This window comes from Macrotis lagotis, chromosome 7 (assembly GCF_037893015.1).
Source record: "Macrotis lagotis isolate mMagLag1 chromosome 7, bilby.v1.9.chrom.fasta, whole genome shotgun sequence".
Taxonomy (NCBI): domain Eukaryota; kingdom Metazoa; phylum Chordata; class Mammalia; order Peramelemorphia; family Peramelidae; genus Macrotis; species Macrotis lagotis.
Genome location: NC_133664.1, coordinates 190,487,633 through 190,631,811, shown reverse-complemented (window position 1 = coordinate 190,631,811; position 144,179 = coordinate 190,487,633). Strand labels below are relative to the sequence as shown.

General features: G+C 34.5%; 2 protein-coding genes across 4 annotated transcripts in view; both read left to right on the top strand.

The window, feature by feature from the left end:
* Positions 1 to 62,246, top strand: part of LOC141493241 (solute carrier organic anion transporter family member 1B3-like) — a 74,987-nt gene extending 12,741 nt beyond the window's left edge. The window contains exons 4-15 of one of the 2 annotated variants that reach the window (XM_074194317.1): positions 2,135 to 2,267; positions 4,529 to 4,650; positions 4,867 to 5,013; positions 6,333 to 6,431; positions 19,441 to 19,686; positions 21,815 to 21,979; positions 38,577 to 38,772; positions 41,066 to 41,228; positions 42,710 to 42,894; positions 53,716 to 53,780; positions 55,924 to 56,041; positions 60,368 to 62,246. In XM_074194317.1, coding sequence (XP_074050418.1) covers positions 2,135 to 2,267; positions 4,529 to 4,650; positions 4,867 to 5,013; positions 6,333 to 6,431; positions 19,441 to 19,686; positions 21,815 to 21,979; positions 38,577 to 38,772; positions 41,066 to 41,228; positions 42,710 to 42,894; positions 53,716 to 53,780; positions 55,924 to 56,041; positions 60,368 to 60,587 — 1,859 coding nt within the window. In that variant the 3' untranslated portion in view covers positions 60,588 to 62,246. Of the gene's footprint in view, positions 1 to 2,134; positions 2,268 to 4,528; positions 4,651 to 4,866; positions 5,014 to 6,332; positions 6,432 to 19,440; positions 19,687 to 21,814; positions 21,980 to 38,576; positions 38,773 to 41,065; positions 41,229 to 42,709; positions 42,895 to 43,236; positions 43,446 to 53,715; positions 53,782 to 55,923; positions 56,042 to 60,367 lie in introns of those variants that run through there. The other variant, XR_012470159.1, reaches the window with a different exon arrangement.
* Positions 62,247 to 69,535: 7,289 nt separating this feature from the next.
* On the top strand, positions 69,536 to 140,958 carry LOC141493240 (solute carrier organic anion transporter family member 1B1-like). Of its 2 annotated transcripts, none has more exons than XM_074194315.1 (15): positions 69,536 to 69,617; positions 80,962 to 81,090; positions 93,153 to 93,294; positions 96,508 to 96,640; positions 104,256 to 104,377; positions 104,602 to 104,748; positions 107,662 to 107,760; positions 110,042 to 110,287; positions 112,124 to 112,288; positions 114,523 to 114,718; positions 115,917 to 116,082; positions 118,747 to 118,931; positions 122,517 to 122,581; positions 134,744 to 134,861; positions 140,376 to 140,958. In XM_074194315.1, the coding sequence occupies exons 2-15, from the start codon at positions 80,986 to 80,988 to the stop codon at positions 140,569 to 140,571; spliced, it is 2,085 nt and encodes a 694-aa protein (XP_074050416.1). In that variant the 5' UTR covers positions 69,536 to 69,617; positions 80,962 to 80,985; the 3' UTR covers positions 140,572 to 140,958. The 2 variants fall into 2 exon arrangements, with proteins under 2 accessions (XP_074050416.1, XP_074050417.1); XM_074194316.1 differs by lacking the exon at positions 69,536 to 69,617 and adding an exon at positions 69,896 to 69,997.
* Positions 140,959 to 144,179: the final 3,221 nt, after the last annotated feature.

Here is a 144,179-nt window from a genome sequence, read left to right as displayed (position 1 = left end):
ATTCATTCTCTATGACCTTTTAACAGTTAATGATAGAGAGGTGAACCTTTAATTTGAAAGACCTAAGTTCAAATTTGGCCTCAGATACTTGCTAGCTGTATGAATTTGGGAATATCATTTAACCTGTTTGCCTCAGTTTCTTCAACATTAAAATAAGGTTACTAATATTGCCTATCTGTTGTGAGAATCAATTAAGAAAATATTCATTTTTAAGCCCTTAGCAGATTTTCTGGAATATAGTATATATCACTTATATGCTCATTCCCTTCATTTTCCCTCTTTGCCATTTATTTGACACTGCTAAGAATGTCCCTCACTCCTAAAATTTAGTTATGTGGTATAGTGAATACAAGACAATCAGGAAGTCTAGATTCTAGGAGTTCTAGAAAAGAAGTTGCATGAATTCACGTAAGTCATATAGTCTCCATTTGAAAAAATGAAGGAATTGGACTGAATGTCATCTGAACTGACTTCCAGATACATTTCTAGAAATCTACACTATCCAGATTTTCTTCTTTCTTTTCTGGACATTTCATCAATTGTTTCTTCTACTTTTAATTACACATTTTCCTTATTTATCTCTATTGAATAGCTCACTGATTTCAAAAGGTTTTAAACATTGGACTTTTGCTTCCCAAATCTAATTCTCACTTGATTTCCAGGTTCATATAAAAATTATCAAATTTATATTCCCATTTCAATTCTCAACTCCAAAACTCACCATATTCAATAAAGAACTCATATACTAAATTCAAACTCCCTTAACAAAATCATTTGCTTTATTGTTAAAATTAGGTAGCAAAGTGCTCTGATGCATAAGGTGCTGGGACTGGAGTCACAAAGTCCTGAATTCAAATCCAGTCTCAGATACTTAATAGTGGCATGACTCTAGGCAAGTCACATAACCTCCTTTTGTCTCAGTTTTCTCATTTGTAAATGGGGAGGATAATCACACCTACATCCAACCTTCCAGGGTTGTTGTGATAATCAAATCATTATATTTGTAAATTACTCAGCACAGGGCCTACCATATCATCATTCTATAAATATATTAGCTATTATTACAATTATTTATTAATTCCTCTTCCTATATTCTTATTTCTATTGACAATAAAATAGAATATAAGGTCCTTGAGGTTAGAAATGGAAGTACTCCATGAATTATTTGTGATTGGTATAAAATAACTTCCTAGAGAGGTAGTTAGATAACACAGTGGGTAGAGCACCAGACCTGGAGTCAAGAAGACTTGAGTTAAAATTTTACAGATAGGGAAATTGGGCAAATTAACCCACTTACCTAAATTATTCCATCTGTCAAATGAGTCGGAAGAGGAAATAACAAACCATTCTAGTATCTTCCCCAAAAAAACTTAACAAGAGTCACAAAAAGTCAGATACAGCTATAATGAGTGCATAAGCAACAAATAAAATAATTCATTAAACTATTTACTTTACAAAATAAATAAAAATTCCCAGATTTCTTGGAAGGTCTGGTTTCTCTTTCAAAGCTTAAACAGGCTTTTTCCATAGAACTAAACTATACCATTTTGACATCATTTTTCATTTTCAATTACATCTTTTATTCAGCTTTGGTGCCACTGATTCTATGTATCCTATGATCCATCATAATATGACCAAGTGTATTAGTCCTCCTCTAGACTTAGGCTGCTTATTGACTTGTCATTCCTTTCTCAAGTGTAATCAGTTGAATCATTTAGTCAGAAAATAATATGTCATCTTCTTTCTCATCTTTTTCATAAAACTATCTTGATGTTCTTTCTTCCTTTCTCTTGAAATAAAAACTATTATACCTTCAAGGCTCAGTTTGAGTCATACCACTTCCATGAATATTTCCTTAATTATCCTTTCCATTTTTAATATTCTGATTATTCAAGCTTATTATTATACTTAGGACAGCACAGTTAAACAATTTATTGCTCTATTTCTTTTGTTAGTCTTGCCTCCTCAACTAGATTCAATGTTCCTCAAGGACAGAGATAATTGTTAAAATATTTTGCACTTCATTTGTACTCTCCAGTACATAATTAAAACAAAGGCTTCATATAACCAATGATCAGGTCAAATTATACTTGATGAACTGAATTATACTTAAGTGCAATTATTCTTCTTGTAGGCAATTTGCTGGTAGTTACACTGGTAAGTCATTTTGGAGCCAAATCTCACATACCAAGATTAATTGGATTTGGGTGTTTCATTATGGGAATTGGAAGTATTATAACTGCTTTGCCTCACTTCTTCATGGGATAGTAAGTATTAAGCAATAATCTTTTGCAAATATAGCATTAGAATGTCTTAAGATAGTTGTGAAGAGGAAGTGCATTCCAGATAAAGCTGGTAACCCAGAGGGAAACTAAGACTGAGTACTAAGTGAAAGGAACAGAGTAGTCCATTTTGGTGAGAAAGGGAGTGATACATAATGAGGGTAGAAAGATATATTTGGGAAGTTCTGAAAGTCTTTAAAAGACAGAGGGATTTATATTCTATCCTAGGAAAAATATAGTAGACCAAAACAGTCTAGAAGAGAGGTGACGAGGGCTTGTGATAACACGGTGTCTGGGTGAGGAGAATGAAGGGGTTGGATGCAAGAAATGTAGAAATAGAAATTCCAAGCTTTTACATCTGATTGGTTAGTGTAATTGCCAACATTTATAAAGCACTTTGAGACACATAATGCATATTACCTATATTATCTCATTTGGTCTTCACAAGAATATTGCAAGATACTATTTCATTTTGTAATTTTATGGATAAGGTAATTGAATCACAGAGGCTAAGTGGCATGCCCAGAGTGAAATAACTATCAGGCATCTGAGATATGATTTAAACTTAATTCTTCCTTGGTACAAGTACAGCATTTTCTATACCAGAATATATGAGGAGAGGGAAAGGGAGAAATCTAGGAAAGCACAAAGGTCATGAACCTGGAAGATTGAAAGACTGAAATAGGATGTTTAATAGAAGGGAAAGCTAATGATTTCTGTTTTAGATATCATGAATTTGAAATATCTCTTGGTGATTCAGTTTGAAATGTTCAATTTGTAGTTGGTGATGGAAGATTAGAATTCAGGAGAAAGACTGGCTATATAGATCACTAAATTAAGGACATGCAGATGATAATTACAACTATCACAGGCATTTAGAGCCCATGATCTATGTGTAACAGGTTTTAAGGATGACCACCTTTCTCTACAGGCTATTCCTCTTGATATATAATTTTCTTCTTATGCTTTAAAAAAATCAAAGTGTTTGTCCTGATAATTCCTTGCAAATTACTGAAGTAGCTCTAAACCCTATTTAATATAGAAAAATAAAGGGCCATAGATCATTGATCCATAAGATTTATTGATAGATCTTACAAGAAAGGTACAAGTTATGTGAACACCACTCATTACTATCCATATTTCTCCCTTAGATTTGGTTGGGAGAAGTGAATTCACACACACACACACACACACACACACACACACAAAATGCATCCACATAACTATATAGTTGTTAAGAATAGACTGAGATATATAGATAAAGTGTGTTATGTATATATCTATATATCTATATATCTTTATATACATATATGCATACATATACAGACAGAAAAACAGGTAGATGATAGATAGATGACAGATAGATAGATGGATAGATATAGTGTTTATTGAGAATTGACTTCCAGTGCCTCTCTCTCCCACTCCAAAATTACTGTCTTTATATTTTTATATCTTTATATCTCTTATATCTTTATATATTCTTTATATCTTTTATATCTTTACATATTCTTTATATCTTTTATATTTTATATCTTTTGTATATCTTATATACATATACCAATATGTGTACATGTTGTCTGCCCTAATAAAATTTAAAAAACTTGAGGACAAGTATTATTTCATTTTTGTCTTTATGCTCCCACTAGCTGCCTTGGAGTAAGCATAATAAATTTTTGTAATTGCATTAGATACTCATAGTTACTCTGTCTCTGAAAGCTCTCTTCATCTTTTGGGCAAAATGGATCATATTGTGGACATGGAACAAACTGTCTATTTTCATTTTTCTTTCTATAGTTTTTTGTCTTCTAGTTATTTGTCAACTTCTAGAACAGCTGTTTTTTTCCCCTTAATTATCACTAAATGATTTATGGTTTGCCTTTCTGATCAACTTAAAATTTAAACAGGAACTAAAATATTTCTATACTAAGCTATGTATGTCTATGTATTTGATTACATTTTCATACACATATCAAGACGGAATGCACACACACACAAAATATATGAAAAAGGAATTGTGTTTTTCATACATTCACCAGTATCTATTAGTCCTTGGTGTCAGATTTATCCATTATTACTGTCCAAGTCTACTGAGAAATAAACAGGAAAATCACTGCAGTAAGTCGTTTTGAAAGTGCATATTGGAGAAAAAAATAGGTCATTATAAGTAACTTGTAAAATGTTGGCATATATAAATTATGAATAATTCATTTTATGATCTTTTTAATATTCCAAATATATTAATATAGTTACAGGTACAACTCAGTATTCAATGCTAACCCACTTGACAATTCAACAGTATTCTATCCTCCTTGCTCAACTGAGCTCAATTCAGCTGGCAATAACAGATCATCTATACTATTAGAGTCAGGTAAGAATTGAAACAATAAATATTTAAGAAAATGTTTCCATTTCATATGTATTTCTCTCCCCTGAGTTAAATTATTTACTTATGAAAATATATCTAGTATCTAGCTGATCCAAGAAAATTAAAATCAAGTGAAAAGAGATATAAACATAATGAGTAGAAAATGATGCAAATGGATAAGTATATTGTATTAAGAAACCAAAATTTTTATGTTCAAAGGTTGCAAAAATGAATCTGGTTCACTCATATGGATATATCTATTGATGGGAAACATGTTGCGTGGGATTGGGGAAAGTCCGGTCACACCGCTGGGAATCACATACATTGATAATTTTGCTAAAGAAGGACATTCTACTTTTTATTTGGGTAATGTACATTTGAGGTCTTTGACCCCGTTGTATCCTTTAATTCTTTTCTTTTCTTCCAGAGACAAATCTCCAAACTAAACCCCCAGTGTAATTAGCTCATCCCAATTCAGTTTGAAAAGCAGAACTTTCCTTATTCCTAAAAACAGAATTATTTCTAGTAGATCATGAATATTGAAAGGATTTTTTGATTACGTAAGATGAACAAATATATATATTTAAATTTACAAAGGACAAAGTAAAGTAACAATTCTGGTCCCATTTATATTGGTCCTATATGCAATTCCTATATTTAGAAAGAAAGCTTATTCTTTCTAAATTCTTCCTAAGCTTTCTTTCTGGTTCATTTTCTTGATTTTTATCTGGTGTTAGCAAGTCCAATCCTATATGGGCTGAATGTTAAATATGGTCCCTGTATTTTAAGTGATAATTACTCAAATTCATAAGGTTTCTCAGTTTCATAAGGTTTCTCTTAGGCTTCTCAATTAACATAACTCCTTTCTTGAACTTCAATTTTGTGTTTGAAAGCAAAGACATTAAGGAGACTACTTTTTTAAATCTATATGTCACCTTGCCCTTCTTGCTCCAAGGTAATTGTTTCCCGAGCATCTATGTTATAAAAACCTTAAAATCATATTCTTATGACTTCTCCCAACAAAAACCTCAAAAAAAAGCTTTGCCCCTGAAACTCTGGATAAAAAAGGAAATTAAGGACCTAAGTTGTAGTCTTCCTACCCTAACTTTTGATAGTCCTCTATCAGCACCTCCTGAAGTTGTTGATATCAGAGATATTGGATCTTTCCCTTAGTCTGATCCTCAATGAAGCAAATAACATAGTTTGTTAATAGAGGTCTCTGCCCATTGAAACCATATATCCTTTACTGTATGTTGTAATCTGCTCCCTAGATTCCTTATTGTCTAAGGGCCATGAGGGGGCAAAGAGCATAAGATAAATCTAGTGGCATCATAATTTAAATGGTCCTCCATATCCTCCTCTACTTTGCTTTTTTTATCTCTAAAGTTAATATCATCAACTGTAGCATAAATAATAACTTTGAATTCTTCCAACAATAATGTGAGTTTTGTATTACAGACTGAAATGTGTAATAGTTACCACTGTTTTTAAGTCTACTAATACTTGTTTTCCCCTTCCATCAATTTATCCTTTTGATGAATATAAAATTGTTTAAATGGAGTAAAAAAATTATTTCAAAGATTTTTCAGTGGATAATCATATAGTATTATATTTATAAAAATTGTATGTTGAAGTTATAGTGAAATTATATTATTTGGAATAATGATTATTTTATAATTTTTCAGGCATTTTGCATTCATTAGCAATGGTTGGCCCAATATTAGGATATCTGCTGGGATCTTTATGTGCCAGACTCTATGTGGACATTGGATTTGTTGACCTAAGTAAGTAAAAATGAATGAAATCAATTATTCTAGAATTTTACTCACTGGCCATCATTCTTCCAAGGAATTAATTTTCATAAACCATCTCACAATATCTCAGTATTTTGGTATAAGAAGATATTTTTCTTCTATTTCAAAAGTAGGAAAACCATGGCAAATGTTTATAAAAATGAATTTTCAGTTCTGTGTATATAACAAAACCAGGTTCAAGTAAAACATTCAAATAAATCATTTGGGGTTTTTTTAAATATGTTCCCATGTCCGGGGTCTTCTTCCCCGGACTCCCGAGTGAGCTCCTCAGTGGGCACTGCTTCAGGCGTCCCTGGTGTTTTCCCTCCCCCGGGGATCAGCGAGGAGGGACTCAGGCAGACACTTCTTCAGGAGGCATATGTTTTATTAGGTGCAGAGGGATCCCCCGAATAGCTCAGGGTGATGGCTAATATAGGGAGTTCGTTCTGGGCTGCCACCCCGATCCGCCCCGAGGGCAGAACCTACCACCCGATTGGAGCAAGCGACACAGGCCAACCAGGTGAAGCCACTGCTCCCCTTAAGGAACCATGTCTTCTTTAGATTGGCCTGACCTCACTCTCGGGGAGGTCCTATCCACTCAGGCGGTCAGGGCCGACCCCCTACAAACTCCCCCTTTTTGTTTAACACAATTAGCGCCCCACCTGCTTATGGGGGGGGGGCAGAGCACCCTGGCTCGGTTCGGTCAGTAATCACACAGGGGCTGCCCGAGCCCGGCGATGGCGTGGGCCTAGGAGGTCCGCCTTCAATGCCTCCAGAGAACGAGAAAAGATGAAGAACAATAGTTTCAGGATACATGGGAAAAAAAGACAAATCACAATAAACATTCCTACAGCCGGCAAGAAGGAAAACAACCATCTCAGGTGGAGGGCACCCGTAAACCATTTTAGAAAGGAGTCTTCTTGATCATCCCACTCAGCTCTGAAATGGGAGGAAATGTTGTTGAGCTGGGCTATCAGCATATCTAATTGGCGGATGTCATTGGAGGTGTTGTAGGCTAACATCACCCCCTGTAATGCCTGTTTAACTCTACCCCAGTCCGATGGGAACTGTGACATATTTACAGGCAAATTAAGCACACAGAGAGGCTGATACTTATAATGGCATTGAAGTTTCATGTACCCTGCCATAAGGGCCAGTCTATCCCCTAACCAGAGGACTGTTGTTTCCAATGCTCCTATTTGCTTCTGTAGAAGGGAGTCAATATGTTGCTGGTAATGCCAGAGGGAGACCTGGTTTGTTATGAATGTTTGGATAGTAGAAGCTAACATAGTCACCTCACTCTCTAGTTCCTGGATCTGCCATTCCTCATACATCTCAACAGCCAAGTTCACCAAACTCAAAGCATCCCCGATCCCATCCCTCCTGGTACGTAACAACTTTTCCCCCAACACTGCACGGTACAATTTTTTCACCAAAGAATCAGCGGGGGACAACGCAAAATCTTCTGCTTTGACAGGTAGGAGTTGGTAGGGAGGGGATACAGCTAGGAACACAGCATACCCAGTATGATTATACCGTAAAACATTTGTAAAAATCGGGTCAGTACAAGTGATATTAAAAAGGGGTAAACCAGCGGACTCCCCCTTTAGTTGAATAGTCAGGTTAGCAGGGGGACAAAGAAGGAAGAGAGCGTCCGGAGGGGTGTGCGCGGTGGCGCTCAGCCGGTAGCACAAGCGGTCTGTGCCATCCTTGGTTTGATGGCAAGAGCTGTTAAGAGTCTTAAACACATTATACCATTGTTGGAATGAAAAGTCATGACAGGCATCATCATTACGAGGGCATGGCCACAGGCGAAAAGAGGCATTCACTCCCCCTAAGGCTGCTCCTATTTTCCAGAGGTCGGGATGCATCTGTCCATACGGTAAGGCAACAGGAGTGGGAGAGGGTCTCATGGTGTACGTGGTGTGGTTCTGCTGTCCATCCCAAAACCATAACTCAGTGTTGTTAGGTAGCCCAAGTGGTCCTAGTCTTGGGATGCCCGTGGAGCAGGGTACCGTAGGTATGAATACTTGCGAACGGTGGCCTACTGGGCAGGGTGGTAGGGAATGTAAAGGCACTATGGAATTAGAATTCTCCGGAGGGTGCTGCTCAATGGCCATGAATGAAAGATTAACCGCAGCAGTATGGTTGTTCAGGTCCGGAATTGGCCTCGGAGTTTCTGTGCTGTTGTATGGCTCTAAGGGTATACAGTGGTTCTTAACAGAGGTTCCGTTATCTGGGGAAGAGGAGGTGTTCCCACCCGGCCATAGCCTGTGTGGAGGACGGGCTACCACACAAATAGGCGTGGTAATGGAGAGCAGGGTGAGGGGCTTCTTTAATGGTCTTTCCATCGGTATAGGTAATGTACCGTGTTCATGTAAGCCCAGCACAACAGTGGCGTTGCCATGCAACTTTAATGGCACTGTCTGGCTCCCCCATCCCATTATACGAAGGGACGGTACTCCCCTCGCAACAGCCCAATATGTCTCTCCTCGTTCATCAGCAGCCCTCCTTATAGGAGAGGTCAGATTTTACCACTTCCCGCCCTTGCCCCAAGGAAGAGGGGTGGCGGGTTGCAATCCACATAGCAAACCCATGATACTTAGCCATACAGGAGCTTGTGTCTTCATAATTCTTCGTGTCCTGCTAGGTCGTTGCCTTCTTCTGCTCCGATATCTTTTCCTTCGTCTCTTCATAGGCCCTGGTCCATTTGACGGGCACCCAGCGTGTTCCCTCACCTGTTTGGAGACATAAGAATCCCTTTCCCCACACCCTAACCTGTGCAGGGCCGTGCCAACGACCCTCCTCATCTCTCCACCAAACTGTGGTCGGACTTTGCAAGTGTGCTTTTTTATCATGTTTTTGTGTTTGTTGTTCATCATGTTTTTGTGTTTGTTGTTCATGTTTTTGTGTCTGTGTTGATGTTGACAGCATCTGTTTCATGGCAGGGGTGATGCCTTGTTCATTATCAATCAAATAATTCCTAGTGAATACTGCTGTTGCTACCTGGGCTGCAGTGAGCCTACCACGCACTCCCCCTTTTTGTTTAATGAGAGTGCGCTTCAAGGATTGATTGGCACGCTCCACGATGGCTTGACCGGTGGGGTTGTAAGGGATACCGGTAACATGAGTGACACCGAATTGGTGGCAGAAGCGAGCAAAAGCAGAGGAGGTATAGGCCGGGCCGTTGTCGGTTTTTAACAACCGAGGTATCCCATGGGTGGCAAAGCAGTGAAGGCAATGAGCTATCACATGGCGTACAGCCTCACCAGGCTGCAAAGTGGCCATAATAAAGTTAGAAAAAGTGTCCACAGTGACATGAATCAGGCTGGCCTGAAAGTGGGTGACATCCATCTGCCAAATGTCATTAGGGGCCAGGCCCCGGGGGTTGGTGGCATGTACAAGCGGGGCAGGGCGGAAAGGGACACAATGCCTGCATTGTCGGACAATGCGACGTGCCTCTTCCTTAGGAAGACCATAAAGCCGTGCAAGTGTTTTTGCTGGGAGATGAAATGTGTCATGAACAATAGAAGGATCTGCATACATGACTATCTCACTTTTGATATCAGGGTCAAGGAGAGCCGAGTCAGCTATGGCATTCCCTGAGTATATTGGGCCAGAAGTGGACACATGAGATCTGACATGTAAGACATAGAGGGGGTCAGAGCGGTGTAGGAGAGACCGTTGTGCTTGGTGTAAAAGATCTATGACTGCAGAATTGGACAAAGAAAGATCTGCTAGAGCTAGCTGTTGCAATAAGACAAAGCAGTAATAGCTATCAGTGATTAAGTTAAAAGGCTCATAAGCACACAGTTCTAAGGCTATCACAATGGCCTGCAATTCATTCTTTTGAGCTGAGGTATATGGGGTTTGTAGCACCTTCAATATCTTCTTGTCTGGAATATAAATAGATGCTCTATGGTGTTTGGTAGCATCCGTAAAAACATTGACTCCCTGTACTGGCTGAGGAACTACAGGGTTGGAGGGATACTTCAAAGGGAGTTGCAACCATCCTCGTAATGAGGGAGGTGGATGACCCTGAGAAGTGGGATAAATAGACAATAACATGGCCCACTCCTCAGAGTTCTGTGCTAGATGAGTAAGTATTGCAGGATCCTCCTGGAGCAGTAACATAGGAATGGTACCAAAAATAGTGATTGCAGCTTCCGCTGCTTTCAAAAGGAGTTGTGCATCCACTTCAAACTTGGAGGGTATAGACTTCATGGATTTAGATGAATGTACCCATTGTAAAGGACCTGTAACTTGGAACACTACTCCAGCCTTACCCAATGAAGGATGACACACCAGAGTTACATAAACCGGAGCGGCTGGATCTAATCGGGCAACAATGGATGTGGATGCTAAGTCCTGTATCTGAGTAACAGCTTCCCTGGCTTCAGGGGTCCATGTACGAGGCGAGTTCAAATCAGATGAGCCTTTTAAAATATTATACAATGGATACATCATATCATTGGAAATAGGAACTACATTCCTCAGCCATTGGATTGAACCAATTAATTTCTGAAAGTCATTTAATGTAGAAACTTGAGCTGTATCAATCTTAGGAGATTTCGTCACTAAATCCTTGTATACCTGATGTCCTAAATATGTGTAGGGAGGTTCTGTTTGTATCTTTTCAGGGGCAACTTGTAACCCATATGCTGCTAGGGCTGAGGTAATCTTTTGTAAAATAAGCGAGACATCAGTCCGGTGGGATGCAGAAATTAATATGTCATCCATATAATGAATAATAATGGCTCCTGAGTGTTCTCGCCTAATGGGCATCAAAATCTGTGCAACATAAACCTGACATAGAGTGGGACTGTTTGCCATGCCTTGGGGAAGGACTTTAAACTGAAAACGCTGAGCAGGTTCTTGATAATTTACAGCAGGTACACTAAAGGCAAAGCACTGTCTATCTACAGGGTTAAGGGGTATACTATAAAAACAATCCTTTATATCTATAACAGTTATGGGCCAAGTCTTTGGAATGGCAACTGGAGAAGGCAACCCAGGCTGGGTGGTACCCATAGGTTGTAGAGTGGCATTTACTTTTCTTAGATCTACTAACATTCTCCATTTCCCACTTTTCTTTTTGATTACAAAAACTGGGGAATTCCATGGGCTGGTGGATGGCTCTACTTGTCCAGCCGATAAAAGTCCTTGTACTATGTTAGCAAGGGCCTGTCATTTCTCTTTTGTGAGGGGCCACTGATCTACCCAAACCGGTTTGTCGGATCTCCACGTCAGTGGTATGGGTTGCAGCCCTCCAGTGACCCCTAGTGGTTTAAAGCTGTGTCTGTAGTCAGAGACAAGCCCAAAGTTTGCAAAACATCCCTCCCCCATAGGGACATAGGAATAGTAAGTACCAAAGGGCGGAAAATCCCTGCTATATCATCACTTTTCCATTTTAGAAATCTTAGGGACTTTTTCGCCAAAGTTCCTCCTGAAACTCCCGTGATGTCTTGGGGAGTTTCTGAAAGTTCCCAACAGGGCTGCCAATCTTTTGTGGATATGACCGAGACATCAGCACCTGTATCAATTAAACCTACAATCTCTCTTCCCTCCACTATAAGTGGTAAAGTGGGACGGTGGGCTGATATAGCCTGTGTCCATGCCACAAATGTGTCCTCATTGGTACACTCTCTCCAATCCTTATCTATCCAGGGGAGGGAAATAGCAAGAGCAACAGGCTCACCGCCTTTTAGTTCTATTGGGTAATGGTGGGGATTTGTAACAGTTATAGAAGTCTGGCCTGGGCTTAGGAGCTGTGTGTGGACAATGACCTGGGGAGCGAGAGCAGTTCCAATCACTAAACGGTGGAAGTCCCTAGGGGAGGCTTTAACAGTAGTCGTAGTCCATGGGCTCAATTCTGTGCTCTCTGAGAGGGGAATAGTAACCGAGGGATTTAATAGGTCAGCCCTGGGGTCGGGCCCTCGGCTTCCCGACCCCTCTTCCCGTTTCCCTGTGGCCCATCATTACTATACTTCTGGTTCTTATTTTTCTGTCTACAATGCTTTGCCATATGACCAGGTTTACCACAGACAAAGCACTTCATTGCACTCTTCTGGGAATTACGGCACTCAGCTTGAAAGTGACCGGCCTTCCCACAACGAAAACAGTTTCCTTTACCCTTTGATCTAGGCACTAAACTTGTGGTTTGTAAAGCATTAGCGAGGAGGTTAATAGAGGTTTGGAGAGGATGGGGGGGGGGGGGTTCCTCGTCTAGGGCCTTATCAATTATCTCCTCTAAGGAGGGGTCAGCAGGCAGAGTAGCTAGCAAGCCTTTTGAATGAGTTAGCCCTCCCTTTATCAACTGAATGATTAAGGGCTGTGCTGCATTTCCTGTCCCGAATTTCCCTTCCACAGTAGTCTGCACTCTGCTGATAAAATCTACAGCAGACTCCTTGGTTCTTTGTTTCAGCTGCTGCAGGGGAGTCGAGGCTGCTCGAGCCAGTTTGTTCAGGGCATTCAGTCCTGCTATCTGCACTGCCCTGACAATGGGTTCTGAAAGTTGTAATTGAGCCTCCACCGTGTTAAATTGGCCACATCCAGTGAGTTGATTAGTGACTAAATCAGAATTATTTGGGTCTATGATCTCAGCCTGTAGCCTGGCCTCTCTGCGCCAGTAGGCAGCCCAGGCGGTGTAATGTGATGACTCTAACACCACTTGTAAAGTTTCATCCCAATCCATGGGGAGCCAGGCGGCAGTCTGAGTGTTAGAACTTATGAGCCGTTTTACATAGGCAGATCCTGGCCCATAATTATGGACTGCCTCTCTGAGATCTTTGATAAATTTGTACGGTATTGGGTGGCGAACTCTAACCTGTTGGCCGTTTTCTCTTTGCACAAATACTGGGTAAGCAGCTGCTGAGGAGGTAAGATAGTCTAGGTCTTCTTCCTCTACTTCCTCCCCATCCTCCAAAGCCTTATGAATGGCCTGCTGTAAACGAGTCCGGCGGGGTGCCTGTCTGGGGACGGTCGCCCCAGACCCTTCCTTTCCTGTTATCAGCATGTGGCTCCAGCCATCTGCACCCTGTCCGCAGATCCCTTGCCATTCTGTATGTTTGCCCTTTTGTTCTAAAATCTTACTATCACTTTTTACCGGGGCAGGCGATCGACTCGCAGCAGCCAGTTCTTCCCAAGGGTATTTGGGGGCTGGTTCCCTCCGGTCGTCAAGCCCCTCATCTGGGGGCGGGGGCCATTCAGGTTCCCCCAGTAATGAGGGTCCTGTTTGTGTTTCTCCGGACACGGCTCCTTGTGGGGGCTGCGGGTCAAGGGCCGCAGCCACCACGGAGTAAATTACAAAGTCTGTGTCCGTTAGAAAGCCAGGTTTTTCTGTGTTGTAAGAGGACATTTGAGTTCCTACCACTCTCCACTTCTGAGGGTCAATGCCGGTGTGGGAGACCCAAGGAGAGACAACCAATATTTTTTCCACCCAATCCTTACATTCTTTTATACGGACTCTTATACCATGAGTCTTTACTAGTGCATGTACTTGACATGCTAATACTCCTGAATCCTCTGGCTGTAAATGCTTAGACATTCCTTTGCCCATCTTTACTCCCTCTAGGTGTCCCGTGGACCTAGGGTGTCTGCCTCTTCTGTTTTTACTTAAACAGGCTTACCTCACTCGGCGGGGTCTTCGGGTGTTCCTGTTCGGGGGCCAGTTCTGTCCGGGGTCTTCTTCCCCGGACTCCCGAGTGAGCTCCTCAGTGGGCACTGCTTCAGGCGTCCCTGGTGTTTTCCCTCCCCCGGGGATCAGTGAGGAGGGACTCAGGCAGACACTTCTTCAGGAGGCATATGTTTTATTAGGTGCAGAGGGATCCCCCGAATAGCTCAGGGTGATGGCTAATATAGGGAGTTCGTTCTGGGCTGCCACCCCGATCCGCCCCGAGGGCAGAACCTACCACCCGATTGGAGCAAGCGACACAGGCCAACCAGGTGAAGCCACTGCTCCCCTTAAGGAACCGTGTCTTCTTTAGATTGGCCTGACCTCACTCTCGGGGAGGTCCTATCCACTCAGGCGGTCAGGGCCGACCCCCGACATTCCCATAATTTGGAAATTTTTTCACCTTGAACTGATTAGACATTTGTCTAAATAAATAATTCTTTTGAAAAGTAAAAATCATTATAAAATTATTTACTTGCTAGTTGACAACATGTCCAGAGTGTTTCACTTTAGTTTCAACTAGCTTGCATAACTTTACCATTTATTTCATGAAAAATGAAGGGTTTTAAACACTTTGGGAAACTAAATTGCTTAAATTTTTTCCACTTAATCTTCTTGTTCAGTTTATGGTTGACTGATGGATGGATCAAATTGAAAGGTACATTTCTATTTCTTCTTTTAAAATTACTATGAAAAATTGCCTCCATAAGTGAATCAAGGAAAAATCAAAGCACTTGTCTCCTTTAATATGATACAGTCAGGATTATATGGATTCCTGTTTCCTCTGGGGCTCTTTTTGAAACAATTTCATATCGAATGGTCTTTAAAATATTACTCAGATTTTGCAATGATGGTCCCTTATCAATCAGGCAGTCATGTTCAATCCCTTTCAAAGATCTGGGCTTTCCTTGAAGAAACATTCCACTGAAATGCCTCTACAAGACAAACCTACAGTTATGACAACAACTCTTAGACCAATGTAAATTTGCTAATGATTGACTCTGTTAATCCCAGAGTCCAGGAGATTAAAACAACTTGTGGGGGCAGCTAGGTAGTACAGTGGATAGACACTGGCCTTTGAGTCAGGAGGACCTGAGTTCAAATCTAAGCTCAGACAATTAATAATATACCTAGCTGTGTGACCTTAGACAAGTCATTTAATCCCATTGCCTTGCAAAAAAGAAAGTAAAAAGAAAACAAAAAACAAAAAACTCTACTTGTTAGTAGGTTAATGAGTTCATCCAAAAAAATGATTTTTTTTTGTACTATTACATTTTTCCTCTTGTAAACACCAGTGTACAAAAAACATATCAAGTTACTCTGCATGGAGATTAAAGTTTACTAGTGATTAATCTTGAGCAATCCAGATCATCTGACTTGTAGTTCCAAGTTAAATTAATCCAATGTATATCCTTAAGCAATTATTATCTACAGAGCACTGGGCTACATAATGGAGAAGACAGAAAAAACAAACTAAAAAATTGTCACTGAAGTTATGGACTTCATGGATACTGTGGTATAGATGTTACAGAAATTATTAGCAGGTGGCTATTTCTCTGTTAAAAAAGTTTCTATATATTAATAAATTTTAGCCAATTCAGATCAACAACTATTTTTCAATTTATAATCTGAGAAGGCTGCCAAAGTCACTGAGAAATTATTACTTAGCTAGGATCATAGTGAATGTACATTTGACATTAGATCAGACCTTGAAAACACTGGCACATAATATTTCTTTTTTTAGTAGAAATTTACTTTTTACTTTTTATTTTTATTTATTTACACATTACTAAAATATTCTTGTTGCAAGAGCAAACATAATCCCTGCTCCCCACCCTAAAAATAAAAACCTCATGAGTTATAACGTGAAAGAAAGAGAAAAAATGTGCTTCAGTCTGTATTCTAATACCATCAGCTCTGTCTCTGTAGTGGATCTCATTTTTTATCATAAGTCCATCAGAGAAGTTACTTCCATATTTTTCCACAGTTGCTGTTGCTGATTGTAATTCCCTCCATCCATTCCTCCCCACTACAATTTATTATATTTTTCTCTCTCCTTTCACTCTGTCCCTCTTCAAAAATGTACTGCAGGGCAGCTGAGTGGCACAGTGGACAGAGCACTGGCCCTGGGGCCAGGAGGCCCCAAGCCTAGATCCCACTCTAGAGATACAGCAACCACCCAGTCCCTTGATCTCAAACAGGCCACCTAATCCCACCACCTTACAAAAAATAAAAAAGAAAATGTGTTATACCTGACTATCCTCTCTCATGATCTACCCTCTCCTCTATCACCTACATTCCCCCTCCCCGCCCCCGTCCCTGTCCCCCTTTTGCTCCTTTTTTCTTCTAGATTTCTATATCCTATTGATTATGTATTCTGTTTCTTCTCTGAGCCATTTCCAATGAGAATGTAGGCTCCCTCATTCCCCTCACCTTCCCTCTTCCATACCATTGCAAAAGCTATTTCTTGACTCTTTTGCATGAAATATCTTAGCCTATTCGACCTCTCCTTTCTCTTTCTCCCAGTACATTTCCCTTTCATCCATTGACTCCATTTTTACAATATATAATACCTTCAAATTCAGTCCCTCCTGTACTTTGTCTGTACATACTCCTTCTACTTGCTCTAATAAATGAGAAGGTTCATATGAGTATTATCTTTATCATCTTCCCAGGCAAGAATACACATAGTTCATCATTAAGTCCCTCATAATTTACCCTTCTCTTCCACTCTCTCTTTGCTTTATCTGAGTCCTGTACTTGAAAATGAAACTTTCTGTTCAGCTCTCGTCATTTCAACAGGAACATCTGAAATTCCTGTTTCATTGAAAGTCCATCTTTTCCCCTGGAAGAGGATGTTCAGTTTTGCTGGGTATTTGATCTCAGTTGCATTCCAAGCTCTTTTGCCTTCCAGAATATTTTATTCCAAGCCCTACAATCCCTTATTGTGGATGCTGTTAAGTCCTGTGTGATCTTGACTGTAGCTCCACGATATCTGAATTGTTTCCTTCTGGATGCTTGTAATATTTTCTCTTTGACTTAGGAGTTTTGGAACTTGACTATAATATTCCTGGGGGGTAAGTTTTTTTGGATCTCTTTCAGGAGGAGATCAGTGGATTCTCTCAATTTCTATTCTGCCCACTGTTTCTAGGATATCAGGGATATTTTCCTGTAGAAATTCTTTTAAAAATGAAGTCAAGGCTCTTTTCCTGATCATGACTTCCAGGTAGCCCAGTAATTTTTAAATTGTCTCTCCTTGAGGCAGCTAGGTGGCGAGGTGGATAGAGCCCTGGAATCAGGAGGACCTGAGTTCAAATCCAGCATCAGACATTTAATAATATACCTAGCTGTGTGACCTTGGGCAAGTCACTTAACCCCATTGCCTTGCAAAAACCAAAACCAAAACCAAAAAAATAAAATTGTCTCTTCTGGATCTGTTTTCCAGAACCATTGTTTTTTCAATGAGATAGTTCACATTTTCTTCTAGTTTTTCATTCTTTTGGTGTTGAATTATTGTGCCTTGATTCCTCGCAAAGTCATCGACTTCCTTTAGCTCCATTCTACATTTGAAAGGTTTGTTTTCCTGAGACAGCTTTCTTATCTCCTTTTCCATTTGGCCAATTCTGTTTTTTTAATGTTTTCTTCACATCAACTTTTTGAATTGTTTTATCCATTTGATCTAAACTGGTTTTTAACATGCTCTTTTCTTTAGCATATTTTTGGATCTCCTAAGACTAAGATGCTGACTTGGTTTTCATGTTTTTCCTGCATGTCTTTCATTTCTTTTCCTAATTTTTCCTCTACCTCCCTTACTTTATTTTTCAAAATCTTTTTGAGCTCTTCATAGCCTGAGTCCAACTTCTTTATTTCTTGGAGTCTTTAGATGTAGAAGCTTGGACTTTTTCATTTTCTGAGTGTGTATATTGGTCCTCCACTGGGACCAAAGTAATTGTCTAAGGTCAGGTTCATTTTTTTTCTGTTTACTCAGTTCCTGTGCCCTGGGTTTGAGGTGCTTCCTGAGCTTTTGAGTATTGTTGGGACACCCCCCCCCCATAAGAACCTCAGTTCCTTCAAGGTCTTATGGGAGGCTCTGACTGCTCTCCTTCCTGTGTTCTGGTCTATGGATGAACACAACAAGCACACCCCTCTACCCTGGGGCTGTGAGGAGGGTCCCTTCTCTATGACAGTGTGGGGACTCAGACTGTGACCAAGGTCTGAATATGGAAAAAGCCTGAGAGTCCTGTCCCAGGAACAGAGGAGAGACCTCCACAGTCTCTCCTCACCCCCTTAACTTCTGAGGGCTGAGCCCTCAGGAAGCAGCTGCCCAGAGATCCTTGCTGGGTGGCTCCACGGGCCTGCTTCCATTTCATGGGATCTAGTCTGTGCTGAAGGCCATGGATGGGCTGAGGGGGCCAAACTGGCATGTGCTTCATGCTTGCTCTGGCAGGGGCTTCTCTGCTGATCTTCCAAGTTGTGCTTGGTGCTCCCTGGGTTGGCAGATCAGGAAGCTGCTTCTGCTGCCCAGAGCCAGAGCTTCCAAGGACCCAGGCACCCTGCAGGTTGTTCCTGGAAGGCTAGAGCTCCTTCACTCTGGTGCACTGCTGCCCCTTCCAACCACATGGAACAGAGCCTTCCCATGATTTTTCAGGTTACCTTGAGCTGGAAAATTGCCTCACTGGATATTTCTGTGAGTTCTGTCTCTCAAAAATTTGGAGTCATAATTTTAAGGGTTTTTTTTAAATATTTTGGAGAAAGCTCCTAGGAAAGGCTGTTCTTCTGCCACCATCTTGGCTCCCCCCACACACATATTTCTAAAGAACATCAATATATTATTATGTACATAATAAATGATATAGTTAGATCTTAAAGATTCATTCCATCTTTAAGAATTCCCCATGTCTTTTAGAGATGAAAAGTTTAGCTTCTAAGAATACTGAAGGATCTGGAACTGATTTCATCTTTGTATTGTCAAATTGGATAAATTGTTTTTATAGTTCAGTTGCTTGCACATAGGAGGTTATCAATGTTTGTTGCTCTATGTTGTGTTGAAACAAATTTCCTGAATAGAATTATTCACTCCTATTCCCACAGGGTTTTGATATATTAAAGCTTTATTTCTATTAATTGTTTCTCATTGATTCCATTGCTTTTTATATTACTCACTAATCTATTTTTAATACTGAATTTTCTGTTTTCTCAATAGATAAGGAAACATAGAATGATTTAAAATTCAGTTAATGCAAATGGTAGTAAATCTTGAAAAAATATATGTTCACATTGTAACTTTAAATAATTAAATAACTTTTAAATATTTTTTTTTTATCATAGGCACTATAACAATTAAGCCAACTGATTCCCGTTGGGTTGGTGCTTGGTGGCTTGGCTTTCTTATAGCAGGAACACTTAGTATTGTTTCTGGGATACCTTTTTTTTTCATCCCTAAACATCTGAAGAAAGAAAGAAGGCAAAATACAAGTCCATCTTCTTTGGTTGTACCTAGTACTAATGATAATACAGACCAAAATTTGAATTTTAAAAATTCTGAACAAGCAAAGAAGTCTAAAGATTTGGCAGGTGAGTAGTTCACAAATGAAAATAACTCTTATTGATCTGTGCAAACTAAGAAGAGCAGATTCTCCTCCCTTTCAGTTAAATTAGATATCAATTTAATTTTAGTGTGGAAAATCCATCATAATAATGATTTACAAATATAGATCTTCTGCCTGAGATGATTTCATTAGGAACATATTAAAATTAATTTGAGTGTGCATGAGAGATGGAAGGAGAAAAGGAAAATAAATGTTTATATTGAATAGCTTGCTAAAAAGAAAAATAGTTTTTCACATTGATGTGTAATATGCACATTGAAGATAGAACAAATTGTCTTAGAGCTGAATGGAATTTAAAGATCATCTAGTACAGCCTTTTCATTTCACAAATAAGAAAACTGAGACTCAAAGGGTAGAAATGATTTCTTTATAAATACAGGGAGCTAGTGGTTAAGACATGACTAGAATAAAAATCTCCTAATCCAAGAATAAAGTAAATTGAAAGGAAAAAATAGATCAAAGAACAGTTGTATCTTAAGATATGGATTGCCTTAACTGCTAACAGGAGCTTTGCCCTGGACCCCTCCTCTGTTAGATAAGTTTCACTTTTATGTAAATTTGCTAAAGTCAAGAGAGAGAGATATTTTCTTTAAAATATATAAAAATATTATCTATCCATTGGATTATAGAATTTAGAATGGAAAGGGACCACAGATATCACCTAGTCTCATCCCATAATTTTATAAATTAGGAAACTGAGGATCCAAGGGAGGGAATGACTTATCCAAGTTGACATATGGTAGAGTCTGGTTCAAATTTAGACCCTTGGACTAAAAATCAAGACAAAACTATAACAATATTCCTAGGTACAGTTTGGATTAATTTTAGTCTCTAATTTCTCTGACAATAGTGCATAGATAGAATTTTCAAATTTTAGCAATGAATAAATGTAGGGCCAGCCTGGAGTCAGGAAGACTCAGTTTTCTGAATTTAAATCTGACCTTAGACATTTATAAGCTATATGATCCTGAGCAAATTACTTAACCCTGTTTGCCTTACTTTCTTAATTTGTAAAATAGGTGAGAGAAGGAAATGGCAAATCATTCCAGTATCTTTGCCAAGAAAATCCTGAATGGAGTTCTGAAGGGTTGTACCCAACTGAAAAATGACTGAACAACAACATGGACAAATTTTGCTTAGTCCATATTTTTATTCCTTTCGCTGTACATACCCTCCAAACTTTATTACCTTTAAATCAAATCAGATTCCATAATTCTTACACCTTATTCCAGTTGAATTTACCCAATGGATCTCCCCCCTCCTATTGTTTTGTCTCTCCTCAACCCTTCTCAAACACAGACATTCACAATGGACAACTATATTTTTTGCCTTTGGTGCTATGTTACACTTGTCTGTAAAAGGATCTAAAAATATCTGATTTTTTAAATATTAGCATAGTAGTTGGCTACAATATGACAATGAACCATTGTATAATGGGTATGATTGGGTTTCAGTATATTTTCAGTGATCAAGAAGTAAAATAAGGGAATTAAGTAAATGTATACCATTAAAATAAGACAACCCGGTAATATGGTGAGCAAAAGGGATAATACATGAAATGCCAACATTCTGTAATAGGATCCACAAAATTAAAAACGGTTTAAAGTAAAGTTAGAAAATTCTGTGGAGGAACATGATTGGAAGCTCGCAGAATAATAAAGACTCCCTCAATAGACACTTTATTGATGACAAAAATACCATCATCCATGCATAGATCTATGGAATAATGAAGTATTGCAGTAATAAGCAATATATTGGCACCATTCCAATGACTACTCTCTGGGTGATGACAGAAACATCCAATGAGGCAGGATCATATTATAAAGAGAACAGTAGAGTGGGAGTGAGGAGAATTGGATTTTAAAAGCATATTACTAACATCAGGACTTTGGACAAATTTTGTCATCTCTGGGTCTCATTTTTGTCATCTGTAAAATGAGATAATTTTTGTGATTTCTAGATGTATCATTCTATGATTAGTTATATTTATTCAAAATCTTAATACACATAAAACCAATATAGCTATATGTGTGTGTGTTTTTGAATATGTTGAATTAACTTTTCTCCAAAAAGGCTTTTGTTTTTTCTTCTAGGTTTTTTCTACTCCTTGAAATGTATCCTTTGTAGCCACTTGTACCTAATCTACTTGATTTCATCATTGTTGACTACTAGCAGTTTTATTGGAAGTATTACCTATTATCCAAAATATTTAGAACAGGAATTTGATATATCCATGTCTAAATCTAACTTTATTATTGGTAAGTCTTATCTGATTTTTTAACATACCACATACAATAAAATTAGTAGTAAAATTTGAGCTTCTTTCCTTAGGATTCAAGGTCCAAAATGTGTCACCATCATATTTCTCTAACCTTACCTTGTAACTCCTTTCCAAAAAGTTTGTTTTAGATAAAAGATATAATTCTCTTCTGACAGTTTTTGCACTACCTTTTCTCTGTCTTTTCCCTCTCGTCCCTGTACTTGTAATGTCCTGTTTTCCCCCTTTAAATACATTAAATTACAACTAATCCTTTAAAGTCCAACCCAAATTCTACCTCCTACATGAAAGTTTAGCTTTTTGATCAGTAATGATCTCCTAGTTCCAACCTCACATAGAATTTGCTTCTCTGATTAGTTTGTATAATATTGTGCAGTATAGCTATCTATATTAATGTCTCATTCCCATAATAGAATATAAGCTTCAGGAAGACAGGGTCTTCGTTCTTCTTTATCTTTTCCCTAGAATCTGCTGATATGCTTGAGACTCCCATATCTTTACAAATTCCTCACTATACCATTCTCTTAAACTATTTGTTTTACAACTTTCTTCCCCTTCATAGATAAACTCATAGAAATAAAAAAAAACTGTCTAAACTTCTTGATTCCATGTCTTCTCTCATTTCTCAAACTTCTGCCATATGGCTTCTGATCACATCACCCAGCTAAAATTGCCCTCTCCAAATTAATCTGTGATGTTTTCATAAACAAATCTGGTAACTTCCCCCCTCCCCATTATCATCTTTCTAAACCTACCAGTATTTAGTATACTTTATCATCTTAAATTCCTAATAACATTCTCTCTCTCTCTCTCTCTCTCTCTCTCTCTCTCTCTCTCTCTCTCTCTCTCTCTCTCTCCTTTTTCTCTTCTTTCTTCTCCTCCTCCTACCTGTCTTAACTAATTCTCATTATTCTTTGTAGGTTTATCATCCATAATATTCCCTTTTGTGAGTATGGTCTCTTGGACCCTATTATCTTCTCTCTATATAAATTAGGTTTAATTATCTTCTCTGTGCAGTTGTATCCCAGACTTACAAATCAAGTTTTCCTTGAAAACTGGTATTCCTCCAAATAATGCCTTTTCTTTTTTTGTTTACATTTTATATATAATTGAATTGTTTATATTCTCTTCTCTAATAGAATGCAAACTTTTAAGGGAGAAGCTGTCATTTTTATCTATGATCCCTTGGTACTATACTCTTTAGCATATGATTTAATCCTGATAAAAGTGCTTTGATCCATTATAGCTTTTAAGGCAATATAAAGTATTTCATCCTAAAAATATATTCCTAAATTGTTGTGGGGAAAATCCTATTTTTATGTTGCACTAGTTAAGTTAACTTTTATAATGAAATCTTTACAAAATCCTTTTTTAAAATGCTAAGCTGTTTTCAGTTCCAATGTTTACCTTCTAAATTAGGTATTTCAAAATCAAGAAATGCCTATACAAAAATGAATAGCTTCCAAAAATTTCACTTTTATGACACATTATCCATGTCCATATTCATACACAGTATTAAAGAAAAATTTATATCTTTTTTCTATATTTATAAAATGCAATCTATCCCAATCTGCCTATGAATAGTTTCAGTATAAAATTCACTTTTATTAGTAGTTTCAGATGCATTGAAGAAGTCTATTGATCTCGTGGTTTGAATGGCAATGGTTTATTATTGTTGCCACTGTTGTGCAGTTGTGTCTAACTATTCATGACCTCATTTGGGGGCTTTCATAGCAAAGGTAGTGGAACAGCTTGTCATTTCCTTATCCAGTTCATTTCAAAAATGAAGAGTTAAGGTGAACAGGGTTAAGTGATATGCTCAGGTTTACAAAGCTATGAAGTGTCAAAGGCTGGATATGAATTCATGAAGATGAGCCTTCCTGATTTCAAGCCTAATGCCCTATCTTCTTTGCCACCTTACTACCCAACAATGGAATATACAAATAATAATACACTGTTGAGATTGATTACCAAAAAACCCACCAATTCTGCACTACTTCACTGAACTAAAGAGAGTGCTTGATTGCTAAAATAAGACTGCTGACCAAGTCACATGACCAACAAGATAGGGACTAGGCTTTTTTTTCTGATCCTCACAACCTCTCAAATGTCTTCAGTATGTACCAAAGATACAGAACTTTAATTCTCTCCATGATCTAGGAAACCAGGAACTCAAACAAACCCAAAATATTACATGAACTCATGCTCAGTCAGCATGCCCTCCTATGCTACTAATCACACTGTCTTCAGTAAAGCTGCACAAGTTGCCCAAATTCACTGACCTACAACAAAACAAATCCCACACTTTGGTCACCTTCCTCCTTTGAGATTCCAACTCCAAATTATAGAAATTTTGTGGATGACTAATAATCGTAATTTTGAGCTTCAAAAGATCTCTGCAAGATAGTGGAGGTGCAAAGAGAAAGGAACAAAAGACAACTGGCATTGAAATAAGAGTTCAGTCCAACACCTTGATCTCCCTCTCCTCCTAGTGATGATAGATAAAACAGCAAAATCTTGCCTGACACAAGTGTGGCAGCACTCTGATATCCTTAACCATTTAGCAGAGGTCTATTTGCTGTGAAGGGAAGGGAAGTGCTAAGAATAGATGCTTTGTGGCTATCCTCCAAGCATGAAAAAAAGCACCAGTTTGGATCAGTTCCCTCTCATGAATGTTATTTAGGGCAAAAATCTAGGCTGGTAAACCCTGAATGCCAAATATGAAAGGAAGTTAGACTGCTTGAGATCTAGTCCCCTGTGAAACCATCATAAGAATAGAAAGAGTCAAAAGAAAGAACAATAGGAGAAGAGGGGAAAGACTAAAATTACTAAAGATTGAAGATGGAAAAAGACTCAAAGACCTTGAGAATAATCAGAAAAAATAAGAGGAAAAAATATTATAATCTAGAGAAAATATGACTTCTGAACCTAGTAAATGGGTTCATGCATCTATGAATACTGCAAAACAAAGGAAAATGAATTATTATTGAATGACAAAAAGTACTCTGAATTTTGAAGAGAACAAGGAGCTACAACATACTGTTCCTGGGTGATTTAAAAGAGAAATGAGAATTATTCAAGCAAAGTCTATGGCTTACACAGTTAAAATAATTAACAAAATAGAAAAGTTCAGATCAAAAAGTACCAAAGAAACAAAAGAGAAGACAACAATAACTTTCTGGAAATATAAATATGGAGATGCAAAGGACTATCTAGAAGAAAAAATTAAAAAATAATATTAAAAGAAAACATGCTCTTTGTTTAAGCAGAATATGTTGTTCTCAAAGACAGAAATCAGAGAGATAATCTAAAGGCAGAATGGGTCTCCCAAATAAATATAAGTCAAAAAAACATAAACACAATAATGTAAGAATATAGTAAAACTTCCCAGAATGCCTGAACACAGAAAACTTAACACCAGTTGAAAGAATCCATTGATTGTCTCAAGAAAAGGAAAAAAAAAATTTTTCTTTCTTTTTTTTATTACAATGCAATGGGACTAAGTGATCTGCCCAAAGTCACACAGCTAGTAAGAATCAAGTATCTGAAGTGATATTTCACATAGTCTTCTACTGCTTTTTCATTCTTTTGGGTTTTTTTGTTTCATGATTTCTCATGAAGTCATTAGCTCCCATTTGCACAATTCTAATTTTTAAAGAATCATTTTCTTCAGTAAGCTTTTATACCTCCTTTTCTATTTGGTCAATTCTACTTTTTTGAATTTTATTTGGATGACAATGTTTATCAAAAGTCCTTCAGAGTTGTCTTGGGTCATAGCACTGCTGAGAAAAGTCATCCATAACTAATCATCCTACAACATTTCTGTTCCCATTGCATCTGCTCATATAAGTTTGTTTGTTTTTTGCTGAGAGTATCCTATTCATCATTTGTTATAACAGAATAACATTTCATCATAATCAGATTATACATTTTATTTAGTCATTTCCCAGTTGGAAATTATCTCTTCAATATCCAGTTCCTTGCAACCAGAAAAGAACTACTATAAATATCATATATATATATATATATATATATATATATATATATATGTATATATACATATATATATATATATATACACATGCATACATACATACATAGGTCCTTTTCCTTCCTGTTTTTCATTTCTCATGGTATATAGATTTAATAGTAGCACTGCTTGGGCAAGGGGTAGGCAGAATTTTGTAGCACTTTGGGAATAGTTCCAAAATTCTCTACAGAATTATTGTAACCCACCACAACTGCTCCAATAGCACATTAATCTCATTCTCCCTCATCTTCTTCAGTATGTGTTACCTTCTCTTTCTGTCCTATTAGTGAATCTAATAAGTATAAGATAGTACCTCAGAATTTTTCCAAACCTTATTTCTCCTACCAATAGTGAGTTAGGTTTTTAAAAAAAAAATGATTTAAATAGCATTGATAACCTTATCTGAAAATTGTTCAGACCTTTTCATAATTTATCAATTGGGGAATGGCTTTTATTTTTTTTCAATAAATTTTACTTAGTTCTCTATGTTTGAGAAATGAGGTCTTCATCAGAGAAATTTTGCTAACTGTATTTCCCTCCATTTTATTCCCCCTACTCCCATTTATTCTCTCTCTCCTTTCATTCTGTCCCTTCTCAAAAGTGTTTTGAATCTGACTACACTCTCCAACAATCTTCCTGCCCTTCTACCACCTCCCCACCTTTTTCTCCTCCTACTTTCCCCTAGAGTAAGTGAGATTTCTATACCCAATTGAGTGTGTATTTTCTTCACTCTCTGGCTCTCTGGGTCAATTTCAATGAAAGTAAGACTCACTCACTCCTCTTACCACCCACCTCTTTTATATGAAGTAACTAATCTCATTCTATTTTCTCCTTTCCCTTTCTCCCAGTAAATTCTTCCCTCACCCCTTAACTCCATCTTTTTTAATATATTATTTCTTCAAATTCAACATTCACAAGGCAGCTAGGTGGTGCAGTGAATAGAGCACCGGCCTTGGAGTCAGGAGTACCTGGGTTCAAATCCAACCTCAGACACTTAATAATTACCTAGCCATGTGGCCTTGGGCAAGCCACTTAGCCCCATTGCCTTGAAAAATCTAAAAAAATTTTAAAAAATTTTAAAAAATATCAACATTCACTTGTGCCTTATCTATATATATGCAATGAGTTATCAGCATCATCTTTCCATGCAGCAATATAAGTAATTAAATATCCTTAAGTCACTTATTATTTAAGTGTTTTAAGCATCTTCTGTTTGTCTTTCTATGCTTCTCTTAAGTCTCATATTTGAAGATCAAATTCTCTCTTCACCTCTGGTCATTTCATCAGGAAAATTTGAAAGTCCCCTATTTCATTGAATGTCCACCTTTTCCACTAAAATAGTATGTTCAGTTTTGCTTAGGAGTGGATTCTTGGTTATGATCCAAACTCTTTTACCTTCCAGAATATCATATCAAAAGTCCTATGATCCCTTAAGGAAGCAGCTGCTAAATCTTGAATTATCCTGATTATGATTCCACAATAATTGATTTTTTTTTCTTTCTGATTGCTTGCAATATTTTTTTCCTTGACCTGAGAGCTCTAAAGTTTGACAATAACATTCCTGGGAGTTTTCATTTTGGGATCTCTTTTATTTTTTAGCTTTTTCAAGGCAATGGGGTTAAGTGGCTTGCCCAAGGCCACAAGCCTAGGTAATTATTAAGTGTCTGAGGTGGGATTTAAACTCAGATACTCCTGACTCCAAGGCCGGTACTCTATCCACTGCACCACCTAGCCACCCCATTGGGATCTCTTTCAGAAAGGATCAGTAGATACTTTGAATTTCTATTTTACCCTCTGTTTCTAGAATATCAGGGTAGTTTTTCTTAATTATTTCTTGAAAGATGAAGACTAGGTTCTTTTTATGATCCTGGCTTTCAAGAAGTCCAATCATTTTTAAATTGTATTTCCTGGATCTGTTTTCCAGGTCAGATGTTTTTCCAATGAAATATTTCACATTTTCTTCTAGACTTTCATTCTTTTCATTCTGTTTGTTTCTTGATTTCTCACAAAGTCATCAGCTTGCCTTTCTTACATTCTATATTTCAAGGAATTATTTTCTTCAGTGAGTTTTTGTATCTCCTTTTTCATTTGAGCAATTCTGCTTTTTAAGGTACTCTTCTCCTCATTGTTTTTTACTTCTTTTTTCCATTTGGCCCAATCTCATTTTTAAGATGCTACTTTCTTTAGTATTTTTTTTGCTTCTCTTTCATAAAATTTCTGACTTGGTTTTCATGATTTTCCCACATCACTCATTTCTCTTCCTATTTTTTCCTCTAATTCCCTTATTTGACTTTCAAAATCCTTTGTTGAGCTTTTCTATGGCATGAGACCAATTTGAAGTTTTTTCTTGGAGGCTTTGACTTTGTTATCTTCTGAATGTGTGTGTTTTGATCTTCCAAATGATCATAGTAATTGTTTATACTCAGAATTTTTCTTCTGTTGTTTGCTCATTTCCTCAGTCTCTGACTTGATTTTAAGTCTTTGCCATTGTGGGCTCTGCTTCCGGGGTGGAGAACATACTGCTCCAAGTTTTTATGGGGTTTTGCAGCTGTTTTAAGAGATACTTCTAGGGACCTGTAAGTTTCAATTCTTCTGAGATCCTATGAGAGGTAATGACTACTCTTCTTACCTGTGCTCTGCTCTGTGGGTGACCATAATCAATCCTTTCTACTGAGGACTTGTGAGGAGATTCCCTATTCTGCTTAGGCAGTAAGCTCTGTTCTGTTACTGTTCCTCTTCTTCCTGGGATTGTAACCCAGATCTGAGTATGGGCACAGCAACAGAGTCCTGCCTCAGGGATAGCAAAGAAAGTACTGTAATCTCCTAACAGTCTCCTTATTACCTGTGTACTGAGAGTACCCAAAGCAACTGCAACTTCTACTGATTCTGTGCCTCCATAGATTTACTACTGGTCTGCTGGGATCAGGTCTGCACTGCTGAGGTCTATGCTGGGCTGTGCTCCAATCTCACCTCAGTGTGGTAGAATTCAGTCTCTGGTTTGAGAGGTCTGGAAGCCTGACACTGACCTAAACATCCTGCTGTCTCTTCCTGGATTGCTGGTTTGCTCAGGTACAACCTAGCTGCTCTGCAATCCTCTCTCAGCCCAATGCAAATCTTTCTCCAGGATCTTCCAAGTTGTTGTGGACTGGAAAATAGTTTTACTTAGTCTTTTCCTGGGTTCTGACACTCTAGAATTTTTTTAGAATCATTATTTAAAGACATCTGGAGTTGTAGTTGTTTGAAGGAAAGTTCAGATGAGTCCAACCTTTATTCTGCCAATTCTATTTTTTGAGTTTTTTTGTTCCTTTGTTGAATTTTTATATACCACTTTTTCCATTTGTTCAATTCTGATTTTGAAGTTATTCTCCTAATTGAATTTTTGTAACTCTTTGTATCATTTAACTTAATGTATTTTATTAATATTTTATTTGTTTGCAAAATATATACAATAGTAGTTTTCTTTGTAAGGTTTTGAATTTCACCTTTTCCCCTCCACTTTCTCTTCTTTCCCTCCATCCTTCCACAGAAGGTAGTCTGAAAAACTTCACATTGTTTCCATGCCATACATTAATCAAAATTGAATGTATTGAGAGAGAAAATCATATCCTTGAGAAGAAAATAAAATATTAGAGATAGCAAAATTTTGTAGTACATAAGACACTTTTTAAAAACAATTGATTAAACCCAAATTTCTTTCTCTGGATATGTATGGTATTCTCCATTGCAGCTACAGTAAAATTGTCCCTGATTATTGCATTGATGGAATGAGCAAGTCCATTAAGGTTGATCCTCACCCCCATGTTGCTGTTAGGATGTACAATGTTCTGGTTCTGCTCATCTCACTCAACATCAGTTCATGTAAGTCTTTACAGGCTTCTCTGAAATCCCATCCCTCTTGGTTTCTAATAGAACAGTAGTGTTCCATAACATACATATAACACAATTTGTTCAGCTATTTCCCAGTTGATGAACATTCACTCAATTTCCAATTCTTTGCTACCATAAACAGGGCTGCTATGAAAATTTTTGTACAAGCTATGTTTAACCCTTATGCACAATATCTTCAGGGTACAGAACCAGTAAGTTGCATTGCTGGATCAAAGGGTATACACATTTTCATTGCCCTTTGTGCATAATTCCAGATTGCTCTCCAGAAAGGTTAGATGAGTTTACAGCTCCACCAACAATGTATTAGTGTCTCAGATTTCCCACAAATCCTTCCAACACTGAACATTTTCCTTTCTGGTCATATTGGCCAGTCTGATAGGTTTGAGATGGTACCTCAGAGCTGTTTTAATTTGCATTTCTCTAATCACTAATCACTAATGATTTAGAGCAATTTTTCATATGACTATGGATAGCTTTGATTTCCTCATCTGAAAATTGCCTTTGCATATCCTTTGACCATTTGTCAATTGGGAAATAGGTTTTTTTTATAAAATTTATAAAATTTATAAATTTTATAAATTTGACTCAGTTCTATTTTAGAAATGAATCTTCTGTCAGAAATACTAGTTGTAAAAATTGTTTCCCAATTTACTAAATTTCTTTTTATTTTGGTTACAGTAATTTTATTTGTGCAAAAGCTTTTTAATTTAATGTAATCAAAATGATCTAATTTGTTTTCAGTGATGTTCTCCGTCTCTTCCTTGGTCATAACTTGCTTCCCTTTCCATAGATATGATACATAAACTATTCCTTGATCTCCTAGTTTGCCTATAATATTGTCTTTTATGTCTAAATCCCACACCCATTTTGGTACTTATCTTGGTATAGGATGTGAGATGTTGGTCTAATCCAAGTTTCTGCCATACTAATTCCCAATTTCCCCAACAGTTTTTATCAAAAAGAGAGTTCTTATCCCAGAGGCTGAACTCTTTGGGTTTATCAAACAGTGGATTACTATAATCGTTTCCTGCTATCTCTTTTGCACCTGATCTATTCCACTGATCCACTACTCTATTTCTTAGCCAATACCAGATAGTTTTGATGACTGATGATTTACAATATAATTTTGGATCTGGTAAGGATAAGCTACTTTCTTTTGTACTTTTTTCATTAAATCACTGGATATTCTAGACTGTTTCTCCATATGAATTTAGTTACAAATTTTTTTATCTTTTGAAGTAATTTTTGGAAGTTTGATTGGTAAGGCACTAAATAAGTAGTTTATTTAAGTAGAATTGTCATTTTTATTATATTATCTTGGCCTATCCATGAACAATTGATATTTGCCCAGTTATTTAAATCTGATTTTATTTGTGGGAAAAGTGTTTTATAATTGTTTTCATAGAGTTTCTGAGTCTGCCTTGGCAGGTAGACTCCCAAGTATATTATATTGTCTAAAGTTACTTTAAATGGAATTTCTCAGCATTCCTATATATTTACTGGCAAGATACAGCAGCAAGAGCTAGAAAGCTCTTGCTGTTGTATCTTTTTTTGGTTTTGTTTGTTTTTTCTTTTGCAAGGCAATGGGTTTAAGTGGCTTGCCCAAGGCCACATAACTAGATCATTATTAAGTGTCTGAGGCCAGATTTGGATTTGAACTCAGGTACTCCTGACTCCAGGGAGGATGTTCTATCCACTGTACCATCTAGCCACCCCTTTCTGCTGTATCTTGCTGTATCCTCAGAAATGCTGAGGATTTATGTGGGTTTATTTTATATCCTGAGACTTTGCTAAAGTTGAAAATTGTGTCTAGAGGTTCTTAGATGATTTTTTAGGATTCTCTAGATATACCATCATGTCATCTGCAAACAGTGGGAGTTTTGTTTCTTCCTTCCCAATTCTAATTCCTTCCATTTCTTTTTCTTCTCTTATTGCTTATTTGAATAGTAGTGGTGATTACAGGTATCCTTGTTTCACTCCTGATTTTATTGGGAATGCCTCTAGCTTGTCCTTATTGCATATAATGCATGTTGATGGATTCAGATAGATACTTCATATAATTCTAAGGAACAATACATTTATTCCTATGCTCTCTAGCATTTTTAGTGAGAATGGGTGCTGTATTTTATCAAAGGTTTTTTCAGCATCTATTGAGATTATCACATAATTTCCAACCCTGCATTCCTGTGATAAATCCTGCTTGGTCATAGTGTATTTATTATCCTAGTGCAACTAGCTGTATTTGCTTTGCTAAGATTTTATCTAAGATTTTTTTCGTGCATATTCATTAGGGGAATTCATTAGGAAAATTCATTAGGGAAATAGAAGAAGTTAAGCAGAGTTCCACCTTCACCTATTTTTCCAAAGAGTTTATATAGAATTGAAACCAATTATTCCTTAAATACTTAATAGAATTCAATGGTCCTGGAGATTTTTTCTTAGGGAGTTCAATGATAGCCTATTGAATTTCTTTTTTCTGAGATAGGGTTGTTTAGGTATTTAATTTCCTCTTCATTTAACCTGAGCAACTTATAATTTCATAAAGCTTCATCCATTTCACTTTGATTATCAAATTTATTGACAAAGAGTTGGACAAAATAATTCTGAAGTATTATTTTAATTTCTTCCTCACTGGTGGTGAGTTCACCTTTTTCATTTATGATACTAGCAATTTGGTTTTCTTCTTTTTTTAATCAAATTAACCAAAAGTTTATCAATTTCATTGTTTTTTTTTCATAAAACTAACTCTTGGTTTTATTTCTTAGTTCAATAGTTTTCTTGCTTTCAATTTTATTAATTTTTAGAATTTCTAATTTGGTATTTAATTGGGGCTTTTTTATTTGTTCTTTCTCTAATTTTTTTAGTTGCATGCATAGATCATTGATTTCCTCTTTCTCTATTTTACTGATATAAGCAGTTAAAGATATAATATATCCCCTAATAATTGCCTTGGCTGTATCCCATAAGTTTTGATATGTTGTCTTCTTGTCATTATCAAGGACGAAATCATTAATTCTTTCTATAATTTGTTGTTTAATCTGCTCATTCTTTAAAATGAGGTTATTTAGTTTCCAATTAGTTTTAGGTCTGTCTCTCCATGGCCCATTATGTCATGTGACTTTTATTACACAATGATGTGAGAAGGAAATATTCACTATTTCGGCCTTTCTGCATTTGATTATAAGGTTTTTATGCCCTATTACATGGTCAATTTTTGTTTAAGTGTCGTGCACTGCAGGAAAAAAAAGTATATTCCTTTCTAACCTCATTCAATTTTCTCCAAAGGTCTATCAGATCTGGGTTTCCTAACATTTACCTCCTTAACTTCCTTCTTGTTTATTTTATGGTTAGATTTATTTAAATCTGAGAGAAGGAGGTTGAGATCTCCTTTTGCTGTCTATGTCTTCCTCTAACTCATTCAGCTTCTCCTCTAAGAATCTGGATGCTATATATCACTTGTTGCATACATATTTAGAATTGAAATTGCTTCATTGTCTAAGGTAACTTTTAAAAGGATATAGATTCCTTCCTTATCTCTTTTAATAAGATCTATTTTAGCAGTTACTTTAGCTGAGATAAGGATTGCTACCCCTGCTTTTTTCATTTCAGCTGAAGCAAAATATATTCTGCTCTAACCTTTTACCTTTCCTCTGTATTTCCCTGCTTCAAATGAGGTTCTTGTAATCAGTATATTGTAGGATTGTGGTTTTTAATACACTCAGATATTCATTTACTTTTTATGGAAGAATTCATCCCATTCACATTCAAAGATATAATTACTAAATCTTTATTGCCCTCCATGCTATCTTCCCTTGTATTTTTGCCTTTTTTTTCACTTAATACATATTCCCCAGTATCTTACTTCTGAATACCACCTCCTTCAGTGTATTTGCCCTTTTATGTACACCCCCCACATCTTTCCCTTTTTGCTTTGCCTTTCTTCCTTCCCTTCCTTCTGTTATTTCCTCTTTTCCTCACCCCTTCCCCCTTTCCCCTTTTAATATTTGGAAGGTAGGATAAGTTTCTTAACTTAACTGAGTATGTGCATGTTAATCTTTCTTTGAGTCAAATTTGATGAGAATAAGATTCATGTAGTTCTCACTTCCCTTTTTCTCTTCCATTTCAATAGGTCCTTTGAACCTCATCATATAATGTGATTTACCCCATTCAATCTCCTCCTCCTCCTTTCTGTATCTTTACTGTCCCTACTTTTTAAGGAGATATTGTTTTTAAATGATTCTATCAGAGTTATGGATAAGTCATGAGCGTCCATTACTTCTGGCTAAGTATATTCTCTCTAGTAGAGTTACATTTCTCAAGAGTTATGAGAACCTTTCTTCAAGGTGGGGATTTAGCCAGTTTCATCTTATTAGATAGCATTTTTTTTCCTTTCCCATTTTTACCTTTTCATATGTCTCTTGAGTCTCCTGTTTGAAGTCCAAATTTTCTATTTATCTCTGGTCTTTTCATCAAGAAAAGTTGGAAGTCTCCTATTTTGTTAAATGTCCATCTTTTCACCTGAAAGAGAAGGCTTAGTTTTACAAGATAGTGAATTCTTGGCTACATTCCAAGTTCCTTTGCTCTTCAGAATATCATATTCCAGGCCCTTTGGTCCCTTAATGTTGAAGCAGCCAGATCCTGTTTAATCCTTGCTGTGGCTCCTTGATATCTAAATTGTTTCTTTCTGGCTGCTTGCATGATTTTCTCATTTATCTGATAGTTTTAGAATTTGGTCACAATATTCCTTGGTATTTTCATTTTGGCATCCCTTTCAGGAGGGAATTGATGTATTCTTTCAATAACTATTTTGCCCCTGGTTCCATGATATCAGGGCAATTTTCCTTCAAAAGATCCTGAAATATTGCTTCCAGGCTTTTTTTATGCTCAATATGTTCAAGAAACACATTGATTCTTCAGTTCTCTTTTGGATCTGTTCCCTAGGTCAGTAGTTTTGCTGATGAGGTATTTTACGTTTTCTTCTATTTTTTCAAGTTTTTGGTTTTTGTTTAACAGATTCTTGCTGTCTCATGAAGTCATTAATTTCCATGGATTCCATTCTTTTTTTTTCTAAGAGAAGGATTTTCTTCATTTACCTTTTGCAATTCCTTTTCTATTTCCCCACTTGTGGTTTTGAGAGAATTATTTTCTTTTTGCATTTGTTCAATTGTACTTTCCAAGGATTTGTTTTCTCGTTGCAAGGTGTTCGTTTTCTCTTGTAAGGTGTTCATTTTCTCATGGATTTCTTTTTCCAATTTTTCCAATTGATTATTAAACTCCTTCATAAACTTCATAAACTTCTAAGAAGTCTTTCTGGGCTGGAGCCCAATTCATATTCTCCTCATAAGTTTTCACTCTCTCTGAGTTAGGGTCTTTGTCTTCAAGGTAGCTTTAAATGCCCCCCCCCCTTTTCTTTGGATTTTCTTCATTTTTCCTAGGATCTTGTGTTGGAGGAGACATTTGGTTTTGAAACCCCTAGCGGCTTTGCTCACCTGGGTTAGTAACTCCAAGTGGGACAGCCAGCAGGGGGTGCTAGAGGCTTTCTCTGGAGTGTCTGTGACCTTGATTTTTGACCTACTCCCTAGGTCTGAGGGGGTAGAGGGAGCAGCAGGGTCTGAATTATCCTTGAACAATGTGTGCTGGACCCTTGAGCTATATAGTTAATCCTATTATTCATTCAGTACTGAGAGAGATCTACTGCCCAAACCTGAGCATGGGGGCGCGGGGGGGGGGGGGGGGGGGGGGGGGGGGGGGGGGGGGCGGGAGTGAGGTTGTTACTGTGTTTGTTCTGGGAAGAATCTTTTCTCCCACCTGGATGGGGGGGGGGGGGGGGGGGAACGACATTAAACTGGAAAATACAGGGCTTGTGATCCTGGTCTTCCAGGCCAGCAAAACTGAGTGGATTGATGTCTAAGTGCTGTGCTAGAGCTCTCCTGCCTGCTGCACTGGAACTCTTCTTCCAAACTCACTGGAGCTCTCCTGCCCACTCACAAAGCCAAAGCTTCCAAAGCTATTCTCAGGTTGGACCTGGGCCTCACCCCACTGCCCATGTGTTGGCTCTCTACTTTCTACCCCCTGCTCACCCACTTCCCCCTGAGACAGACTTTGTTGGTAGATATTCTCCTTTGCTCTTTCTGGATTTTGTGGATCTGAATTCTGTTAAGAATTCATATTAGTTCTGAGGGAAAGCCAGGAGACCTTAGGACAGTGCCTGGTTTCTCTCCACCATCTTGACTGGAAGTCCTCTTAATCTGTTTTTAAGGTGTCTCTTTTTAATTTTTCTTCTACCTCTCTTACCTGATTTTCAAAATTCTTTTTGAATTTTTCCATGACCTGAGACCAATGTAGGAGATTTGACCTTGTTTTTTCTTCTGAGTGAACATTTGTGTTATTATAGAAATGTTCTATAGCCATAATTTTTCTTATTTGTTCTTTTTTCTAATCTAATTCTTGACTTTTAGCTTTTTTTTTAAATGGGGCTCTGTTTCTAGGGTGGAAGGCATAATATCCCAAGCTTCAGGGGTTTTGTATAGCTTTTTAGAGACCTATAAGTTTTCAGTTCTTCCAAGGTGATATGATCAAAGGAGAGGTGCATTTACCAGTCTTCTGATCTGTTCTCCGGTCTGTGAGTGGCCACAAACACTTTTCTACCCTTCAACTGTGATAAGGGCTCCTTTCCACTGCAGCTGCCAGCTCTGGTGTACTAGTGATCCTCCTCACCCTGAGACCACCACCCAAAACTGAGACCCATATCTGAGTATGGATACAGCAGCAGAGTCCCCAATTCCAGCAAGGACAACCTTGTAATCTTCTGATCAGTTGTTCAACATCCTTACAATCTGTGGACTAAGAGCTTCAGAAGCATTTTCTGTCACCACTGATTCAGTGACTTCCAAGGCTTTCTGCTGATTTGCTGGGGTTAAGACTGTCCTGCCATTGTCTGCTGTAGACCATGCTCCACTCTCAACCAGGTGCAATAGAACTTTCTTGCAGACCTTCTACGTTGTTTTTGGCCAGAAACTTATTTCCTCCTTTCCTGGGTTCTGAAACTTCCAGAATTGTTTTATGGCATTATTAAAGATGTTTGGAGGGATTTGGAAGAAAACTCAGACAAGTCACTGCCTTTTCTCTGGCAACTTGTCTCTATCTTTCATTTTAAAACTTTAGAAGTCAGGAAATATATGAATATAAAATAAGGACATATGAGGAAATATTTTTAAATATAGAGGAAAGTTAAATAAAATGGAAATATAAAACAAGAAATCATCAAAAAAGTTGGTTCTTTCAAAAGACTAATAAAATTGATAAATACTTAGCCAACCTAAGTAAAAAGAAGTTAGTAAATCAAATAATTCCAATGATCAGGCCATTTTCCAATACTTAATCAGTGTTTCCACCATTTCTTTTATTAGAATACTCTCAGGGGTGGCTAGGTTGCACAGTGGATAGAGTGCACTGGCCCTGGAGTCAGGAATACCTGAGTTCAAATCCTGTCTCAGACACTTAATAATTACCTAGCTGTGTGGCCTGAGTCAATCCACTTAACCCCATTTGCCTTGCAAAAAAAACAAAAACACACAGAAAAAAAGAATACACTCTCTTCATCAACAATAAAATTTGCTAAAAATTAAATACAAGCAAAACACAATAACTTCAAATGCCACCTATTTCCCTAAGCTATCTCACCAGGTTCTAGTGCTTTCTATTATGCAGTTACTTTTTTGCATATCTTTTTATAAATACACATATAGATAAGCATATAATATATATATATATACATATATGTATATAACAATTTTCTTGATGACAAAGAGTGCTTTCATTTTTTTTCTTTGCATACCCATGAGTAGCTAAGGGATGATACAAAGTAAATGCTTAATAGATGTAGATTGATCAGTTGATTAATTAGGTTTAGAACCCTAAAGTATAAAATAATTAAGGCACCTTTCTCTCTTGGTCTATACTTGTTTGTTTCAATAATAGAGCTAATTGCTGGCACTTTCCCTTTTCCTCTTCCCTTTTCCTGCTTCTTTTTTATGAGTGGTTATCATCTAATAAAATGCAAAATACTTGAAGTCAAGTCTTTTTTTTTCTTTTGATTATATTGTTTATGTTTTCTTAGTACTTAGTGAGTAGTACTACATGTGACCTAGTAAATGCTTTATATTGTTGCCTAACTTGAATTATTAACATAAGTCAAGTTAGGCACTCAAACAATTAACTCAAGTTAACACTCAAGCAATTTAGTTCCTGTTTAATACTATTGGAACAGGTTTGGAATATAGACAGCATGAGGATGGGGAAAATCAAAGTGGGAAAAAAGAACTGGATGCAACAGCATATATCTTAGAGAATAGCCCAAGAAAAGTTCAGTAGCAACATCAATATTGCTATTCATTGTATAAACCTTTTTATTGGAGGATAAAAATAACTCCTCCCTGCCAACTGGAAAAGTATACCTACCTAGCCTTGTTATTATCATATTTGAATAAGTTGTGAAGTGAATGTGATGACTCCCTTACCCATATGGAAAAGTCACTTAAGTTAAATTCTCATACAGTTTTTAAAAGAATAAGCAAATGAGTTAGAAAATAGCCTGTATTGATCAAAATGCATCAGAGAACTATGGTTGCATAATCTCATTTTTTTCTTTTCTTTTCAGGAATAATATCAATGCCTTCTGTTGCTATTTCAGTTTTCATAGGAGGCTTTATTTCTAAAAAATTAAAATTGAATACAATTGGATTGGCCAAACTATTTTTTATTTCTAGAATCAGCAGTTTCATTTTTCTAATAAGTTTAAGCCTTGTTAATTGTGGAAGTCATACAGTAGCTGGCTTAACAGTAACCTACAATGGGTATGTAGATATTTCTAATGAACTGTGTAATACTCTGTGTAGTTTTTGCAACAAAAGATTATACAAGAACCATATGTCAAACTTTCTGCTTACTTAAAATATCCAAAAACAAGTGGAATTTTAAAAGGACCCATCCCTGAAACATTAGATTCTAGGAATGGACGTAATCTTGCCAAAGCATTCATGATATTACTTTCCTTTACAGTATTCTTTGTAGTCAAATGAATCACCATCATCTTTTGAGATTTCAAAAAGATTCCATGACCTGAGTATTAATCCATTCTGAAATTCAACAACTTCTCTTATTAGGAAAATCTTCCTTATATTGAACCAAATTCCCTAATTCTACCAGTTAATTCTTATTATTTTTACTGGAAAAAATAATAATAACACATATCTAACATTTTTATAGCACTTCAAAGTTTATAAAGCATTTTGCATTTTATCACATTTCTTACAACATCTTTAAGATGAATAGATCACCATATTTCTATATGCGCAAACAGAGGCTGAGGGTTTAAATTATTTGTGTAAGGTCCAATAGCTAACAAACGTAACAGGATACAAATTCAAGTCTTCTTAAATACAAATCCTAAATCAAGGTCTCTAGAATATGTTCCAAAAGTCTGAGTGATGTCATAAGCTTTGATAATTTAACACTGCATGACTATTCTGAAAACTATTCTTACATCTACAGCCTCCCTTTTTAAGGCTAATTAATGTTTTGTGAAGGGATCTTACCCTATTTTTGATCCTACCTCAGTTGGGGAGCAGATTTGTCTGAATCTCTCCAATTTTCTTCTGATACCTCGGGAATGCCGACTCAGATCATATGAACAAAATTGACCTACATGCTTGCACACATGCTGGTTCACTATCCACTAGAGTAGAATCTGGCAGGTATAATTCCTTTGGGCTATTCAAACAATATGGAAATGATCTATTGAGAGATGAAGAATTAAAGACAGTGGTGATTTTAGCAGCACCATGAGTGTAGAGCAGAACTTCAGTGAAAAGCAAAGACTTGGTATTTTACCAAGAAACAAAAACAAAAAAAGGAAGGAAAGATTCCATTACAATTTTCACTAGCTCAACTCATAGCCTCAATATTGGTTAGGTGCTAGCTCAACATTTACTTATTTTATTATTATTTCAGGCCATCCTCACTTCCTAGAAGGAATAATTGGTTAGATATCAGTGGTATAAATGTTTCTCTTGGCCACATGTCTGCTGTGAAAACTACTGCTTTTTCAAAATTCTACAAATGATTTCTAGGTTCCCTGGTCTTGATTTTATAGCTTGACTATAAAAATTACATGTAATATCTTCTTTCTGCAACTCAGAAAGGAACAGAATCATCACTATTTTCAGAAATGAATTGAGTATGACATTGTAGAAGGCACTATACCAAGAGAATCAGTTTGCAAGAGCCCCAAACATACTATTCAGGAGTATCTGACCCAATCCAATGTTCCTTAATTTTTCAAGATTATTCTAGGACAGCAAGATGATACAGAGTACTGGACCTGGAGTCAGGAAGACCTAAATTCAAATCTAGACAGAGAGATTAACTCAATATGTGACATGGCAATTCATTTAACTTCTGACCGCCTTGATTTTCTCATCTGTAAAATAGGAATAATAATAGCACCTACCCCTAGAGCTGCCATAGAATAAAATGAAATATTTGTGAAGTACTTTGAAAACCTCAAAGTGCTATATAAATGCTACCTATTATAATATTATCAAATAGTTTTTCAGTGTATTTGCTTATATAATGCAATGCTATCTATGCTGAATACTACTTGGAAAATATGCATATATATGTATATATATTAAATAATTTATATTTGTAAATTTATATATACTAGTTTATAACAAAATAAGTGAAAAATAACTATTATATATATACATATATTTCATCTATGTAATCATGTTCATAAAATTTGAGCTAAGGATAAGGAAATTGAATCCCAGAGAAGGGAAATAAGTTGCCAGTATGACATAGCTAGTTAGCAGCAGGATTGAAATCTAAACCTAACTCCATGACACCCTCAGTCACTTCTGAGAAGATGGTCTCTCTTCAATAATTCTTAACTCATCATATTGACTTCCTCCTTAAATTTCATTTGTGGAATCTGGTGAATACTAGTTGTTTTTTTTTAAGACAGAATTAAAATCAAAATTTAAAATCATGTTTTTATGATTCTTTTCTCAGCTTTTTCTCATCAGTTTAGAAAGGATTAGAAAGGATTATCCTTCTCTCTGACAAATATCTATGTTTTGACTGCAGAAAAGACCCAGGGACACCTCAGAACATCTCATTTTCTTTCTGCAACTCAGACTGTAACTGTGATGCCAGTCTATGGGATCCTGTCTGTGGGGATGATGGACTCACTTACATGTCCCCCTGTTTGGCTGGATGTAAATCTTCAGTAGAACATGGAAAGGAGCTTGTATGTATGGTGGCTTTTCTCTCTTCTGCATCATAATCAGTACAGTTTTAATTGGCTATTTGCTTTTCAAGTCAGTCAACAAATCATCAGTTCAGTAAAATGCTCAGACACAGTAGTGTCAGTCAGAATTATTGTTTGCTGTTGAAAACAGGGATTTCTTTAGGTAGTGCAAACTGAAGTCAGCCTTCCTAACTACTAACCCTCAAGTCACCCTGTCTTTTGATTCTGTAAGAAATGTAATATTGTGATATTTAAAGATAATATGTAGTTCTAAGAAGTCTTCTAGAATATAGTGGGCCAAGAAAAAATGGAATTAAAATATTGGTATAATTAAAGGTAAACAGTGATCCCACAGCAGAAAGTTATTTACTCTAAAGGAGTTAGTAATAACAATAATAATGATAGTTAGATTTTATATAATTCCCCTTTCAAAGACTGTATTAAGCCCTTTAAAAATATTATTTTTATTTGATTCTCACAGCTCTGGGAGATAAGGTATTAATGTTATCCCCACTTTACAGGTAAGAAATTGTAGATAAATGGAATTTTAGTGATTTGCCCAAAGTCACACAGCTAATAAGTATCTTGAGATCATATTTGTCAGATCTTCTTGACTCCAAACTCAATGCTCTATCAACTCTGCCTCTTAATTGTCATAATCACATGGATTCATGCTCATTCTACATATATATATATATATATATATATGTATGTATATATACATACATATATAATGGGCATGCATGTATCTATGAACATAAATAAATGCATAACAAATCTTGAACCATAGGATATAAAATCATGAGATAATGGCCATGTCTAATAGCATGAAAGAATGGAAGAGAAAAGCATGAGTAAATGAATGAAGTTAGTTTAGAGTTACTGTCAGCAAAAGGAATATAGAACATTAGTTTAAAATGATCAACTAATGGTGCTTCCTTTGGATTTTAAATATTTTTATTTAAGTATAGTAAGTAAAAAGGTAATAATTACTTGCAAATACTTTTCACTAAGGGTGGCTAGGTGGAGCAGTGAATAGAGCACCAGCCCTGGAGTCAGGAGTACCTGAATTCAAATCCGGCCTCAAACACATAATAATTACCTAGCTGTGTGGCCTTGAGCAAACCACTTAACCCCATTGCCTTGCCAAAAAAAAAAAAACAACATACTTTTCACTGGTAGATCAGACTATAGTACATAATTGTAGAGGAAAAGAACACTGAATTTGGAGTCAGATAATCTGAGTTCAGATTCCATTTTGCCACTTTTATTTCTGTGATACTGATCAATTTGCTTCCCTCTGTGGGTTTCAATTTCATATGCAATCAAATGAAAGGTTATATATGCCAAATAATATTTTAGGATTCTCTAATATTGAATTTAGTTGATGATACTAAATTTTTTAAATGCAAATAAATGGTATTATCTGTTGTTTTGTACATTGTAATTGTATTCTATAATAACTCAAAATTTACTTTTAGGTGTACCATAACTGTAGTTGTGTTGAAGCTAACAGTTTCCAGACTGGGAAAGCCTCAGCTCATTTGGGCAAATGTTCAAAGACAGATGATTGTCCAAGAAAACTTATTTATTATATTATAGTAGCTTCTTTGATTTCCTTTACCATTGGAATGGGAGGTGCCTCTTCTATAACTCTGATTTTAAAGTAAGTAATTTGAAAATCATCATTGAATATGAGCTCACAAATAATTCTTTTAATAAGAATCACACATTTTCATAATAATGACAGCTATATCATCTTCATAATATGATATCATTATATGACCTTTTAAGATATGAAAAAGACCAAAATCTGAGAGTTCCCAGAAATTTCAACCTTTTACATTATTAGCAAAACAAGAAGAGAGTAATTAAATCCCTAAATATGTTGAGCACCAAACAATATCACTAAGAATAAAATTTGAGATTTCCTTGGAAATTAGCTTACTGGGAATTGGACGTTTGCAATCTGAAGAAGAGAGAATAAACATATTAACTTCTCTTTAAGTTGACTAGAAGGATCCTGGAGACCACAATGTAAATAGAAATTTACAAGTGGGAGAAGTTTGGGAATAAAGATAATGAATTATGACTTGTACATGTTGGATTAGAGATGCCTACACTGATCCAGAGAGAGGAGGAAGGGAGAGAGAGAAGAGTATCACAAAAACTCTGGAGAGTATATCCAGGAAGAGATGCTATCAGCAGTGACATAAGGTACTGAGAAAGGGCTATTAGATTTATCAATTTGGATATCATTTATATCTTCAGAGAAATCAATTAAATATCAGATTGTATAGGGTTTAGCATATATATATAATATATATATATACATACATATATATATATATATATATATATAAGGGAAAGTAGGATCATTGATTATAGATGACTTTTTCAAGGACATTAGCTGAAATGAAGATGGGAGAGAGAGGGACTAATAGCTCACAAGCAGGGTAGAAACTAGGTATAATTATTTTCTTTAAGGATGGGGAAAACTTGGGTTTGGCAGGGATAACTAGTATCTTGTATAAAAGTCAAAATGCAAACATCTTTTTAGCAAAGCACAATGGGTTGAATCTAATATTTACATAAATGGTCTTACATTTAGCTTCAATTCTTCATTTCACAAATATAAGGAAAGGTAGCCAAGAAAGTAGTTTATATGAAAAAAAAGCACCTAGGGACTTCCCTAGACTACAAGCTCATCAGGAGTCAGCAGTGTGCTATGGTAACTGGTAACTGAAAATAATTGCTAATACAATCATTTTTCTAAAAGTTAAGTGACTTTATTTCCAGAACAAGCTTATAGTAGGGGTAATAATCAAATACTTGACTTAGGACTCCCAGTCCTCTGTGTTTTTTTATATTTTATATTTTTCTAGCCATGCAAAGATAGTTTTCAATAATTGTTTTTTTGCAAGATTTTGAGTTTCACATAATTTTCCCTTCCCGCCCCCATTCCTCCAATAGAAAGCAATACAATAGAGCTTATACCTGTATAACCATGTTAAACATATTTTCATATTAGTCATGATGTGAAAGAGGAAAATCAAAAAGAGGAAAAACAATAGAAGGAAAAAACCTAATGCATAAGACAAATTTTAAAAATTGAAGATGGTAAGCTTTAGTCTACATTTAAACTCCATAATTTCTTTTCTGGATATGAATGGTATTTTTCACTATAAGTCTTTTAGAATTGCAGAATTTAGAATTTAGAATTGTTCATCATAGTTGTTCATGACACAATATTCAATCATGAATTATATTTAGAGGGAGACTGTCCAGGTCTAAGGAGCTAACAGTATTGTTACTTTCTATATTGAACAGACTACATGTGGGACAATAATTTCATTTCTAGGGACTGTAATTTCAGAAGGATTTTTAGAAACTGGAGAGCATCTAGAAGGAGGGAACCAGGATGATAAAAGGTCTTAAGTTTACAACCTACAATGATTTGGTATGTTTAGTTTAGAAGAGAAGTCTACAATTAGAGTGGTTGTGGAGAAAGAAAAGAATATCATGCCTGATATGAAATATTTAAACTCTTCATATGACAAAGGGAAAAGATTTCTTCTCTTGGTCCCAGGAGGCAGACTCTAGGGCAGCTAAGCACCACAGTAGATAGAATGCCAGGGTTGGAGTGACAAAGACTCGTCTTTATGAGTTCAAATCTGTTCTCAGATACTTACTACCTGTGTGACCCTGGAGAAATCACTTAAACCCCAGTTTCCTCATCTATAAAATGAGCTGAAGAAGGAATGGCAAACCATTCCAGCATGATTGTTAAGAAAATTCCAAATAGGATCACGAAGTTTCAGATACGACCAAAAACTACTGAACAGCAAGGCAGACTCTGGAGTGATGGATAAAAATAGTAACGGAAGGATATATATATATGTATATGTATATGTATATGTATATGTATATGTATATGTATATGTATATGTATATGTATATGTATATGTATGTGTATATGTATATGTATATGTATATGTATATGTATATGTATATGTATATGTATATGTATATGTACAAAAAAGAAGAATATGTTGTTTCATTAAAGGTCTTTAAATAATAGCAGAGGAATAATTCTATTCAAGATGTGAACTAAAACCAATTGCTTCTGAAATAGTCCAATAGGAAGATAAAGCATTTTAATGCTTAGTATATATCCAGTATTAGAATGAATAATAAAGAGAAAGATAGTCCCTGACCCCAGGAAAGCTACATTATGATATAAGAAGACAACATCTAAAGAGGAACAGGGAGCTGAAAGCCGAGAAGGAGATGGTATAGAAATGGCTAATAGGTGTGTTTGAGGATTGGTTTCAGACAAGATAAGATCAGTTTATATTTTTAAAAAATATATTTCTTACAAAAAAAACTGACACCTTAGATGAAATAAGATATTTTAGAAATTAAGAATTCTCAAACTAACAGAACCACAGAGAATTTCAGCAATTCAATTTCAAAGGAAAAATTGAACAATCCATAAATGAACCTCCAAAGAAAAAATTCCAGAATCAAATGGATTCATAAATAAATTCTAATAAAATATTCAAAGACCAGTTATCTATTTGCAAAAAATCAAAAAAGGAAATGATCTTTTATGACATTGAAATTGCATTCATGCAAAAACCAGTTTGAAAACATTTAATTTTGAAGTCTCTTATAAAGTGATTAAGATTGGAACATATGTGCAAAGTCTAGCATCACAGAGAACTTCTTTTCAACTCTGAGATTCCATTATTTTTAGTGTGACCTACTTAATCTCTTTAATCACCTTCCTTTGTCATCAGAAGCATTAATGATGGCATTTTTGGAATTTTGTCCTTGAGAGCTTTCCTTTTTCTTTAGTCAATTTCTCTTTAAGAATTTCATTCTCATATGTATCATTTCTCTGAATTTTTTGAAATTCACCACCTTGAAGCTAGACTAGATATCATATTATACCCTTATTTCATCTGAACCTGCTGTATTTCTACTTTTCTTTCATTTCTACTTCACAATCTAATTTTCAATTCCTATAATATTAAAAAGGACTAAAGTCTCACTTTTGATTGAAAAATCTTTCTATTTTTTTAATAATGTCTAATGTGGAACTCAGCAAAGACCCAGTGACCACCTTTTTTTGTGATTTTTGTTAGGGAATCCTGCTAGTCTATAAGGAAATCAAAATTCTATTATTTATTCATTGAGCAATGAATGAAGAAGAAAAAGTCTGGAGCTTTGTAGATTGTGGTGATTTTCAACTTGAATCACACCTACTACCAGGAATGGAATAGCACAGAATGTCATATAAAAATTTCATTTCCTACACGATTCAGAGGACATTTCACAACCTTTCTCTTTAGAGAGCTGCTAGTCAGTTTGCTACCCCAAATTCTTTACTCCTTTTGACAGTCCTCCAGATGTGTGATCCTAACCAGTTAGTTAATTCTTCTATCTTAGGCTTTAATGAAAAGCTTTGCTTGACCTTAACAGGTTCCAGATGCTGGTGTGACCTGCCCCTCTCTCCATTTCCTCATTCTTTCCCCTTTAGAAAGTGAACTCCTGGTCTTTTTTTCTTTTGTACCTTTCTTTCTATTCTTAGTGCTTGGAACAGTGTTCGGCATAAAATGAGGACTTAATAGATGTTTTTTCACAAACATTCATGACTTTGCCTAAATACTCCAAAATATATGTATTTTTAATTGCTAGTATTGTAATTTCATTAGAGTAAGTAGCTCTAAATAAGGAAATATGTTATGCCAAAGCATGTCAGTGTTGGCTCTGCAATCTGGAGAGTTATCTAGGCATTCTAGGGCATTAAGAAGTTAAATGACTTGTCCAGAGACAACCACAAGTATGTACTGGAGAAAAGATTTTAATTTACAACTTCCTGATACTGTGAGGGCACTCCATCGACAGCATCTGTTGCCTCTTTAAGAGGGGTTTTTTGCCTACTAAAAAGATCCTCTATGACTTCACCAAATGACAGAAACAATTTAGGTTTGTAATCTTTCAAAGAGAATGTCAACTCTGCTTATTATGATTCTGGTACCTAAAGTGTATAGATTCATCTTTCAACAACAGCACAGAATATTTGACATTAGCCATTTGAGAATTCAGCCTCTGAACATTGCTTACTAAAAGTACTTTTGAGATATCTGATTCTTCAGACTGGTGTTTAACAGACATGCTCACTATCTATTTCTCTAGAGCAGTGATTCTTTCCTTGGAGTACACAGATCTTCAATTAGTCTTGAGATAGATTTCAGTTACTCCATATATTTGGATGGAAAAATATTATCTTTATTTTCACTGACTTTTGATTTACTTTATAATTCCATAGCTTATTTTTCATGTATTTAAATATTTTCTGAGATTGGGTCCATAGTCCACTCACAGAGTGACAAAGTGATCCATTAAAAAAAAAAACTTAAGAAACCCATCTAGAATCTGTAACCTCTTATATTTTTACCAATATAATCATTGCCACAACTTTGATTCTGCAAGGTCAGCATTGTCTTTTGATTATATCATCTCACTGATCTGTTGTCCCTGCCTCAACTGGGCTTCTTTCTGGTTAGCTGAAATCACTACTCTTTCATACACACATACACACACACACACACATGCAAGTATGTATATTTTATATTGTATACATATATGCAAAGGTAGAAATGTGTGTTGCTTTCTGAGTATTGTGCATTCATATTTATGTTTCTATATGTTTATACATATATGCATATATAAATATATGACTTCACTTTATATGTGATATATTTATAAGGCTTATTATGTGCCAGACTAAGTGCTTTACTTAATCATCTTATTTGATTCTCACAATTCTAGAAGGCAAATACTATTACAATTCACATTTTAGAAATGAAAAAACTAAGACAGACATATCAAGTTACCTATTCCTGGTCACATAGCTAAATATCTGAAGTCAGATTTCAGTTGAAAGTCTTCCTGACTCTAGATCAGCTCTCTATCCATTGTACTGCCTAGCAGTATAATCAGCACACCTCCTCCCTTAAGTGAGATGTCTCCATTACTAATGCCTGTAATAAATGATATCTATGGTATCTGTACTTCTGCTTCTGGCTAGATATCACAAGGAATACCTTTTTCTCCTTACCTTTTCTCTCTCCTCATCTCTTCTCACTAATTCCACTTATTAGATTTCAGCTGGAATCTGCAACTGAGACCTACCTCTTCCCATAAGAGATAAGGATTCCACCATCTCTTTTTTTAGCTTAGAAACCAGAAGCAATGCTTCAGCTGTTGTAGAAAAGAAAGATTTTTATAAACCCAGTCTCATCAGACAAAGGATAAGTGACTTCCTATCCACAAAGCAGCTAAATTCTTGGCAAATACAAAATAACCTTATAGTTAGCAAATTAGAGCCCTTTTGAACTCAGAATCATAGTGTTACAGAGTATAAGAATCAAAAAGGGAATTTTTGCGATATCCTCTATAACATGTTCAGTGAGAGATCTTTATTTGAATACCTTCAAAAAAAGAGAACACAACACCTTTTTAGGCAGCACATTCTACTTTTCAACATATCTAATTATAAGGAAGTTTTTGTTTTTGTTTTATTTTGCTTCACTTGGCCTATATGGTACTTCCATTCATTATTAGTGCTTCTGCCCTCTGAAGAAAAACAGTGTAAGTTTAATCCCTCTTCCACATGACAGTCAGCTATCATATACCTATTGAGTCTTCTCAAAGCTAACTCCTTCCTCCTGCTAGTATGATTGAAATATATATCCCAAAACAAAGTGTTAGAAAAATGAATTTATTTAACTCCTTATGGGGCTTATTTGTTCCTGAATCAGAAACATAGAAATAGTCTATCCTGAAGCATAAGGATTTCCAAGTGCAAGACTTGCCCCTTGAAAAACTCAGGAGCTGGCAAAAAAAAAAAAAAAAACATTCTGAGCATTGAGACCCTTAATGTTAAGTTGGTTAGACTGCAGCTAAATAGTTCATTGAGCACCAACCCTGACATCAGGATTTAAGTTCAAATCCAGCCTCAGATACTTAATACCTACTTAGCTGCATAATCTTGGGCAAGTCACTTAACCCCATTGCCTTGCAAAAATCCAAAAAGAAAAAGAAAAACAATCATTAAATTAAATAAACTGAATGTACTTTTTGGTATCTCTATCACTACTTGCTAATTTGGCACTCCTCCCATTCCTCAGATAGAAACCTTCCCTTAAAACAAGCAATGGAAGTAAACAAATCAACAAACTTCACCTCTAATCTCTTACTCCTCTACCAAGATAGGGAAGACTTGTTTCTTAATCAGTCTTCTAAGGTCATGTTCCTGTTATAGTTTTCAAAAGTTATTTTCCTGCTATCTACATCCAGAAAATGAATTATGAAGTCATAATGCAGATTAAAGCATACTAGTTTCCCTTTTTTGGTGGGTATTTTTTGGGGGTTTTCCTTTCTCATGATTTTTCACTTATAGTGGATAGACCACTGCCCTTGAAGTCTGAAGGAGCAGAGTTCAAATCCAATCTCAGACACTTAACACTCACTATGGCCTTGAGCAAATAACTTAATCCTGATTGCCTTGTATCCAGAACCATCTCCAGTCATCCTAATTCACATCTGGCCACTGGACTCAGATGACTCTGGAGGAGAAAGTGAAGCTGGTGACTCAGAACAGACCCCCCCTCACTAAAATTCAGTTCATGTGCTTGTCATAGCATCAGCTTCCCTGATATCACAGTCTTCTTTGAGAAAAAAGGACAAGCATCAGTTCATAGCAATCTTTCCATGTAACTAAAGCTATTTTTTTATTTCTTATACTGTAGTAATAATTCATTATATTCATAATTTGTTATGAATATTTATAATTAAAATACATAGGTTATAACTTATTCATGAATTTCCCAATTCATAGGCAAGCTTTTTATTTCCTACTCTTTGCTGCCAAAAAAGGTGATGCTATAAATATTATTATACATATGGAAATTTTTCCTTTTTCTTTTTTTCTTTTTGAGTCTTTCATTAGGTTAAAATGCAAATGTTTCTTGGTTAGAGTTTCAAGTTGCTTTCCAGAATGGTTAGACTACCTCATAGCTCCAATAACAATGTATAATGTGACTAACTTACATATATCGCATCTCCAACATGACATTTTCATCTTTGTCATCTATGCCAGCTAGGACCTCAGAATTATTATACTTCACACTCTTATATTGTAAATTATTTGAAGTATTTTTCATATCATATTTGAAGTTCATCATCTAAAAATTGTCTGTTCATGGCCTCCTACACCTTAATGGTTCTTTTCTTGTTTATCTGTATCAATTTCCCAGAGTCCTTAGATATAATACTTTTAACTTTTTCCCTTATAAGTCTAGCTGCACTTAATTTACCATAGGAAAAAAATTCAATTCTATGTGGTTAAAATTTTCCTTTTATTTTCTAGTTCATTGCTCTACCTTGTTTAGTTAAGAACTCCTGGCCTAGTCAACATTATGAGTAATGTATTTCTCTTCTTTTCTAAAATTCCTGTGACTTAACCTTTGATATTTAATTCATGTTTCCATTTTTAGCTTTTAGTAGTACCTACTATGTCAGATACTGTGTTAAGCATTAGGGATACAGTGACAAAAACTGAAACAATTCTTCTCAAGGAGTTTTATATTTTATGTATGTATGTATGTATGCACATAAAAGAGCTGAACACATACATATGTATATGTGTGTGTATATATGTGTATATATATATATATATATATATAATATAATATAAACTAAATAAAATGTAGGAAAATACAAGAAAATGGGGATGGAGGGGAAGCCTTAAATACTGAATACATCAAGAAAGGTTTTGTAGAAAGTGGTACCTACATTGAATCTTGAAGGAAATGAGAGATTTTGTGTGGTCAGAGGTATCTTGGAAATCCAAGAATTCTATGACTGACAGATAGCCTTCCAGAACTGAGAAATGTAAAGAATAGATTAAAAAGTCAATTGTACTAGACAAATGTAAAGAATAGACAAAAAGTCAGTTGTACTAGTTTACAGAACAAAGGAATAGAAGTAATGTAAGGAAGTAAGACTGGAAAGATAGGTTCAAGTCAGGTTGTGAAAAAGTATTTTTTTTAAAAAGTTCATATTTTATCTTAGAGAAATTGGGGAGCTACTGAAGTTCATTTAATAGAGGAGTGACCTGGTCAAACCTTTTGTTATAGAAAATCACTTGGGCAACTATAGAATAGAGGGTGAATTAAATAGGTTAAAAATAAGTAGAAACTTGAATCAAAGAACACAATTATGAGAACATTTCCATGACTTAGGTTGATGAGAACTTTGATCTAAGTTTATGATCATGTGAGCAGAGAAAAAGACTCAGATGTGAGAGACATTATGAAGACAGATATGTTTTGATAATATAAAGTTGAGATTTGTGGAATCTTTGGGAAAAGATAGGATATATAAGGTGAGAGAAAGTGAAGCATAGAGGTAAAAGATGTTGCTTATAAACTTATAAACTTAATTTTTTCTCTATTGCTTCCAGTATGCTTTTGTATTTTTGTTTGTTTATTTTATTAGGATAGTTTTCTTGTATAAGTAATTCTTGACCTTAGATATATATTAAACACTTTGTGGCTATATTTAATTATTTCTAGGTCTTGTTTATCTATTCATCATAAAATTTTCTATTGTTTAGAAAGTATCAAATAGTGTTGAGATCTGATGCTGAATGTTAGGGCTCATTATTTCTAATTTCTACAAATATTGCTCTTGGAATTCTTAATTTTTTAATTCCTCCAAATCAGTGGTCAAATTAAAATAGAAACTCAGTTGACACAGTGACTTAAAAAACTACAAAGTAACATTCATAATATTGTATCATATTTTATTTATTATGTTAATCAGTTCCCAATGAAGTTTAAATCAGGTTCCTGAAGATGGACTTATGGTACCAAACCACAAATACTATAGATGAATTTAGTTATTAGCTTATATACTACTATAAAGTAACTACTTGGAGGTTTGATTTTTACCAGATTAAATTTGTAAAATAATAGGTAAAATATTGCCATTTTAATTTTATTAGCACATAATAGTAGCAATATAATGTTGGAATTAATTGGTCTTTTAATACTTAAAATAATTCACACCTAAATTCATCTGTATCTGAGTTTTTAAAATTATTTCATAATATGGAAAGTAAATAAATAATAAATGCTGTTCACAGAATTCTGTTTTTTACAAAATGACAATTGAAAAAAATCATCCATGATGTTAACCAGCATCCCTTTTGTCTTATACATTTAAAGCCAAAACAAAGTTTGTCTCTCCAAAAGAATGGCATACTTTTTATTCTCGGGAGGGGGGCAAGGAAGTAGGATTATGTGACTTCCCCAAAGTCATACTGCTTGTAAGTGTAAAGTATCTGAGGTTGGATTTGAACTCAGGTCCTCCTGCCTCCAAGGCTGATGTGTTATTCACTGTAACACCTAGCTGACCCATCATGCTTTCTATTGTGATATATCCTAGAAAGGTAGGCAATTAAAGCATCACTTTCAACATGAAGCCTCACATGTCACCTTTTATTTAACTACTTTTAATTTTTTTATATTTGATATCTTTTGTAAAAAATTATGAATATAAAGTATAAGTAATTGTCTCCTCCAATAGAAGAAAATGTCCTTGGAATTAGAAATTGTTTCATTCTTTTCATTTTCATAGCACACAGATGGCATTTATTGAAAACTTGTGGATTGAGTATTTTTGTCAGCATCTGCAATAAAATTCAATACAAATCTTTTTTTTTACTAAATAGCTAAAATAAAGCCACAAGGTTTAGAGTAAATTTTCTGCTCAGAAGAGTTATTTATAATCCAGTCTGTGTTCCTAATAACATTTTTCTCTGATGTTTTTATTTGACCTTATTCTGTAGCAATTAGAATTATCTTTTTCACTGAACTTTTATAATAAAAACAGTTAAGTAAAATATGCCAAAATAATTTTATCAGACAATATGTGCAAATTCTGTTCATATAATTTTCCATCTTTACAAAGAGGAGGTATTTCATCATCTGCCTTCACTGAAGTAGATTGCAATCTCTCCTTATTTTTGTAGATATTTTCAAGTATTGCTAACGTAAGAGTTATTTTTTTTTAAGAAACAAGTCTACTTTTAGACAATTCCATCTGAACATGATAGTATACCTCTTGGGCCATATTCAGTATCTTTTCATTTGGTAATATTGCCAGCTTTATGTTCCACATTGATATAGTTAATTTCTTTAAAAAGAAGATAGTCTTAAACTTTATGGAAAACATAAAGACTTGGATCCTGTCCAATTTCTATAAATGCCTTTGGAATTGGAATATTTTAAAACATTATATGGTCAGAACATTTGCAAGTATCATAAGCATATGAAAGGTACTAAGAATGATGTATATTAAATAATGTGATAATCTGGAAATGTCTCAATGCTCTTTGTCTTTATTTCAGGTTTGTTGATCCTGAACTGAAATCATTGGCAATAGGTTTTTATACATTGACTATGCGAGGAATAGGTATGAGGGTTTTTTGTTTTTGTTTATGTTCTTACTGTAAAGTTGACAGTTCTTATCTGTTTAGGAAATTAAATGCAACAAATATCCATTAAGTGAGAGAAATTATGTTAGGGAGAAGAGGTAGTAGGACTAAAAATGATATTCTTTTTGTGGTTTCTGCTCTAAAGTGGGAAGGGAGGAACACACACATAAATGTCATGTAAAATAGAATCTAATAGAATGGAATAAAAATATTGTTTCAAAAGTGTCTGGGAAAAATCTAAGAGTTTGGGGCATTATTGTTTTAAGCTGGGGAAATCAATGAAGGTTATGTGAAAGAGATAGTATCTGAACTTGATGTTGAAGAGTGATTTTTTTTTTAGGTTTTTGCAAGGGAATGGGGCCCCAAGGTCACACAGCTAGGTAATTTGTAAGGGTCTGAGACCAGGTTTGAACTCAGGTCTTCCTGACTCCAGGGCTCATGCTATATTCACTGTGCCACCTAACTGCCCCTTTGAACAGTGACTTTAATAGTTTTATGAAAAAATATTGAATTCCAAGTATGGATGATAGTCTACTAAATTAATGGAGGTGGGAGGAAGAAAAGTAAGATCAAAGAAGAGTTAGTGATCAAACTTAACTAAAACAAAAAAGTAAGCAAAGAGGGGCAGTGTAAATAAGAATGATAATATCATTAAGGGACTTAAAATAGAGACTGAGGACAACATCTTATCCTAATGACAATAATGTTTTTGAGTAGGTAATTAACATGTATTTAGTAGAAAATTTAGTTTTAGCATTTGTTTGAAGGTTGTTCTAGGGGAAGAGTCTGGCAGCAAGGGGATCAATTAGGAGGTTACTATAATAGTCCAGGAAATAAATGATAAAAGTCTAATGTGAGAGATGTGTAGAACAAGAAAGTGGGATTAATGGAAAGGAAAGAACCAAAGATGAAAGATTTTGTATCTTGATAATTCTGGGATGATTGTAACATCAACAGAAATAGTGAAATTGGGATAAAGAAGTAGGTTTAAAAAATGACAGAATGTCAGAGCTAGCATAGACCAGAGGAATCATTTGAATGAGCTTCCTCATTATTTTTGCATAATAGATATTTAAACGTTCTTTTTTACACTTCCTGGTGACTCTTCCCTAAGAACAACAACACCTTTGTAACAAAGAAGAAAAGACAAAGCAAAGCAATGCATTGACAATGTTTGAAATTGTATGCCTATTTAGGCCCCATTCTCCATGACTTTTCTTTGAGAGAGGAAATAAATGAAGTTACAGCTTTATTAAAATCTAGAAATCACAGTTGAAAGGGATGTAATCAATTATTAATCTAATCTATACCCAAAGAACTACCCTAATTACAACATACTTTTGAAGTTGTCATCTACTTGAAGATATCCAGTGAAGGCAGGGAACCATTATTGAAGGTCTATTTTAATTTAGGATAGTTCAAATTGTTATCTAATTTTCCATCACAGCAAGTTTCTCTCTCTCTCTCTCTCTCTCTCTCTCTCTCTCTGTCTCTCTCTCTCTCTCACACACACACACACACACACACACACACACACACACACACCCCTCTGTATTTCTGTATTTATCTCTCTGTCTCTTCCTTTGTCTTTCTGTTTCTGTCTCTGTCTCTCTGCCTCTGTCTCTGTCTCTCTCTCTCTTTTAATTCTCTTTTCTTCCTTCTTTCCTTTCTTTTCATGAATATTACTTCACAAAGGCATAATAACAGGGTAGTGTGTATGTTTCCTGGGGGAGATCTCTAAGCATTATTTGGATCACAGATGCAATAAATCCAATCACTCTTCCAGATACTTTTAATGTAAAATGAGTTGCCCTAGTTTTCTTATCCTTTTGATTTCATTTGAAAGTGATAATGGTAGAAGCAAGAAAATTTTTTTTAATTAAACTTTATCCATTTAATATATAATCAAGTAGATTCTTCAATTTATCCTTTAATTCAAAAGTTCTTAACCAGACATCAAATATTTCCAATTGGTTTCCTTTATAATCCTAAGTATTTTTTTCTGTTCTTAAAAAACATTGATCAGAAAATAAAACCATAGGCTTGATTAGTCTGCAAAAGAAGTCAATGACACAAAAAAATGACAGCTTTATCTTGATATGTGTTTGTTTAATATTATAGGAGGAATTTTATCTCCTATTTATTTTGGAGCAGCAATAGATGTAACATGCCTAAAATGGGCCATCAGTAGTTGTGGGGTTCGAGGAGCATGCAGAATATATGATTCTGTTTCATTTAGGTAAGTTGTTATTGTGATTTCTTGAAATGACTTTTCTATTGACTATGATGATTGCAGAAGAATGAAATGACATTATCTTTTAATATTGAAAGCCATGTTCAATTGGTTCTCTTTGAAGCCTTAATAAATTACCAGATTGAGTATTTCTTACATCCTGTTTGGAAATCATAGATGAAAGGATAAAGATGATGACAGTAAACTATTCCATTATAACATACATTCCTCAAAGCTATTAATGCACAAAGGGCAAAAAATAACTATTCTATGTCTTCTATGACACAAAAAGATAATAACTTCTGATGAAAAAATAACCTATAAAGCACTATTTGTTACATAGTCTCATTTTAAAACTCTAGTAAAGATAAACAGTCAAACATCTAAAATTTGTTCTATATTCCACCAGCTACATGATCTTGAACAAATTACTTAATCTCTCCAAGTCTAGGTTTCCTTATCACCAAAAATGTATTTGGTTGCTCCACATTACCTAGGACATTGCTAACAAATCAAATTCATTCAATCATTAAATAATTGTTAAATATATCATGTGTGCCATAAACTATACTAAAGTCTGGAAATATAAAGATGAAAAATGACAAGTCCTTGCCCTTTTAACTGTTATAGATGAGAAAAAAATATTAAGATGGCTAAACAAATCACTATAGTTTAAGTAAGAAAATGAATTGATGATGATGTTTGTCCTTTATTCTCAAACAAGACCATGACATCAAGATGCCATGACAAGCATATAAATTGGATTTGAGTGAGGGAGTGCTATGCTAAGTTACCAGTCTTTCTTTATACTCCAGAACTATCTGGATCCAGGGACCAGATATGAATCAGGAAGACTGAAGGCTGATGCTGGATGCAAGACAGTTTTCTTAAGAGCAGCTAGATGGTTCAATAAAGCACTGGGCTCTATCCACTGGATGACCTAGCTGCTCTTAAGAAAATGAAGTACACAAATATTAATCTGAGTACTAGGGAAGAAGTAGCTAATCATAGTGGAAAGGAACAGAAGGATGTAGACATGGAGCTGAACCTTAGTAGAAGTGAAGGATTTCAGTGACCTAGGTGATCCAGGTATGGAAGGTGAGGGGACTGAATGAATGAATGTATAAATGAATGAGAAATTATTGGGTTCTTTTTAATATGGTAAACTCTGAAATAAGTGGTAGAGATGCAAAGTACATACTTCGACTAAGGGAGACAACATATAAAAGGAACTTCATATACAGAATGGAGGGATAGCCCTGGAAATCCTAAGGGCACAGTGACAAGGTGAATATAGCAAGGCACAGAAGTTCAGAACTCTAGCAGGCTCAAAGACAGAGTCTTCAGACTATTTAGTAAATAGAAGAAATGATAAGGCCTGGAGAACACTATGGCAGGGTTGCAGATAATAAGGCCTGATGATCTTTCATCTTCCATTAGAATTATTGTGCCTATTAAGTTTGGGGCGAGGGGGGGGGGAGGGGGGTCCAGGCATCAGGGAAAGGACAACAGAAGGATAAGAAGGCAGAGTACCATCTTGCAGGTGTTCTTGGAGCTGGTAGGCAGAAGGAAGGCCAGACCTTCCTCTTTCCCTTTTTAGGTGACAGAGGGCAGGGTAAGAGCAGTCCAGGTTTCTAGAACACTGAACACAGATGAGTTAAACTTGGAGCCTTCTGGCCTCATACAGACTGCAAAGCTCCTGAATCCAAATGAATCTAATTAAAAGGTAATTGTGAAATGTTTAACAAAATAAATGAAGTATAATACAACATAGATAATGTTAATTTTCATTTTTTTTTTAGATTTTCTAAGGGAATGGGGTTAAAGTGGCTTGCCCAAGGCCACACGGCTAGGTAATTATTATGTGTCTGAGGCCGGATTTGAACTCAGGTACTCCTGACTCCAAGGCCAGTACTCTATCTACTGCACCACCTAGCTGCACCAATTTTCATTTTTCTAAGGCAATATGTGGCCAGAGTCATTTCTATTTGATTTTGATACTACTGACTACATAATTGTATACTATAGAAGTCAAAAGATTTTATATGTATGATAAGGCCCTTAATCCTGAGGTGGTTGTGTCGGATTCAGTTGTTTAAACTGAACCTATTAAGGACAAGAAAACTGGAGAAAATTCTCTTTCTGGATCAGTAAAAAAAGCCTGGGAAGCTGGGTGATACAGTAGGTAGAGTCAGATCTGGAGTCAAGAAGTCTCATCTTGTGACATCAAATCTGATCTCAGAAACTTACTAGCTGTATGATCCTGGGCAGTCCATCCCGTTTGCTTCAATTTCCTCATTTGTAAAATAAACAGGAAAAGGTAATGGAAAACCACTTCAGTATTTCTATTAAAAACCCCAAATGTGCTAAATGGGCTCACAAAGTGTCAGACATGACTGAAAAGACTGAGCAACAGCAACAGAGAAGACTCTTGAAATGATGATAACAGAAAGCATTCCTCACAATGAAAACATATCCACTGCAAATGCAAAAACCAGAAGTTTGAGTCATCTAGTATACAACAAAAATGGAATATGTAAAATTTCTGCTACATTATGTGACAAATGAGAATTGTCTAGATTAGTACTAACAAGCATATTCAAAGGTTTTTTTAAGCAACAAAATTGGCAAATGGTAGACTGCCTTCTTAGAGATGAGATATCTCACAAACAATAAAAATGTGAAAAGGTTGATGGAATGAGCCATTGGTTCAATTATTTGGGAAAAAAATTATAAATAACAAGTATAAGTCACTGATATTGGTTTTCCATGAATGTAGGCTGTCACGCTGACAAACTGTGGTAGATTTGAAGTATGTAAGTTTTAATCTTGCTTTCCTCATCTGTAAAATTGTACTTTCTCTGAGGATCCTCATGTAGAAGTTATTCATCTCTAGTTCATAACTTCTCAAATAGGTAATCCATAATACTATGGATAATCCACCCCAAAACTCTGATTTACTGAATATTAATATATTATACATTTTCCTGTTCATTAGTGCAGCAAGGTTTACCATCTTCTCATCTCAGTAACATTCATGTTATTCTTATGTTTGAAATATCCATGGCATAAAAATTCCAAACCCAATTTGACAGATCCTCTTACTTCTTTTGACTGATAGCCCTCAGGAGTCCTGAGGAAATACATTCACTATTCCATCACATACAGTGGAATTTATTACCTACTTTTGACATTACTCTAGAAAAGAAGGAAAATATGTGTTAAAAGGAACAAAACAAAATGAAATTTCTTGAATGATCAACAATTCATTTAAAAATGTATTTGGACTCAGAGACATGAATGGAGCATGGGCATGGAGTGAGAAACACATAGATTTGAAATCCACTTCAGTCACTTTGTAGCTTTGGAACCCAAACAACTTACTGAGCTTCAGTTTCCTCATATGTAAAAATGGAGATTTAAAAAAAAATAGAACCTCCTTCCCAGGATTGTTGTGAGGATCAAATGAATTAGTAAGTATAAACAACTTTGTAGATATGAAAGAACCATTCAGGTAATTTCAAAAAACCTTAGAGTGGTTTAAATTTATTAGAGTTCAGGATAACCCACAAAAATATTCATTTTTATTATTGCATATATTCGTTTTTCAGTTTGAGGGTTTTCCTTACAGAAATTTCCCTATAAATCTTGATATTATCAAAGTTAGAAAAAATGAGGAGGCATGTTGTAGAGACTTTTCCCGATATTGTTCCCCATTCTTCAGGGTTTTTCCACCCCTATTACCCAAAAAGGATTTCAAGAAAGTTGAAGACAAGTCATTAAGATAATACAAATTTCTGATTGCATCTCTTCTAATCAAAGATGAGGGCAAAAGCTTCAGAGACCTCTTGCTTTCCTTTCCTGATACAGTTCCCCTCTCTTTGGTTTATTTTTCTTTTTGTCTTCCCATTAGTCCCCAATCTCCACCAATAACCTGCCACAACTTCCAACATGCATGATTTATAATGAATGATCATTTCACCCCTATAGAATAAAGGGGAAAAGATCTCATCATCAGTTTTATCTCCTCCATTAAGAGTTCTAATTCACAATATTTATTGCCAATTCCTTTAAAAATCTGCTCAAAGACACAAATGAATATGCTTAGTTTACAAGGACAAAAATTCATACATTGGTTTTAAACCACTCTTTAAATGTGTAGCTGGCTATGGAATTTAAATTCAAAGGGAAGTAAACATTTTAATTATTTTATCATATAAACAATTTAAATATTTCTTTAATTAAGAATTCATTGTAAATCCTCATTATTTTTAAATAGTCTATAATGGTTTCTTAGCATTAAAAATGAAAAACATTAATTTCCTTTTATAGAAACACATACCTTGGCTTGACCATTGGACTAAGAGCACCAGAGTTCATCTTTTATATCTGCTTATTCATTGCTATGAAGAAGAAGAGCTATCAAGGAAACAACACTGGACCTTCTAATAATGAAGGAATAGATGTGGATGAATCAAACCTTGAAGAACCTTTAACAAATAACAAACAGCTGACAGCCTCTGCTCATATGGACAGTGAAAGCCCCATTTAGCCTGAACAAATACATCTCCACAAACAAGAATCCTTTCCTTCCTTTTGTAAGGTGATTCAGAAGCATCAAGAACCAAAATGTCAATCAGGAGAAAAGTCTGATTCAGTTACCATGCTCTTTTTGAGATGAATCTGAGAGTTATAATTGAACTGATTTTCACTGAGAATTCCTATACTTTTTGTTCTTTGTTATTGTTTTTTAATTGTACAGTTGTGTCTAACTCTATGTGACCTCATGGACATTTTTCCATGACATTTTCTTGGAAAGATATTGTAATGATTTGCCATTTTCTTCTCCATTGAGTTTGCATTTTACAGATATTGCACACAGGAGTTAAGTTATTTGCCCAGATTCACACAATAGTATGTATCTGATACTCAATTTGAACTCAAATCTTTCTGACTGCAGGACCAGTAGCTATCTACTATACCACCTAACTGCACTTTTTATTTTTACTGAGTATTAATTGAGCATATGAAACTGTTAATGGCAAAAAATCTAATAGGAAAATAGTGGTATATATCTTGCTCTAGTGTTGCTATATGAATATAATGAAGATTTATGTATATTTCATGAAGCATTGACAACAATGTAGAAAATTAATAATTAATTATTACACCTATTATTTTGTCAAAAGAGAGCAAGATTACTGACACAAATAAAAAAACAAGAGAATAACTCTTGCTAACCAAGAAGTTACTGATGTTCTCTTTTACAACAAATTTAACTCATGTCTACTAATGTGTAAGATTCAGAACCTACGATGAAGCTGTTTTCCATTCCCACACACAACAATCCCTAGCATATCCCACTTCTTGTCATTTTTTGAAACAAAATTATTACATAATGAATGCCACATAAGTTGTAAACAAAAGTTCAAAAATAGTATAAACAAATGTCGATTAAACAATAGTCAAAACCAATATTCCCAAATTCCTTGAAATATATTTTGTCCCCAATTTACAAACAAAGATTACAAAGTTTTTTCTTTTGCCAACAAAAAACTTTTCAAAGCAATCAAATTAAAAATCCAAACTAAAAGGAGTAACTTTTAACTCAGGTAACATTTAACTATTTCAGATCTGAATTACATAAACACACAGGAGTTTAGACACTAACACAGAAACAACTCTCTTGTATCACATTTACCAAGATGAGATTGATACACTGGCCAATATCAGATCTCAGAATACAGAAACATTTTCCCACTTCTCCAGGCCAGTAGAAAGATGTAAAATGTCTTATAGATATTTAAATACACATATACACACATAACACACCAAAATATTAGCCATAGGCACAAGCTTCATTTGAAAGAAAAAATATAAATTTCCCAATCCCAGAAAAAAATCTTCTTCCCCCTTTCTCTTAACTAATTGAAGCATGAAGCTTCCCAATCAATAACCTATTGAAAAGCATAGTCATTTCTCAACCCCTTCCCCTCCTCCCTGAACCAGGAAGAAGGCATGGGAGTCCTTTTATTTATAGAATAAGTTTTTGGAGGGGTCTTTTCCTTGTAGCGAAGCCTGCATTCCATCTGAGACATGAGCTTGAGTTTTGAAGTTCCAAAAAGAAAGATTTCCCTTCTCCCTACCCCCCCTCCCTCTGCAAAGGGTAGAAGCAGCAGACAATGAGAGAGAGCATTTGCAATTACATGATGGTTGACAACAGTACAATTTGGAGTTGTTGCATTTTCTAAACAGTAGTCAACACCATTACAAACTGTACAACAGCATATGACATTTTTGCTCTCAGCAGCGGAAGTGCAGTTAGTGTTCAATTCACAGCCCTCTGGTGCTAGAGAAATGGCTGAGGCAATAAAGTGAAACTCATTGTGGCTTCTGAAGTGAAATTCATTGTTGGCATCAGGGTCTGCATCAGATTCTGCATCAAAGTCAGCATCAGGTCTGCATGCAGCATAGTGCAATCAGGCAGGCAGCAGCAGTCAAAAAGAATGGCACTCAGTGATGGACTGCTGCTAAGGAAGAAACTCCATCCCCCATTTAAATTTCCTTGTCTATATTCTGATCCCTAGTGTCCTGACTTTTCACATTTTGGGCACAGAATTTTAGGATGATGTGTTCTGACCTTTCTGGGTTTAGTTCCTTGGGCACTCCAACAATCTTTCTTTAAATGTCCAGGTTTTCCGCAAACAAAGCAAGTCTGTTTCTCTTTATTTCTCATGTGCATATTAGCAAATGCCTCTGTCATTAAACTTGTGTGATACACTTGAGACCCTACTCTGTCACATCTTTGAATGACTTCCTCAAAGGTGGCCTCCCTTCTTAAGCCAATCATTGCTTTCTGACAATCAGGATTTGCATTAGTCCATGCTAATTGTTTTATTAATACATCTATTTCTGCTATATCTCCTAAAGTTCTTCCTACTCCCTCCTGTAACTAGAAATTTACAAAAAGAATTCTACAAAAGCCTCATAATTTCTTTGTCTAATAAGTGCAAATGGTTCTTTCTTATCATTTTGTACTGGAATATGTCCCTAAGCATTGTTTACACAGGTAGCAATTGCTGAAAGTAAGCTTTGCCTGAGATACTGTGTTTCATGGAGGATAGTATATTGAATGTAGAGTCAGGAAGATCTGGGTTTGGATCTTACTTCAATCATTATATTATCACTATAACCATTGACAGTCATTTATCTTTCCTAAGTCTCATTTCCCTCATTTGTAAAATAAAAGGACTGTTAAGGCATCTTCCAGACTTAAATCTATTGTCTAGTAAAGGCTAACATTAATAGAGCTCCTCTTCTGAGCTTCACAAAAACCCCATAAAGTATACATTTCACATATTGGTATAATCATTCCTATTTTGCAGATTACACAATTGAAATTCAGAGTAATCATAGTGACACATGCTGTCACATAGCTAGCAGAGGAGGTCTTCAAATCCAAGTCTTCCTGACTCCTGATGGGTTCCAAAAATGAATTTTATAAATGCCACTTGAGATAAGCATGGTTTGAAAATAGTTCATCTTAGAAAAATCTGGAGATTTTATTAGTAATTCAATAAGAATATATTTCAGTGCAGAGGTATATACAGTAGCAATGCATATTAAATTGAAGTTATTCAGAGAGAAAAACTTGGAACCAAAACCTTGGAAAAGGCCCCCTGAATAATCTTAAGGGATATAAGGGATATAAAAGATGAGTCTTGAAGGAAAGAAAGAAACCAAGACTTAGAGATAGGATAGAGCATTTCAAGAATTGTGGACACTAATTCATAGACAAATTCAAAAGAAATGCAGGTAGGTCATTGTAAGTGGATCATAGAATTCATGAAGGAAAATAAAATGAAAAAATACTGAAAAATAGAAAGAGGACAGGCTATTAAGAATTTAAAATGGCAAATAAAAGTTGTTATATATGTAGTAGAGAGCCACTGGCTTTTATTGAGCAAGAAAGTGACATGATGAGACAACTGAGTCAGGGAAAACAGTTAAAGACCTTGAAAACACTACAAATGAGAGATAATGAAGATCTAAGGTTGTGGGTCTATACATAACAGAAAAGGAAATAACAAGTGAAAAACTGTTTTGATGGAAATTGAATTTGTTCTGTTTGATCCCAAATAAAAATGGCATAAATAGTCTTGAAGTAAGAAAAAAATTCCTAATAAGCAAATGGAATGAATTGTTTCTGGAAAATAATTTGGAACTGTGCACAAAAAAATTATTAAATAGTACATATCTTTCCAGCCAAGATGGCGGAGAGAAGACAGGCACAGTTCTAAAGTCTCCTGATCTTTCCCCATCTATCACATGAAACAAACCTCTTAGAAGAAATCCAACCCACAAAACCCAGAAAGAAAAGCCAGGAGAAAGAACATCTACTTCAGGATTCGTCTCCTGCAGCAACACTGGCGGGTGAGGCTGGGCTCAGAGGGAGGATCAGCCCCGATCAACCAGATTAACAGCTGAATTGGAGCCTGGAGTCTGAAGCCCCAAGAGCCAGACCTGCTGGATCAGCAGTGGGGCTGGACTGCAGGGGCTTGAGTCAACTAGGGAATAGAGGCACTGATGTTGGTGCTGTTCCCCGGGACCTTTCGGACAGGGCTGGGGGGAGAGTTCCAGTGCAGGAGAGCTGCAGACACCATCCCTGGGTTCCTCTGGTCTGAGGAATATGGAGTCTCATTACAGCTCAGACCTCTTCCCAGAGGGAACAAATGCAAACTACTTCTGCCTCAGGCCCAGGTGTGTGAGCAGAAGAACCAGCCCAGCTGGAATGACCTCAGGCCAGGGTAAAGAGCACCATTGATTGAAGGCAAAATAATTCAATAGCTCCAACTCCTCCCTTCAAGCAAAGGGAGAAGGCCTCAATCAAGGTCACAGAAACTCCAGAGAAAGTGACCAGCACCTTTTACTGGCCAACCAGAGAAATTGTTTTAAGTGAGTAAAGCCTTTAGCAATCCCAAGCCGCTGTGAACCAGCCCCTCCCCAACTCAAGGTCTTAGCAAAATGAAGAAGGGTCAGCAGAAAGGTGGATCCATAGAAAAATTCTTGGAAGGGAAGGACCCTAACTCAGAAAGACCTGGAACCTCTGAGGAGAATACGATCTGGTCTTCAGCACAGAAAGACTTCCTTGAAGAAATAAGGAAGGAGCTTAAAAATCAACTGGAAAATTTGGGAGAGACAATTAATACCTTGCAACAAGAAAACAAAACCTTAGTAAGTACAATTGGACAAATACAAAAGGAGAATAAATCTCTAATATCATCAATTGGACTATTACAAAATGAGAATAATTCTCTCAGATCCTCAATTGGGCAAATGCAAATAGAAAAAAATTCTCTCAAAACTTCAATTGGTCAAATGGAAAGCTCTTTCAAAAGTAGAATTGACCAATTGGAAAAGGAGTTGCAAAAGGTTAACGAAGAAAACTCCTCCCCAAAAAAAAGAATGGAGTCTACAGAAACTAATGACTCCATGAGACAGCAAGAGTCAATTAAACAAAATCAAAAAGTAGAAAAAATGGAAGCAAATGTAAAATACTTCATCAACAAAACCACTGACCTCAAGAATAGATCGAAGAGAAGCAACCTGAAAATTATGAGACTTCCTGAAAACATTGAAGAGAAAAAAAGCCTGGACTTATTATTACAGGATCTAGTGATGGAAAACTGCCCTGATATCATGAAATCAGAGGGCAAAGTAGTTATTGAAAGAGTACATCAATACCCACCAGGAAAAAGATCCTGAAATGAAAACACCAAGGAATGTTGTGGCCAAATTCCAGAACTATCAAATAAAAGAGAAAATCATGCGAGCAGCCAGAAAGAAACAATTTAAATATCAAGGAGGGACAGTAAGGATCATGCAGGGCCTGGCTGCACCAATATTAAGGGATCCAAGGGCCTGGAATGAGATACTTCCAAGAGCAAGGGAGCTTGGAATGCAGCCAAGAATCTACTTTCCTGCAAAGCTGAGCCTTCTCTTCCAGGGAAAAGGATGGACATTTAATGAAATGGAAGAATTCCAAAAATTCCTGATGAAAAGAGCAGAGCTAAACAGAAAATTTGGATATCAAACAGGAGGTTTAAGAGACACATGAAAAGGTAAAAAAAAAATAGGGGGAGGTAAAAGGAAAAAAAAATGCGATCCACTAAACTGAAACTGGCTATATCCCAGCATGGGGGAAAAGATTCTCATCGATCTTGAGAATTGTAACTCTAACAGAGAGAATATACCTAGCTAGAAATGAAGGACATTCATGAACTATCCATGAGACTGCTATCTAAAGAGATGTAACTGGCTTTAACCCCACTTGGGAGAAAGACTCTAATAACTCTCAGGAATTTTGACTCTATTCAATAGAATATACTGAACTAGAAGGGACAGACACTCAGAATTTTCTATGACTTAGATAGAATGATCTAAAAAACACTACCTCCTTAAAAAGGGGGACAGGAAAGAAACAGGAGGAGGGAGGGGATTGAATGGAGTAAATCTCATTACACTAAGAGGTACAAAAAACCCTATGGTAATAGAGGGGAAGAAGGGAGCAAATGCGAAATACCTGAATCTTCTTCTCATCAGACTTGGCTTAAAGTCAACCTACACATACTCAGTTAACTTATAAAACATCTAACCTTTCAAGTATTAAAAGGGGAAAAGGGGAGGGGGGACAGAAAAAGGGAAGGGGAGTGGAGGGGAGAAAAGGGGAAATAACAAAAGGAAGGGAAGGGAAAAGGGAAAAAGGGAAAGGGGAAAGAAAGGGGAGGGTGTGATATAGGAGGGTAAATAGTATATAATTTTTTTACCATGCAAAATTAATGCTAGGCCTATAGCTCAAACAGATTAAAGAAAAAGGAAGTTATAGGTACAAATATATTTATATGAATTATTTTTTATGATGGCATAGAGTTGAAACTAGTTGAGTCCAATTGAACAAGACCTGAAAAATTATGGTGTGAATTTAAAGAAATATTATTTCCATCATTCCATTGTTTCACAAGAATTTGTAAAGGGTTTTGGATATATTGTATTTGGAGTTATTTGTATTGTGGTGATAATTAATTCAGGGGAACTGATCACAGAATCATAAAATTTGAGAACTAGAACAGACCTCAGAATCTATCTGATCTAACCAATATCCCAAATAGATGTCCATTCTGGTATATTCAACATGTAACTGCCAATTTCTTCTTGATGACTTAAAGTGGAGGTTACTCTCCTATGGAAATCCATTGCTTTTCTAAAATTAAATTTTATTTTTAGTTAACAAGATTTATTTTTCTCACTTTTTCCCTCTTTCCATTTGGAAGGCAAATAAAATCTTTTGCAATATATGCACACTCAAGTAAATTTCCATAAGAATTATAGCCAAAAATGTGTTATATTTTGTATATTTAGTCCATTATCTCTCAGGATGTGAGTTTATAAACCAATCTATAATTGTGGTTGACAATTGCATTGATCAGAGACTTTGTTTCCACAGTTTTATCTTTCAAATGTTATTTTATAAAATATAAACTTTATACTTCTCACTTAAATCTTCCCAGATTTCTCTGGGACCTAATATAAACACCAGACACATGTACCTAGTAATTTAACAAATGACTAATTGATGTCAGGGAAAATGGTGGTGCTGTCATAAAGATGAGAGTTCAGTTCTGCCTATGAGGAATCATTCAGACTTGGGAAAGCATGGGTGGAAATAAAAGAAAAATTTATTTAAAAGGTTACAAGACAGAGAAAGAGAGAGAAATAAAAGAGCAGCCAAGCAGCCTTGGCTGGGCCATGGTCAGAGAAGACTGAGCCTGAACAAAAAAGTCTAAGCCAGGTTTTAATGTTTTACCTCTCATCCAGAGGGCAAAAGGTGAACTCCCTGGTAGGGTAAAGAATGGGGATCTCCACCCAATTTGAGCAGCCTTTTAAGATTAAAATTGTTTCTGTTACAACCATAATTCAGTACTTCAATTTACATCTCAAGAGTTAATTTACATCTCCACCCAAATTATTTCTGTTACATTCACAAATCTCTTCCTCTTTCCCCTGCATCACATGGAGCTGAGGCCATATTTTTCCAGGGACATAGGCCAGGAACACAAGGTACTAGCTCAGAGAGAGAAAGAAAGAGAGGAAAGAAAGAGAACTCCACTCCAGAAGACATCACTTAAATGCATTGTCACAGTGGGTTGGACAAGGTGATGCCTGGGAGTGCTTTAGCACTGGGTTCCAGGTATTCTCCAATATCTATGCCACAGAGGTAGCCCTCCGACAAGTGACCAAGACAATACTCATTGAGCATGGGTTGCAATGAGTCTTTCCTGACCCCAAAGGTCATGACCTTCAAGTTCAACATAGTCATTTCCTGTGCCCTGCTTCATGACTTCTACAATATCAGAAGATATAAGTGAAATTTTCTGTAGTCATTGTACTTTATAATTTTTGGTGATTGAAAACTGATTGTAAAGAAATGGAAGGATTCCAAATTTCTACTTTCCATTTATCCCCATTAAACAGCATATTGAATCCATAGTACAAAGGTGTCTATATTTTAACCAAGTTTACTGATTTAATCATTTGGAAATACCAATTGCACAGATAGGTAGCCTTTTGTTTTTTAGCAGAGAATTCCATATTTATCTTAGAATAGCCTTTAAAACTGCAGAATATATTACAGAAGAGATTCTAAACCTGAATTTATTTTTTAAAAGGACATGTTTTGTGAAATGTATTTCAATATAATTGATTTTTATGATTCTATGTATTTTATTTTAGACATTTAAAAGGGTTATTTGAAAAAATGACTGATCTTCTTAAAAGTGAAAAGAACTTAGGGAAATAATTTTATTACTTTGAGTTCTTTTCTAAATGAGTGACTCAAAATGCCTGTGGAAAGCTAAGGTACTATGACTTTCTGCTGATGTGTCCAAAGGTAGCCTCTACCCTGGGGGTTGGGGGTGGGTAGGGAGGAGGCCTACCATTCAAGTCAACCCCTATTTCATTTGTTGTTGTGCTGTTTGGTAGTGTGTTGCATTGTAATCATAAATGGGTATTGAATTCTCTAAGCAGCCCTTGAGGAAGGTTTTTGTTGGGCCCTGGGGCCCAGAAAAGCTTAAAGATTGGATACCCTTGATATAGTAGTAGAAATACAAAGTGACCATCTAAACTGAGTAAACAGATACTGACAGTGGTAACTGCCAAATCATTCCCAGGTCTAATCAGGACAAATCAACAATTATCACATTGTACTAAACTGGGGTAGAAAATTTAAATATATTTTTAATATTAATATTACTTTAAAATGCAATGAACATATATCAATGTTATATTTTATTAATATAATCTTATAAATGTTGAAAAAGGAAAGAAATGCCAATTTTTAAAAAAACTTACATTCTCAGCAATTTATTTCTATTTGACTAGGATTATGACCAGATAAGATAGTTAATGAGTAATTAAAATTTAAGAAAAAAAACAACACTGAGCTTTCCACTTATATTCAGTTCATTCAATATGAACAGAAAAAGGGATGAATGTGTCACTGCTGAAGTTGAATTCTAAAGTCTAGGTAAGAACCTTCTAGATTTGTTCATTGAAATATTTTTTTCTCACCCAACCAGTTTTGATAAGCAATATGATTAGTAATAAAAATATTTAAACTTTCCAACATGAAACTCTTTTTTAAGACTTTGCTCTTTAGTCAAATCTTGTATTAAATATGTCTGTGCTTTACCTTTACTTTGTACTTAAAGATAAATTTGAGAATTATACATAGATCAGTTTTGAAGTGGGAAATAACTGTTTCTATTCTTTAAATCCCAAACAGATAAGATAAAGCATCTCATTCTCCATTATCTACTCTATTCAGTTATCCAACTAATTTATAAAGGAAACTCATCTCGCCATACCCTTCTGGTACTCTCCATGAGTAAATTACAATGATCACAGGTACTTATAATAATTGAGATAAGAGTAACTGTGGAATGTTTTTGAATGAGAATAGAGAGATATCAGAGTACATTAGCAAGAAAATAATTTCATTTTGACAACAGGATTAAAATTTCAAAGGAAACCAGAGAAAACAAGTGAGAATAATATCTCTATTCCTTCTCTTTCAGCAACTGGAGATCCATGATAAGACTGAAAATAGTAATTAAATTTCTCTTTCAGATATTCTGAGGGTCTCAGGAAATATCCTGTATGTGGGGGCAGAAGGGAAGGGAGACATATAGATTTAACATGGATGACATGCTGTTTGAAAGGAATTTTGTGCTTCAAAAAGTACTAAGGTTCCTAGGTATAGTCTCAACCATGATAAACTATGCAAATTCAGGAAAGTCACAATCTAGTATATCTCAAAGGAGAAACATTGATTTGATCTCTCTAAACTTCTTTACAGATCATGCATTCTAACCCTCAGCTAATAGAAATATCAAATTTATACCATTACCTTTGGATTACCAGTTAGAGTTTGAAGGAATTTAGAGATAATCTGATCCAACTCTAAATTTGTAGATAAGAAACTAAGTAAAGAGTGTTTAAGTAACTAGCACAAGGTCATCACAGCTAGCTTGTTAGTGTCTGGCTGGAACCCAATGTCATCTTGGGTTACTAATAAGAGAAATATAACTTCTAGAAGTGAGAAACCTTCTGTATTTTCCCCTTAAATCTGAGTCCCATATATTAAGAAAGACCTTGATTAAATAGAGACAACCAAAGGAGGTAAGCCTGATTAGTTATATCTGTGGGATATAATAAAGATTGAAAGAACTGAGAATGTGTTACAAGAAAGATTCAGGGGAAACATAATAACTGTGGAAGACTTTTCATTTGAAAGATCAGGAGGGCAGAACCAGGAGCAAAGTTCCAAATTCAGGGAAAAAATGAAAAGAAATCTCTATTAAGTAGAACTTTCCTGAAGCAGAAAGGGCTGCTTAGATAGATATATTCTGCTAATTAGAGAATTTCACAAGAATACTGGATGCCACTTTAGAGCTAAATGAAGGATTCCTTTTCGGGCATGAGTTGGGACACCATCTCTAAAATTTTGTGCTTTTGTGATCTTCTATCTCAGAAATCTATTGCTCTTTTCTACTTTGCCATACTTGTACTAATTGTGACCAAGGGAATGTTTGTCCTCATTTTAATCAAGAATAATATTTGTTTCTTCCTTCCAACAAATATAATTTCATGGAAGTAAATTTCAAATTTTGTATTAACTCTTACAAATAAAATATAGGCAGTCACTGCTGGTTCTTGTTTTCATTTATATTTCTGCAGCACAAAAGTCCTGGTTCTATTTTGACTAAAGAACAAAGCTTTTAAATTCTTAATTTGGTATATTGAATATATTATACAATATGTGTGAATATATATATATTAATGTGTCATATGTAATACAAAAAGAAAGGGATGAATATGATCTGATTTTATCTACTTCAGCAAAATCACAATAGAAACATAAGCATATAAAAATGTACGGATATGAGTTTAGACATATTTCAACTACATGTAATGGAATCTCTTTCAATTTTTTTATATATGCAAGCCTTATATACAAATAAATACATATATCCACTCATAAGTTATAATATACTAATATTATGAAAACATGTTTTTCATCCAAGTATACCATTAGAATGGATATTTGCCCTATTGATTCAAAACACACCCACTCTAAAATTCACTGAGAGGTTAAGTGGTTGACCCTTTGTTATAGTATATGTCATAGTATAGCTGGGCCAAGATTTGAACCCAATATTCTAGACTCTAAGAATTTAATTAACTGTTCATTGGGAAAAAAACTGATATCTTTACTTGTTGAACTTCTATGTACGCTTCAAAATATATTTAAAATGCTATCCCATCATGACCTTATTGATTTAGATCTGAAATTATCTGGTTCATTGTTTCTTCATTAAAAGATGAGAAAACTGAGAACCAAAGAGGTTAAGCAATTTGTACTAAGTTCAGAAGTAGAAGAATATTAAATTAAGAAAAAATTAAGACTATCTTTAACCAGGTCTTTTGACACCAAATCCAATGATCTTACCAATACACTAAAATCTCCTAATATTTCATTTCTGGATAATCTTTTTTTATTCTGATTTTCCTTTTTTATTGATATTTTATTTTTCCAGATACATGCTATGAAAGTTTTTCAACATTTATCAACATGCATATGCATATTTTTAAGTTACATAATTTCCTTCCACTCTGCCTTTCCATTCCCTCCCCTCAGTGGTAAACAGTCAGGTGAATATTGCACATACATATTTGTGTTAAACATGCTTACAGAATAGTCATTTTCAGTACGAGGAATTAGGATCAAGGGAAATAAATACATAAGAAATTTTTTTAAAAAAATGGAACGTAGTGTTATCAGATTTGAGGGGCTTTTTGTTTGTTTTGTATAGCATTGTCCATAACTGGTCTAATAGGGTTGTCCTAGCTCTCTGAACTGCTGAAAGGAGCTGCATCCATCTAGGTTGATCAACTCACAATGTTTTTGCTAATGTGTAGAATTGTTTTGTGATTTCAATGAGGTTCGGATTCGTTCCTACAAATGGCGCTGTCACTCAGTTAAAAAATGAAAGTATTTTAATTATACAATACAAGGAATAGATTGCTTACAGTAGCATCCAATACAGCAGATAATACATAAAAGACAAAGGATTATTAATACTATAATCAAAATAGAAGAGAAAGATAAAGAAAACATCACCAATTCGGGTAGCACCAACTCTCGAGATGTCAGGTCGGGGAATCCCAGTTTTCATGGACCCTCGAGGTCCGAATTAGGAGACCACATTTATACCCCAGGCAGGATGTCTCCTCCATGGGTGAGATTCCAATGAGGAGAAGGGGCTTACAACTTTTACACCTTTGAGGACAAAGAAGGCTCAGAGCGATCTAAGTTGAATGGGATCCAATTCCCTTTTGGCTTCAGGTATAGATTGAATCAATATGTTATTTTTTAAGGAAATGCCATTATGGGGCTGTAAGGTTTATTTTTATTAAATATCAGTATTGGGAGAATAGCCAGTTCCTCCCAATCCTGTTTTGTCTTTCCCAGGGATGGCTAGTTCCTGGGATATCAGAAATACAGCCAAATCACATAAGGCATACTCCAAATGGTGAGTTCATATACCAGTCATTGCCTCAATTACGGCCTTCATACATATTGAAGAGGCCTTACACTAATAATTTGGTAATTATTAATTAGGAATTAGGAATTATCAATTCAAGAATGTTCTCTTGGTTCTGCTCCATTCACTTAACATCAGATCCTGTAATTTATTCCATGCTTCTCTAGAGTCTACCCATTTATGATTTCTTGAAGAACAATAGTATTCCACAATGTTCATATACCATAACTTGTTCAACCATTCCCCCCATTGATGGGTATCCCTTCAATTTCCAATTCCTTGCCACTACAAAAAAAAAAAAAACTGCTATGAATATTTTGGAACATGTGGGACTTTTTCTATTTTTTATGACTTCCTCTGGATATTGGTCTAGTATTGGAATTTCTGGGTCAAAAGGTATGATCAGTTTTATTGCTTTTTAGATAGTTCCATATTGATCTCCAGAATGGTTGGATCAGGGGGCAGCTAGGTGGTGTAGTGGATAAAGCACCAGCCTTGAAGTCAGGAGTACCTGGGTTCAAATCCAGTCTCAGATATTTAATAATTACCTAGATGTGTGGCCTTGGGCAAGCCATTTAACCTCATTTGCCTTGCAAAAAAAAAAAAACCTAAAAAAAAACAGAATGGTTGGATCAGTTCACAATTCCACCAGCAATGCATTAATGCCCCAATCCTCCCCCAGTCTCTCCAACATTGATCATTTTCCCTTTTGTGTCATCTTAGCCAATCTGACAGGTGTGAGGTAATGCCTCAGAGCTGTTTTAACTTGCATTTCTCTAATCAATAATGATTTGGAGCATTTTTTCATATGTTATATATATAGCTTTAATTTCTTTATTTCAAAGCTGACTGTTCAATATCCTTTGACCATTTTCAGTTGGGGAATAATATGTAACTTTATAAATCTGATATAATTCTCATATATTTTAGATAAGATTTTGACCACATTTATCAGAATCCCTAGCTGGGAAAATTGTTTCCCAGCTTTCTGCTTTCCTTCTAATTTTGGCAGCATTGATTTTACTAGTACAAAAATTTTTAATGTAATATAGTCAGAATCATTCATTTTGCAATTTATAATGTACTCTATTTATTACTTGGTCATAAGTTTCTCCCCTTTCCATAAATCTGAAAGAGTGTTTCTTGTTCTATTAATTTATCTATGGCGTTGCAGTTTATGTCTAAATCCTGCCCCCCTTTTGACCTTATTTTGGTATAGGGGTATAAACTTCCTTAGAATGCCACCTATATTCCTCTCTAATTATGAAAACATTCTTTTACTCTTTTTTTGTTATTTTCTCATTTCTTTCTGTGAATTCATTGGGTTAGGAAATGCCCAGTGAAGAAATCCTTCTATCACTGCAGATCAGCAGCTCTTTCACAAACAGCATCAGAGAAAGAGTTTTGACTGAGAGTTTAAGTAACATGCTCACAGTCACATAGAAAGTATATGACAGAGCAAAACTTGAATTCTTCAGTATCATAACAGGTAATTCCATGGTTTTCCAAGACCAGATAGATTTAATCACTGATGGGTGGCTCCTCTGGTTTCCACACATCTGTTTCTGATTAACATTTTAAGAAGTTGAGAAAACATGCTTACTCTATTATATATAAACAAACCACAAATCTCAACTGGGACCTTGCTACTATAAAATAATCTGTCAATTAACTCTTCCTTAACTGCTTCCCTTGCCTATTCAACCCAAAAGCTGTTCCAAATCTTTTCTTATTTACTCAAAAGTCCTATGCATTCCCTCCCCCAACCATCTCTGCTGAATTATTTCTTCACTGGAAAATTGAGGTTATTAACCAAATCTTTTCTCCCCTCCCTTCTTCATCATTTCATATATTTCAGATATCATCTTCCATTATTCCTCTTTCACTCCAATATCCAATTAGATGAAACTTCTAGTTGTAAAAGTCAATTGCTCATTCTATTCCTGTGTCTTTTCTCCATCCAACTGCCTTCTTCATTATCTTCATTCTCTCTCTCATATTAAATCACTCTCTAAATATGGTCTTCTTCTCTGCAACTTGCACATAAACACTCTTATCTTCCCCATCTTTAATAAAAACCATTACTCTATTTTACCATCCTAAGCAATTAGAATCTATGTATCTTCTCCTCTTGTTAGTGAAGATCTTAGGTGGTAGAGTAGATTAAGCAGAGGCTGGGGAATTAGGAAGATTGAGTTCAAATCCCAATTGAGAAACTTGACTCCTACTAGCTGTGTGATCTGGGGTAAGTTACTTAACCTTCATTGACTTTCATCCAAAGTCATCTCCAATCATCCTAAATCATATCTGGTCAATGAATGCAGATGACTTTGAAGGAGAAAATGAGACTGGTTATTTAGCATAACACCTCCTCACTCAAATCCAACTAATGTGCTTGTCATGATATCACCTACCCGATATCATCGTCTTCTTCCAGAATGAAGGTCAAACATCATTAAACCTGTGTAATCTGACCTCTGACCTCATCACTCAATTAAAGGTGGTATTATTAAAGTTATTAATGGTCTCTTAAATAGAAAATCTAATGGCCTCTTCACACTCATATTTCTTTTTTTTTTTTAGTTTTTTTTTTGCAAGGCAAATGGGGTTAAGTGGCTTGCCCAAGGCCACACAGCTAGGTAATTATTAAGTGTCTGAGACGGGATTTGAACCCAGGTACTCCTGACTCCAAGGCCGGTGCTTTATCCACTATGCCACCTAGCCACCCCCACACTGATATTTCTTAACTTTGCTGAAATTTTGGATATTTTGAATATTTTCTCTTCTACCTGGGTTTTCACTTTTTTATCTCCTTCCTATCTGGGTTTTTTTTCATAACTTTGTTCCCTTTTTAATCTCCTTCTTAACAATTCCTTCATATTTTTCTCAGGATCTTTATCTATGTTATGCTTGATAATTGTCAGTATCTCCAAAAGTTCTGTCCTAAGTGACTGTGATTTTTTTCTTTCTATGTTTTCTCACTTGGCATTTTCTTCAGCTTCTATGTTTTAAATGTTATAATCTCCCTGCAGATGATTTCCAAAACTATTTCTTCAGTCTTAGTTTTTCTCCTGAGCTCTAGATCTACATCACCAACTACTCTGGAGACATCTTAACTGAGTGTCCTGAAGGGATCTCAAATTCAACATTTTGAAAACAAAACATTATCACAAACCTTCATATATCAATTTTTCTATTATTGTAGAGGTAATAATCATTCCTTCAAAACTTCAGTGTTATCCTTGAGTTTTCTTTCTCAATCATCTCATATATACAACTGGTTGCCCAATTTCTTATTTTTTCCATCAGCTATCTCATAAATATCCTTCTTTTTGCCCACAGAATCATAGACTTGTCTCAGACTTTTATCACCTCTCTCTCTCTTGGACTACTGCAATAGGCATCTAATCTACCTATCTAAATTCTTTTACACTCCAATATACCCTTTACTTTGCTGCCAAGGTAATTTTCCTAAAATGTAGATTTTATTATGGCACCTTACCCCATTCAGTTAAACTAGACTGCTTCACTTTTAACTCCAATATCATATTTAAAGTATTTTGTTTTATAATTTTTAACTCTATACCATCTAGTTCCTCATATCTTTTGAATCTTCTTATATTCTCCCTTTAATGAACTCTAAGATCCAGCCCTATTGGCTTACTCACTGTTCATAACAAACAACACTCCATCTCCCATCTCTATGATTTTGAACTGACTCATGCCTAGAAATTTTACTATATTATTTTATTATTTTACTTTAACCTCTTAATATTATTTTTTAAGTTTTTGCAAGGCAAATGGGGTTAAGTGACTTGCCCAAGGCCACACAACTAGGTAATTATTAAGTGTCTGAGACCAGATTTGAACCCAGGTACTTCTGACTCCAGGGTTGGTGCTTTATCCACTGCGCCACCTAGCCACCACCTAGCTGCCCCCTCTTAATATTACTTGACCTCCTTTAAGCCTCTGCTTAAGAAGCATCTCTTTCAGAAAGTCATTCTGATTTCCCTAATTACTAGTATCATTTCCTTCATTAAAGACAATGTTGATGTCAGTCAGCACTTTATTAGCTTAGATTCAATGTTGGGGGAAAAAGTAATACTTCTAGGCCCTTGAATATTTTCCCCCAAAAGAAGGTTTACTTAGATCTAACATAGTAAGGACATTGAAAAAAAAGAAAAATAGGACTTAATTTCAGGAGACAAGATTACTTTTTTTCTTTTAGAAAAAAAAGATGACTTTTGTGCTCTCAAGATATGTACCTTTTGGGCTTTTTGTGCTCTTAGGTAAGGAAACCAAAACACTACCAGAAGCAAAAAATAAGCTATATCAAGGAGGCATAACCAAATCCTGAATTTTAGGGAAAATTTGCCTTAATCATGTTGTAGAAATGGAGTTCTTAGTAGATATTGGACTTATCATACCTTACTGAGATAATTTTCCATTGACTTTTTATTTTGTGTCTTTTGATTCATAAATGTTGTGTCACCAATTATTATGTGAGTTCCTTGAGGTCACAGATTCTTTATATCCCCAGTACTAGATATAGTCCTTGGCACATATTAATTTTTTTAATAAATACTTAAGTGTTTGATTAGTTATGTGGCTTTTTCAAATTGATCTGTAAATAAAAGAGCCAATTTTTGGTTACTGGACTTAAACTTAAATCTCTTCCAGCTTAGTAACATATCCATCACTCACTTGTGTACATTTTTAAATTAACTATATCTTAGATCTCTTCTTCTCATTCTTATTATATTTTTTTGAACTGAAAGAGACTTGGATCCTTCTAAAAGAAAAGTCTCTTTAGAAATGTTACCTCTAGAACAAGTGAAGAAAAATATATTGAAGAAGCAAAGCTTTCACTCTTTGCAAATGATATGATGGTATACTTAGTGAACTCGAATAAATCTTCTAAAAAACTCCTTGAAACAATTAACAACAACAAAGTAGCAGGATATAAAGAACAAGAGATAGAAAGAAAAATTCCATTTAAAGTAACTATAAACAACATTAAATACTTGGGAATCTACTTCTCAAGTCAAACCCAGAAGCTGTATGAATACAATTATAAAATACTTCCTATCCAAATAAAGTCAGATCTAAATAATTGGGAAAATGTCAATTGCTCATGGTTAGGTTGAGCTAATATAATAAAAATGACAATTCTACATTCTCCAAAAATGACATTCTACACAAATAAGTAATTTATTTATTCAGTGCCATACCAATCAAACTGCCACAGAATTATTTTATCAAGCTAGGAAAAACTAACATCTGGAGCAATAAAAGGTCAAGAATAGCAAGGGAACTGATGAAAAAAAAGTAAAGGAAGGAGGTCTAACTCTACCAGATCTAAAACTATACTACAAAACCACAGTCATCAAAACTACCCAGTAGGGCAGCTAGGTGACACAGTGGAATAGAACACTAGCCCTGGAGTCAGGAGGACCTGAGTTCAAATATGACCTCAAAAACTTAATAGTTACATAGTTGTGTGACCTTGGACAATCGCTTAACTTCACTGCCTTGCAAAAAAACAAAAATAAACAAACAAACAAATAAATAAATAAATAAAGCTATCTCATCAGGGAAAAAAACTGCCTGGTACTGGTTAAGAAATAGAATAATGGATTAGTAGATTAGAATATATTCAAAAGAAATAGTAAATGGTACAGTAATCCACTGTTTGACAAATCCAAAGACATTAGCTTCTGGGATAAGAACTCACTATTTGGCAAAAATTGTTGGGAAAACTGTTAAATAGTATGGCAAAAACTAGGCAAAGATCAACATCTCACACCCTATAACAAAATAAGGTCAAAATGGGTACAGGATTTAGACATAAAGAATCTCATCAATTGTATTAATGTTCCCTTAAATACCATGACCTTCCAATTCATGAACCCAATCAACTTTCAAAACCTCTACTTTCACTCCAATTTAGTCACACATTTCAAGTCATTTTTAAAATCCCTAATTTCCTTCAAATCACATTCTATCATATACAACTGTCCTGTGCTCTTTAAATTACTTTCTGTATATTTTGTATTTATTTTGTATCCATACATGCTGGATCTTTTCCCCAGATAGAATGTAAGCCCCTTAAGGGAAATACCACTTATACATTTGTCTTTGGGTCCCTAGTGCCTAGCACAATGGCCAGCACTGAGTAGGTACTTAATAAATGTTTATTGACTGATTGATTAATGCATTTAAAGCTTAGACCCAAATATTTGCATATATTTAAGGGCAAACATGCATTTAAATATATGTATTAACATAGTCCCATTATATTTGCAATACATATATATATGTACATATATATATGTATATATATATATATATATATATATATACAGAGAGAGAGAGAGAGAGAGAGAGAGATGATAAAATGGTGCAGTCAGCTAGTTGGTAGAAAACTTTTCTTATGCTGAGGAAAACCTGAATTCAAGTTTTGTCTCTAAATCTTACTGACTGTATGAAATTGAGGTTAAGAAGTTAAGAATCACTTCACCTCTTAGTGTACAGGCAACCCTGTGCATTGCTCACTAGGAAAGTTATAGGAATAAAATTATATATCTAGACCAAAAACTGAAGCACAAATACACACACACATATTTAAGTGATGCATGTCTCTTTTTGTGATCTTTCAACCAGACCACAACTCAGCAATACTTTCTTCTTTATTGTATATTATTTATGTAATATGTAAGCAATTATGTAAACAAACTTATAACAACATGTTTTATTTAGGAAAAAATTGCATAGGAAATTATGCCTGTTTTTATAAGAATAATTGAAAAGCAAAACCAAGTTATAGAAATCTAGATTTCATTTTTAATCATCAGTCTGAACTTTTGCACAAATTGTCATGCAACTATACTTGCTGAATAACAAATGGAAATATTTAACTGGATTGAAATTGAAACAATTTGTAAACACAAGTAAATCTAGTCGTCCTTGCATCCCACCCTATATCAATGCATAGCTTTGTGGTCCCAGCAGCATTAGATTTGGAGTCAGGATTTTGGGGTTCTGGTTGAATGATCTTGAACAGTTTTGACTCATTATTACTCAGTTTCTTTATCTGTAAAAATAAAGGTCAGTTTCCCTTCTAGTCCTAAATATTTTAACATTTGTTTTTTGCCCCAGTAGAGTCATCGGGGAAAAACAGTCATGTAAATTTATAACTGAGGAGAACCTCAGAGATCAAATCAAATTTCCTCAAATGATTTCCTCAAAGTCACACAGTTGTAAATATGTATATAGATATGTGCATATTCAATTCAGTTTAATTCAATAAATATTTCTTAAACCTTTACTAACTGTGGATCACTAGACTTAGTGTCTGAGAAGAAAAAAATATAAAGAAGGTAGAGACCCTAAATTCAAAAAGATTAGTCTAGTAAAAGAAACAGTTTCAGTTGTACAAAATAAAAATATGATGCAATGAGAGCATCAGACTAAGGGCTATCATGAGAAAAAGCTAATGAATATTTAATTGTGGCTTTAATTATAGGTTTAATTCCAACTAAATCTAGCTGTTAGCTACTCAATTATCTGCTTCTCTCTGAATCTTAGTTCTTTATTTATTTAAAAAAAGGGGGTAAGGGATAGTTTGATTGAACAATCTCAAATATCTGTCCCAGTGATAACATTTAATATTCCTTTGACAACACAAGCTGGGTTTGGAGGAAAGATAAAGTAGTCATCATTTAACATATTAAATTTTTAAAAAAATTGATCTTCTTCCCCTAGGTAATAACTTCAAGACAAGAAAACATGGCAGCAAAAAGAGATCTCTCAGACTCCAGAAAGGACTCAAGTCATTCAACAGATGTACAGTCACCAGTCAAGAAGAAAACTAAGTGCATCAATGCCTTCAAGGTTCAAATAAGTTACATTCTTTTGATACGTGAATAATTAAATTAATAACTATAGTTAAAAAGAAATTTGAGAGAAAAAGCACTATTCAGAAAAGACAGCAGATTAAGAACTAGTCTAAGAGACACATAAATGTATCACCCCCCCAATACATATTTCTTATATAATTCTTGAAAATGCTTTAAAATTCTTGATGTAAAAAAATACTTACCTACATGGGCAAAAAATTCCTCACTGAGAATTTAAGGTCAATATACCCTGTCCAAAATAATAAATATCCTAACTGAAACTTTCTAGAAAGGGAGAGAGAGAGAGAGAGAGAGAGAGAGAGAGAGAGAGAGAGAGAGAGAGAGAGAGAGGTAGGAAGGAAGGAAGGAAGGAAGGAAGGAAGGAAGGAAGGAAGGAAGGAATCAGAAAGAAAGAAGAAATAGATTAGATAGATAGCTAGACAGACAGACAGACAGATAGATAGACAGATTAGATGGATAGTCATGTAAAATAAATGACATTTTTCATATTAACAGATAAAATATGAGAAAGTATAATGTTAGATTTACACATGAATCCATAGGAACGGTGCTGATTAAAATATTAAGCCCTAAATACAAGACTTTATCAGTAAGATAGTCACTAAATCATCCCAGAAAAAAGCAGGCCCTGTGCTTGAAAAAAAAAATTATCAAACAGATAATGGCAAAGGAAGAAAGGCCAATGAGTACTGGCTATGAATCCTTCTTGAGGGGGGTACCAAGGTGGCTAATGACCAGATAAATCTGACTTTCTATTTTACCAAGACATATCTGAAAGAATGAATGAGGGGAGGATTGAACAGATGAAAGGAAAATCATTTATTATGGTCCAGAAATCAAAACCATATTCTGTTCCAGAAATCATGCTAAGTAGTAGGGATACAAATACAAAAATGAAACAGTCTCTGTATCACAATACTTACATTCTAATATGGGGAGAGATGAAATAGATTGGGCAGTGGTACTCCAGGAAAGAAGTTTTAGTCTAGTGAAAGTCATTTTAAGACAAGTTGCAAAATGACTAGGATAGATGATGGGACTGGATATTTAGTATGATCCCTTCTAGAGCCAGCTAAATTAGGTAAGTTCATGTAGGAATCATATGCTAGGAAGATTTCTCAGTGAATAGGGCAGCTAGGTGGCACAGTAGAAAAAGCACCAGCCCTGAAGTCAGGAGGACCTGAGTTCAGATCTGACCTCTTAATATATTCTTAACTGTGTGGCCTTTGGCAATTCACTTCATTGCCTATAGGGAAAAAAAAAGATTTCACAGTTGTGTCTGCCCATCAACATCAGATGGATTTAGGACCATGGTAATCAAGAACCACAGAGTGGTTATCAAAACGAGAAGGACTCCACTCCAAAAAAGAAAAATCTACAGAATTATATCTGGAAACAAATTTATAGCCTCCTGCATTGGAAGTTATTCTTCAGTCTGAAGTCTTATCTCCTCTTCTTCAATCCCTTATTTCATGTTTCCAGGACCTTTGGCAGCTATTTTTCCATAAGGTCATCACCACTAGGTGAATGGAATTATGTTTTCTGATTTGGAGTATGTTACTTACCTTTGACTTTTACCCATGGTCTAAGAGAAGGATAGGTTGAGCAAAACTTCCCCTATCTCCTATTTAACTTGTCCCTTATTCAGGTTATATAATAGCACATGTCCTCTTTCCATTTTGTCAGCTTCTACTATTCTACCTTTCACTTTCTTTTACCTTCAATACAAAATTTGTTGAAACCATCTAAAAGGAAAAGTGAAAATAAGGCTGAGAAATACAACTTGGAGGTAAGATATATGATCTTTTCAGCATCATGCCAGAGCCTCCCAATGAAGATGAGCTAGGGATAATGAAGGACATCCAAGGGTGCCTAATTTTCTTCACAGTACTGATATAAAGGTTACAGAATGGTTTGGACAAATGGTAGAACCTTTAATGAGCTTCCCTATTATAATAGAAAGAACAAAAATGATAACCTGAACTGGGATGAGGACCCACCCTATCCCATCAAACAACAAATCTATCCCCATTATGTATGTCAACTGATTCATACTACCTCTATCTAGACATCTTGTCTCTTACATGATAGTTCTCCTAAATCTCCCATTTACATAGTGCTCCAACTCTCAATTAAACATAGTCCCCAGGGTTGATGGTCACCTGCAAGTTTGAAAAAGTCTTCTAAATAATTAAGGCATAGGACATAGTACTCCCTTCATGGCTTATGTTAAGAATGGAGAATATTAACGGTCAAGCATCCCATACCCCATGTACAATCTCAATGAAGGCTTGAGAGTAGGAATGGTTGTTGGTCCCTGATTACTTTTTCTTCTTTTCTTGGTATATTCTAACCAGCATAATAAGAGACTAACCAACTCTCTTTTAATGATCCCATGTTTTGATAACCAGATTCAACCTGCTTCTTTATATAAGACACCCTTCCCTTTGCCCCTTGTGAATGGGCTAATTATAAAGACAATACCACTAGCTTCTGCTTAACAATATGCAAGAACACATTAGCCTCAAACTTCAGCAATGAATTTGCTCAGACTGAAAGAGTACTAAATGGAGAAAGATCCATAGGAAGCAATTGTTTTTTAGGAAGATCATCCAGGAACTCAGTTCAAATAGCCTATCATTCTCCATGTCCCAACAACCCCACCCACAGAAACTTTCAACTCTGTACCTTGGATGCTGGACTTTCATACAGCAGCATACAAGATAAAACCAATCCTTCAATCTATGATTTACAAATAATGCCACAATACAGGTATAGCACCCCACTCCAATCCTTTCCAGTTCCTTTCTATGTATTCTTTTGCTCACTAAAATGCAAGACTTTTGGACTTATTTGCTTGCTATTATCTATATTCCAAGTCATTAACACTGTGTGGGCACATAGAAAGTATTCAATAAATGCTCCATTTACCAATTTATCTTCTATGAAGTGATCCCCTTCTATCCAGAGAGCTAAGAGCTTTTTCAGTAGATCAGTTTTATATAATTAATGTACGACCCCTGATTCCCAAATAGTGAGTGCCAGCCTAAGTCAACTTCTAGATCAGAACAAAAGCAGAGAAATCATCCATCAGGGCTCATGATTCCTCCAAACTTTCCAAAATGGAGATATAGTTTCATGTGTACTATGTAGAAAATCAAAGACTGTTCTCCTCCTGCCCCCTTGTTTTTCTCCTCTCCTCCTTCTCCTCTCTTCTCCTCTTTCTTCTCCTCCTCTCTTCCCATCCTCCTTCTCTTCCCTCTTTCTTAAAATTCTTATGAAATAAAATGAATAGAGAATAAGCAATCCAAAATTTGAACTAGCTGATTCATGAGCTAATCACTAGGACTAGAAAGGAGTCATGAAATTCCTCCACCTGCAAAATGGAGATAAAACTTGTCTGCTCCATTTCTTAACAATTGTGTTGTCAAATAATAAAATAGGGACAACTGTCACAAAGGTCAGAACAATTTCTAAATAAATGGCTTACAACTCTGACCTTTTACCCAGAAGACACAAAGGTTATTTGATTAAGGATTAATGGAAAACCTTTTCTGTTTAAATATTTAAGGAATATTTAAAGAGCATGATGGTTTATCACTAGGAGGTGGGGTGGGGTATGGAATGTGATATGTGATTGAGCTGTCATATTGTGTTTGACCATTTTGCTGTGAACTACACTTTACTATGTTGCCTTTTAAAAAGACAAGTTCAAGGAAGTTGAATTCAGGGGTAACAAATAAACTCACCAAGGTTGGTATATTGTCATATTAAAGAGAAAGAAATAGAATTTGTGTATTCATTCTATTAGGAATATCTGAATAAAATATAGGAACTAAGAAGAGTAGAAGTTATTCAATGTATTTGCAATCACTGTCTTCTCTCTGTCCCCTGCCTAAGTCTATCATGGGTTGTATTAGACAATCAACTACACACAATTCTACCATTTATAAGCAGATGGCAGACACAAAGTCACAACCTGACCCTAACTGCTAACCATTCTATCCCTATACTAAACCTCTATCACTACTGCAGAAGAGGCAGTTAAGTTAGCAAGCAATTGTCCTTCAGCAGGTCCCATCCCCACAGATACCAAAAGTAATAACAATAAGCAAGCACACTGGTAGATTGTTCCTACCCTGGGTCTGCACCTTCCCATAGCTCTAAGCCTTCTACTGCTCACTGTCTTCACTCTTCTCTTTTATCTCAAAAGTAATGACAGCATACCCTACTTAGTAGGGTCCCCAGAATTCCTCTCTCAGGTCCTCTTCCTTGTACAAGTCATTCTCTTTGTGCTTTCCAAATTTTCATTCTTTGGAAGTCAATTCAATTCTGTATTGTCCTCTTCTCTTGTTTAATTAATCCACTTATCATGTCACTGATTACAATCTGCCATGATTCAGCCTTGGAACCTTCCCACCATTCTTCATCCTTGCCTCTGAATGTAGGTGGGGGGAAAAAAAATCACAGAATTATTCTAACTAGGTGCACTACAAATTTATGTTATACAACTTAAACTGAGATGCCAATGATGCTAGACAATCTCACTATATGTATTTCATCAACTCATCATTCTACTCTCCAAAGTGGCTTTTCCAAACCTTTTCATCCCTCCTTGAAACTCCCATAGTGCTCCCTCCCCCAATTCTCTCAGGTTAAAAAAAATAGCTTGTATTTTACAGGAAAAGCTAACCCTGAACACCCTTCTTCTTCACTGTTCCTCATCACATATCTGCCACCATCTCTTGCAGAATATCTGTCTCACATAACCTTGCTCCTTAACTGACCAATTCCATCCTGTCTTCTCTACCAGATTGTTGTCACCACTTTACCAACTAAGTTTTTTAATCTTCTTCTGTCTTCTGACTTATTCACTACTGTCTACAAACATAGCCATGTCGCCCAAATCCCAAAAAAAAATTTCTTGATTTATCATTTCCACTAGCATTTTACATCACTTCTGAGCCTTTGTGGTCAAACTTTATGAAAAAAAATTTCTACAACAAAGTCCTTTACTTTCACTTCTCTTACTCTCTTTTTAACCCCTTACAATCCATCTTCCAACCTTATCCATTCCAAAAAAAATGTTCTCTCCAAAAAATGACCAACGACCAGCCATCATTCCTCTTGACCTCTCTACAGTCTTTGACACTATTAATCATCCTTTCCTTTTTGATACTCTCTTCTGTGTAGATTTTTCAGGTTACTAGTCTATCCTGAATCTCCTATTTATCTGAGTATGACTTCTTTGTCTCCTTTACTGGATCCTTCCCCAGATCATGCCTTCTATAATTAGTTGCTCCATAGGTTCTGTACTGTGCTCTTTCCTCTTTTCTGTCTATATACTTTTCTTGGTGATCTCATTATATCCCTGGATTTGATCATGATCTCTACATTGATAATTCCAAAATCCATTTACTCAGTCCTAACCTCTTTCCTCACATACAGTCTTCAAGCTACCTCTGCTTTTGAGATATTTCAAAATGCATGTACAGTAGACATCTTAAACTCAACATAGACAAAACAGACCTCATTATCTTTTCTTCTGTACCTTTCCCCTTAATTCCCTTTTATGTTACTATCAAGGGCAATACCATCTTCTCACACTCATATCCTAGGTATCACTCTCAACTCCTCACATTCTCACCCTCCATAGTCAAGCAATTGAAAAAGCATTTTGACTTCATCTTTTTCACATCTCTTGAATATACCTTTTTCTCTCCCCTGAAACCATCAAAACTCTGGTATAAGACCTCATCACTTCCCACCCATACTATTCCAATAGCTTGCTAATGGGTCTGCCTGCCTCAGGTCTCTCCCTTTTACAATCAATTCTCTCTCTATTTATCCACCAAAATGATGTTCTAAAAATGAAAGTTTGACCATGCGGCCACTTTATTTAATAAATGGCAGTAATTCTAACACCTCTAGGATCAAATACAAAATCCTTAATTTCTCATTCAAAATCTTTCTTTATCTAACACAATACTACTTTTCCAGTCTCCCTGCAATATATTCCTAGATCCAGTGACACTGATCTCCTGACTATTTCTTGAACAAGATATGTTTTTTCCTCTATTCGAGGCAATTTCTCTTACTATTCCTGTGACTCAAATGATCTTTCTCCTCAGCTCCACATGCTGCTTTCCCTGGCTTCCTTTAAGTCATAACTAAAATTCCATTTTCTGAAGGAAGTCTTTCTCAATCTTTTTAATTCTAGTGATTTTGCTCTACTAATAATTATATAATTATATGAAATATTTATATTTATCCTATATTCAGTTTCTTTGTACATATTTGCTTCCTTGTTGTCTTCTCCATTAGATTGTGAACTCATTGAGGACATAGATTGTGTTTGTCTCTTTTTTTGCATCTCTAACACTTAGAATAGTGCCTGGCACTATTTATGAACTTGAAGATTATTTATTGATTGATCATATAGCTAAGTCTCTACCATTTGTCTTTAGAATAGAAATATGTCATATTCATAAAGCAATAATACAAACTGAGTACATAATTCATCCATTTACATAATCTTTGGATTCTGTTTTCTAACAAGTTCTTTGATGTAATCAATTCCATCTGCCTTTTCAAAATCTAAATCCCAGGAGTCTGGAAGAGGTGACTTGCCAAGATGGGTTATCTAGGCTTAGCATTATCTGTCAAGAATATTTGACTATTGTCAGTAGTAATCTTGAGTTCAGGTCTAAAATAACCCCAATTTTCTCTATATCTTGAGATCATAAAAACACTATTTTGAGAGAGAGAGAGAGAGAGAGAGAGAGAGAGAGAGAGAGAGAGAGAGAAATGTTAAACAGGAAATAATTAACAGAGGGAAGAGATCTGAATTAAGAGGAGGTTAGGAAAGATGTCCAATAGAATGTGGAATTTTATCTGGGACTTAAGGAAAGTCAATGAGATGACTGCACCTGCATTTTTAGGAAAATCACTTTAGTGGCTAAATGGAGGCTGAATGGGGGGAGGAGGTTTGAGGCAGGTACTATTACAATAATCAAAACCTTCGGTGATGAAGGTCTACACTAGAATGGAGGCAGGGTCAGAGGAGAGAAGGGAACATATTTGTGAGATTTGGTAAAATTCATAGGCCTTGGCAAGACCTTGGATCTGGAGCAAGTACAAGATAGTAATCCAAGAAGATGCCCAGTTTATGAACCTAAAGGACTGGGAAGATAATGCTGCCCTCTCCAGTAATAGGGAAGATGGGGGATGGGGTAAGAGATAGTGAAGAATACAAAAAAAGACTCCTAGGTTGTGAGCCTAAGGATTAAGAAGATCATTCTTCCCTCTCCAGTTCAGGGAAGGTAGGGGAGGAGGATTAGAATGAAAAATATATTACATTTAGAATGACTACTAGATACAGTTAAAGAAGTCTGCAAGACAGAGAGACTGGAGCAAGAAAGATAGATTTGAGAATAATCAGCGTAAAATGGTAATTAAATCTATGGGAGCTGATGAGATCACTAAGTAGAAAAGGAAGAGAAGAGGGGCCCAGGAAAAACTCTGATGTATGTATAGTTAGAAGGAATAAACTAGGAGAAAAAAAAGTAAAGGACTCTGAGAAAAACAGTTAGATAGGTAGGAGAAAAAGTAGGAAAGATTATAATCCAAAAAAATAGAGAAAAGAATATCAAGGAGAAGAGAGTGATAGTGTAAAAGATTGTAAAGAGGTCAAAGAAAGTTGAGGATTCAAAAAAGGGCTATTGAATATGGAAACTAACTTTGGAGAGGGTAGTTTCAGAGGAATAAGGAATTGTAAAGGATTAAGGAAAATGAGAGAAAAGGAAGTGGGAGTACTTATGTAAACACTATTTTAGAAGAGTTTAGCTTCAAAAGACAGAAGAGATCTAAATCAAATGCAAGTTCAAGTGAGGATTTTTTTCAGGACATGGAAAACATGGCCATATTTGCAGTCAGTAGGAAATGAGCCAGGAGACAGAGGAAGATTGAAAATTAATGAGAAAATGATGATGACGGGGGGCAATTTATTGGAGAAGATGAGATGGAATGAAATCCCTTAAGCAAGTAGAGGAGTTAGCACTAGTAAGAAGTAAAGCTATTTCATCATATGAGATAGGGATGAAAGAGGAAAAAATGGCAGAAGTTATAGGAGTGGAGGAAGACAGGAAAAGAGGAATTTCCAGATAATTATTTAACTTGGATTTTCCCAACCTATTTTATACTTTTTTTAAGGACTATTGATTTTTCCTTTTATTTTTTTTTCATTGACTGTCAATTGATTAATCCTCTCTTTGTTAATAAGTATTCAGGAATATAAATTTTTATGTCTGCAAGCCAATTTACCTTGAATCTATAAATTCTGGAACAATATCTTGTGATTATTTTTTTTTAGGTTTTTTTCAAGGCAAATGGGGTTAAGTGGCTTGCCCAAGGCTGCACAGCTAGGTAATTATTAACTGTCTGAGGCCTCATTTGAACCCAAGTACTCCTGACTCCAAGGCCAGTGCTTTATCCACTACGCCACCTAACCACCCCTCTTTTGATTATTTTAATTAATAGATTAATGTTTCTTGCCTTTCATCAAGAAAAGTGTATGGGATATTCAAGGAGGACTAATGTCTCTGGTATGACAGCTTCTTAAGCCCTTTTCATGACTAATTATCCATCTTTGAGTTATACATAGTAGCCAATTCTCACCTGTGGTTCCAAGAAATTATAGCATTGTAATGGCCACATACCTTGCCGATGAGCTAAATAAATTGTGGGTAACCCAACAGACTTCAAACTTATCAGTGAAAAAGGTGAAAACTTTCCCCAGCAGAATTGGTAAATGAGAATGGTTTGCTCCGAATGTCACTGACTTTGGTGAAACATCAAAGACACCAAGGTTATCCACTGCATCCTGGGCCATTGTCAGTCATTTTGACTTCTGTCCTGACCCTGGACTTCTATGACACTGGAAGGGAGAGTGAGTTGGACTGATAACTGTGTAACTCTGACTCTCTTAAACACAATTCATGCATGAGTCAAGTTGCACCCCATGTCATTGGCTGTCTTCAAAAATGAATCAAAAACAACAGTCCTATCCAAATCCCAACCCATATGGCTTGGTCTTTCACTCATGCTTTCACTATCTCATTTAGAAGGTGGAACTTTAGCTGGGATTTAAGCAAAGTCATGGAAAGGGCAGACAAGGAAAGGAAAAAGTGAAAAATGGACAGAGAATTCCAGTCATGTGGAATAGTCAGTGAAAATACTCAAAAATTGGGAAATATAGTGTCTTGGTAAAGGATACCAAGGGTATTTGGGTCATTGAACCAAAGAATATATTGAGAGAAAGGGAATATAAGATGTAAGATGTCAGAAAACTGAAAAAGCTGGAGAGATAAGATATGAAGTATTTAAAGTGAAAGAGAAGATTTAATATCTGATCTTGAAGGTGATATGGAAACTCTGGAGATTATTGAGGTAGATAGTGACATGGTCAGACCTGCATTAGTTGAAACATCACTTTGGTGGCACAGTGGAGGATGAAGTGGAAGGGGGAAAGTATAAGATTCATTATGGATAATAAGAGACATTTCCAAAATGCTTTAGTTACCCTTTCTGAAGGAAAAAAAAAACTTTTTTATATTTTTCTCCTGCTCCAGTGAAATACTAAAACATTTTTTTCTTTTTTCATAGGTTTAGAGCTGAAGGGTGACCTAGGGATCAGCTAATCTAAACCTTTTATTTTATACATAAGGAAAATGAGAAACAGATAATGAAAGTAACTTACTGCAGGTCACATAATAAGTGCTAAGTAACAGAACAGACAAATGAGTTCAGGCTCTCTGACTCCAATTTACAAATGATTTACAAAGGTGATCTTTAAAATTGCTTTTAGTTCTAAAGTTCTATAAACTATGAACCTTCATTATCTTTCTTCTTCCTAGGTTGAATTCTGTCTCTTTTTGTTACTATATGGATGATCTAACTCTTTGTCTATGCTTTAGATTCTTCACTTGTAGAATGAAGAAGCTGAACCATTTGGCAAATTCCTTTCAAGTTTCTTGTCCTTAATTTTAATTTTATTTTTCTTCTCATCCTGGAACCCTAAACTCTCTCAAATGAGCCAATACCAATAAGTTCTTTTGGCCACGAATCTTACTAGGAAACAAGATTATCATTATTACACACACACACACACACACACACACACACACACACACACGCTGTGTTCCCTCAGACAAGAAAATAAAAATCACATATGTTGAATGTACTGAAAGAATTCCCTCAAGGTCTGCATCTGGTTTTCACATTGAACTATAACTTTTTGTCATTTCCCTAACAAATTTTAACTGAATAATGTTATAGACAAATATCTGTCTCTTGGTTCCTGGTTATGACTTGCTGTCTTTAAGTCAGCTTAGCTGCTTCTTTCCCTTTCACTTGTGAATTTCTATTAATACATTAGATATTAGGAAAAAAATTGTTTATTTCCAGGGCTGCCTTGGGCCATCTAATTGTGGGCCTAGGAATTAGTCTTTTTTAATTGATTTTAAAATATCATCACAAATGACAAATGTTCAAAGGATATGCAAAGGCAATTTACAAATGATGAAATCAAACTATCCATAGTCATATGAAAAATTGCTCTAAATCATTACTGATTAGAGAAATGCAAAATAAAGTATTTCTGAGGTACCATCTCACACATCTCAGATTGACCAATATGACTGGAAAGGACAATGTTCAATGTTGGAAGGGGTGTGGGAAGTCTGGGACACTAATGCATTGTTAGTGGAGCTGTGAACTGATCCAATCTTTCTGGAGAGCAATCTGGAATTATGCCCAAAGGGCAATAAAAATGTGTGTACTCTTTGCTCCAGCAATACCACTACTAGGTCTATACCCTGAAGGGATCATGAAAAAAGATAAAAACATCAGTTGTATAAAAATATTCATAGAAGCCCTGTTTGTAGTAGCAAAGAACTGAAAATTGAGTGACTGTCCATCAATTGGGGAATGGCTGAACAAATTGTGGTATGTGTGCATTATGGAACACTATTGGTCTATTAGAAACCAAGTGGGATGGGAATTCAGAGAAGCCTGTAAAGACTTACATGAACTGATGTTGAGCAGATGAGCAGAACCAGAAAAATTTTGTACACCCTAACAGCAACATGGGGGTGATGATCAGCCTTAATGGATTGGCTCATTTCAGTGCATTAATAAAGGAAAGTTTTAGAGTACCTGCAATGGAGAATACAATCTGTATCCAGATAAAGAACTGTGGAGTTTAAACAAAGATCAAAATCTATTACCTTCAATTTTTTTAAATAAAAGTGTCTTGGGGTGGCTAGGTGGTGCATTGGATAAAGCACTGGCCCTGGAGTCAGGAGTACCTGGGGTTCAAATGTGGTCTCAGACAGTTAATAATTACCTAGCTGTGTGGCCTTGGGCAAGCCACTTAACCCCATTTGCCTTGCAAAAACCTAAAAAAATAATTTAAAAAGTGTCATGTATTACATAATTTTTCTATCTCTTATGTTTTATTTTCTCCTCAAGAATATGATTTCTCTCAACACAATCAATTTTGATCAATGTATAGCAGGGAAGCAATGTAAAGATTAGCAGATTGCTTTCTGTGAGGGGATAGGGGAGGGGAGGAAGGGGAGGGGGAAATTGTAAAATTCAAAGCCCTCCAAAATAGATAGGTAGAAACTACTATTATATATAATTGGAAAAACAAATAAAATATTAATAAAAAATAAAATATCATCACCCTGGCAACTCTGCCTGTGAAATTATGAAATAAAACAAAGGAGTCCTTTACTGGTGCTATGGTAAGGTTAACTTTCTTTTATTATTTTTCTTATTCCAAGGTTGAAAATTATAAGAAATTATAAGAAAGATAAATGTAATATTTATGAAAGTTGAGTACATTTTTGAGAATTAAAAATGAAAGCCACATTTTGGGAGAAGTAAAAGTTGTCTTAAGTTCTTAAATACGAATACAAAGGCACTTTTGCCTTTTTATTTATCAAGTTTTCCTATTTTTCCTCCCATGAACAGATGTTCATGATAGCCCTAGCATTCAGTTATATTTGCAAAGCACTTGGAGCAGTTATTATGAAAAGTTCTATCATTCAGATAGAAAGAAGATTTGGCACAACATCCTCAGAAGCTGGTTTAATTGATGGAAGCTTTGAAATAGGTAATTTTATTTCATTAAAATCTCTCTGTCTCTGTGTCTGTTTGTCCTGTCTGTCTTTCTGTACCTGTCTCTCTACCTCTGCCTATCTCTGTCTCTATTTCTGTTTCTGTTTAGCTGTCTCTTTCTCTCCTTCCCTCTCTCCCTCCCCGTCCCTGCTCCTCCCCCACCGCCCTCCCACCCTCACTCTAGAAACCCTTATTGTTGCATCATGCAGGTCACTCTCTGAGTAACCTCATCCTATCTTCTTTTTGTAATCAAATTCTCATTCTTTTTCTTTAATAAGGTAAACTGTATTGCTCACAAAAATCATAAAAATTGCCTTGAAAAGTGTACTGAACTTGTAGTTAGGAAGATCAAATGTTTAAATCTAACCTCACTTAGCAGCAATATGATCCTGGGCACAGTATTTAACTTCTCTTAGTCTTAATTATCACATCTTTAAAATGGAGATAATTATAACACCTACCTTCCAGAATGGTTATAAGCATGAAACGAGATATTTGTAAAGTTCCTTGCAAACTTAAAACTCTATGCAAGCTATTATTTCTCATTATTTCCCACTTACTAACATAAAAGTTCTCTAATTCTTCATATTCAAATCTCTGAAATAGATTATATTTTTAAGCACTCTACTACTTGCTGTTCTATAAAAATGAGCAACTCCTAAAACACTGAGTCAGACATAACTCTGGATACCTTCATCTATTAGAATTTCTAGTCAGGCCAATGCTCCACTGGACTGTCAAGGTAGATTTAACTCAATAATTGCTTTCCACAGAATCAGACTGTAATTTTTGCCAAATGAGTTATAAAGGATCTATCATTTGGATATATTTAAATTATATATTTATATATCTAACTTTTGTCATATATTTGATATTTCAAAGAAGTTATTGCATTCCTAAAACTTAACATCATATATTATGGTGAATATACCTCTGGCAATCAGGAGATCTAGGTTCTAGTCAAGTTTTTGCAAGAATCAGTTATGTGACTTGAAATAATATTTAACCTCTGTTAAATTTTTTCACTTATGAAATAAAGGGATTAGACTAAATAATATGTGAAGTGACTTCCAGATCTAGAATTCTAAAAATTTAACCAACCTTGGTTTTCTTCCTATTTCCCTGATCTTATCTTTATGGTCTATTTAATTATTTCTCTTGTCATTTAACTGCACTTTCCCCCCTCATTCATTCTTTATCACTCTATCTGAATTAGATAACTTACTTATTCCAAAGGCTTCAAATATTTAATGCTTCACAAATCTATAAATACTTGATTTCCATGTCCACTACTTTTCTATTTCAACATCTCACTCTATTTGAAACTTAATATATCCAATCAAAAACATAAATTAAATGCTCAATAAAATAAGTTATTAATTCTTCTAATATTCCTCATTTCTGTCAGTGAAATAGTGATATGCTATAGAATATAAGCTTTTAAGGCTAACAGAGTGTTCTTATGTCTTTAAAATTTTTAACAAGCAATATGTTCTACCTTTTCAGTAATCATTTCAATTCTTCTTCACAAAGCTATACTTTTATTATATTAGCTATCAGGCAAACTTTTGATAAACAGTCCATTTTTCTATACCTGACCTTGATTATAGTTCACAGATTTTTTTTTAGGTTTTTGCAAGGCAAATGGGGTTAAGTGGCTTGCCCAAGGCCACACAGCTAGGTAATTATTAACTGTCTGAGAGCACATTTGAACCCAGGTACTCCTGACTCCAGGGCCAGTGCTTCATCCACTGCGCCACCCAGTTCACAGATTTTCAAATGAGTATAAATTATGAGTTCCCAATCCATTGAAAAGCATTTTTTTTTACATCCTGCAAATGAATATTGTAGTCTTGCATGATATGTGACATGGTGAAAGATCATGTTGAAGAATTTCATTTTCATTTGGAAATCTCTGTGATTCTTTTCCTTAAGACTACTTCAAAATATACCAGTACACTTGTTACTGTTCATCATCTTTTTAACAGGGACAAAAATTCCAGTTATACTGAATGCAAAAAAATACCTAACTTGTGTGTATAGTTGTTATAAAATATGATGACTATGCTTTCTTGAACTTTTGATCTTTTTTTTTGTATAACCATGAATACAAGTGTGGATTTCACTAGGGAAAATTACTTTTCTTTTTGCAATATTTAGCACTCCACTATTTATTTTCTTTGGGGAGGAAGGGGCTCAATTGGGTTAACTGACTTGTCCAAGGTCACAAAGCTAGTAAGTATCAAGTGTCTGAGATCAGATATCTCTGACTCCAGGAAAGGTGCTCTATCCACTGCGCCATTTAGCTACCCACTCCAATATCTCTAATTCCTAGATCATGATTAGCATTTTTTCTTCATAGAAATGGTTAAAAGCTTTTCTTGTCTTTTTTTTAAAATTATTTTTGGGGCTGCTAGGTGGCGCAGTGGATAAAGCACCGGCCCTGGAGTCAGGAGTACCTGGGTTCAAATCCAGTCTCAGACACTTAATAATTACCTAGCTGTGTGTCCTTGGACAAGCCACTTAACCCCATTGCCTTGCAAAAACCTTAAAAAAATTATTTTTTGTGATTGTTTTTCTTACTTCAAGAAAACTATACCACCCTATAGAGGAGATAGCAATAACTTCTCCAGTTATTAGATCCCTTGGAAGAATTTGTTTGTATACTAAAGATTAAATGAGCTCATTCAAGATATTGTCTCATTTGGTCATATTTCTCATTTCCAACTACACCTTTCTGATAAGTTTACCAAGTTATTATCCTAGCCTATCCTTATTCAGAAGCTAGCTATTGTCTTGAAATAGTTTGCTAATTCCTAATCAGCAAAATCATTTAGTCATCATAAATAACACATCATGTTCAATCTCATAGTTTTCATGAACACTTGCTTATTTTTTATTTCTCCTTTCTTTCAAATAAAAACTATTAGACTTTCAAGACTCTGTTTAAATCTCATCTCATCCATGAATCCTTTCTTAATCATTATTTCCCCTATTTAGATTCTGACTAATACAATTTTTTTATTTCAAATATGTTCATTTTATGTCTTCAGATAGATTGTAAACTCCCTAAGAAGATAATACCTTTGATTTTCATTTGTATTTCCTTTAGTTGCTACCAAATTCAATGGTCTCACATAACAAGTGATCGAATCATACTATATTTAGAGAATTAAATAATACTGAAATACAATTTTTCTTCTTCCAGGAAATTTAATGGTGATAACACTGGTAAGTCATTTTGGAGCCAAATCACACATCCCACGGATAATTGGAATAGGATGTTTCATTATGGGAATTGGAAGTATTTTAACTGCATCACCTCACTTCTTCATGGGATAGTAAGTATTTAACAATTCCTGTTGTTTAGTTGTTTCAGTCATATGTGACTCTATATGACCCCATTATATGGAGTGATATGCTATATTCTTCTCTAGCTCATCTTAGTGCCCTAAGTAAATAAGTACAATAGAATTCCATATCTTCAGTCTTATTACAAAACAAGATTTCTCTTTCAGAAGGCAGGGTAAACTTTCCACATCTATTACTATAGATGAGTTACTTTTACTGTTTATCTTGGTTTATGAATTATAAACAAAAAAAAGTTTGAGAAATCACAAGAAAGTGAATGAAAAGTTTATAAATTTTTATCATATATATTTCATGTCTGTGTTTATGGTTCCATAATATCAAATAGAATTTATCATTCACGTGAAAAGACATTAATTTAGAAGTTTAACTGAAAAATTAACCAAATTAATATTTTTGCTTGTATTAGAAGTAAAGGGGAACATGGATGAGTTGTTTGGATAATCTCTAAAATTATTGCCATCTTTCTCTAACATTCTGTGCATGAAATGGACAGAAATATCTGTAGTAACAGTATCACATTTTCTTCAATGTAAATTTTGGGGAATAGTTTTAAATGTAGGATTGAAAAATGTAGATATAAATATACCTTTAAAAATCCAAGTTTTTGTAGTTTTAATTTTGTACTTTGATACAGAATATTTACACCAAGTCTATGAAACTCCACAGAGTGAGATACCACAATTTGAAAAATATTCTTCTATTGAGAAAGCACATATTTCCTTAGCAAAGAGAATTGATGGCTCTCTAACTCAATCAAATAATTAGTCAATGATCCTCAACAATTTATAATTCACTACTACTTGCCAGGAATTATGATAGTACATAAAAACAAAGAAACAAAAATAAAGTGTCTTTGCCCTAAAGGAGAATACTATTATAAGAAAGCAATATGTGGAAATAAAATTAATGCAGAATAAGTTCAATGTAATTAGAAGATAATTTGGGAGTGAGACCATTAGCAGTTTAGGGAATCAGCAAAGGCATTGCATACACAGTGATATTTGAGTTACAAGTAGAACTAAGTGAAAAATTATTTGAGATGAATATAAGAGAGATGCATTCCAGACATAGAGATGGAGGGCCATTTGTAAAGAAAAGATGGGAATGAGAGTAATATATAACAAGATTAGAAAGACAGATTTGAGTCAAACTCTGAAACACTTCAAAAGTCAAACATAAGAGTTTAGTTTATCCTAGGAACACTAAAAACCCCTGAAGTTTATTGGATAGGGAGTGAGAGTAGAATGAAGAATGATTAGGTAAAGGGAGATACTTGAAGCAGGAATATCAACTAGGAAATCACTGTAATAACCTACATCAGAGTGATGAGAGCCTGAACTAAGGTGGAAGGTTACTGAGTAAAACAAGGAAATAGAAATGGCAAGACTTTGCAACTGATTCGATGTAACTAGAAATTTGTAAAGCACTTTAACTATATCATCTCATTGGATTCTCAACATAATTTGTGCATTATTATTATTATAGTTTTTATTTTTCTAGATGAGTAAACTGAGATTCAGCTTAAGTTTTAAGTGACCTAAATGAATCTACATATCAAATACACACTAAGTGCTGAGGCAGGAATCAAACCCTTCTTGACTTCAAGTATAGTACTCTCAACCAGAAAATGAGGAGAAAGGTAAAGTGAGGAGCCATGGACAACATTATGAAACTGGCAGATTTTAAGAATGATGATGCCCTCAACAGAAATAAAGTTCAGCAAATGGAAGAAATTTGGAAAAAGTCAGTAATTTTCATTTTGTATACACCGTGTTTGAGGTGCTTTTCTGACATTGTTTGAAATGTTCAATAGGAAATTGGTAATGGAGAATTGAAGCTCAGCAGAGAGAAAGAATATATTTATGTGTCTCTAGCACATGGGTGACAAACCTATTACTAGTATTTAGAAACCATGACTCATGTATAGCAGATTTCAAGTAGGACTACCCTTCTCTAGAGGCTATTTCTCTTGACCACTAATTCTCATTTTGTATTCTAAAAAATTCAAAGACTGTCTTTTATTTCATTATAAATTGCTTAAATTTAAGATTCAACTGAAGGGGGCAGAGCCAAGATGGTGACATGAAGGAAGCATTTCCCAGGAACTCTTTCCCCTCAGAATTCCAAAAGCCAACAAATTATGACTCCAGCCAAAATTTAGAGGGGCAGAACCCACAGAAAGACTGAGTGACACATTTTCCCAGTCCAAGATAACTTAGAAGTTCCATGGGAAAGGTATGTCTCACCAGGACCAGGAATTGAAAAAATTCCCAGTCACAGAGCAGCCCAGGAACAGTTTCAAGGGGCAAAGAGAGAATTCTGCTACACCTGAATGAGTGTGGAGTGAAGGAGTACCTGCCACAGAACCTGCAGTAAGAATTTGGAGAAAGCAGTCTGCACCCCCAGAGCACAGCCCACAGACAGTAAAGGGGTCGGGGAAGACTGCAGAAATTTCTCTGCTCTTCCTTGGGGTAGGACTCTGCTGTTTTACCACACTCAAATCCAGGTTGCAGTTTGGGCTTCCATACTAAGATAGCCCAGCAGGACTCCTCCTTACAGCTCCAGGGCAGAGGGAAGTGCAGTGTCCATCTACATATCAAAGCACAGGAAAGAGAGCATAAGACCTTGGAGTAATAAAGGTCCCAGTGGGGTGTCCCCCCCCAAAAAAATCCCAAAGCCTTAGAAATCCTATAAATCAGTCTTGGGCTGAGGAAATGAGTAAACAACAGAAAAAGAAGAATCTGACGATAGAGAATTATTTTAGTCCCATGGAAGATCAAAACATATACTCAGATGATGACAAAATTGAAGCTTCCATATCCAAAACCTCCAAGAGAAATAGAAAATGGGCTCAGATTATGGATGAGGTAAAAAAAAAAAGACTTTGAAAAGCAATTAAGGGAGGTGGAGGAAAAATTAGGAGGAGAAATGAAAGTGATGCAGAAAAATTATGAAAAGAAATGGTGAAAAGAAATACAAAAAAATACTGAAGAAAATTATATGTTAAAAACCAGTTTAGGCCTAATGGAAAAGGCAAAACAAAGGGCAAATGATAAGAAGAATGCCTTAAAACACAGAATTGGCCAGCTGGAAAAGGAGATTTAAAAAAAACTCTCTGAAGAAAATAACTCCTTCAAATGCAGAATGGAACTAAAAGAAGCTGTTGACTTTTCAAGAAATCAGGAAGAAATAAAATTCTTCCAAAAAAAGCCAAAAATTAGAAGAAAATGTGAAATATCTCATTGGAAAAACAGCCAACCTCAAAAATAGATCCAGAAGAAATAATTTAAAAATTATTAGGCTATCTGAAAGCCATGATCAGGAAAAGAGCCTAGACTTCATTTTTCAAGTAATAATAATAATAATAATACAGCAAAATTGCCCTGAGATCCTAGAAGCAGAAGATGAAATAGAAATTGAGGGAATTCACTGGTCACCTCCTGAAAGAGATCCCAAAAGAAAAACTTCCAGGAATATTATAGCCAAATTCCAAAACTCCCAAATCAAAGAGAAAAATTCTAAAAGCTGCCAGAAACAAACAATTCAACTACCAAGGCTCCATAGTCAAGATTACACAAGATCTGGCAGCATCTACATTAAGGGCTTGTAGGGATTGGAATATGATATTCTGGAAGGCAAAAGATTTTGGTTTACTACTGAGAATCAGCTCCCCAGCAAAACTGAACATCCTCTTTCAGGGAAAAAATATGGACTTTCAATGAAGCAGGGAACTTTCATACTTTCCTATTGAAACAACCAGAACTGAACAGAAAGTTTGATCTCCAAGTACAGGACTCTGGTGAACCACAGAGGGGGTGGATGAGAAGCACTAACTATGAGGAACTTAATGATATTGAGCTGTTTGTATTCCTGCATGGGAAGAAGATATTGATAACTCATATGAACTTTCTCATTTATAAGAGTTGTTAGATGGAGCATATATAGACAGGACATAGAAGAGCAGAATATAATGGTATAATATAGTAAAAAAAGATGGAATCAATGGGTGCTAAAGGATAGTACTGGGAGGAAGGGAAAGGAGATGAAGAAGAAGAAGAAGAAGAAGCTAAGAAATTTCACATAAGAGTCAAGAAAAAGCTTTTTCAATGGAGTGGAAAGGGGGAAGGCAAGGGGGAATGAGTGAACTTTCATTCTCTTCAGAAATAACTCAGAGGGGAAATAATATACACACTTAATAGGGTAATGAAATCTATCTTACCCTAGAGAAAAATGAGAAGAAAGGGATGGAATAAGGGAGAATGGGGGTGGGGAATAGGTGATAGAAGAGAAGGAAGACTGAGGGAGAGGGTACTCAGATACAATACAGTTTTGGAAAGAACCAGGATAAAAGGAGAGAGAGAGAGAATAGAATAAATGAGAGTAGGGAGGAATAGAGTGGAGGGACAGCTAGTAATAGCAACTGTGGGAAAAATATTGAAGCAACTTCTCTGGTGGATTTATGATAAAGAAAGAAACTCATCCCAGAGACAGAGCCATTGGAATCTGGAATCTGAACACAGACTGAAGTACATTTCTCTCTCTCTCTCTCTCTCTCTCTCTTTCTCTCTCTCTCTATTCTTGTGGTTTCTCATCTTTTGGGGGGGTTGTTATGTTTACTTTTATAACATAATTATTGTAATAGTAATAATAATAAATTAAAGTTCATTTGAAAAAATAAATTGCTTAAACTATTTAATAATTTAGAGAAACAAGTTTTCCTACAAACTTTTGCTCATTCCTCCACATATAATATTTCTTCTAATTTCCAAGGTTTAGAAAAATATCAGTTATTGGATTTTTATAGGATTTAGTCACAGTACAGCAAGCAATAAAGATTTCAATCATTATTTATAATGTTACAGGTATAAGAATGTTTTTATCAAGAATATCTCTAAGCATTGACCCTGGAAATGATGTCCCATGATTAAGATCTCTCAAGATGTCTTAATCATTTTCTCCTTCACAATTAAAGAATTCTGTTTCTCAAGAAGCAAGATCTCTTAGTTCTTTCACTTTTTGTCTCTTTTTTTCACTCAAGACAATTCAAACAGACTTAAGAATGAAAGTTAATCTTCTACTTTCATCACATACTGCTCACAAATGAAGGTAAATTGCTAACTTGCCAAGATTTCATTCCTTCCAACAGATATGGTAACAGCATCCATAGGCTCTGTGATAAGGACTATTGCATGTAAGGATTACAATCCTTTCAGAGTTGATGACAGTATTAAGAGGAAAATTATAGCAAGAGGGAAAAAAGATGAATATATGGATGAAAAAGCAGTCAGGGAAACTAAGAAGGAAGCATTAGACAATTAAAAAAGAATCAGGAAAAAATAATTCAATGACATTTAGAGAATAGAAAATATCCAAAAGAAGTGAGTGGTCAGCAATGACAGTCAGACCAGGAAAGAAAAGGACTGAGGGAAAAGTTTCAGATTTATCATTTTAGAGAGATTAGTGACTTTGAGGAGAACAACTTAATGAGTGATGAGCTCAAAATTAAGTTTGCAGGGGGTTTAGGAGTGAATGAAAGGAGAGAAATTGAATGCACAAACTATATACAACTCCTACTAGGAGTCTGGTTACAAAAAGAGAGACACACATAGGAGCAGACCTCAATAGGATAGTCTAGTCAATGAACGTTTTTTTCTTGATTACTTGTTTGTTATATAATAGGATAGATATGTCATATTTAAAAACAATATGAGGGGTGGCTAGGTGGCACAGTAGATAGAGCACCAGCCCTGGAATCAGGAGTACCTGAGTTCAAATTCAAAGCCTCAGATGCTTAATATTTACCTAGCTGTGTGGCCTTGGGCAAGCCACTTAACCCCACTGCCTTGCAAAAAAAAATACCTAGAAAAACAAAATAAAATAAACATGAAAGGATCCAATTAGAATTTAGAAACTTTTAGAAATTGATACTTCATAAGGCATTATTAGTAAATAGAGTATAACACTTGATTTCTTTTAACATTTTGGTAGTACTTAAAGTTAAATATATCCATTTCATTCTTTAGGCTCTATAACTTCCTCTAAAGGAAGAGAAATTACTTATTCAAGTTTTAAGATGAAGACAGCTAAACCTATCAAGCCTTATCTTTGGAACAGAAATAATTTTCTTTTCTTTTTGATGCTGCCTTCTACACAAATAACACAGAAAACTTTTGAACAAAACATTTTACTCAGAGCGCCTAAATAAAGAAGAAATAAACTTAATTCAAAAGATTTATATGCAATATAAATCTTTTGAATTAAGTTTATTTCTTCTTTATTTAGGACATTATTGAGGACATTAGAGTGGATTATCAAAGAAATTTACAGAATGTCTATCTCTGAAGACAATAGAACATGGTTTTAAAGTATACACATATAGATATGCATGCATACATATGTACATGTAAGCATATTCATATCTGCATGTAGGTGATACATATCTTAACCTGGGTGAAACTTTCAGTCAATAATCAAAAATTATATTGCATTAAACAGAATTGTTTTAGGGGAAGTAGTGACTATATTATTTGGCAAAAGTTATGTCAGAACCAAGATGAATCTGTTGATCTGCTTCAGGATTTCAAGGACCAACAACAATCAATCTAAATATAACATTTATTGATAGCAAATTTAGTTCTATGCAAAGAGTAGATGTATGTATCTCACTGCCATTCCAAGACATCCCATAGACCTTGATTGGGGGAAGTGAAGTGGAATATATGTTTGCTAGATGATGAGAATTGGTAGAATATATACATACATATATATATATATATATATATATATATATATATATATATATATACTTTTGTGTACAAATTATCTCTCTAAATAGAATATAGAGACCTTAAGGACAGGAATTATTTCATTTTTACCTTTATATTCACCATGCCTAACATGAAGTAGGTATTAATAAATTTGTGTTGGTTAAATGAATCAAATGTAGATAAGTCATTCTAGCTGAATACTGAATACCCATTCCCTTAACTCTTGGGCAAAAGGCATCATGTCTAATTGACTACATCAAGTAAAGCAAATTGGACTTATATACTTTTCCTTTTCTTTCTGTGGTTTTACATCTTCTGCACAACTATGTTCTTCCCAAGATTGTTAAATGATTATGATTTGCCTTTCTGATCAATTTAATGCTTAGTTAATAACTAACATTCCTACAATAAGCAATTAGTACACATGCCTTTGACTCTCTCTCTCTCTCTCTCTATATATATATATATATGTATATATGCATATATACATATATATATATATATATATATATATATATATATATATATATACACACACACCAAATAGAAATTGCAAATTCACACACAAATACAATAGGAAAGGATTTTTTTCATTCCTTTAATAGCGTTCAAGTGTTTCTTTTTCTCTTTCTTGCTAAGTCTCCTTGGGAAAGACTATATTTTTATTGCTAATGGGCAGGCTCTACTAATGAATTACTATCCACCATTATCCACTTAATGAAAATAATGAATGATAAACTTGGTCTATAGGATGGAGGCATATAAAATATGAATAACTTTTTGCTAATCCTTTAATAATCCAATTATATTTTCATAGTTACAGGTATGACTCAACATTAAATACTAAACCACTTAACAACTCAACAGTAACCTACACTCCTTGCTCAACTGGTCTCAACTCAACTGCCAATAAAAGATCATCTGTACTATTAGAGTCAGGTAAGCATTAATGATAGTCAATGCAAAAAAAATTAAGAAATGTTTCAAGGACAAATATATTTCTACAAAGGTACATTATTTAGTTGACTATGAAAATATATCTAAAATCTAATTGGACTAAAATATTAAGGTCAAATTAAATAAATATAGACATATTCAAGTTGAATAATATCATAGATGTGTAAGTATATAATGCTAACAAATCAAACTTCTTATGTTCAAAGGCTGCAAAAATGAATCTGGCTTACCCACATGGATATATGTGCTGATGGGAAACATGTTACGTGGGATTGGGGAAACTCCAGTTACACCTCTGGGAATCACATTCATTGATAATTTTGTTAAAGAAGGACATACTTCTTTTTACATAGGTAATGTACATTTGTGACTTTCTCCAGGGCAAATTATCACGTGATTCATTGGAAACCCCTGCTGATATTAGTTTAGTACAATTCAGTTTTTGGAAAAAGACAGTTTTCATATTACTCTAATTTCTGATTCTTGAAAATAGCATAAGAATCCTTTCTTAGAGAACAGTGAGGATTTAAATTATCTTACTACTAAAGAATTTTTTAAATGGTTAAAATAATGAAGAGCACAATTATAAGAGGAGCAACTATCAGTCTTTATCCTACATGCACAACTTGGGGGGGGGGGAATGCATATTCTTTCTTACTTCTACCTCACCTTCCTTCCTGGTCCACTTTTTTGATTTCATCTGGACTCAGCAAGCCCATTGAACATGGCTGGACTTAAGCATAGTTTTAAGTTTTTAACTGATAGAGATTTAATTTTCATTAAACCGATGGTCTTTTTCCAACTGTAAGTATGGCTATAAACGTTACATGACTGAAGGAGAACTTTTTAAATTTCTCTTACCGTGATTTTTCTTTCCTCTGCTCCTCCAAGATAAAAATTCTTGTTCTTTGACCTATAAGAAATTTAAAACCAACTTCTTATTCCTTGTTGCTATACTCTAAATACAGTACTAAAGAAATTGTAATCTTCACCCTAATTCTCTGATGAAAAAGATTTCCTATATATAGAAACTAGGCTTCAACTTTTTTCTCTAACTTCTGACTATCATCTACTAACACTTCCTAAAATTTTGATGACAGATATGCAGGATCTCTCTCTCTATCTCTCAATTTGACCCTTATTAATGCACATCCTTAAATTGTTTGTTAATAGGGGCTCAGCCCATTGAGAAATAATTGTCTATGCTATATATTGTCATAGACTAAACTCATTACTTTCTAAAGGTCATGTGACCAAAGCTGTGAGATGAATATATATATATATATATATATGTATTATATATCTGCATGATTGAAATGGCCTTTCAGTATACCCTCTCTTGCCTTTTCTTCCATCACTAGAGTTCATATCATTATCCAGAGACTAAATAATACTAGCATAATCATCTACCAGTAAGAGGGTTGGAAGAAGTTATCATATAATCACTGTTTTAAATCTGTTTTGCTTTTAGTATATTCATAACAATATGCCATCAGTATCTTCTTCTGATGAAAAGTAATTGCTTTGCTTAAATAAGATTGTATTTTCCCCAATAACATGTAAAAACAATTTTAACATTCAATTCTTAAAGTTTTGAGTTCTAAATTCTATCCCTCCTCTACCCTCCTTCCTTTCTGAGGAAGGTTATCTATGTGTAATCATCTAAAAGAGTTCCATATTGGTCATTTTGTGAAGGAAAACTGGTAGAAAGAAACAAAAGGAAAGAGAGAAAGAAAGAAAGAAAGAAAGAAAGAAAGAAAGAAAGAAAGAAAGGAAGGAAGGAAGGAAGGAAGGAAGGAAGGAAGGAAGGAAGGAAGGAAGGAAGGAAGGAAGGAAGGAAGGAAGGAAGGAAGGAAGGTAAAAAAGAAAGGAAGGAAGGAAGCATGCTTCAGTCTATATTAAGACATTTTCATTTCATTTTCTGGAGACAGCATTTTTCCATCATGAGTTCTTTGGAATTATCTTGGATCATTGTATTGCTATTCATCGTGTAGTATTGCTTCTGTTTACTTCACTCTATATCAGCTCATATAAATCTTTCCAGGATTTTTTTAAATGATCCTGTCTTCATTTCTTATGGAACAATAATATTCCGTTATGATAATATACCACATGTTCTTTTCTCTCAGTTGATGGGCATTCTCTCAGTTTCCACTTTTTTAACCACTTGTGAAGAGCTGCTATAAATATATTTTGTGCAAATATATGTTTTTCCTTTTTTCTTATCTCTTAGTTATATACACGTAGTAGTTATGCTGGATCAAAGGATATGCACAGTTTTATAGTTTGGGGGGCATAGTTCTCCATAATGGTTGAATTAGTTCACAGCTCTATCAATAGAACACTAGTGTCCCAGTTTTCTTATGCCTACTTTAACTTTTAACCATTTTTCTTTTGTTTTATTATCCAATTTGCTAGGTGTGAGGTGGTAGGTACTTTAGAGTTGTTTGTTGTTGTTTTGGGGGGGGGTTTGGGTTTTTAGATTTTTGAAAGGCAAACGGGGTTAAGTGGCTTGCCCAAGGCCACACAGCTAGGTAATTATTAAGTGTCTGAGGCCGGATTTGAACTCAGGTTCTGACTCCTGGGCCAGCACTCTATCCACTGTGCCACCTAGCTGTTCTAATTTGCATTTTTCTAATCAATAATGAGTTAAGACATTTTTTATAAAACAATAGTTAGCTTTGATTTCTTCATTGGAAAACTTCTTTCCATATCCTTTCATCATTTATCAATTGGGGAATGATTAGTGTTCTTATAAATATGACTCAGTTCTCTATATTTGAGAAATAGGCCTTTATCTGAGGTATTTGCTTTAAAAATTTTCCCCAGTTTTGTGCTTCCTTCTAATTTTGGTTGCATTGGTTTTGTTGGGTAAAAACCTTTTTTTAAATTTTGAAGAATTAAAATTATTGATTTTTCATTTTTAAGGTTTTCTATATCTTGTTTAGTGGTCCTAAATTTTTCTCTTCCCCATGATCTCACAGATAAATTATTCTATGCTTTCTTAATTTGCATATTATCACCTCCTATGTCTAAACCATGTGCCATTTTGACCTTATTTTGGTATAAGATGAAAGATGTTGATCTATACCTAGTTTCTGCCACACTGTTTTAGTTTTCCTATACTTTTTTTGTCAAATAATCAGTTTTCATTTCAAAAAAAGGTATTGTTTTAAAGATATCTATTTCTTCAACAGATGATCATTAAAAAATATTGTGGTGAAGAGGCTATATATAATGATTGAATTGTTTTATAACATTTTCAGGCATTTTGAATTCATTAGCAATGATTGGCCCGGTAGCTGGTTTTCTTCTGGGATCATTATGTGCAAAACTGTATGTGGACATTGGATATGTAGACTTAAGTAAGTGCCAGATCAAATAAATATTAATGGAATTTTATTAATTGGTCATCATTCTTCTGAGTAATTTATTTTCTTATTCTATATAACAATATTATGTTATAAGGTAATATATTTTTCTGCTTTTAAAAATTGGTAAACCTGGAGATCAGTAACAAGAAAAAGTTTGGTGGTGTGTACATAATTATAACAAAACCAGTTGAAATTAACATATTCAAATAATCATTTCGATGTTTTTTAATATATGATAACTAATTAGAACAATTTCTCCTACCCAGAACCCAACAGGGATTTTTCAGAATAAATCATTCCTTTGGAAGAATATTATATGAAAGTAAAACTTTATATGAAGGTAGTAATTTGGTGGTTGATAAGATGCCCTGAATATTTTACTTCATTTGAAATTAGTTTGAACCATTTCACTTAACTAAAGGCTGTATCCACACTGGGAGACTAACACTGTTTTGACAATTTTTATCACCTAATGCACTTTTTATGTGTTTTCTGCTTAACTAATGACTGGATGTGATTGATAGGTGCTCTTTTATTTCTTATTTTTAGCTTATCCTCCATAGGTCTGGGAAACAGAGGAAACATCTTAGACAGGTATAAGCTCACTGAAGAACATTCCCATCATGATGGTAGAAGTCCAACTTTCCCATGGATAGATGGATTCATTCCCCAAAAAATTTTCTGTTCCAAAACACATATAGTTTGTTTTTTGTTACTCTTTAAACAAATACATATCCTCCCCACCACCAAAAAATTTATGACTAACCCCGATCAAGTATTTTCGTTATAACTGAGACATTAGTTCATTAGTGATTAAACTGATCAAAGCACCAGATCACCTGACTTCCAGCTCCAATCTTATTCAATTCAATTAATTAAATTCACAAATATTCTTGGGCAACTACTGTTGGTAGAGCACTAAACAAAGGTGAATTAAAATATTATCCCCAATCTCAATAACTTCATGGATACTCTAATGTAGTTGCTACAGAAATAATTAGCTGACAACTAATTTTCTGGGAAGGTGATCCTTGGAAAGCAGGAAAATAGTCCTTCAATGAACTCTTATTAGAAAACCTTCTAGCTGGCTAGAATTTACCAGAGATGGCATTGCCATTAAGTGTCACAATAATAAGTAGATGGACCAAAACTAAACATGTCTCTCTGCCATAACATCATTTCAGCCATATCCAACTCTTTATTTTTTTCGATAAAGACAGTGGAGTAGTTTACCATTTCCTTCTCCAGCTCATTTTACAGAGGAGCAAATGAAGCAGAGTTAAATGACTCCTAAGATCACAAAACAGAGGTCAGATTTGAATTCAGGAAGGTGATCAATGTATTCACTAACATTTTCTCTACTGAGCAACCTAGCTAAATACTTGAAAAAAATGAGTGATATATTCAACTAAGTCTGATTCCTTTTAGTCTTCTATTCATTAAGGTTCATAAGGATGAGTGACTTATTAGAAGGTCATTCAACTCTTAACAAAAATAAAATTCCTTAGCCTCTTACTTGAAGAAATGTATCTGATTAGTAACCCCAAATATAATGACCCACTAAGCCTTGAGACAATCTGCAAAGTATAAGGGATATTAAGTTCTCATAGATGGCTCTTTAATTCCCTTAAATAGTCAGAAAGCCATATCTATTTAGGCAGAAGGCACTAGGAAATTCCATTAATGAAGAGATGGCTTGAGCCTTAACCCTCTGGGCTAATCAAGTGTTAAAGAAAACTTCTTCAAAATTCAATAAGCCACTCTACATTTCTGAAGTATTAAAATGTATTATTATTTAATTAAATGAGTTTGTTATAATATATTTTAGAAATATATTCTATTTCAAAGAATGTATAATTCTGTGCTATTATTTGGGATTTTTCCATCACAACTTGGGGATTAATTGTTTTGCTTCACCAAAACCTAAACTTCAAACAGTTCAAGACAAGACCTGGGTCTTATTTCATCTTTATTAATTTGTTATTGTAATACAGACCTTTACACATAGCAAGTACTCAATATGTGTTTGTCACACCAGAATTTAATAAATAGAATTATTTTTTTCCATATGGTTCTGATATATTGAAATTTTACTATTAATATTTTTCATTGTTTTAATTGCCTTTTGGTTAATCCACTATTCATATGAATTTTTCTTGTTTGGATGAGTTTTCTAATCGATAAAAATATGTGGGATGATTTAAATTTTGATAAAAGAAAATGATAGCAATTTTTAAAATCATGCATATTTGCATTGTTTATTTTGTTATAGGTACATTGACAATAAAGCCAACTGATTCCCGTTGGGTTGGTGCTTGGTGGCTTGGTTTTCTCATAATGGGAATCCTTAGTATTGCTGCTGGAATACCATTCTTTTTTATTCCTAAGTCTCTGAAGAAACCAACACAAGAAAGGAAAATTTCATCATCTTTGGTTATATCCAGTACTAATGAAAGTGGAAGCCAAAGGACAAATATTAAAAATCCAGAGCAAATAAAGAAGCCTAAAGATCTGTCAGGTATAAATTTCACATTTGGAACTTCTGTTTGTCTGTGTTAATTGAGGGAAGCAAATTAGTGTGCATACTTGGGTGATAGGAAGAAAAAAATGAAAATTCAAATTGTCACTGAAAAATAGGATAGTTTTTTTAATGTCTCACATTAAATGTGCAATCTACAAAGATAAAGAGAGAAAATGCAGTCTTGGAGCTAAAAGTAAGCTAAAGATCATCTATTTACAATAGTTTTATTTAACAAATGAGAAACTGAGGTCTAATTAAATGGTTTCTCCAAAGTATATAGAATTAGTGACAAAGTCAAGACTAGAAACCATATCTTCCCTTTCTAGGGTAAAGTAAATTGAAGAGAAATTCAAAGAAGCTTTATCTCACAGTCTGCAATTTGCCTTATATGCTAAAAAGAGCTTCACCTTGTACCCTCTAGTAGGTGCAGAAAGTTATTTTATGGAAATTTGTTAGTCAAATGAGAGTTATTTTAATAAATGAAAAAAAATATCTATTAACTGAATCATAGGATTTAGAGTGGAAAGATTATCTAGTCCTGCCCTACAATTTTTTTTTAATTTAGAAAACTAGGGATCCAGGGAATAGAGTAATTTGCCCAAGGTGATATAGAGCATTTGAACTCAAATTCAGGACCTCTGACTCCAAAACCAAGGACAATGATAACATGTTCCTAATTACAGTTGGTTTAAATTTATCTTCTAATTTTTCATAGTCCAGGGTAGAATTAGACATTTTAGAGAAAATTTCCTTAGTTATAAGATCATTCTTTTTCCCCAAAGTCCTTCAAACACCAATAGCTTTTTAAAAAATTAGTTCTCATACTCCTTATCCTTTGTTCCAAATGTAATGATCCTCCTACTTTCCTGACTCTTTACACACACACACACACACACACACACACAAACACACACACACACAAAAGCACAGTGGAGAGTGGTATTCTTTAGCAAGGTTATTGTGTTGCTGCACCTTATCTGAAAAAGAAACTAAAAATATTTGGCTACTTATTAGCATAAGAGCAGACAATCATATGTCAATAAGTCATTCTATAATAGGTATAATTGAGCCAAAGAAGAAAAGGAAAAAAAGATATATCACCAAGAGAAATGTATAGTTCCAAAATAAAGGGGGAAAAGGGCTAAGGAATAACATGAAAAGTCATCATTCATGCATAAGATAGAAATAACCCAAAGGTAAACCAGGAGTAAGTTGTCTGGATCTTATTTTTTTTTTGAAGTATCTATAGAAAAACATGGCCAGAAGCTCAGAGAATGAGAAAGCCCCTCCAGCCTCCACAACATGCATTCTATCAAAGGCAAGAGTATTATGACTGATATGTCCATAGATACATTGAAATATTGAGGAAGTAACCTTGTATAATTACTGATACATTGGCACCATCCCTGATAAATAGCGTTCTCCCACCCCCTTGCCAAGGAATGACTGAAATATCTAACGATGCATCAATCTATAACAAAAAAAGCAATTAAATTGTTCTCTCTGGAGAAAATCAGAAGAACTGAATTTTTACAATCATCATGCCATTACCTAATGGTGTGACTTTGAACAACTATCATCTTTGTGTGTGTGTGTGTGTGTGTGTGTGTGTGTGTGTGTAATAGTGTTAAGTGACTTATCCAAGATCACACAGCTAGTGAATATCAAGTGTCTGAGGCTGAATTTGAACTCTAACTCTAGGAATTCTATGATTTTATGATTATTTTTTGTCCCCAAGTCTACTACTAAGCCTCCCATAGAAGGAAAGGGGGGGCTATTTCCTGAATATGTTGAATTATCTTTTTCAACAAAGCTTTTTATTTTTTCATTTAGGTTATTTCCATTCCTTGAAACGTATCCTTAGTAACTGGATGTATCTTATCTACTTGATTTCATCAGTGTTTACCTTTAGTAGCTTTATTGGCTATATTACTTATATGCCAAAATATTTAGAACAACACTTTGGCCAATCAGTTTCTAAGGTGAATTTTTTACTTGGTAAGTCTTACTACCTGACTTTACTATATTATTTACAGTTTTGTTTCCTCTTTGCCTATTTTAATTCCTTCAGTTTCTTCTTCTATTATTGCTATAGCTAGCATTTTTGCTCAATATGAAATACTAGTTATAATGGGAATCCTTGCTTTATTCCTAAGCTTTTTGGGAAGGCTTCTAGTTTATCCCCATTCCAAATGTTTGCTGATGGTTTTAGGTAGTTACTGTTTAAGGAACCTTCATTTATTGCTTGCTTTATATTCCTTTTAATAAGAATGAGTATTACATTTTGTTAAAAAGCTTTTTCTTTATTTATTGAAAAAAATATATGATATTTGTAATTTTGTTATGATTGCAGTCAATTATTCTGATAGTTTTCCTACTATAGAGCCAGGCCTGCATTCCTGACATAAATCACACCTGCACATAGTATATGAATTTTGAAATATATTGCTGTAATTGCTTTGTTTATATTTTATTTAAAATTTTTTATATCAATATTCATGAACATAATTTTTTAGTTTCTTTTTTTTCTGTTTTTTTTTAATTGGTAGAGACTGCACTTGGCCAAGGCTGCTTTCCATGTCTTTAGCCTTGGTGTTACTGGGTTTTGGCAAACACTTGACTTTGATTCTTGAAAAATTATGGCCAAGCTAGCTGTTGAGGTCCTGGGAAACTTCCACAACCTAGATCCAAGGCTCTTCAGTACTGTAACTAAGGAAAGGGGCAGGAATATAGGGATGGATTTTGATGTAAACCTATGTAGAACCCTTGGGTTTGCTGGTGCAACCCTGAGACTGGTATTGTGATGAGTAGGGGAAGGGAGCTAAGTAATCGCAGAGTCAGGGAGCATTAGTTCTTTGGTTTATTTGCTATCTTTTTTTTCCATCTTATTTTTGGATTCCAGGTTCCTGCACTATGAAAACAGCTGAATTTGTTTTATCTTAGGTGCATAATTTTTTTGGTATTTTGAGGAAACTGTAGAAATCAGTGAAAATAATACATCACCTTATTGGTCATGTAATCTGAAAGCTCCATTGAGTCATTTTTACTAGCCCTTTTAGACAGAGTGAAAGGAAATTTCTTAACTTCATTTTAGAATATTAACTGGTCAGGTATACATGTTGAATACATGATAAAAAAATAAATAGAAAAAGCACTGTACCAGTACCCAACCTCTTCATGGTACTTGCCTGAAAATTAAATAAACCAGCAAACCAGAAAACTCAATATATCATATATCACCTTTCTCCATCTCCTAGTTGCTCATACTCTCTTCAATTAGATTTTATATCTATTTTGCAACTATTTCAGAAGTATATATATATATATATATATATATATATATATATATATATATATACACATATATATGCACTTTTTTCCATTAAACAGTAAGCTCCTTGAAGACAGTGTCTTTTTTATTCATTTATTTTCTTGGCTTATCAGTGGGTAATACAGGGTTTACACATAGTAAATACTAAATAAATGTTTTTTAATTGATCAGTTTATTGGCTGCTATAAAATACAGAATAACTAGGGACTTATATCTCATGCTATGTGTTTGCTTAAATAATCTGTGCTAATGTCTCCTTCACCAAGCTTCTTGAGACAGATCTGCTTTTGTTTCTACACATATTTTTATTGCTGGCATCTACTACAGTGCTTGACACCAGGGATATTCTTTTTTGGGGGGGTTTGCAAGGCAAATGGGGTTAAGTGATTTGCCCAAGGTCACACAGCTAGGTCTAGGTAATTATTAAGTGTCTGAGGCCAGATTTGAACTCAGGTACTCCTGACTCCAGAGCTGGTGTTCTATCTACTGTACCACCTAGCTTCCCCAACCAGGGATATTCTTAAAAAATGTATTTTGACTGGCTATTAGTGTGAACTCAGTTTAGGTTGTAACTAAGAATACTATTGGAGTGATCCAAGACCTTTAAGCAAACATAGGTTAATGAGAAATGAAAAGGGACTATGACCTTTATTTGAAAACAGAAAGTATCCTTTCCTGTCGGTTGGGGAGGGATGGTCTATGACTAATGTCATTGAATTGAATAGATGGCTTCCTTTAATATGGAATGGTTGATCAGATTAAAGTCTAGCCTTTCTGAGAATAGGAAAATGTATTAGTGAGTTTAATATTACAATTTTTAAAAATGTCTGTATTGCCCAACTTATGCTAGAGACTATGGTTACATATTTTCAATATTTTTTTATTCCCCTCTTTTTTCCAGGAGTAATAGGAATGCCTGTTATTAGTATTTCAGTTTTTTTGGGAGGATTTATTTCTAAAAAATTTAAATTGACAAACCTTGGAAATATCAAACTACTCTTCTTTTGTCATATTTGTTCTTTTACTCTTCATGCACTGCTTTTGTCATTCAACTGTGGAAGAAGTTCAGTAGCTGGCTTAACAGTAACTTATGATGGGTATGTAACTATTATTGATAAAAATAAAAATATAGTGATGTAATATTAGTATTGATCAATTTTAATTAAATAAGAACAAGTAGTATTCATTCACAAAAATGAAACAATAACTTCATTACAGTGCACACCATCTCAACTCCTAACTTTAGTACCTCAGTATTTACTTATTTTGTATTATTTCAGACAACAATCTCACCTCCCAGCATAGATAACAGACTAGACATCATTGATATAAATGTTCCTCATGTCTGTGCTGAAAATCATTGTTTTTTAAATGTTCAATGAATGCTCCTTGGTTTGTCCCCAGAAATAGCCAAATGGTATATTAACAAAGTATTCCTTTTCTTGCAACTCAGAAAGGAACAGGAACATTATCATTTTTAGAATGCATTATTTGGGTGTGATAGGTGTTAGTTACATCAAGAATATTAATTCAAGTAGATTCAGACCATACTGTTCAAGAAAATTTGAACTTATTCAGTCTCCCTTGATTTTTCAAGGGAGCAAGGTACATGTAATGCTATACCTAGAATCAGAAAGACGAGTTCAAATTCAGCATGACACTAAAGAGCTAAATGACCTAGGCAAATTGAATACCTCTTACCATCTCAGCTTTCTCATAATTATAATGGGAATAATAATAGCACCTTTTTTTTCCTTCTCCAAGGCTTTGTGGAGATAATATTTGAAAAACACTGTGCAAACTTTAAACCACTATATAAACTATAGCTTTTAAGATGATGCTAACAATGTATAATGATGTTATAATGTATTTAGTTATATGATGTAAGGCTATACAAAATATTATATGATAAAATTATATAATATATATTTCATCTATATGAATAACTTTCATAGAATTTTTGATATGGTTAAATAAAGAAATCGAGGTACAGAGAAAGAGAATGAGTTATCCAGGATGATATCTAGAATGAAATGATACCAAATCTAAGCACATGATACTAGCACTTTCTTCTTAGGAAGTAGCCTCTATTTAATAATTCATAACTAGTTACATTTGTTTCCTTAATTACATTTGTTGTCTGTGATATTTGTCAATATTTGTAACTATAGAAGTAAAAGATACATTTTGAAATACTGCCTTTTTGATATATTTCAGCTTTGTTTCTTTGTCAGATTAGAAGACAACTTTTTTTTTCCTCTTATCACTGATAAATATTAACATTTTGGTTTACAGGAATGATTCAAGGACACATCCTCAAAACATCTCATTTTCTTTCTGCAACTCAGACTGTAATTGTGATGCCAACTTATGGGATCCTGTCTGTGGGGACAATGGAGTTACTTATCTATCCCCCTGTTTGGCTGGATGTAAATCTTCAGTAGGTCATGGAGAAAAATTGGTAAATGTTATAATGGTTATGTCTTCTGCATCATAATCAATACAGATTTAATTGGGTAATTGTATTCAGTTCAGTCAACAAGTAATCAGTTCAGTAATATACCAAATCACAAGAGTGGTATCATTTGGTTTACTGCTGAATACAGAGACATTTTCAGATATATTTGTTTCTAATTGCAGTAAAATATGTAGATACAAGTAGACCTTCCCATACATAAAACCAGACTCTAAAGTCATACCGTCAAATATCTTTTAACTTTGTAAATATATTGCCAGGGATGGGCATCACCAATTTAAGAATAAGAGGCCTTGAATGGTAGAAGAATTCACACACAGCCCTGGAATTTGAAAAACTCTTCAGAATTTATTATAGAAGCCTGCAAAGTTAGAGATTAGAATCATTTCTCCTCCTTTGTAAGCTGCTAGAGACAGGAGAATAACAAAAGGTTAGGTGGGGTTTGAGAGAGAGTGAAAGACAGATAGACAGACAGACAGATAGACCAACAGAGAGACTGCCAGGGAAAGGCCACTGGGCCAAGACTCCAGGAGTCTGCACACCAAGGGGAATCCAGGCTAGTTTTTTAATAACCTTGACCATTCTCTGGGTATAGAAAGATCAGGAGACTGTGAGCAAAGGGGAAATTGCTCCCCTTCTACCTCATTGAAATCAGGTTAAAAGAGGAGAATTTGGGGATTGGGAATGAGGAGTCTTTAGGAATTTACTTTTAACAATGGAACAATAGGAGTTAATTTATATCACAGGAGCAGATAACATTTTTACAAAATTTAATAGTATAAAGGATTACAAAATCTGTTTCCAATTACAAATCTCTTATGTCTATAACTCCCTGCATCATATTCTCATAATTCCTTGCATCAAATATATATATGTGCTTGTTTGTGTATGTGTCTAATATTATGACATTTGAATGTAATTTGTAAGTTAGAGACCTTCCAGAAAGTAGGAAATCAACAATAATAAAATTAATGTTCTAGATAAGCAGCAATCCTTGAATAGAAAACTATTTTTTTCTAAGAAAGGTTCTACAATGAGGAGTTAATCAGGGATAGGAAAAGAAATGTGTTTAGTTAAGTAATTACTCTCTTAATTATTTATTAATATTGACTTCTATTTAATAATATATGAGTATTTTCACAAATCTGTTTTTAGATACAATGAGTAAAAGACAATCTTGAAACTTTCATTGAGTTAAAAAACATAAATTATATACTTGTAATAATAATCAGGACTTATTTGGTTATGGTTACTTACTCTTATTGAAGAAAGAAATGGCAAACCACTCTAGTCTCTTTACCAAGAAAACCCCAAGTGAAGAGCCAGACGTGACCAAAATCTCTGAACAACAAGAATTCATGCAAGTAGCATAAAGAGATAGAGCAGTGTAAGGGAGAGAGATTAAGGACAGTTGCAAGTGCAACTGGGCAGAGAAGAGCAGCAGTACCAGGGGTAAAGGTCAGGTTTATAAAGAGGAGAAGCACACATGCATGTAGTAAGAATGGGGAAAAGGTGGGAAAAAGGTAAGGTAAGAGTTGGGGAAATTCCCACCATCTCAGTGATTTTACAGCTAAAGGAGTTGAGATATTTTCATCTCAATTCCCCTAATATGCCTTTTCCATGGGATAGCCATTGGGTGAAATTGGGAGAGAAGAAAAAGCATTTATATTGAATCTAAGACATCTACATTTCTGAGGTTGAAGTGCAAGATAACAGTGGAAAGGAAATCAGTTTATTTCTCTCAATATTTCTTCTTTTTCAAGAGTAAGAATAGGGGTAGCTGGGTTGCACAGTGGATAGAGCACCAGCTCTGGAGTCAGGAGTACCTGAGTTCAAATCTGGCCTCAGTCACTTAATAATTACCTATCTATGTGGCCTTGGGCAAGCTACTTAACCCCATTGCCTTGCAAAAATAAAAGAGTAGAGATGATATTTCCTCTTTTTCAAATTTCTTTTATTCCCAAATACTACCACATCGTTTGGCACAGCAGTGAGTCAATAGTCCTCTTTAATAAGAAGTAGATGAGAACTAATAGGTAAAAATTAGTGAGTGAGTTACAGTGAAATTACCTAGAAATGAGGTGTTAGGGATGAGTTAAAGAAAACTATAAACAGGTTAAATCATTTAGGTTAAAATGACCAACTAATGGTATTTGATTTGAATTTTAGACAATACATGGTAACTTTCTTATGACCCTTCCTTTATTCTCTATGTTTTGTTTAATTATGAATATAAAAGTAATAGATGCTTCCAACTATTTTTCAATAATAGATCAGAATATAGAGAATAAAGGAAGGGTCATAAGAAAGCTATTAATCTTATGAATCATCACACTGAAGACCACTGAACTGGGATTAGGAGACTGAATTCAAATTCCAATCCTACTACTTATTATCTCTATCAACCTGATGAATTCAATTCTCTCTGAGTTTTAGTATTCTTATGTATGAAATGAGGATTTCTTTGGCTTTTTAATCTCCAAACTTTAAAACAACAATTTAGAGATGATATCTACCTGAGGAGATTTTAGAAATCTCCAGTATTTAGTTTAATTGATGCATTCTTCATTTTTAAACATAAAGAAATATTTTGTGCTCTATATTGTGTTTTGTAAGTGCATTTATAATTATTTTTTAAATTATTTTTAGGTCTTCCATAACTGTAGCTGTATTGAAGCAAGCAATTTTCAGTCCAGAAACATCTCAGCTCATTTGGGCCAATGCTCAAGGACAGACGATTGTTCAAGAAAGTTTATTTATTTTATGGCAGTGCAAACTCTGAGCTCTTTCTTTGCGGGATTAGGAAGTTCCTCTAAAGTGATATTGGCTTTCAAGTAAGTAATGTAAAAATCATCATTGTTTGTATGACTTTACAAATAATTCTATCATTTATTAAGAATCAGAAAGATATATCAATCTTATTTATTTCCACTAAAGTAAAGAAAGGCTGGATTGCTAGAATTCATTGTTTCATAAGAGTTATAACCTGGGTGGGTCCCCCACCCACTAGAGATATTGGAGGGGGAGAGGCATTGTTTGCTTATTTGCCTGGTTGTTTTTTCCTTTGTTATAAGAGGAAGTTTTTCCATTATGATCAAAATCCAAACTCTGATGTCAACATTAGCTGGTATAAGATCTTTCAAAAAAAATTGTGGCTCTATTTTGACTGTTATATCATCATCATAATATACTTTTCAAGAAATATAAATGATCAAAGGCTTTTCAGAAGCTTCATTTTCATATAATGAATACATCAGAAAAGAAATTATGTAGGTACTGACTATATGGAGCAATAAATGACATCATTAAGACTAAACCTAAGTATAATCATACTGGAAAGTAACAAACTGGTTGATTGTTTGGTAATCTATTTGAAATTAGCTCATTTAAGAATTGGGAATATGTACTCTAGAAAAAAAGAAATTATCATGAAATATTAACGCTTCTTCAAGCATTTTCAAGGTTCATAACATGGAAAATGGACTAGATATCTTCTTAGCTTCCAGGATGAACAAGTTATCGTTGCTGACCAGCAGATTTAAGTTTGTTGTTAAAAAAAAAAAAACACTTTCCTAAAAATTAGAAAAAGAACAACTTATTCAAAACTGGCTACCTCAGAAAACTATTCATTTCCTTCTCTTTAGAACTCTCTCTGGAGAAGGAGTTCTTGTGGTTGGATAAAAAAAGCCTTCTGTGATCCTTTCCAATCCTTATTCTGTAAAGCTGTATAAAATCATATATTTGTTTAACATGAAGGTAAAAATTAATACCAAATTAATTGAATTGAAGGCATATTAGGGGAATTAAGATGAAAATATCTCAGCTCCTTTAGCTGTAAAATCACTGAGATGGTGGTAATTTCCCCAACTCTTACCTTACCTTTTTCCCCACGGTTTCCCCATATAGTAGCAGTCACCTTTTCCCTTGTAGAAGAAGTCATTTAGCAAATATATATTAAGCATTTATTAAGCTCTAAACATAATAAAGGCTTCAAAAAATCCCTGCCCTCAAGGTGTTCACATTTAAATGAGAGAGGCAACACATATAAATCAGAGGATATTGGCTAAGTATAAAATTGATGGACATAATCTTAGGATATGGCACTGAAAACTAAACAAAAACAAGAAAAATCTCCTGTAAAAAGTGGCAATTCAACAATCCAGGCATGAAAAAAGAATAAAAAGTCGCTGAGAAGGAAGATTGCTTGTTGTGGGAGAGGAGCAACAAATAGGCTGCAACATAGAGGGCACAGAGAAGAGAAGAATGTTAATAAAATTGAATAAAAGAATGAATTGATTAAGAATTTTAAATTTTAACAAAAAAAGATCCTAAAAATAATAGAGAGCTACCAGAATTTACTGAGTAGAGTATTAGGGAGATATGTGTATGTGTGTGTATCTATGTGTCAATATGTCTCTGTGACATAATCAAACCTGCAATTTAGGAAAATCACTTCAGCAATAAAATATGTGATGAATTGGAGAGAGGAGATACTCCAGACAAGGAGAACAGTCAGAAATCTAAAGTGATATTTCAGGAGAAAGCTAATAACCTGAAGTAATGATATTTTTCTATGATCAAGAGGATATGTACATGAAATATAGTATAGAGCAGGTATAAAGAATGTCTAGCCTAGGCCCTTGAAATCATTTAGTCTGGCAGCAAACATAGTGTAATTTTTAAGTTGATAATGTTTTATGGCCCATGTGAATGATATTATAAATATCCAAATGGCCCTTCACAGAAAAAAAAAGGTTCCCCACCCCTGTTGTGTGGAAAGAAATTACAATATCTGGCAATTGTTTTGGTATATAGGGTGAATGGGGTTATTGGAGATAACAGGAAGGTTCTGAGCCTGTAGTAGAGGAAATATTGGATGGAAAAATATGCTCTATAATTAATCTGTTCCCTCTACACTGATCCCTATCCCCATCCCTAAGTTATTGACATGAGGTAAAAGAACTTTTAATAGAAGTACCTTCCCCTCCCTGGCTAGAATTCCCAGTAAATCTTTGCCCCCAAGACAAAACAAAAATCCCTGCCCCCATCAACAAAACAATGGATCCATAACCTAGCCAGAAAGAATTAAGTCACTAAGCTATTGCCCCTCATGTACCTCATCTCAGTTCTCTGAGCCACTCACTCTCCTAACTTTAAAAGCTCACTTTCTACTCAGTTGAGTTACTTGACCTCCTTTGTGAAGCTAGTCCACTCTTGGAGAGTATGACCCTCCCCCCCCCCATCAAACTCTCTTGCCTCTATAACTTTCCTTATTACTTATTCTCTAATGACAGCTGCTGCTGTTGCTAATCTCTCTCCCCCTTAGCTTCTACCAATCACAGCAATACTTAATAAGCCTTTTTTGCCCTAAATACATGTGGATCAGAGCTGGTACTTTCATGAATTTGTCATAGTCAAACCCAAAACTAGACCACCCTAAAACATTTTCAAAAACATTTTTAAACATCATTTTAAAATTGCTTCAATTGTTCCCCCTTGATAATATCTAGATTACTGAAAGGACCAGGTACTAATAACAATAGAAATTGGAGAAAGAGAGACTTGATAGTAAAGAGAATGAATTCTTATTTAGGCATGTTGAGTTTAACATTCCTATTACGATCCAATCTGAATTGCCCCAAAGTAACTGATAGACTGAAGTTCAGGAGAGAGAATAGAACTAAATAAATATATCTTGAAATAATTTACATACAAATGAAAATGAAGCCCTTTATCAGTAAGAGAATATAAAGAAAAAGCAAAGAAATGATGAAAAGGATGTTTTCAGAAAAGAACTTGGAAAGAATTGATGCAATATGGAGTCAGCAGAATCAGGAAAGCAATCCATGACATAAGAACAATATTGTAAAGATAGTCAACTTTGAAAAGCTAAGTAACTTTGAATAACAAATGATCCACCTAAATTCCAAAGGACTAATGATTAAAACAAACTGTCTCCCGCTATACAGAAAACTAATTGACTCAGATTAAAACATCTTTTTTTTTCCAATTTTTTTCTTGCTTTGAAAATTTTGAAATATAGTTAATGTGGAAATTTATTTTATATGACTACAATGGGTTTCAATTTTCTTGCCTTCAACTTAGATAGGATATGGTGAAGGAAAGAATTAGAACTGAAAAATAGGATAAGAATCTCTGGATTAAAAAAAGGGCAACAATGAGTCAAAGACAATAATTTTTAAAAAAGCAGATATTCTTAGTTCCTTTGGAATACTTAAAGACATTTTCAGTCCTGTCTTACATATGCCAATCAATTGGAATTGAACTGTTTCAGAGTATTTTATAGCAGAAGATTTGACCATATTGCATTGTATGTGAAATTCCACCAAAAGTGATGTTTGTTTCTTATATAATTTAATAATCTGGAGTTATTTTACTACTCTATGTTTTTCTTTCAGGAATGTTGAGCCTGAACTGAAATCACTTGCAATGGGTCTTCATTTACTGGCTTTGAGAACAATAGGTATGAGGTATATATGTGTGTGTACTTATGCATTATTACAAATTCATCATCACTAAAATGTTTTATAAATTGAATGCAATAAACAATTTTATATGGGGGAAATACATTTGAGATTAGAGATACTAAGATTTTAAAAGATATAATTTGTGTCCTCAAGAGCCATACAACAAAATGAGGAGAGGGAAGTACATGTACATAAATATGATATACAATAGAATGTGATAGAGGTAAAGTATGGATCCAAAGTGTTCTAAGAAGTTATTGGTTCAAAGTGATGAAATCAATGAGGGTTTCATGGAGGAGATGGCTGCTGAGATTACTCTTAGAAAATGATTTCAATAGTCTTATGAAGAGGAGAAATTGAATTTCCACCAAGAAAAATAGCCTCCAGAATACACAGGTAGTAAAGAGTAAGGCATATTCAAAGGACAGCTAATGATCAAATTTAGTTAAACAAAAAGAGTGCAAAGAGAAGCAGGATAAGTAAAGGTGGAACATTTGCTTAGAGTCATGTTGAGTGGCTTTTAAAACTCAAGCTGAAGAGTGAATTTTGTTCTAGAAAGAACCAATAAATTTTTTTGAGCAGGAAAGTGACCTGATCAGATCTATGCATTGGAAAGTTGATGGTATTTTGGGCAAGTTTGTAAAGGACAATTTGGAGATTAATATAGTAATTGAGGCAAGGATTTATGAAAGTCTAAATTTGAGTGCTTTGAGTTGAGATAAGGAGATGGATTTGAGAGGTACAAAGGTCAAGTCTTTCAGCTGATCTGATATGAGATTGATGGAAATGGAAGACTCAAAGATAAATAGTTTTGAACCTAGATGTCTTGGGGGTGATCAACAACAGAAATAGTAATATTGTGGTGAGGGGAAAAGTCGGAATAATTACAGAATGTCAGAGCTGACATGGATCTTAGAAATCATATAGATAAGCCTCCCTTGTGATTTTTTGACACATATTTTCATTGATGCTCTTTTCAAAAAACTACTCACCCTTGTAACGAAGAAGTAAAAATAAAGCAAAACAATGAATTGGCTACACATAAAATGTCTATTTCTTCTGCATCTATAATCTACACACTTTCTTCAGAAAAAAGGAAGACATGGAGTTATATTTGCTAAATCTTACAGTTTCATAATTGGAAGGGACCTTGATACCCATTAATCTAACCCAAGGATTTCCAAAGTACAGCTCATGGATAGCATGTGACCTGCAGTGCAATTTATGCAAACCCGCCTGTTACCATGTTAAAAAAATAAAATAATAATTTGCACGGAAGGTGTATTAGATTTTTTAATTTCTTCACTAACAAATAATCTCATTGAAATTAATTTTCTTTGGTGTTTTAATGTTTTATGGACAGAACATATCCCATTAAATTTTCAATCGATCTGTGGGATGAGTTCTGTCTGTACAATGCAGACAAGTCACTATGCACCTTTGTACTGTTGTGTTGTCCCTTTGTTGTATTGTGTTTGCTTTCACACTTCGCACCTTTGCTAGTCGTATTTATGATGTATGTGTGTTCCCCCACTTTCTAAGAAGTTAAAAGTACCATGACTTTTTTGTAGTACTTGCTAAACCTAAGGTAAGGATACAAAATATTGTATTAGTGGACAGTATTTTTTATTCTGGGTGAGACCCTCAAATAACTATTTTATTTTAATGTGGCCCAAAGATAACCTAAATTTTGGGCAGCCCTGTTCCTACCCATGAGAAAAGAGAAATCCTCATAAGATTATACTTTTGAAATTGTAATCAATTTGAAGGTACTTAGTGAAGATGAGGAGCCATTATGGGCTGTCTATAGCTATAATTGTTTTGTGACTTTCACTTACATTAAGCCTTCATTTTCATCTTTGCAATTTCTGTCCCTTTCTCTGAGTTCTGCCCTATTCAGCCAAAGACAATAAGTCTGATTCCTCTTTCCTATTTATTCAAAGTTAGCTTTCATTTCCCATTCTTCTACTTTGAGTCTTCTCTTCTCTAGAATAAACATACTCTTGTTGCCAAGTCATGGTTGGTCACTGAATTGATCAGAATTTTTATTAAGATTATTTTTAAGATTTTCTTTTTCCTTTATGTTATTTTTGAAATTAAATAAAATGTCCATCTTGTTCTGTTGATTTACTCTTAATCTTTAAATATACTTCTTTCTAACAATCCCTAAATTTTTAATATTCACAATCTCTTATACCTCAACTCTTTCCAGTTACATTCCTATACTAAAATTTGTTCAGTTATTCCCCAATGTTTTCATATAAGTTTTTTGCTATTGCAAAAATCACTACTATAAAATCTGTGTACATTTGGGATCATGGCTTTGACTTCACTTAACAGATGGGGAAAAAAATATATCTTAATGCAGAAAAAAGTACATCTAATAAATGTTAGTGTTAGATTTTTAAAAGTTTTTTGAATTGAAGTTCCCCATCATTCCCACTATGCCAAGCATTTTGGAAGGAAAATTTATGAATTTTGTTTTGAATATATTGTGCTTGAGGTGCCAACATATATAATCCAGATAGTTCCAATGTAAGAAAAGGAGTTTAAAAAAAACTAAAGACCATTGTGATTGGATGAAGAAGGACTTGTTGAAAAGTATAAGAAGACTGAAAGGGTAGAAGAATTAAGGGCTTTGAATGTCAAATGGAGCATTTTATATTTGTTCCAGGGTCAATAGAATTAGAATTTGTTGAGGAAGTGGTGGAGGACATTTGAATGAGGAAGAGGAATGAAGGAGTTCATAGTAAATAACTTCAATTTTTCTATAAAATATGAGGCAAGATTCTCAGCTGAGAGATTAGGAGGAGTCATAGGAAGTTTGAGGATGGATGCAATATGTCTGGAAGAGAAGCTAGAAAGTAAGATAGTGAGCTGATTAAGGGAGGTTTAGTAGAAATGCCTGCTTAAGGTTATAAAACATGAATTTGTAATGAATCCAGTCAGAAGAGTTACATGATTTTCTCTACCTTCATTCAGCAGAATATATAGAGTTATCATGGTGAAATGGTGGGAGTAATCCAACACTGAGGCTTGACTGGGCATTATTGGTGATAGGATAAGGGGACTAGCTATTCAAGAGAGGAGCTCAGTGTATAACTGAATTGGTTCACCAACAAGTCAAGACAAAGGGAAAGGAAAGAGTTGTTGGTGCAGGGGAGGTGGAATGAGAGAGAACTGAGGGTCCAGGAACTGAACAAGTGGTAACAAAAAGAAAGACAGAGAAAAAAGTGAAAGGTCAGTTGATTAGAGCCAGATAATATGCAAAAAAAATTATAATTTTTTTCCCTCATTAACTATTCTAATTCTTTCAATTTCCTCATTTTATTGTTATTGCTAACATTTCTAGAACAATATTGAATGAGGTTGATGATAATGGACATCCTTAATTCACCTCTAAACTTATTGGGGAGGTTTCTAACTGATTCCCATTATGGATAATACTTGCTCTTTGTTTTATATATATTTTTTATAATTTTAAGAAAAACTTTATTTATTTTGGTGCTTTCTAGTTTTTAGTAGGCATGAGTGTTATATTTTATCAAAAGCTCCTCTCTTGAATAGCTAGCCCCCTTATCCTATGTATATGCATATGTATATGTGTGTATATAGTCATCACTATTTGAACCAATTCAAATAAAGTGAAGAAAAGAATTGTTTACCCTTCCATTTCCTTCTCTGTCATAAAAGATTTTCCTTGCTAGTCTTTTTTGTGATATAATTTTCCCCATTCTTGCTCTTCCTTTCCCCTATTCTCAATGCATTCCTCTTTCTCACATCTCCATTTTTGTAAATCAGTCCAACATATTTGACTCACTTCACAACTTCTGTTTATGTAGACTCCTTCTAAATTCTTAGGAGTTACATCTAAAAGTTCTTAGGAGTTACATCTATCATCTTCCCACATAGATATATCAACAATTTAAAAACCTTATTAAGTCCCTTATGATTTATCACTCATGTTCACCTTTTTATTTTCTTCAATCAGATTTGAATATCAGATTTTCTATTCAAAACTGATTTTTTTCATCAGGGATGTTTCCCTATTTCATTAAACTTCCACTTCTCCCCTGAAGAATTATACTCAGATTTGCTGAGTAGGTTATTCATGGTTGTAATGTTACTCATTTGCTTTCAAAAATATCACATTCCTAGCCCTCAAAGTTCTTTATACTGACAGTTGCTAAATCTTCTGTGATCCTGACTATAACTAATGTATTTGAGGTATTTATTTCTTAACTCTTTATAATATTTTCTTCTTGATCTGGGAACTCTGGAATTCAATTATAATATTTTTTTATTTTGAAATCTCTTTAAGTTAATTCTTTCAATTTCTATTTTATCCTCTGATTCTAAGATCTTGGGCAGTTTTCCTTTATAATTTCTTAAAATGTAATATTTAGGTTCTTTCTTTGATCATGGCTTTCAGATAATCCAATAATTATTCAATTATCTCTCCATCTATTTTCTCAGTAAGTTGTTTTTCATTATTTCTTTTATTTTTTCCAATTATATGCAAAAATGGTTTTCAACATATATTCTTTTGTCAGATTTTGAGCTTCATATTTTTCCACAACCCTCCCTTACCGTCCCCAGCCCTGGCAGTGACCAATCTATTTTAGGTTGTACATGTACAATTGTGTTTAATATATCTCCATGGTTAGTTGTTTCTCTGATGAGGTATTTCCTATTTTCTTCTATTTTTTTACATTCTTCTGACTTTTTAAAAATATTTCTTGATGTGTCAAAGACTAGTTTCCAATTGCCAAATTCTAATGAATAAGGAATCATTTTTTTATTAAACTATTTTGGGCTTTTTTTGGCAAGGTAATGGAGTTAAGTGACTTATCCAATGTCACAAAGCTAGGTAATTATCAAGTGCCTGAAGCCGAATTTGAACTCAGGTCTTCCTAACTCCAGGGTTGGTGCTCTATCCACTGCACTACCAAGCTGCCTCTTTATTAAGCTTTTTGACCTTTTTTTCTTTTTTAGTTAGTTCTACTATTGAAGCAGTTATTTTCATCAGTATAATTTTGCATCTCTTATCATTTCAAGAATTTTGCTTTTTAAGGCATTTAAAGCATTACTTTCTTCAGTATTTTGTCTTTTTTTTACTAATTTTCATAATTCTTTTCATAATTTTATTGCATTGCTCTTATTTCTTTTCCCAATTTTTCCTCTACCATTCCTATTGAATCTTTAAAAATCATTTTATCCCTTTCTTTAGTTTTTCTGTGCATTCTCATTGAGCTTGCTTTCAATATGCATTTTTCTTTGCGGTTTTACTTGTAACTGTTTCCCAAGTCATTGTCTTCTGTATTTGTTTTTGAATCTCTCTGTTTTCATAGTACATTTTTGTGGCCATATATTTTTGTTGCTTGCTCATTTTTTTCAGTCTGTTTCTTCACTTTATGTTCAAGATAGTTCTGCTGTCCTGTAAGGGCTAAAGAGCATTAACCAAATGGTAAAGAGGTACAAAACTTAACTGATAACTGCTTAAACAGCAGAATTGGCTAAAAAGGAGAAAATGAGGTTAGGAAACTTAATGAAGAAAATAATTCCTTAATAATTAGAATTAAGCATCCTAAACTTCAAGCTTTTCTGTTCAGATGGAATTTGTAGGTTAAGAAGAGAGATGTGGTAATTGTTCTCCTGATCTAGCTTTAACCAAAAAGGGCCCCATTCTACTGTAGCCACAAGTACCACCACCTTAGAGCTTTGACCTCAAGTGCTTCTCTCTATCTTGGAACTGCAACCTGAAACTGGGTGTTATCAATGGAGGTGCCAAATAGTACCTGGTCTTGTCCCCTCTACTAGAATAATGATTTCCTATAATCGTTTTTTGAACTACTTATACAATCCACCTAATAACTCTGGTCTTCGAGTTCCTAAATCTGCTGCTATTTCTGTCAAAGCCACATCCGAGGTTCATCATTGGTGTTTCCTCTGTCTGTACCCTGAGCCAGCCCTCATTCCAATATCAAGGACCTCTCCTTGCAATCACCCAAGTTGTATTGGGCTGGAGAAATATCTCATTCTCATCTTTTGCACTATGCTGCTCCAGAATTCTATTTGAAGCAGTATATTTCAAAGGTTTTTTTTAAGAGGAATGTTGGAGAACTTGATTATAATACTCTCTCTTCTTTTTTCCTCTTTACTCTCTCGCTATTAAGAATTGTTTCCCCTAAAATTAATCTGAATTCTAAATTATTTCAGTTTATATAATTTCACACATATCAATAGCTTCCTGCAGAAATTTTTCTATGATTCCACTAAGAATTTACTTCTTTTCTGAAGTAGAAGGAATTCACTGTCGCCTTCAGGGGATCAATTACTGAACTGGGTACTATGTTAGCCATTAGCGATACAAGTAAAAAAAAAAAGTCCCTGCTCCCAAGATGTTTATTTTTTATAGGACAAAGTAATATATATACATACATACATACATATATATATAGAGAGATATAGATATAGATATATATAGAGAGAGATAGATTAGAGATAGAGATAGAGAGAGATAGAGATGATATATATATATATATATATATATATATATATATATATATATATATATATATATATATATATATATATATATATATACTGCTCTAATAACTCAAATCTTCACCAGGTAATCAATTGGTGATTTTTTATTTAGTTTGATTTAACAGAAAAAAAGATAAAAAGTCCTCTCTTTAGAAAACTGGTAAAAAAAATATAAGTAAGCTTCACACAAAGCTGAGGAGTACACATTCAATCCTATTTCACTTTCTTCTGTACACCTTGTTCAGCTTATGTATATGTCTTTTTTTTTGTTTCCCATTCACATCAGAAAAGTATTTAATTAACAGTTTCTCATTATGTGGCAAGTGTCAAAGGAAGGGGAATATAGTGTTTTCAGCTATATGGTAGAAGAATTAGGCATATTTAGAAATGTTTGTTTGGTTGGATCCAAATGATTTAAAGGTATCATGTCAACTGGGATTTTTCTCCAGTTGATTATTCTGGGGACCAGTGTTTTGCCCTATATTTTTTACACTTTTGAATGAATAAGTCACTTAAATGAAAATGTATGTGTGATATATTTTTCAATTAATCTGTATCTTTTAAAGTAAGTTTAAGTGATATATAATCTTGACAGAAGCATTAAATCTAACTCTTTAAAGATAAAATGATATATGATTCTGGTCTCCTCAAAATTCCAGAAATATTTAAGATCTTACTTATTTCCTATAAATAAAAGACAAAAGAAAGAAAACAGTTCTTGCATTCATGGAGTTGACATTATACTGGGAGAAAACAATGTAGATAGGTAAATAAGCATGTAGTATTCCCAAATGAATTTGTGATTGTGTGATTCAAGAGTTCCTTTCAATGATAGATATCACAATTATTCCATGCCTGTCCATCTTGCAGGACACTTCATGTCCTTCCAAATATGTTTCATGATTAGCCCACCCAATATATCAGAAGATTTTGTGGCTTTCCCTCAGAATTATGAGTAAAAATAGAGCACTCAGATTACTCAACCGTTCATACCTGGGTCTTTACATATCTTTTCTTGCTATTATAAAATCTTTATTTGTTTTCCTTACTCTTATTCTTCTTTATAATTCTTCAATGTTTGTATATTGCAAAATGCTCATACCCACCATGAGTCTCTATTTCTCTCTTTATAATATTCATTTTTAGTTCTTTGGAGGCAGTGCCATCAAATATCAATACTAGCAAAATGTCAGTTTTGAAAAAAAAAAGTCATAACTTTCGTTGCAAGGATTGAAAACAATCCCACCCATTACTCTTTTTAAACTTGAGGCCCAATTGATGGCCCATATTTATGATCTGTTTCATATATATATGTATATATATACATATATACATATATAGATGTAAATGTAGATATGGATATAGATATGGATATAGAGAGATAGAGATAGAGACAGAGACAGAGATAGCGATAGATTGGATATAGAGATAGAGACAGAGATAGGGATAGAGATAGAGATAGAGATAGAGATAGATTAGAGATATAGATATAGATAGAGATAGAGATAGAGATAGAGATAGAGATAGAGATGATAGAGATAGAGAGATAGATATATAGATATATGGAATCTTTTTACATGTGTGTGTGTCTGTGAGTATGTATGGAATCTTTGTCTAACCTGGATCTCTTCTGTCACAGTGGAAAATACCTTTGAGAAAAATAAATCTCTTTGTTTTTCTGCCTCACATTACAGTTATTATTTTGAAAAGTCCTTAAAAAGTCACTTAAAGAAATCTTTCCCATCTTCCAACGACTCATGAATGATATATACAAGGGAGGCAACAAATGTAAAGGACCTGTAAGGTAAAATTCCACAGCAACATGAACTGTTTTTGATCATAAACAAACATTAAGCTGAATAGGATCTCATAAGCCCTATATCTTTCAGCTAATGGTAAAATAGTAAAGATGTGATTCATTATAGAATATCACCTACAAAAGTAGATTTATTCCTTAATATACCCTCATTAATTATGTTCTCAATTCATCTATAGAAAACTCTTTTAAAAAATTTGGAGAGAAGGAAAAGCAGATATGTAGATTACTGTTCTCTTAGTCACACTTTTTCAGTGTTAATCACATCTAAGGGTTTTTTTCACTTTTAAATTATTTTTTTCAAATAACAAGCATTTATCTTCTCTCCATCCAACTCTTCCACTCTTGGGGTGGGGGGGACAAAACCCGTCCTCTAAATAGTAAAAGGAAACAAATTCCCATGTTCCTCATATCCAGAAATATAACTCTGAATATCTAATCCATCACTTGTCTTTCAGAAAGTGGGTAGTATTCTAATATTCTTAACTATTGATCCTATGGAATCATAATTGATCATTATATTAATAAAGGCTTTTAAATCTTTCAAATTGGTTTGTTTTTGCACTGTCAGTATCATAATATAAGTTGTCCATCCAGTTCTCTTTACTCTGTATTAGTTCCAAGTGAAGTTCAAATGAAACCAACTTGACCCAGTCCTTTTTCAATTTGTATAGATTTTTTTTCTTGCCCCCCCATGAGATAAATTCCCCATATGCTTTCCTCGATTTTTTCTTCCCTAGTGAATACTCATCATTTCCTATAGCACAATATTATTCTGTCATAATCTTATATCACAGCTTGTTTAATCATTCCCCATTTTATGGACATCCCCTCAATTTCCAATTCTTTGCCAACACCAAAGGGAGCTCCTACTTTTTTTCACAAAAATCCTTTTCTTTTTCCTTTGATCTTTTTGGAACAGACCTGGTGTTAATATTGCTGGCACAAAGGCTATGCACAATGTTATGGACATTTGAGTAATGTTCCAAATTAATCTCCAGAATAATTGGACCGATTTACAACTCCACCAATTGTTAGTATATCATATTACTTTCCCTCCATCATTTGTCATTTCTGATAGTTGTGAGGTACCATCCCAAAGCTGTTTTTAATTTGCATTTCTCCAGTCAATACTTATTTAAAGCATTTTTCATAAACTATAGATAATTTTGAGTTCTTAAAACTGTCAATTCGTATCACTTGATCATTTGTCAATTGGAAAATGGCTTTTGTTTTTATAAATTTAACTCATTTCTCTGAGAAACAAAGCCTTTATCTGATGTTTGCTGTAAAAAATTTTGATAATCTTTCATTGCTATGGTTTTAGCAAGAATTAGTTTCCCTGATTATCTCATTTTATTAGATCTATTTTTGCTTTTGCTTTGTCTGAGATCATGACTGATACAGCTGCCTTTTTTGTACTTTAGCTGAAACATCACAGATTCTGCTTTTAATTCTGTTTGTGTCTCTGTTTCAAATGTGTCTCTTGTAAGCAACATACTGTTGGATTCTAGTTATAATATTTTAAACTCTTGCATCATTTCTTCTAAGAATTCTAATTGATCTTGTGGGCTAGGTGTAATTATTTGAGGTTTTGCTTGTAGTCATTTGGGAGATATTTTGACTTGGACAGCAGCATCTCAAAACTATTTTATTTTGCTTAATTATTAAGCATTTTGCTCTGAATCCTTTTTGCAAACCTAGCTAAAGGACTCTGGGAACTGAATTAGTATCCTGACTATTCTCCCCCAGGGGAACTCAGGCATCCACATTCTGCCCTATTATAAAAGACTGTTTAGGATTCTTGAAATTATTGTAATTTTGAATACTTCTGGGAAATCCTGCACTGAAGGCTCTGGGAAAAAAAAAATTATGTCTTCAGTGCTGCTATACAAAGGGCATTTTTTATATAGTTGAAATGCTGTCCTACCTCTGAGATCTTGGCCAAATCTGTAATCCTGGTTGAGCACTATTTCACATTTTCTAGTCTGGAAACATCTTTAAGGCAAACTTGTGATCTGGGCTACAAAGATAACTTACTATAACTTCCTGTTTGATTTACTTGTCAATCGTAAGTTTTTTATGCTTCTAAGATGTGTGTTGGGGATGCAGATCTTGTCCATACTACTTTCTCTTATTCTGACATGATGGTTATACTCTACCCCAAGGATTTTTCCATGTCACATCCTTCACTCTTTTATATACCTTTCATATTGGTTCTCCATGCCCATATAATTATATCACAATAATTTGTAGTATAAATCTCATCTAGACATAGTTGGTCCAATGTGATTATTATTCTCACTTTTGTTCTCATTTTTTTATTGCATTCCTTCCTTATTTATTTATTAGTATAACTATGTTGTGGCAGGTAGAATGTCAGCCCTAAAGTCAGGAAAACCTGAGTTCAAATCGGACCTCAGAAACTTACTAATTGTGTAACCTTGGACAAGTCACTTAATCTTGATTACCTCACTTCTAGAACTATTTCTATTTATCCTAAATTATATCTGGACACTAGACCCAGATGGCTCTGGAAGAGAAAGTAAAGCTAATAACACAGCACACTTTACTCAAATCTAATTCACAAGCATGTCATGGCATCAACTCCCTGATGCTACGGTTTTCTTCAAAAATGAAGGACAAATCATCATCTAAGACTATGATACTGTAACATAGTATGTTGGTCCATGACCTTTGGTGTAGAAAATTTTGTGCGAATTTTTTTCAAATTTTTTTTCCTTCTGTTTTTAGTCCTATTTATTGAATATCGTTTACATAGTTTTTCTTAGTTAAAAAATTTACAGTTTTTAAACTGCTTCATTCTCCATGCATTGCTCTGTTTCAGGAGATGTTAATGTCCATAAATATTCATCATACTTTATAAAATTTTGCAAACGAATTTATATTGATCTTCTTGTTGTGGAAGTTAATTCCATTAGTTAAACAACTGAAGGAAATTATTAAACCATGGGGACTTAATTTGTTTTCCTTTTTCCATTTAAATTTTTCAGCTTTGTTTTTAAATTATATAGGTTATACAAATAAATGTCAATGGTGAGAGAGCATAAGGGAAATTGAAGCACCAGAATAAACCTCATATAAAAGAATCAGTAAAATTTTATGCATCACCATCTAGGTTTTCTGTCTATCTTTTCTCTCTCTTTTCCTCTTGCTCTCTCACTCTTTTCTTCTCTTACTATCTCTTGCTCTCTCCCTACATTCATTCCTTCTTTTCTTCTTTCCTTCCTTTCTATTTTCATGAATCCTACTTCATGACCACATAATAATAGGCTCCTGATTTTTTTTAATAAGGAAAATCTTTTGGCACTGTTCAAATCATACTTTATAGATATATTTTAGTCTCTAACAAGTCCAGAAATAATCACTGACACTTCCAATATAAACTAACTTGTCCTAGTTTTCTCATACATTTGGGATTGAAAGAGATAGAATCAATAAATCTGTTTTGTTATTAAAATTTAACCTATTTGAATATAACCCAAATAATTCAGACATATATATTCTTTAATTCAGGGGTTATTAACCATGGTGCACCTGTTTTTAAAAAATATTTTGATAAATGTTTTTATATAATTGATTCCATTATAATTTTACATATCTATGTTTTACTCAAAATGATCCAAGAACTTCAAAATGTTGCCAAAGGGGGGTTCATCACACATACACACACACACACACACATGCACACACACATGCACACAAACATGCACATATGCACAAGTTTAAGAAACCCTGCTTTAGTTTAATATTTGGTTATTTGTTGTTACAGGAGGAATTTTAGCCCCCATTTATTTTGGAGCAGCAATAGATACATCATGCTTGAAATGGTCCATTAATACCTGTGGAGATAAAGGGGCTTGTAGAATATATGATTCCCTATCATATAGGTAAGTTGATATTAAGCGGTTCTATAAATCACTTAATTTTTTTTACCAATGACTAATTATTCCAAACAAATGAAATAAATATCCTCTCACACTGAAGGTCATGTTCAGTTTTTTCATAGTTTGCCTGAAAGAGCTGAGAAAGACCAAGTTGAGTGCAGTTTATTCCCTCTTTAGAAACCTTAGATGAAAGGGTTATTAGAGAACTGATGACAATAGAGAATTATATTCACTATATTTTCCTCAGAACTATTGATTCAAAGAAGTGATGAAGATCAATATTCTTGGGTTTTTTTCCCCACTATGTTCTATTGGAAAATCTAATTGTAATTTACATTTATCTGATACTTTATGGCAAACAAAGTACTTTCACATTAGCTTCATCATCTTACTTTAAAGATTATTAGAAAAAGGCTAGGAATTAAATATAAATATCTGAATAATAAAATGCCTGAATTTTTTTTGTTCTCCAAAAAATGTATTAATCAACCTTTCAATATCTTGGCTTCCTTGTAACTGGAAATGGAATATAGTTCTACATACCTCAGAACATTGTTAATTAACTCAATTTAATTCAATATTTGTCAAGTATTTATAAATGCAAGATATTGTACTAAGTTCTGGGGATGTAAAGATGAAAATGACAAGTTTTTGTCATATTAGTTACAGACTAGAAGAAGGATTGAGAAAACTTAACACATCAGTTTAACATAAGTAAAAAATTAATATGTTCCTAGAAGTCAGAGTGATAAGGAAGCATAGATCAATTCTAGCTGAGGGGAACAGAGTAGATGAAAATAAATATCAAGAAGGAAGTAAAACTGGAGCTAAGTTTTGGCAGAGGTGTAGGATTTTAGCTAACAAAGATGCAAGATTCAAGGTAGCTAGAAGAATAAATTAATGAATAAACAAGAATTTATTGTGTGTTTTTTTATCTGTCAAGTATTAGGATAAGTTCTGATGATACAAATAGACAAAAGTGAGATAGTGCCTCCTCTCAAGGAGCTCTGTGAGAGATAAAGAATAAAAGGGAGTGTATTTTCATGCTTTACAGACAAAGCTGGAACTTCTAAAGGTACAAGGATAAGAAGGGTAAGGCGCATAGGTACGTAGGAATTATCCACAAACCAAGTAATGGAGTGAGAGGGGAGAAATTTTAGAGATGGTTAAGGTTTGATTGGTTTTCAATCTCCCTTAGATTTGTGACTCTCATAAATTCATTGTGGCCCCAAGGATAAGAGCAGGGATAGAAGTAGGACAAGGAAGAAGGGTGCAATTTTACAGTCTTCTTGGGACTGGTGGGAAGAAGGAAGACTAAGCATGAAGAAAACAACCTCCTCCCCTTACCTTCTAGGGTAGAAAAGTGAAAAACAAACAGTCCAGTTTAAATAGAGTACACATTTGAAGGCAAAACACTTTACTTAAATGAGGTATTATCAAAAAACCCTTAATACTGAACTAATTGTGTCAAAGTTGATGTTTACCCTCAACCTACAAGCAATAGGAAATTGAGAATAGAATTCATATATCTATAATACCAAATCAAATTCCTTTTTGTGGATCAGTATAAAGGAGACTCAGTCCCTCAATTTTTTTTATTTGTTTAAGGCAATGGGGTTAAGTGACTTGCCCAAGGTCACATAGCTAGGCAATTATTAAGTGTCTGAAGTCACATTTGAATGCAGGTCCTCCTGACTCCAGGACCAGTGCTCTATCTACTGCGCCACCTAGCTGCCCCTAGTAAATGAGACTCAGTATGGTAATAATGGCAGCAAGGATTGCTTACAAGGAATATGTGTTAACCACAATTGTAAACATAAAAAGTTTGTAGCCATCTAGTTTGCAGCAAAAATTGTATTATGCATAACCTTTATTACATGATGTGATAAATGATGAATTCTCTAGAAGGCCAAGTATAATGAATGTAGTTGAAGTATCTTTTTTCCTTAAAACTAACAATACTAGCATTTCATTTATAAAGAATGACAAGTAATAGATAGATTGCTCTCTTACAGATTAGATCTCTCAAAAAACTCAGTAAGAAATTAAAATTCTGATGAGATAAACCAATATCTAGCTATTTGGCCAAAAATGAAAATACTAAATACAGGTCATTGATTCAGACTTTCAATGGATCCAGGCTCTCATTGTGATAATCCATGATAATTTGAATATATATGCATATACATTCAAACATATATAGAGAGAAATAAATATAGATATAGATATAGATATGTTTAAATCTTGCCTCTGTACCAGCTGATTCAACATGAAAAAAAATCAGGTAATCTCTCTGATTCTCTATTTTCTCATATGTAAAGTGGGGATAATTATACCACCACTAATCAAATGCCCATCACTGAAGATCAAATGAGATGTCCCAACATACTTCCTTTTTCCTGTTAGGAGCATTATCATCCTTCCAAACAGTCTAGTGCACAACCTTGTCCCTCACTTCTCCTCCTATTCAATCAATTGTTAAATATTGCATATTTTGACTTCAGAACAAATGCTTTGTGAACACTAAGGAGTTGTATAAATGGCAGTTAATTCACAATCCTTTACTTTTCTGCTTCTACTATTGTCAATCTCTTTTCTCAACCTCTTTTGCTGGATGTTTCTCTCTCTCTCTCTAGTGCCATCTCAGCATGATTATCCCTAGGTCTTTTTTTTCTGCACTCTTTCTTATTTAGAAATCTTTTCTTCTCTCAGGGATTTCAGAGTCATTTCCATACAGATAACTACCAGATCTATGTGTTCAATCCTAATCTCTCTCCCGGACTGCAGTTACACATCACCATAGTCCATAAATCATAGAATTTAGTTTGGAAAGGACCTCCATGACCATCTAGCTCAACTCAAAATCCAAAAGAAATCCTCCTATAACATATCTGACACGTGCTCATCCTAAATTCACTAGAAGGGAATTCACTGGAGGGAGTTATAACTTTACCCTTCTCTGTTCCTCAAGCACTCAATTCTCTACAGCTGAAGTTCCCAACCCAAATTAATGGACCACAAAGGGAAATGAAAAATTTGTCAAGGGAGAATGGAGAATACTTTGATATCTTTTTTTGAATTTATTTCCAATTAATAAAGTTATAATGTTTGTGCTATACCTTTGCTATACTTTTTACATACTTAGCTCTTGAATTTATTTTCCTTCTTATTGAATTGGAGTTACTAGAAGATTTACTGAACTTCAAGGGATACTAGTAGTGAAACAGTTTGGAAACCCTTGTACTACACTCAGGGATGGAGTCAATACAAACCTTTTCTCTGGATTTTCCAACAAGTATGTCCCATGTTTTATGAACTTTTATGCAAATCATACAATCTCAGTTTGAAAACTTCCAACAAGAAGAAATCTCCCTTTTACCGAAACATCCAATTTCACTTCTAAATGTTAAGAAGTTCCTCACCCCCAATATCAAACTTAATTTGCCTCTGAAATTTCCAATAATTGCCCCTGGCTCTACATTTGGAACTAGATAGGTTAAATATAAGTCTTCTAGATTACAGCCCTTTAAATACTTAATATACTTACCATGTCCTTCCTCCCTGGACCTTCTCTTCTACAAGTAAAAACATTTTTCCAATAACTGTTCATTTGATCTTCATTCTTATATCACATCTTCCTGGATGTACTATTGCTATCGCAATATTAATATATTCAAAATGTAACTCCTCTCCTTTGAACTCATACCCTGTTTCCATGTCTGTCCCAACATACTTCCCTATTCCTGGTAGAGGAACCACTATCTTTCCAATCACTCTGGTGCACAACTTTGTCCCTCCTCTCTCCTCCTAGTCAATCAATTGTTAAATATTGTGTATTCTGACTGGAATTATTTCCTTGCCTCACTCTCACTTTTCAGTCTTCACAGTCAGCTCATTTATTCCTTGACATGACCATACCCTTATTTAAGCCACCAATCATCTTTCTACCAGACTACTATAAAAACCTCATGATTGATCTGGCTTCTACCAGTCTCTCATCCTCAACAACCTCTATAATTTTCCTAACTCTAACAAAGTAAATGGCAGATTCCTCTAATATCAGTTCTTAAACTGGGGTCTATATATATTTAATATACTGATAACTGAATTTCAACACAATTTCTTTCTTCTGTAAGCTCATTTATGAATTGAAAAAAATATTCTGAGAAGAGTTTCATAGACTTGACTAAACTATTAGAGTCTATTTCACCAGTTAAATTGGTATTTCTAAAGCACAGATCTGATTATATCATTTTCTTGTTCAATAAACTCTTATGGCTCCCTATTAACCCTAAATTCAAATGTAAAATTTTCTGTTTGTTTTTTAAAACATCTCATAAACCAGTCTGCAACTACCATTTTTAGTCTCCTTACACCTTAATCTCTTACATACACTCCAATTGAGTGACATTGGACTCTGTTCCTCAAACAAGGAACTAGCATTTTGTCCCTCATCATCTCTGCCTCTTGGCTTTTTTTCAAGTCTCAGCTAATACACCACTTTCTATAAGAAGTCTTTCATGATTTCCCTTAATGCTAGGGCTTTCCCTACAATTTATAATTGATTATTAATAGAGCTTGTATATGAGCAAGTGATGTACTATTTTCTACCTCATTAGACTGTGACATCTTTGAAAGCAGAGAATGATTATTTTTTACATTTTTGTATCCCCTTACACCAACCACAGAGTTTTCTACATATAGACACAAAGTTTACTGACATCTTAAATTGATAAAAAATTTTATTCTTAAAAGTAGTCAGCTTCTTTTGAGCTGACTTTCACTGAAAGCCATCAGATTCCAGTTCTACTCCTCTTGAATCTGAATTCTATTCTGTCAAAATTTAATATGTATTACTACATTTAGTTTTGAATTTGTACTTGCTTCCTCTAAAAATTCCACTTATTTTCACTTTGGCAACTCTTCTTCTTATTGGTCAAACTCAGGTCCAGAATAGCAATTTCTCTTTCTAACTTTTTGAAGAATTTCAGATCACTAAGGCAAGTGAAAAAGTTGTATTTCCTTCATCCCCAAAAGGCACTTAGTCAAATTATAGGATGATAGATTTAAAGTAAACCATGGAGATCTTTTAGTCTAACTACAAAGAAATTAAGACCCAGGAAAAATGAATCTCAAAAGGCATATGAGTACTAAGTAGGAGAGCCAGGATTTGAACCCAAGTTCACTGACTGTAAAACCAGGACTCTTCTTCCTACATAGATTCCAAATCGTTTGAAATTCTCTGAATCCTATTGTTTCTTCTTTGGTGCCAATTTTGTGAAGTTTCCAATTCTTCCTAAATTGATTTTTAAACTATCCTTTCTATAAGCAGTTTCAATAGTGTGCCTGAGCCATTGAAAGAGAAATAAAACACAATTCTAAACTATTATCATATTTTAATTTTATTATTTGTATATTTAAAATTCATTGTAAATCCTCTTGAACAATTCTATATAGTCCACAAATTGTTCCATTTCTTTAAATTTTAAAGTTGTATTTTTTTATTTTCTTTTGCAGAAAGATCTTCTTTTCCTTGATTTTAGGATTAGGACTACCAGTGATCTTCTTATATATCATATTATTCATGATTATGAAGAAAAAATATGGTGAAAACAACACTGGATCTTCTAATAGTGGGGGCATAGATATGGGTGAATCATACATTAAAGAACCACTAAAAAGGCTCCCTGAGGACAAGGAAGCATACATTTAAAAAAAGTTGTACTGGTATTTGTTCACAACTAAGATTCCTTTGCTTTCTTCTTTAAAGAGACCCCAAAACATCCAGAACCAAAATATTAACTAGAAACAGACATTTACTTCAGTTATAATGCTCTTTTTAAGCTGAAATTGTCTGTTCCTCTTCAGTGAAAATAACTACAATTTTTTTCTTATAAAACATTAATTAGTGATATAGAAGTGATAATGACACAGAACCTAAAAGAAAAATGAAGTGGTAAAACATGTCTTACTGCTGTGTAGTTCCATGATTCGGATGAAAGTATTTTGTTCACAACCATTAAAAACCAAAATAACTTGTAATATTTAATAAATAATTGAAAGAGGAAAATTTGTTCAGTCAATTATTCATTCTTAAGAATTAGTCAAGTAGGTAGCTATTCTTTGCCCAGTTCAAAGAAAAGAAAAAGAACCCATGGTAAAAGTAAATTCCTGTTAACCAAGAAGATTCTCTTGTTTGACAAACAACTCATAAGCCAATGTAAGGAAATGCCATACACTATGAAATCATGTCTTTCATTTTCTTTGCACTGGGATAAAACCAAAACAAGACAAGAGCATTGAAAGAGATGTGATTGAAAGAATAAGCATTTTTGAATTTTTTTTATCTTCATGGTAAAATAAGGGCAGAAATGTTTGTAACTCCTTTTGATTGCTTTCCCATTCCTTGAAATCAAAAAATCCTGATCCAATATTACTCATTTCGTGGTATCCATTTACCAATATTAACTTAGTTTATTCATAGAACAACAAAAAAGATTTGCTTGCATCCATCCCATACCTCCCTCATTAATGTCTCAAATTCTACAATCAAAGTATATGGAGCCATATCTGTCAGTCACATATAAACTGAGATAAACCAATAATACAATGTAAAACATTCATGATTCAAGGATTGTTGATGATTTGTTCTACCTACATTCTAAAAGAGATGTTGTGAACTAAATATACAGAATGTGGAATTTTTTATGTAGTCAATATGAGAATTTCTTTTATTGACTATACATATTTGTTGTAAGGGTTTTGTCATTTTTTCCAAAGAGAAGGAGACACAAGGCAAACAAAATATACTCTTATTTTAAAAAAAGAAAAATTAATTTAAAAATAGAATAGCCCACCTCAATACAAAGTGTTTTCATTTCCCTGTTAAGTCTTCAAAAAGAAACTGGCTATCTACTTGTTATGGTACAGATTCCTTTTGAGTATTGGTTAGACTAAATGATTGCTGAAGTTTCTAGCTCTCAAATTCTGTGATCCATTCCTAATCAATTATCACCATAACACAGTTGTTTCTCAAAGTTGTATACAAAGTCAAAATCCATGAAATGTGAGCTATCTTTAGTAGCTCTGCTACAAAATCTTTAACCCAAAAGTTTTCCTGCACCTCAGAATATGGGTGAAGAGGCAACTCACATTTCCAACATTATAGGACCCCCAACATCTTCTGCTGGCATTATCACACTGATCACACCGAGCTTAAATCTTCTCTGTTGAATATATTGTTCTACAAATTTATTCTGGTCCTCTTACATAATTCTCCATTTGTATTTCACTTCTTTTTCTGTTCTGTTTGGCAAGTGATTTCAGCTAGGCATTGCTCCCTGCTATATCTTCTGAATTCATCTCTTTAGAGCCAAGTTAGCTAAGCTCAAGTCTTCAGTCAGAAGATCATGGGTGAAGTAGTAAGAAACATCACAAGTGTTTATGCAAGTATGTAACTACCCATGATCAGTCCCATGGGCAAGGATTGATATGATGTAGCAGGAATATGGTGGGATCAAGATGTCAGAGCTCTGGGTCTCTCCTCTATTATCATATTGTTATTACTAGGAAGATTCTCAGGGACTGAGTTGAAGAGGGATCTTGGAGCCTGTGAGTATGAATGACCTAGACTAGGAGCCCCCCCCCTCCCACTATTGATTACAAGGACATTGATAGAAAAGCTTACTAACCTTACATATTTAGATTAATGGAATTGATAAACTGATTAAATTCTATTTTTGACTAAATGAAGTCGACTAAGCAAATTATTGAGTTCTTAGAAACTTGCCCAACAGGAAGATTTTTTTTATTAACCTTTACATGAGCCTGAAATTTGGCCAATTTTCCTATATATGGTGGCTAGAAACGTACTGAGAGCTCTTTAGATATAACTATCCAAAAAAATCTAAATTAAAGTCTGAGGATATTAGATCTTTTCTTTTCTAACCTTCCAGGTCTTCTGAGGAGTGCTGAAATTAGGATTCCAATAGTCATAGAATCCCCAAGATCTTTTCTGGTTTGTTTGGTTATGAATTTGGGTCTGAATAAAAGGTAGTCTGAAATATTCTCCACTTGCCTATTCTTATCTTTGCTATTCAAATTCTAAGTGCTTTGATGCTTTGACTGCTGTGAATTACTGTTATGATTTTAATGCTTTCATAATGGGATAGTACAGCATGGTACAAGATATTCCTGTACTTCTTTCTGACTGCTTCTCATTTTTTTTTCTTTTTTGCATGCCAGTCTTTCTTAGTCACACTTTGACTTGACATTACAATCATATCCATTAAATGGAACATTGTACTGCAGACAATTCTTGCTATAAATGCCTTAGATATAATCATTCACTCATTTACCCAGGGAACAGCTATTTATGCTGAGCGAGGTAAAAGAATTCTAGGAGCTTATATTGTTCCCAGTCCTCACAATCAGAAAGGACAACCTTATTTATCAATAACAACAAATACATGCTAATAAAATACAATAATATTTGGCAAATATTTCTTATGTGCTACTGGGGAAGGGGAAGGTAAGCATTTATTACACACCTCTGCTATGTGAAAGTCACTGATGCTAAGTGTTTCATAAATATTATCTAATTTGATTCTCACAATAACCCTTGAAGGTAGGTGCCATCATTATCCCCATTTTATAGTTAAGGAAACTGAGGCAAAGATTACATGACCTGCTCAGGGTCATGTAAATACAACAACTGTGGGAAAAATATTGAAGCAACTTCTCTGGTGGCTATGATGGGGAAGGTAACTCATCCTAGAGACAGAGCCATTGGAATTTGAACACAGACAGAAGTATATTTTTTTCTTTATCTCTCCTTTTTCTTGAGGTTTCTCATGATTTTTTGTGAGGAGAGAGGATTTATGATTACTCTCACAACAAGATTATTGTAATAATATAAAATAAATAAACCATAAAAAGAAAAAGATAAAAGAAAACAGACACACAGAAAGGAAGTATCTTAGGTCAGAGTCAGAATTCATGTATTTGCAATTCCAGGTCTAGTGCTGTATCCACTGCATTACCTAACTTTCTCTATGTAGTTACCTCCTGCTTGATTTTTTAAATTAGGATTCCCAGAAATTTTGTGCAAGCAATATTAAAAGAAAACTGATTCTAGAAACAAGACAAAGTAATAGTGTTATACATTTAGAGCCTAGGTGGATAGCAGCACCCCTCATGTCCCTGGTCATGCTTCTAGCCTATCCCTCATAACCATCATCCAGGGAGAGGTAACGCTTATGAAAAGGGACCAACATGCTTATTAACTGCAACCAACTGCCCTTCACAAAATAGGCAAGCCAA

Bases quoted from the DNA above. Each gene is read 5' to 3' on its own strand.
- LOC141493240 (XM_074194315.1), top strand. From the start codon at position 80,986: ATGGCAGCAAAAAGAGATCTCTCAGACTCCAGAAAGGACTCAAGTCAT. The intron at 93,295-96,507 runs GTAATTTTATTT...TTCTTCTTCCAG, and splicing joins TGATGGAAGCTTTGAAATAG to GAAATTTAATGGTGATAACA. The intron at 122,582-134,743 runs GTATGAGGTATA...TTGTTGTTACAG, and splicing joins ACTGGCTTTGAGAACAATAG to GAGGAATTTTAGCCCCCATT.